The sequence below is a fragment of the Pezoporus flaviventris genome, unplaced genomic scaffold (genome assembly GCF_033815535.1).
Source record: "Pezoporus flaviventris isolate CSIRO_AGI_PZ_B2104156 unplaced genomic scaffold, CSIRO_AGI_Pfla_v1 ptg000007l, whole genome shotgun sequence".
NCBI classification, from domain to species: Eukaryota; Metazoa; Chordata; class Aves; order Psittaciformes; family Psittacidae; genus Pezoporus; species Pezoporus flaviventris.
Window position 1 is genome coordinate 48,659,876 of NW_026892555.1, and position 135,756 is coordinate 48,795,631.

The 135,756-nt window shown below is 41.8% G+C and overlaps 1 protein-coding gene across 1 annotated transcript; it reads right to left on the bottom strand.

Moving 5' to 3' along the window:
- Positions 1 to 3,123: 3,123 nt before the first annotated feature.
- Positions 3,124 to 102,068, bottom strand: COLEC12 (collectin subfamily member 12). Its single transcript, XM_061448703.1, has 10 exons — positions 101,834 to 102,068; positions 89,818 to 89,868; positions 21,361 to 21,483; positions 14,933 to 15,031; positions 11,282 to 12,328; positions 9,410 to 9,898; positions 8,608 to 8,744; positions 7,807 to 7,916; positions 6,000 to 6,145; positions 3,124 to 4,818 (listed from the first exon to the last, which is right to left on the bottom strand). The coding sequence occupies exons 1-10, from the start codon at positions 101,838 to 101,840 to the stop codon at positions 4,799 to 4,801; spliced, it is 2,229 nt and encodes a 742-aa protein (XP_061304687.1). The 5' UTR covers positions 101,841 to 102,068; the 3' UTR covers positions 3,124 to 4,798.
- Positions 102,069 to 135,756: the final 33,688 nt, after the last annotated feature.

The following is a 135,756-nucleotide window of genomic DNA, read 5'->3' on the forward strand; positions in this document are numbered from 1 at the left end:
TTACATGCCTCTGGGAAGCCCTTTGGGTAAGAAAATCCTCATGGCATGCAAGATCTTGTGTAAAAAGAGCATTATTTGCCTACTGATTTGCTTTTATTGTTCTAGTATTAGAAAAAAAAAATCTCTACACACATTTTGGAGTGTTACACTGAGTTTATTTTGAGAAAGAAATCAAAGAATGCTTTTTTCATCTCTGAGCCAGATGGAAAGAAAAAACAAATGTATTTCACCCTCAGAAAGAAAACACATCAGAACTTCCAGAAGTTATTTTTGCCAAGATCTTTTTTGTTTGTTTTTATTTTTGTTTTGGTTGGTTTTGTTATTTTTTTTTTCACTAAACAGCATGAAGAGAATGAGATGAAGATGATGAGTGAACAAATAGGCTCTGGTTCTAGGAAGGTCTGGTTTCTGGGAAACAAGGGCTTTGTAAGTCATTGCTCTTTCCCATCTATAGATACCCGACCTACCTCTAAGTGAGTGCGGGTAAGCGCCGGGAGCCTCCTCCTGGCTCCTGCCCATGCCCTGGGAGCAGAGGTGTGTCCCAGTGCGGGAAGAGCATCAGCAGCACAGGGCCAGCAATTATCTCCAGGGTGCACAGAACACCCACAGAAGTGAGGGGTGAGAAAGCAAAGCGAGTCTGGAGGCTGGGGCTGGAGACATTTTGTTCCCTTTGGATGCTACATCTGTGTGAGCCGCTGTGCTTTTAATGAAGGAAGCTACGCTGGGGAAAAGTGGTTTTGCTTTCTCACACATGAATCAACTTGGCCACCTTTCTCTTTCTTGCTGCAGAGCAGTTTCCTCTGACCAGCTCCTTGCCTTGCCAGTGATCAGAAACCAATTCCTGCTACTAGCTAAAAACAGAGGAGCTACTTGCCAGGAACAGAAAATTAAAAGAGGAGGTCAGCCATCTGAGAAAGCGAAAAATAGCAAGATCAGAATAGCCATTATAAACAGCTGAATTAAGGTAGCTGCAATAATGGCTAATCTAGGAACTGATCCTGCTCTACTCAAGACGTTCACTTGAGGGCCTATCTGCAGTGCTTTGCATGCTAGAACAGTGAACTGCAAGAGGGAGTTCTTGGTACTTAAGACCTTCTCAAAAGTCTTGCACAGCTCAGACCAAGTTTTTAGCACCTAGGTGCTGCAAAAACAATGCCCAAAAAACTGCAATTAAGGGATAAAATAGCACAGTCATGCTCCAAACCAGGATGGTGTGAGAAGGAAGGCTTTAATGAAAATAATTCTCATCAGTTTGACTTTTAATACCTACAGATAAATGCTTGTGGCTCCACATCTCTCTGAACTCCACATCTCTCCTGGTTACACAAGCATGCACAGAGTAAACAACATTCACTTCCGTGTCTCCTCTTATTGCTTCCTTTATTGAAACGTTTGCACATATTATTTATAGACATCAAAGGGGATGAAAGTTTGAGATTTATAAGCTCTAATCAGCTGAAGGTGTTTCCAAATAAATTAATGAAGCAAGTCAGAAATGACATTAAGAAATCCAGCACTGGATGTAAAACACAGTGACTTTGCACCCTCTCTGCCTTCCCCTCCACCTTCTTGTCACAGTCTTGCTTGCCAGGGTATATGAACTTGCATTTAGTTTGATGTAAAGCAAGAGAAAGGACGATGGAAATGTATACTCAGCATGCCAAGTTACAGCATTTGTGTGTAAGAAAGAAAGCCAAAACTTGAGCTGGGAGAAAATAATTTCCTATAACTTAAAACTTTCCATACAACCTGTGTTATCGCTCAGACCATACAGAAAGTGGATTTAATGGGGATGTTTCCCAGGCCCCTTTCTGGTGTCTTGTTTGCATCCCTACGAATCTCTCCTTTCTGTGGCAGGTTCTTGAAGCTGTCTTAACACTCTCCCAGTCCTCCCAATGATTTCAATCTGTGTTGCCATTTGACACCTCCATTTCCCTCCTGCAGGAATACTGGGTCAGAAGGATGGTCTGTCTCAGCCCACCTAGCTGCTCAGGCCAGATTCTAAGGATGACCGGACACTCCAGACACGCAACTACAGCACTGCTTTCCAGCCAGCTCTGCAGCTACACTCTTTGCTTCAAATGTGTGAACAGAGAGCTTGAGCAGAGGCACATGTTGTTTCTCAATTAAAAGTGAATAATTAGAACATTATTATAGGTAGTTACAACCCAGAACTGAAATTCACTTTGAAATGAATATTTAATTCATAAACATGTCACACCTTTAAACTGTCCTGGTTCAATGGTTGCTTCCCAACTGCCCATAGATTAGCATAGCTGCTGTGCTAGTTTCCAACTGATTAAGAAGCTTTCATTGATCAACGGCCATTCTGTAACCTTATGCAGCCGTAAGTACAGCTATAGCTGTTGATCACTGCTGTTCAGAAAACCTCTTTAGAGGACTGGAGGATGCTAGATGATTCTTGAACCATCTTTATCTTAATATGCACCATCACTGCTGTTGCTGAAGGAACAGAAGGATGAAAAGGGCAAAGAAGCAATATAACTGGGGCTTACACAGAGGTTTCTCATTAACTTCTTTTGTTGACAGAAATCTATCCCATCAGTAAAAACCAGGAAGAAGGTCGTTTGGCAGATGGTCAGAATGGACTTATTTCACCTAAGTAAGCCAACACTCCAAACAAAGGTAGCAGTGCTTCTAATTCAGTATTATCTCTGCAAAGCTGCACTCACCAGGGTTTGTGAAGCTCTCTGACCATGCAAAGTAGTAGTATCTTGTTACCCAAATAGCAGTTTAACATATCTCCACAGACACTGTGTATAAATATGTAGATACAGTGCGTATCTACACACAACTAGGTACAGCATGAGAGGGTGTACAGCAGAATCATGTTGCATCTAAGACTTGATGAAAAAGCCAGCAGAGAAGTCTCAGGAAATCCAGACTGCCTGAAGAAAAGCCCTCCCTCAAAGATGGGGACACATGGTTTCTGCAGCTGTGATACACAGATCTTTCACTTTTAGTTAAACATATGCAATTTTCATGTTGTTCCTGTCTAATAACTAATATGTACCACGGGACAGATCCCCAAACATAACATGTTATTTTCTTTAATAAAAATATGGATAAAATTAAAAAGCCAAATGATCACTGGAGAGAGTATGGGATGTAGGAAAGCAACAGTCTTTAATCGGTTGGTCTTAGGAGCAGTATTTGAAAATCAGAAGTACAAAATCTTGTCTCTTTCCAACAGAGCTGGAGTATTTCAACAAACTTATCTGCATTCAGCCAAGGTAAACGGCAGGTCAGGAGGCAATGGAAAAAAAACTCTCCTTCCCAAGAAGCCAAAACAACTTCCTTTGTGACACAGAGTTTGGCCATGTAAAGAGTATAAAAACTGGGAACCAAAACCAGGGTTTCTATTAATGAACTGGTTCCTAATATTTTTTTAATTCCTGATAAACTGCATGGGACCTCATGGGACCATGGAGGAAACTGGCTACATCCCATTAGACACACTGATTTCTGTTTTGCAGTGTATTTTATTTTCTACTTTGTCTGGGAGAGTAGTGGCCCAGAAAACAGAGAGATCGATTTACAAAGCACTTTGGAGATGTTGATTAGACTTTTCTGAGTATGGCGTGTTTTTCTTACCACATCTTCTGTCTTAAGAAGAAACATATTTCAGCATGTGCAGCTCCTTTAATGCTGTTTTCATCAAATCCTTCACCTGGGCTTGACTTGCAATATGGGTAGCACCTACTGGGGCAGAATTCCTCATGAGAAGGGAGAAGGAATGAAAGCATTTCAAAATCATTCTTAAGAGCTGGTGATGTAATTCAGTGGCATTTTCTCATGAGTAGGTGGAAGGCAGGAAGGCAAGATGGCTGGCAGGCAGGAAAGCAGGCAGACAGGAAAGAAGACAGGCAGGTAAGCAGGCAGGATGGAAAAGTTTTTATTACCATGGTCTTCGCATAGTACCTCAATGGAACACTGGCTGTGATCAGAGCTATAATGAGTATCTAGTTCTTAGTCAACTTAATTGTTACACATGCAGATTAGACTGCATATAATATGGAAAACGCTACCTAAAATCTGCTTTAAAAGTTATTTAACCAGAACAAATCATCTGGGAAAGTACAAATATTTCTAAATGGAAAAATATTTCTCTATAGCTGAGCTAGGCCTGACAGCAAACCAGCAAAAAAAATTAATGAATTATTAGTACCTTTATTGTTTTCTTTGGCCCCTGTGCACTATATTTGTAAAAAAAGTCAGTAAAAAAGAGAACAATTGTAAAAAGCAAATATTTTGTACAAAAATACAAAGTTTTAAAAGCTCTTAAAAGTATATTCCATATTATTGATAAGAGTTGGACTATATATATATATTTATATAAAATCTATATATTCGTGTATCTGTATAATTTTCCTACATTTGGGATTTAGCAAATGAAACATACTGTTTACACAGTTGCTTTATATGTTTTTCTATATGAGTGACCAACAGTCTTTTTCAGATTAATAGAATGTCTTTTCTTAGAAGACGCAAGTCGCTTATGTATGTGGTTACTGGTTGGGAAGAAAATTTGTAACAGAATTAGTCCAGCGGTATTTCTTGATGCTGTGGGTTGAAAGGCCTTGAATAATTGCAGGATGCTGGAGAAGAGCTGCTGCTGAATTCCTTTATACACTTAAACCAGTTTTGAGTTCTTGCTTTTGTTTGTTTGGGTTTTTTTCCCCTTTCAATTTTGGTAGGCAATGTTGCTCTCTCTCCCAGGATTTTCTTCTTTAAGTAAATTTCCATAATACGTAGATATCTGTTGAGTCACAGCCTGTTACACTCCAAATATTTGCCCTGCAGCGTGAGGGAAAAAAAGGAAAACAAAGAAAAAACCCCATGTGAAGTTTAAGTGCATTTCCAAAAAGAAAACTTACAGAGATCAAGGTATGTACAAGTGGACTCATATTCAGCTTCTTTAAGTCCTGCAGGACAAATATTTGTAAACCATGAAGTTTTCCTAAACTAACAAATGTATGTAGGAAAACAAGAGCAAATTACATTACATGGTCCTTTGCTCTGGACATACAAACAGAGTTATACACACAGAAAGCTTGTTCAGCACTTTGTTTTGGTTTGGTTTAGGGGAACATTTCAGTGGATGGGATTTAATTTTGGCTCTAGCTGACATTTCTGTTTGCCTTCACTGAAATTCAACCTACAGGCTTGCAACTGGAGCAGCCGGGCACCCTTGGCAAAGCAATGTTTAGACAGGTTGTATGGAAGAGATAATGTTTTAGGCAGAGCCCCACCATGAACACAAATACCACCTAGCTCTGTGATGATGGGGCCAGGCTCTAAGCAGCCATGTGAACCATTTCCCTTCTGCTGTTGCAGAAATGCGTGTGTAACCAGAAAGAGATGCCCTGTGGCAATCACTTGCATGACTGCTGGGCCACATTGGCAGTTTGTAAGTCCTTCAGCTGGAACAGATGAGTTACTTACAGCCTGTGGACCTGGCCTCTCAGCCCCATGGGACATCTCCTCAGAGTGGTGGGAATTTTAAGATCTCCTTAGCAGTCACCAAGTGCCTCATGTTGCACAAACTCTCAAAACAGTCTTTTTGGGTTTTTGAGGCTGGTCCCTGAGCCATGCTAAGGCCAGCTTTCCCTCTTGTGTGGCCACTGAGTCTATAAATACAGCTTGCAGTATGGCCAGGGTCTGGAGCATTTGCCAAATCATGCCTGAAATTTTAGGCATGTTTAATGTCTGCAGGAGACAGTCAAGATGCAGAGCATGCCATGGCTACAGCCAGCTTGGAGACTGCTTTTACCAAATGCAGTAAATCCAGCATCTGCATCGCACAGGGTATTAGAAAAGTGCATGCTGGGCAGGATCTGAGTAGAAGTGCTCCACATGTGTTTCCCCTTCTTCCTCAAAAGACCCTGCCATAGCATCTAGCCAGGATCTTCTGCTCTTTAGCTGCAGAAAATTTACTGTGGGTCTGGTGAAGTAATCAAACCAAGTGCCTTGCTTACCTTTGTCCATGTCTTTTTCACAAATGAAATTGTTGACGTCTTCACAGTAGAAATCATTCCAGAGCCCAGCATAGATCAACCCAGCACAATCTTCCCCTGGCCCGTGCCCATGGCTCCAGTTATCAGGTTGCCCAGTTTTCCAGTTCCTTTCAACCAAAAAGTAAGAGATATGATTGCACAACACAGCACACATGACAGTGTTTCACGGCAAGAAATTAACAAAAACATCATGAGATCCGTTCTGAATGGGAAATACACACTGAAACAAACAATACATGACTCTTACTGAAAATGAAAAACAGATGTATTACTAAGAAGGGAATCTATTCAGCTTCAGGCTGCCAAAATTTACAGACCTAAAATTAGACTGATGAACTTTATTTTAGTTTCTAAATGTACATGCACATACAGTGGGAGTACTCCACGCTCTATGTATATTACTCCGAGCTTGCAAAGCCTGCATGCCGCATTCCTGCCGGCAGATGGGACTGAGAAGAGCCCGCAGCTGCCGTCACTCACTGCAAAGGAGCTCAGCCCTCTGACTGCCTCTTGGGAGGGAGAGCAAAAATCCGTGTGTTTTATGGGCAAGTGTATTTTTGGACTTACAAGGAAGGTACAAAGTATATATAGATATATCTTTTGAGATCAATAGGTTTGGTGGTGAAACTTAATGCAGCATGTAAAAAACTTACAGCAAGTGTTTCCTCATGCTGTTTTTGTTTAACAAGTGAGAAACACTTCCAGTCTTAGGACTTAAAAGCTCTATTTTCCTTCAGAAACAAGTTGTTGAAGGGAGCTTGTGATTGCTGGCTGATATGGTCCATGCTCAGCTAAAAAACATGCCTGCCTGACACAGAGCATCAGACCAGGCACCTGGGAGGACACAGGGCTTTCCAGAAGTAATGGAATACTGTGAAAATCAGTAACTGACAGCTCTGAGGTTATGACAGGGCACCTAAAACCATGGTGTAGTGGAAACCTATTGAAAACAGCAGCTTAAGTGGGATTCAGTCACAGTGCTGCCATAAAGAGAAAGAAAGATGAAAATGGGGAGGGAGAAAAGGGGAAAAATATTACAGCTCATTGGAATTGCATCTGACTTTTTCCATGTTTCCCATCAAGATAAACACCAGTGAGATCACAGCTAATCATTTTGTAACATGTGACTGACTGTAGCCTGTTTTTCTGGAGCACAGCATGCTCAGCCCTATAAACTCTTTAGTCCACTCCTCAGTATTAAAACTTCGGAGGGTTGTAATCTGTTCCATTTAGGACAAATTAGGTGTAGCCCTAGGATTCCTGGAGAGCTGCCAATTCAGCTCTCAGCTGGCCAAAGCATAGACACCCTCGTTTCATTCATTTTCCTTACATTTAATACTTTCCACTTGGATTTGGACTTTATCTAAAGGCTGGTCATTTTTTATCAGAACGAGTGCTCTATTTATAGCCAGTTGTAATGCAAATAAGGAAAATTCAAACCAAGACAGCAACACTGTCTGTCCTTTCCATCCCAACTTTGTAATGAAAGTCAGGAGAAAATGTTTTGGCAAGAAACACTGTGCTGTGTAGTTATGTGATACTTTCATTCAACATTCAGTTTTCTTCCTGGCAGGGAAAGAAAGACTTGTGCATGGAGAAGGGAGAGAGAAAAAAATGCAGTTCAGCAGTACCCTCAGTAACAAATTATTTCATTGGCATTCACAACCCTCGGGATCCATTGGATAATTTCTAGATGACGCTTTTAGAAGTGTCAGCGAGAGTGCCGGCATCTGCAGAAAATAAACACCATTGGTTTTTGTTTACGCACGTGTAAACTGGTAAGGATCCATCCAGCCATCTCCATTCATTTTCCTTCTCTGAATCTGTTAGTCCAATCCAGAAGCTGCCTTTTCCAAAAATCTGTCTTTTTATCCATTGCTGTGAAAGAAAGATCTTGGTTCAGGACAAACACACACAACCGTCTTTGGATAAGCTGCTCTAGATCCATGAGCATCTTTGTTATGAGAACAGGAAGGGACAGAAGAATTTTTCTAAGCTGAAGATATGCTTCAGAAGTCAGCCTTGAGACTCTGCAACCACATTAGAATCCACCACAGTGTTTTCATGTGAGGTAGAGAGAGCTAGGCATGAAAACCAGGTTGACGTAAAGTCACAGGCAATGTCTCACAGATACAAACTGAAGAAAAAAAGACCAAAAGTAAGCAGTTGTATCTTGACAACCCCATTCCTATGTAGCCACCAAATAATTATGTTGAACAATTGTAAAAGTATAGCTACGCTTACAGTAGATTAAAAATATTTTTTTGGTCACAGTAGTTTTAGGCTGCATGTATCAAATCAGACAATTTAAAATCCACCACAGCAAAAAATACATTCTGGATAATATGCAAGGCATAATGGACTACATCTTCAAAGGTTCAAAACACTCTGCCCTTCTGCACATGGAGAAGCAGGCAGAGACCGAACAAAATGATAACTGGAGTCAATCACTGTCTCTGCTTCACCATATGAATTCACAATGCTCTCAGCTTCCCACTTGCCTTGTAGCTTCCACATACTAAATAACATCAAACTCTCTCCTTGGAAAGCAGAAAGAGAAGGTGATTACCTGCTCCTCTTTGTTGTTTATGATAACCAAGCGTGATGCTCTCTCTTCACAGAATAACTTTGCCTCTTCAAAAATTTCTCTTTCAATTGAAAAGTAGTAGCACTTTTCAGTATAGTTCTTCCAATGAGGAGAACAACCTGTGATATGAATTTTTTGTGTTAAGTTAGTTACTGGTAACTCAAGGGGCTGGTGGTAACTTTCTGCATAGGGCAAACAGTAAGTGGGGGATCCCACACCCATCTGCAGTATGCTGAGACCTGAAGCACTTTAGGAATTTACTTATAATCACAGAATAAACTAGGTTGGAAAAGACCTTTAAGATCATAAAGTCCAAACTCTACCCCAGGACTGAAAAGTCCACCACTAAACCATGTCACTAAAGGCCTCACCTACACAGCTTTTGAACACTTCCACAGGGATGGTGATTCCACCACTTCCCTGGGAAGCCAGTTCCAATGCCTGATTACCCTCACTGTGAATAATTTTTTCCTAATATCCAGTCTCAGTTATTAGGATCCTGACTTTGTGCAATCAAGGCTGAGCTGTGTGGTCAAGGGGATTATTTAGTACTCACAGTATTGCTGCTTTTTCATTAGCTGTAAACATTAACTTTCAGGTCATCAGAAGGACGAGCAATAGGTGAAGCAACATGTCTTCACTTAACAAGGCTCTTTGTGATAAATCCCAGACATTTAGTCTAAGGAAGCAGAGGTTATTTGAACTAGAAACTAAGTGGTGAACACCCTCTACTATGTATATTTGTATCTCAGTAAAAGATGCATGCAGTTTGTTGATAGCTTACCATTAGCCTCAGGCACTGACGTAGGTTCACTCTGTAGGGCCATTGGCATCCCTGGACCTGGTGGCCCTGGTGGCCCAGGTGGACCCTTTGGACCAGGCAGCCCAGGGACTCCAGGTAGCCCAGGTAGTCCTCGAGGTCCTGGTACCCCTGGCTCTCCCACAGTTCCTTGCAGCCCTTGAAATCCTGGTGGACCTTGTGGCCCAGGTGGACCATCTTTGCCTTGTGGACCTGGTGGTCCTGGATCTCCACTTTGTCCAGGCGGACCTGTCTTGCCCGGAGAACCTCTCTGACCTTTGGAGCCAGGTGATCCTCTAGAACCTTTTCCTCCTTTTTCTCCTGGTGGCCCAGTTGGCCCAGGTGGGCCCTTCTCACCTGCAGGTCCTGGTGGTCCAGGCTCTCCTTTCTCTCCTTTTTGTCCTTTTAGGCCAGCGGGGCCAAGAGGACCTTGAGGGCCTCTGTCACCTTTAGGTCCCCTTGGACCAGGAGGGCCTGAAACAATGTAAGCACAAAAAGTGGGGATATGGACAAAACAAAAAGCCCACAAGGGGTCCTCATTTAATGTGTCTCAGACCAGCAACACTGGATATTCAGAACTGTGAAAACCGGGTTAACAGTTACTTTGAGTAATGCTTGTACATCTGCTTCTTGGGTGCTATATAACATCGATCTTTCCTCAGCCTCTATGAAATACAGGATGCAGAAAAAAATAATCTGAAGCACCTTGTCCTGTGAACTGGACAATGACACCGTGCCCTAGGTGACCAGCTGAGGCACCAGTCCCTGCAAGGCACACTCTGTCTTGCATGTTGATGCTCCCATTCCTTCACTCTGCTACTTCCTTCTAGCCCGACCACTCCTCTCTTAGACTGTAAGACTCTTTCTCTTGCAACGACCTTGTTCACTGCTTTGTCAGTAATGGATTGTCAAAAAGGGACAAAATGATGAATAGCAAGTAACAGGCCAACTGTGGGAAAGACCAGAAGTACTAGTTGCAAACTGGTCAGCTATAACAGGAAAGAGAATGATACACACATTAGGAAATGGCAACATTGTGACATTAAAAACCAAAATAATTTGGGATTCTGATCATGGATGAGCAAATGCCTTCCCAATATACTTCCCCCCGCCAACCTACATATTTTTAAATCCTCCAGAGATAAATTCCTAAACTGCAGTGATTTAGTCCTGGTTGAAATCAGAGAGGTTATGGTTATAGACATGAAATCTTGGCTCTAATTCAGCCTTAGTTTATTTGGAGCAATGGATTTATATTTGTGATTAGGCTTTTAGGCTTGACTGGTTCACATCAGGTTGGAAATATGAGTGTTCTTTTCATTTGGGATAATACTTGGCTGGGAGAAGCCTCCTAAACTTGATGCTATTTGTTTCTGGAGAAAATAAAATATCCCAGGATTAAAGAACTAAGCAAAGTAGGATGTTTTCTGGCAGACTAACAACTGGCTGAAAGTGAAATAGCAACTTGTTTTCCAGTAAGGGCGGACCTTGCTGGGAATATTCCAATGTATATTTTTTAGCCATTTCCTCCTTAGCAGGCATTGGTTTTTTGAGGTTCCACACCTTCACTTGCTTATTTTAGAAACTAAATCAAAACCAGATCCAGTCAGTCAGTCAGAATAAATTTTGCTAAGTCAGAACCTTCTTTCATAACATCCCTATTGTAGCTATGTAAAGAAGGCATAGGAAAATTAATACGGAAAATTCAAGCAACATTTCCGTTCACAAGGTTTAGGATTAGATAATAGAAAACCCCAGAACTCTGCCAGCATACACTATCTTCCACAGAACTAAACAAGTAATGCAAGCAGGAATTTGGCATAGACTATTAGAAGCATCATTAAGGAAGCTATATACCTTGTAGGATAGTGAAGTTCTTGATGAGCTGGCCATGTTTGGAATCTACCAGCTTCATTTCTTCCATGATTACTGACAAATTGGCAACTTCAACATCTAACCTTGACCTCATCAAATCCTGTTGCACCTTGAGAGATGCAGAGTCTAAGCGAATATTGGCTAGCGTGCTGTTCATAAAAATCAGCTCATCTGAATGTTTACTTAAGGTGTCTGTACAAGTTGTCCTGACCTCATTGAGATTGCTAGTCAGTGTTCGTAGATGATGAGCAGTGTAGCTGATGTTGCTAATGATATTGACTATATCAGTTTCGAAGACCTGGAACCTCTCTTCTAGCTGGTTAAATTTGGCAGAAGTTCTGTTTTCATATTCTTTATGTTGTTCCTGGAGATCCTTTAGATTTTGTTCATTGGCTTGGGCAATTGTGGTTATGTTTTCCATTTGCCCGCTGAAGGAGCTGAGCTGATTGTTCATGTCTTCAAGTGTATCATTGTTAGCTTTAGCCAATGCTGAGTTGTTGGCAGCCAAAGTCTGCAAATTTTGTACTTTCTCCTTAAGGCCATCTGTGTCCTTTCGGGCTTGAAGGACAACCTGCTGCAGATTTTGAAAGTCATTCTTGATTCTTAGAATAGCCAAGCTTGTATCTTCCATTGACTTCTGCAAGACACTGATAAGATTTCTTTGCTGCATTTGTGTCAGGTTTAAGTTGTTCAGGTTCATGATGACCACATTATGAGAATGCACTTGGTTTTGCAAGTTTGTTTGGATATTACTTGTGTCTTGTTGAAGATTGTTGATATAGCCAGTATATGCCTGAAGAGTCTTATTAACACTGATGATCATGATAGAGTTACTATCTAAGGCACTTCTCATTTGACTCTGTCTATCATCTAATACATTTCCAGACTCTTGCAGCTTCTCCAGTGTATCTTTGTTTCTGGTAGTTTTCTCTGCAATGTCATGAAGCTGCTGACGAAGAGCCAGAATGTCAGATCTGAAGCTAGACAGTTCAGTGTTAGTGTCCATGGCTTTTTGCCCAGCTTGGTCATCTGTTGTACATGAGAAAAAAAAAAAAGAAAGGCTTTAGGATGAGTTTTTAAAAACACAGTATAAGAAAGCACAGGGTATTTTAAGTACAGTCAGGTTGTCAAAATGTTTTGTCAATAGACAGAATGCTGTATTTTTCCGGAAAAGAGAAACCACTAAGCAAAGTTCTGTCACTAGCAGAGCTAAAATCAAAGAGCAATCAATGAAGACCTTGTGTTTTTTTGAGGAGAACAAAATGGTGATTCTAGCATCATATATGGGAAAAACTACCACTGATGAGTAAATGCAGTCAAGTATTCTTGTATTCTGAATGCAAACCGAATGGCAAACAGAATTCAAAATATTAAAGAGGTATCAGTAAGTACATGTTTTGAAGCCACAGCTGGATTTTGCTGAAAGCTCATAAGTAAATTTTAGCTGCTCGTATTTTATTCTTCTTTTTCCTGGCAGGTAGAATATCTTCATTGTGATTTAGTACCTATGTTTCCATTTTTTAAAAATCTTGGGTTTAGTTTTAAAAAAGTTCTAATACTTCTTTTAGAACAATCTGGGTTAGAGACAAAAGCCTTGCCAGCAGGCTGCTCCAGGTATGACAGGATATAATGTATTTCTGGTTTTCGCTCTAATATATTACTATTGTTTTTAATGACATTTATTTTGTTGTTACTGTTTCCTCATGTTCTGAGTTTGAGGAAGGCAAAACCTTTAACCTTGAGGACCATCTCTGCTCTTGCTTACACTGCCCTACAGAATAGTTCTGGAAGCTTGTCTGAATATGATTAAGCTTCTTTGGCTGCACAGCTCATCAGCCAGGACACGGAAACCAAGCAAGTCAACACTCACTTGGAAGATTCGCTTTCTTGACCTCAGTTGCTTCTCTCTCCTACATGCAGTTCATATATGACTGTCCTCATCTAAGTGTAGCTATATTTATGAATTACGCACTCCGAAGTCCATCATTTCATATGTCCCCAAGAGAAAGCACTCTGGTTTTCATAAACTACAGTGAATACAGCTGTGTATGGAGCTTTCTTCTGGTGTGTTTGAATGAGTCATGATGGCAAACATCAAATGGTGGCTTGTGAGACTTCAGTCTGAAGTGTTTACAAAGTCTTTTGTGGATGGACATCTTCCCAAGCACAGTTCCTTTCCCCGCCACTTGTCTCATTCCAGGATCTTCTCAGCTCTGACTCTGTGTTTACCTCTTCGTTATAGCTCAAATTATGTTGTGTTCCTCACACAGCTCTGACAACTGCCAGGTTCACACACAGCTAATCCCCGAAGGCCCATCTTTTATTCACCACATGCTGTTATCCTTCTGGCCCTACAGCAGTTCTCTTACCTTTATGCCTCCCACACACATTGCTCCATGACTTTTTTAACTTCCTCCATGGGTTAAGTCCATTTAAATGGGAGCTGAAGGTCCTGAGCATCTCACTGGCCATCCATCCAGCAGCGTGTAAAAATGTGTGGGCATGAATGAATCAAAGGCACTCCAAGTTGTGAAAATTTAATCAGCATAACACAATAACCCAAATATAACCCAAAAGTCCCATGTGCTTGAAGGTGTAACATTTACTTCTGTATATTTATCACTAAAAGTACATGCCACTGAATTACTCCCTGTCTTTGAACTAAACGCACTGTGCAAATGCCTCAGAATCCAGCTATTTTTTTGAGGGGAAAAAGTTGTAAAAATTTATGATCAAGCTGCAAGCAAGTAATTTTTCCTAGAAATACACATCTCAACATGTGGTTTCTGAAGCTAAACAAAATTAATTTCAGTCTTCAAATAAATTTCACATGCATTATGTGTATATTAATAATATCCATATTTAATATATTTATATTTATATCAGAACCAATTATTTATTTTTACACTAAAACTCATTATATAAACTATATGTCTGTGCATATATAAATCGATTATAAGCAGCTGTGTTTCCTTTCCAGACAGGGAAGAAATGTAGAAATGTACACTTAGTGAGTACAAGGAGAAATCCAAGATTTTTTCCATCTTCCTGCAAATTGAGAACTGCGATAGCACTTGGGAGAGCTGAACTCATAACAAACTCGTAACAAACTTGTGTCCTGTGTTCCCTGAGTTGATTAAGAAATATTTTATGGAAGTAATCAACTTGCCTCACACATCAGAGTTTTGAACACCTCACTGCTTGTGCACCCTTTAAAATGGCCTTCAGGTTTGAATCTCAACTGCTAAAACAGCATCAGGATGACTGGGTAATAGATTTCCAATTTATGTAGAATCTGTTGTGCTGTGGAACAGCTTCTGCTATGTTTTGCATCTCTACCTCAGAGAAGACTCTCTCCTGAGGACAACCTTTAAGTATCTGTTTATTTTACTATAAATGATTTCACAGTTATTTCAGTGGGAACTGTAAATACTGAAGTATGCTTAAAATGCTGTCCTAAGGAGAGCTGCTCTTAACTGCTTTGAAGTGCTATCCCAAGTACTTGAGACATTGGAATAGAAGTGCTGTATCTTGTCAGAGCCACAGATTTTTCAGGCAAATTTCCTTCTGCTACCTGCCAGGAGAATACCTCAAAGCCATAATACAAAGGGGCTTTGCTTGTGTGTGTATTACCTAATTTCTTCAGCCCACTCTCCACTTCTGTGAGCTTTTCTGTATATCTTCTGTGGGATGTTTCCAGGCCACCTGTCACATTGTCCATTTTTTCTACAACTAGAGGAAAGAGGACAATATGTTATGGAAAGAATAAAAGTAAAATTATTTTAAAAGTCTAGTAAACAACAAATCAAATTAAAAAACACCCCTAACATCAAACAAAAAAAGAAACCACCTTAAAATTGCTTTGCTTGCCACTACACTCTTCTGTGGCTCTGTAAAAGGTTGGAAGGATGAGCTCCTATCTGCTGGTGGGACCCACCATTCTTCCAGTACTTCAGTCTGCTTACAGTTCCCAAACATTTCTTTGCTCATGAGCCATCTCTCTCCTGAATGAGGAAATCCTTCTTTGTGGGTTTTCCTCATGAACTAAATCCTTTTAACAGTATTTCCATGCTTCAAGCACAGGGCTGTGTGGCAAAGGCAGACTGATTCCTAAAGGCTCAGACTCATGAGCCAAGACTTCCTTTTAGTTTGCTATGAGCCATTTTTCCTTTAAAAGGATTTTTTTTTTCCCTCCAGTGCCTTTTAATCATTAAAAATGCCACCTGGATAGCAAACTTTGGACTGAGATAGACGTTTGAAGGTGCAATTACCAGATATTTTGGAGACAAACTGTTAAACATCTTGACAATGGTACAGATATCACTCAAAATGGTCATGAAACCAACCTTCCTCATTAAGATTGAAAGGTCACTCAGCAAGTGCAGATTTTTGGCTGGTGTGCTTCTTAAAAATGACTCATGTCTGAGTCATTTTCTTGTCACTGAGGCAATCTGATTATTTGATGGGATTGATACGGAAATGGAAAAAGCAGAGCAACAAATAAAGAGCCCAGGGTAACTTCCAGGGGCAAAAAGGGGAAATGCTTGAAGGTCAGAGGCAGCCTCCAGCTTCCACAGCAAACCTTATCTCATTGGCTTTTCATTCAAGCCACAACCAGGGGCAGAAATTTCTTCTCATCACGAGATTATTTAACCCTTTTTCTACACTGGGAGCAGAATGGATCTGAACCAACCATGAGAGAGGCTACAGCTCCCTCCTTTCCATCAGAAGAAATAAGGTGCTTCCCATGTCTTGAGATAGTGAAGCCAATTCTGTAAGCCGGTGTGGGTTAGGGGGTAACTTCTGTGAGATAATCAGCTAAGAAACAGCTTCATGGAAGTTGTTGCTATGTAAAGATTTGGGTTTTTACTAGAAGTGGATATTTAGTCAATCTTCTGCTGCTCATAAGCAACCACAAGAATCCTAGACCTTTACAGGGCAGTCCACTAGCTGCTCCTTCTGTATTAACCTTTGTCCTTGTTTTTCTGACTCTGGGTACCACAGTTACACAGGAGGCTTTTATTGCTTCCCCCAAACCAACAGGAGAAAAAGCACACTGAGATTTTCGCTGGTGCAACTGAAGTAAATAGTGTTACAACAGAGAAAAAGTCTCAAGGTTTTCAGAGAGACCAGACACTCTTGGTGGATTATCTGTCTGCTCCCTTCTGTATTGCTAACAAGCCAGTAAAACAGAGACTTCACTGTGTGTGCAAGGATACAGTCAGAGTGTGGCTTTCTATATCTGAGATGACAGCAGATTGCTAAAGAGTTCCAGGCTATAATAATGGTTTTGATTTTTCAGGGGGACCATTGCTCAGTAACTTCTGCCTGGCCTACTCCAAGTGTTTCTGCTGGACCTGTGCCTTGACTAGCAATGTCACATTACCTATGGGTCTTGTTAATCAAGATTTAGTGTAATATTCACCTGTTTTCTACAGTTACGCAAAACACTTGGAGTTGGAAAATTAATATATATATTATCAATAATGAAAGGAAAATGTAGTTCCTTCCTTTTCCTGTACAAATAAATGACAGTTTGTATGTCAGATCTTAAGTTTGTAAAACTGAGATTTTATACTGTCCTATAACAACAAGAATGTTTTCATGGTTGAATGAATTCTGACACTAGAAACTTGGGTTAAAATATTCCCCTGAAGAGTCCAAAGCAAATGAAAATAGTGGAAATCCTATCAATATGTGGTAGCCTGTACTAGCAGTTAGTTGAGATAGGAGGGAATTAAAGATATAAAAGCATATGGTATTTTTCATTGATGAAAGGAAAAAAAAAAACACAACCCCACACTACAAAGACTGAAGCTGGCCTGTGGATATGGATATTCTTTGTGTGGAACACCCGAAAAATTTGTTGAAGTGGGACTTTAATCAGAAGCCTCACTGGTATTATTGATAACTGGCCATGGTATGTGGGGAAGACAGTGACTGGGCTGCGTATGAAAGGTCACTAATGAAGGCTGTTAAAAGGTCTCAGTCCCCAGCAGCTTGTCTCCTACAGAAAGTCATAGCTTTTAATTCTCATGTGTAACTGGATGCCAGACAGCAGCCCTGGACTGGAAGTGCTGACACAATATTTATCTGGACGATGCTGGTTTAGAGGCTGCTTTCAAATACAGAAGGTATTGATTTTTATCTGTTTGACACTGAACAAGCGATGACTTATCCAGATTAACTGATCAAAGTGCAGAATTAGCTATATCAGGCAAACCATTTCCTTTATTTTAATTCTGTTTCCCCTAAGAGGACAAGTCAGTCCTGTCATGTGAAGTGTCTAGGAGGCTAGAACCAAGTTCAAGCCATCCAGCTCCAGCAGCAAAACCCACAGAGATCTCTGCAAACGTGAACTGCAGGGTTTGCTCAAGGATTCTTGGTGATGCAGGCTAAAACGAATTTTGTCATCCCACAGACCAATGCATATATTTACTTTTTGCAGGGGCAGGATGTTAGCCTCCATGGTCAAACAAGCCTGGAGGACTTAATTTTGTACATATACTCCTTCCCCAAGCAAATTGTAGCTTCTTTCTTGCTACTGCCCTGCAAGAGGAAAGTATGAACCCTGGGGAGGACGAGTAGAGACCTGTGGCCAAAGTAGGTTTTGTTGCTCTTGCTGTCAAAAGAGATCATACGGACAGATGCCCACTTATTTGGAGTGCTTTCCCTTCCCTGGCACTAGCTCCCACCACCATCTCTGGATGGAACCTTCAGTGGTAGGTGTGCTTGTGAAGCACTCTCAGCAGTGGATGTCAAGTTCTCAGGAGTGCCCTGGGCTTGAACAGCCACTTTCAATCTTCTACAGAAACATGGCAGACCAGCCTAATATCCCTTATGAAGGCCACTATGCTGCTCCCAACAGTCTGCTGATTTCAGAACCTTAAGCTTGATTTTGGATATTAATTCTCAGCTTGGTCAGATCTGTCTACGTTGTCATCTCATTTTATGACAAGGTCACTGCAGAAAATGTGGTAAAGGTCCTCCCTAAAGAAGGCAAAATTTCAAGTAGTTGCTGACTGGAACAGTGAGGACTGTCTGCATAGGAGCCACTATTTCAGAAGCAGAGACAAAATGTGCCATCTCACCAGGATGTGCCAGCCCTGGGTAATGGCAGGCAAACTCTGTCTGGGAGACATGAAGTAAGCAGATGAAAGTCATGGTGGGCATTAGTCAAGAAACTTAAGAACAAGGACTGACTAGAGAATGAGAACTATAAAATTCAAGCTTGAAAGCAAGTTAACTTCCCTCACTGTAGTGAGTCACAGGGAGATCATTCACCTTCAACAGGCTAAGCTGACACTGGCTCATGCCAGAAAAAGTATAACTTTGTATTTTGCATTTAATTTAACACATAAAAAATTACAGATGTTTTTAACAGTATTTTAATATGCCTTCTCAAAGCAAATTAATAGTAAACTCATCTTGTTATTCCTTCGTGACCTTGATGTTTAATTCATGTTTTGGTTTCAGGTTTCTCTAACCTACTATATAATTTTTACCACCAGTTTGGAGGTTTGTTCTATATTGACTTTGCCTCCCATTGAGCTATTTTTTTGCCTGCCATATTTAATCTACTGATTAGTAGTTTTAACATTTTAAATCACAAAGGAGATCTAAATCCCACGTAGGAAATGGAAGTTTTAAAAGCAGTTTTGGGCTTTATAAACATAAGTGTGGGAGGCAAATTTAATGGAAACTCAGCTAAGAGACTGAAAGAATCCCTGATGCCAGCAAAATTCCTTCTTTCAGTGTAATATTTCAATAGAAAAGACAAGCCAAACTCTGATGCAGCGTTGAGAGTTCAAGAGCTCTATAAAATTTTATTTTGCGTTTTTTTCTTCCTTGAAGGCCTAATTCCTTCCCAATGATCAAAAATATTGCAGTAAGTCCTTCGAGCATGTACTGTCAGCTGGGGTTTTGTCTAATTCATGTTTTGCCTGCAAATCAGCACTTAGGCACTGTAGAGCTGAAGGTCTTCAGCTGCAGGTACAAAGGGTTGTACCTGACATGACCATTTGCTGCTTGGTGTTATAGAAGTAACACCTTGAAATAAACATGACTTTTCTCCAGAGTATGCCTCTTGCCCTTGACATTCAGGTGGAGCAGTCGGTGAGTGGTGGAGCAGTGGTCACCAAGATGTCTTAAGGTGTATGAGCAAGATATGCATTACCCACCTTCCTACAATCTTCTTTTTTCCATTATTTTGTGGGAAATTCTTTTATGCTCGCCCTGGATAGATGTGGCTTGCAACTACTATGACAGAAGGACTAGTCTCTGGTCAGGCACCAATGACAGTATACTCAGTACAAGAAAGAGTTTTAAAAATGAGTGCAGCAAAGGTGGGTACACCAGAGCAAAGACTAGGGAAAAGGTAGTGCTAGAGGCCCCCATGGAGAAAGAATCTTGAAAACTGTGGGTTGAAAGAGAAACTCCCTCTCCCGGAGAGATCTTTTGGACAGTTTCCTTACTGCTATGGCTTCCCACACAAGAACAAATGTTTGCCAAAGCAAGATATAGAGCAATGTTCCCTCCAACTTGATAAGCTGTTTCTGATGCCGAATGAGATCGGAGTATTCTGGTGAGCCCCAGAACTGACAGCCTTGTATAAAACTCTCTTAGGAAAAAATCTGTTACATCCCAGGCATTTTCTGGCTGGGTTACAGCCTAGAAGGATTCCATCCTCATCTGCTGGAAGCAGATCTCTGCAGATTTGTATCTGCAAAGACCTAAGTTTGTCCTCCCCATTTCCATATAACCAAATGATCTTATCTCCAGAGATGAAGAACAAGGTTTTGAATCTGGGCACTTTTTTTTCCTCAGAATTTGACTTTCAGAGACCAGTTACACATTCTTCAAGAGAATATGTGACCAATTATATATGTACTGTATTTCTTTGCATTCGATTTTGACACATTCTGTCTGCTTTAACATGAAAAAGGAATACCTATATGTCTCAATATGTCCTTCACATTCTCTCATCTCCCTGGCTGAATCTTCCATCTAAACCAAGAAGTTTTAATTTTCTTCCCACTCAAAACTGTACCAAATCCTCTTAAATAATTATTTATCCCTTTCTATTTCCACTATTTCCTTTTCTTTCACTGGCAAAGGACCAGAGGTGATGTCAGCTCTGCTACGAGCGCAGCTGCTGGCGGCACAGGATGCACTGCATGCTAATCACATGAATATTTACCCAGCTTCTTGGAGAGTTTTTGAAGCTACTCTCAGAGCTATACTCAAGTAGCTTGTTTAAAGCTAGCTTTGTTTTGTATGCAACATACTGCAATGTCCTGTTATAATACTCACAATGATACTATTCACTTTCTTTTTCTTACCAGAAACTCATGTCTCATTTATTTAACTTAATATAGCTGCGACTACTCCAAAACCAGGCATTTACATCAAAACATTCATAAGAATGCCTAAGTGGCATTTAATTACTGCTGAGGACATATGGGAATTTTAAGTTGTGCTTTCTAATATGCCCTACCAATGACTTGCACAAATGACATTTTCTCCATTACTGGGTTGCCTAACTACCATGATCTTTGAAATTACTGTCAAAAGCACCTAAGCATCTTTGTTCGTCAAAATAATTGTAGATAACTCAATACATTGTCAACTCCTGGTTCAATCTTTCTGCCAGATATTTCAAAGTAATATTGATTCTACGCTTTGTTACTGTGATAAATATGGTATTAGTAAGACTATTCCTGGCTCTCTCATTAAGGATATTTATTCTGGAAAGGTGAGGTATAGTAAAACAGCTCAGTGAAATCAAGGTATAGCCCACGTTACAGAGCTTTGAGTCTTCCAGTTAGCACTCCTTCATGGTAGAAGAATGATCGCTTTGTTCTAACTTTTTTCTTTCAAATGTCCAATCTAGTTTCAAAACTTCAAAACTGTTTGAAACTCTAAGGCTTGTTGTTTGTTGTTATGCGTGTACAAAAGCCAACATTGCCAAGGTATTGATATTTAATGTGATAAATTGTCTGTCTACATACATGGAAACATGCTTGGCTGAAAGTGAAATGTAGGGTTCAATGCATACATACCTTTGTATCCCAGAATGGCTACTGTGATTGTTAACAGGGCACATAAAACATATAATAAGATGATGGAAAACTTCAGTGCCCAGTTATTTTTGCATTTGGTACATTGAGTCCCCTCCTGAATACCTGCAAAATAAGATTTAAAGAATTTTGAAACAACCCAAGAACACATTGCTAGTTTTATCTCCCCATTTCCTCTCCTCTGTTTTCCAAAGAACAAGTAATTTATGTAAGCAGATGATATACAGGTGCCTGTTTCCCTAATCATCCAGGAGAGCCTCCATAGTGGTTAAAGCATCAGCTTAGTCACAATCACTTTAGGTTATTTGCATGTGGAAGAGAAGTCGGTTCTGCTGTAGTGGAAAACCTGTGGCTTTCCTGAGCGACAGGACTATTTTCCAACTGTGGTTACAAGACTATGGTGAACTTTGGAAGCCAACTGTTCATTACTGTCTCCTCTGTCAGGCAGTACACCTCAGCAGCTCTTTCTGATCATTCAGTCTCCCCACTGGGGCAACAGGAGATGGTAAATACTCTGGTAGAAGGAAAATACAGAAACAAAACAGCATTGTGAAACTCTGGTAGGAGTACTGTTCCTGCTTTGCAGCCATTACCACAAACAGTTACCATGTGAACACTTTCTTTCCATAATGAGAGAAACTTTTTTCCTTCTTTTGGGGGGTTTGGAGGATATCCTATTTCCACAGAAAAGAAAGGGTGCTATCCTGGTAAAGCTAGTGGTCCACTTATACCAGCAGAAAAAGCTGGTGAATATCCCCTTGTGATAAAGTGTAAGAAAAAGGGCCTCAAGCTTAGGAGGGAAAACGGGCCTTTATTATTCTGTATTTGAGCTTTTTGCAGAACGGTTTGATATCTTTGAGTCTATTAGGGAAGCAATATTCCTCTTTTCTCTATGTGTTCCTTGGGAACAGCTCGAGAGTGTTGGAAGCATTAAGTTACCAAGAAATTCATCAGAAACACAAATGTGTTAAAAACATGAAAACTGGACCATTATGCTGGAACGAATGGGTGGGATTTACCCCTCCTTCCAGTGTGTGTTAGGCAGGCCAGGATTAATGTAGCTCTCCGTGTCTGTCAGAAAATGCATTTCTTTGATATTTTACTCTATTTGTGTACTATGAGGGGAGTCCCACAGGAAAGCTTTAAGCTCTAATAAATTCTATGTACCAGATTACTTAACTAATCAAAACTTGCTCTGTAGCTTTTTTATGAGTAACTTATATTTCCCCTGAGGCCTAACCCACAGCTGATTTTACTTTTCCCAACTCACGACCTTCTGCAGAGTGGTTTTTTATTTTTCAATTTTAAGAGAAAAGCACAGACCACTTCCCCTGGGTTCACAGAGGACGGGTGACCAACATATCAAGTTAAGTTAACAGCATTTCTGTCTCAAAGAACAGCATTTTCCGGCCACTTCTTTAAGCCCAGGCTACTTGAAGGAGGGATTACTGTGCTGGGGCAACTCAGTAAGAGAATTTATGCGAAGTTTATTTGACAAGGCATTTTCCTCAGTTCCTGCTACATGTACACTAGCTGTGGCTGAGACAGAAATGCGTCTGTCACAGGTCAGCCCATCTTCCACATTATGACATCACATGTTTTTTTCTAAACATTTAATCTGCGACATCATGTTCCGTTGCCATGTGATGAAAGACATGTCATAGATTTGGGTTCCTTGGGGTTTAGGCATAAAATAATTTGGGAACATCTGGGTGCTTGGTTTTTTTTTCAGGCAGAAGAACATTAGGGGAAAATGAGACAAAGACTTGTAAGCATAAACCTCCCAAGAACAGAAATTCCAGAGGTGAAAGGCTTCTCTCCTGCCTGGGTAGGTTGGAAGGAAGGGGCCTGACAGAGACAGGCAGTTGCATAGCCCATTTATTGGTGACTTAGATTTGGAAGGCTGGTAACTCCTGAACTACAAAAGAAAAGGTGAAGTGTCCATAATTCAATAGCCAAGTTTGCTTATGGATCCTGATGTGTGGGCTGGTTTTCTTCGGCTGGTTGACAGGCTCAAGGAGTTTGCTAGTGGGGAAGCTCTGCTGGAAACGGAAAGTACAGTTTTCTAAAGGTTTGCAGTAGGTATTCAAAGACTGAAATTATTTCATAGTGGGAACTCGTGGTGTCTAGAGCACCATTTCACTGCTCTTAGCCAGTACTAATGGGTTCATTGAACCCCTGTGTGCTGAATGCAAGGTTCTTCCTCCAATGGATTTAAAATTCAGATTCCAATCCTGTAAGTCTTTGAACATACCACATACGAAAACTCAGGAGAAGCTTGCGCAAAAAGCACATCACATTCACCTTCTAAATACACAGATAACAGAAAACTTGATCCTCCCTATTTTAATGTTGATGGAAGCAGGACCAGATCCATAACTGAGAAGACTGATAGACTGCAGAGGTACAAAGCACAGAGAAAGGCAGAAATAGAAACAAAACCTTTGACAGCAACTGCACGTAGAAAGTTTCACTTGATTACTGTCTTGCATTAAGCTTACTCATTTTATGACATGACCTGCTTTCTGTCACCGTACTCTGGCTTTCTGTGTAGCGTAATGAGCTGAAACTTCACTGATGTCGCTGGATGTATCGCAGTTCAGCATCTAGCATTATGTATGTTCCAGTGCTTCTTAAGGATCTTGTTTCACTTGTCTCAGTCCTCTCTATCACTGTTTCAATAAAACAGCACTTTGGCTTTTCAGAACTTTTACTTTCAGCATATTTCAATTTGACATCAGAATACCACCCCAACAAAAGCCAGACCCTTCCATCCTTTAACAGTCCAGTGCTGTTGGTATCGATAACATAAACACAGTGTACTAAAGCGATCATACAGGCTAGAGCAATTCCATTAAGCTGGGCTGGAAGTGTGCATTGCATTGCCTGCTGGCGCTTTCTGCCTGTCAGCTTAAAACTGCATCTGACTGACACTGAGTCTCTGCTACCCTCATCTAACATGTCCCAGGTCCAGGGCTGGAGTAAAACGCCAGGGAGCTCTCACACACTCCTTTGTTTTCCTTCACCTAGAGATGGACACAGTAAAGTCTTCCAGAGCTTTTAAATTTACTCTTTATTGCAAATACATAGTTCTTCACTCTGCTGCTAGTTAACACATGACTTTTTAGTTAACTAGACATATAAAAATTACTAAAGACAGGGGTACCTTGAAGGAAAGATTTGGGAGAATCATTCTGATGTCTTTCTGTGCAGTTAAATAATCCAGGTTATAAGCAATGATAAAAGCCAGGAATGCAACCCTGTCTGTATATGGATGAATTACAGTGTAATCAGGGCTCCACAACATCCCCAAGCACCGAGCCTGGCTTCAAATTGCCCTGTTGCTCTTATCCACTACCTTGTTTAAAGACCAAGCCCAAATAAGATTGTTCTAATAAAGGAGGACACATTTAGTCTGTGCTGTGAAGACACTTATTTTTATTGAAGGGTTTTATTGAAGGGTTGCTCTGAAAAGATGTGATAGGCAAAACACTATGGAACAACAGACAGGAGATGATTACAAATGCTCATTGTTATTAAACCCAGCAGGTTGGTATAAAATCATACAGGTTTATCACATTGGAGTCAAACTCCAAGGAGCCCAAGCTTGGGCTTTAATATGACAAAACTTCCCAATTTTACCCACTTTCATGCCTGCTTTCATGGCTTACATAAAATGCAGAGATGTATAACCTCTCATCTAGAAACCTGTAGAGTAAATGTACAGGGAAAGACCCTACATGCTCAATCCATCAATAGAACATATGTAAAAGGTATTCTATCCCCTACAAAAAAAGGATTCTCAGATGAACTCAGCTCTTCTCCACTTGTTATTGTTGCTCTAGTGCTGCACGCTTCTCTGTGTGTCCTGTACACAGGTTTTCGATGTTGGTCTGCTCCCAGACATTTGTCACTGACTTCCAAACCCAGGGAACCAGGGTCACTTCCGCATGATGTTGCATTGCTCACTGCAGATTTGATCAATGTTTAATAAATATCAGATGGGACACAATGTGCCTCGTTTCGCTGGACACATGCTTTTTTCCATTCCTTTCCCTGACTTATTTTAATAAGAGCTCTGTTTTTTCTGTCTCACTGTTGGGAAGACATCTGGCCAAACAGACAGCGACCTAGTACAAAGAGATCCTGCTGGCTCACATGCTTTAGGGACCCCCTTCTCTGCAAACCAAGATGGTCACAAAAAAATATGCAAGTGAGACATCCCCCTGTTACCAGGCTTTGTAGTATTTGTTTTTATAGCATTGCATTCCAGTGACTGAAGACTTTGTTCTCACACAGGGGGTATACATCTGCAGATTCCTTTGGGGCTCCAGATAAGCAGAGGTTTTGCTAGAGGAGGAGCTGGGTTTTTTCAGTTCTTTTTTTTTGTTGCTGTTGTGCCATGTTTTTTAATCAGAGACTAAAAATCTTTGTTTTTGACATGCAGTATAACCACCTTATAATGCCTGACTCTTCAACTATATTACACTTCAGGATCACATCTTTGAACACTCACATATGATATGCACACACTTTCTTTCGCTGAATAATTCTTGTAGAAGTATTTGCCTCTGTGTCGTTTTCTTGGCTCTTGCTACAGAGTGGCCTCAAAATCATAGGTGGCCTCAAAATCATAGGTGGCCTCAAAATCATAGGTGGCCTCATAATATTTCTTCTAGCAGATCAGTTGACAAAGATGCAAGGTTCCCTTCGTAGCCCTGACAAAAAATGTACTGATAAGATGATTGAAGAAATGTAGGGCAGGAAATGAAAATACATACGTTACTTAGGAGGGGTTTTCCCCAGTGTGATTAATTGAAAAGAGATAAGGTCCCTTGAATTTCGGAAAGAAGAGTTCAAGCTTAGTTTGCAGCCTTCCAAAGATACATTTCTCAAAATTTATGTCTTCAAAACTGATGAATAGAAGATCTAATAGTTAGATTTAAACGGGCTGTGCAACCTACATATATCTAGTTGCAACTAGAAACAGTTGGAATCCCTGCCCATGGTAGGTGGGTTGGAATGAATGATCTTCAAGGTCCTTTCCATCCCAAACCATACAGACTTGCAACAAGCTCCCAGTGGGTGCCTGTCTCACTAGCAAAAAATTATTCCATGAAGAATCCATCTCTAGGTTTAAATAACTAAATGACTTGAAAAACCCAGCTGTAAGTACTTAAGTTCAGGCACTTGACTGTAAAATGGTGTGTTTTTACTAATATGTACGATTAACCATTAGGAAAGTAAGTCTGTCTCTTAGGACAGAGAGGATTTTAAAATTCAGGCATATAAGTGTGTATGTATATAACTACATATACACACACATTTATGTTCAAATATATAGAAAACAATGTGTGTGTGTTTGTTTTTCACAGAGAAGCTTTTGTACTGACACAAAACCAGCATATTACATTAGCACTCTCAAATCAAAAGCAGACGCATCTTTGCCCACAATAAACTTTGTATAGCTTTCAGATTACTGGATCCAGCCAGCCACAAAATTCAAAGTGAGACTTTCGTCTTCTCTTCTGTGTGGTGTTAGAGGTTACTAACCCTACCTTTCATGAAAACAATTCCTATGGTCCTCTATGAATGATTTTGTTACAGTCAGCAAAACTGATGATTTGATGGCTCCATATGAGTAACCTACCTCAGAAACCAATCGATCTTTATAATAATTATAAATGGCAAAACCTGAAACTGGTTCATGTTTCTTTAAATTATTATTTTGAGGTAAATAGCTTTCCTTCAGTTTAGAGTATATTCTCACAGCACAAAGGCTGTAACTTGAGCTAAACGTAAGAAGATGCCCCACATTTTTTCTTAACTAATGTGTAAATGTCCATGCTCACTCCAAAGTTGTTGAATGGAGTTAGCATGAGGCTACAGCCATTGAGAAGCATAGCATGGACTGGGGCTCCTCTGAGCAGTGGCCCCTCTAACCCCTCTCCAGATCTGTAACCTATATGGTGTTGGAAAACCCCTCTTGGGAGTAAGTCTGGTGAAAAGAACAAACATCACGGTTAGTGCATGACCAGTCTGCAGGTTGCAGTTGTGAAGTGCCCGGGTTGGGAGGCCCATGCTGCTGTCTTCATTCAAACTGAGCCATTTCTCATGCCACAGCTCCCTCATGGGTGCACATCCATTCCCAGGGCTTTGTGGGGAAGAGCTCTTGACCAGGCAGACCAAGGCCTTTTATTGTATGCTATAAAACAGGGGTGATAACACCTAATTGTATTCACTGCTCCCTCCTTCTTCACTCCTCACTCAGTCTCTTGCCAAGATTTCCTTTCCATTTGGCCCTAGGGAAAACGTGAGTGCCAGCCTCCTTTCCACATCCACAGTCTCCACAAACCCTGTCTCCACAACGGCAACAGTCCTGCTTGCCCATGTGGTGCAGTGCTGGCTTGTGGGCAGGTGGATTGCAACAGCCTGTTTAACTGCACTGTCAGATTTTTACAATGCCATTGGAAAAACATTCTGTCATTTGTCCTGGAATTTACTAGTTTTGCTTCTGGTTTTGTAATCAAATAGGGATAAATGCAAGCTATGTTTGTTTTGAAAAGCTTTCTGGTTATCTATTAGGAAGCAATAAAAGCAGGGAAACTTGACATCTAAGCGGTGGGTATGTACTCACCTAACTTGTGCCAGTTTTCCTGTGCCAGGTGGAAAAGAAGGAAACATGCCAGCAGGACAGAGGCTGAAACAGTGACTGTATTTCAAGTAAACACTGCAAGACACAGAGCTTCTTTCTTCATAAATTAATAAATAAATGGACTAACCCCAAACCGTTCCATCCTCACAGGTTTCTACAGTGTTCTGCAGAACCTGACTGCCTTGTCTCAGAGCTTGTGCTTGTATGAACAACCTCTGGAAAGGAAAAAACACACCTCAAAAGCCTGTTCTGAAAATTTGTGCCTCAAAAGAGCTGTGCAACTCCTGCTGGGGCCAGTGTTGCCAGTTCCTGTGATTTTATCCTGAGCTTCACACTGTGGGATTTCTTTTCCATTCTGGTCCCCCTTTCTTTCCAAGGTCAAGGTCCTTCACCTGGGTTGGGCTAACCACCGGTTTCAATACAGGCTGGGGGATGAAGGGATGGAGAGCAGCCCTGTGGAGAAGAACTCGGGGATACTAGTGGATGAAAAGCTGGACATGGATAAGGCAGCTGTATGTGCTTGCAGCCCAGAAAGCAAAAGATACCCTGGGCTGCATCAAAAGAAGGGAGGAGGATTCTCCCCCTCTGCTCTTGTAAGACCGCACCTGCAGTGCTGTGTCCAGCTCTGGGGCCCCCAACACAAGAGGGACGTGGGGATGTTGGAGTGAGTCCAGAGGAGGGCACGAAGATGCTCTGAGAGCTATAGCAGCTCTGCTATAAAGACAGGCTGAGAGAGCTGGGCTTGTTCAGCCTGGAGAAGAGAAGGATCTGGGGAGTTCTTAGAGCAGCTTCAGTGACTAAAGAGGACTACAAGAAAGAGACAGACCTTTTCGTGCGGCCTGTTGTGACAGGACAAGGGGTAATGGCTTTAAACTAAAACAGTAGATTTAGACTGGACATAAGGAAGACATTTTTTATGATAATGAGGATGGTAAGGCACTGGCACAGGTTGCCCAGGGAGGTGCTAGATGCCCCATCCCTGGAAACACTGACGGTCAGGTTGGATGTGGCTAATGGTAAATCAGGGGGCGCTGGATGTGGCTCTGAGCAGCCTGATCTAGTTGAAGATGTCCCTGCTTATTGCAGCAAGGGGTGTGGACTAGACGACTTTTAAAGGTTGCTTCCAACCCAAATTATTCTATGATTTTATGATTCTTGAAGCTATATAATTACATGAGACTGTCAGTTTGCATTTTAGCCAAACAGCATAGTCCTAGACTGTTAGAAAAAGAAAATGTGGATTTGTTCCTTAAGGTTTAAGGCAGCAGCAGAATTCACCATTCACAGGACTTTAAATAATCCTGCCGCTAAGAAGACACTGTCACCACTGAAAGGGCAATGCTGGGGAAGTGGCTGGCAGAGCTCACCATGTCCCTTGTCCCTTGAAGCTGGAGGGGGCACTTTGTCTCAGGAGTTCAGGGCATTTCAGTGGAAATGGGAAGGGGGGGTTCTTCTCTGGGACACCTTGGAAAAAACCCACTGTTGACGATCCACAGGTTGCAGCCCTCAGCTCTGCATGCAGGGGAGGCCGGGCAAATTCTCCTCCACCACACTGAGTCTGTTGGAGGCAGCGGCCACTTCCTGTAAATCCAAATCCCACATCTGACATAATAAAGAGCCTCAGAGGGCCAACACTATTATCTCTGGAAAGCTTTCAGCCTAAGAAATACTTTATACTATGCAATGTACACAAACCCTTTCATTAAAGAAGGGGAGAACCCTCATTTTCAGCCTGACCATCATCTCTCACTTATTTATATAACCCAGCCAGCATTTTCTCTCCGGCTTTGTTGTTCTTCACAGTAGACCAGAGATTCACAATGAATTGTCAGAAATCCTAATTATACACTTCAACAACCACCCCCATTTAATTATATAGTATTACCAAACAATGTCGTACTGTGATTAAACCCTAAATATCTTAATTGAAAGGATACAAAAAGCCCAACCACAACACAGGCTAAGCAACAACTGATGAGTATTTGAACTGTTTGTTAGGCAAATATTATCAACAGAACTGAAGGACCAGTGTGATAAATGTTAAGGAAAATCATGGATTCGCAACATTTTAAGGTCCAGCCATAGCAATGTGGTAAGAACATCACACCATCAGAGGATCCAACATTCCATAGACTATTAGATTTAAAGACATGTCTAGAGCTTAACTCAAACCAGGACAAAAACCACTAAGTGTTGGTGCTTTTAAATAACTGTCTGGAACAAGAGAGATGTGTCTGTCCTCAGTTACTGAAAACCAAGCAAGGGATCACTCAGTGCATGTCTCTGGAACTAAACCCAAAAACCAAATTAGACTGTTCAGAAGATGAGAGAAATACTAGAACAGTTAAAAGAAGAGAAAAATTATGTATTAACTAAAGACCTGTTCAATGACAGGTAAGACAGCCTTGATACATGACAGCAGAGATCCTCTCTCAAACTGTATCCCAATAGTTTATTAGACTAACTTGCAAGAAGATATATATAGCTAGATCGATAGGGAGATCAAAGCCAAATCTTTCATTTGTACAAGAGTCTCCTAAGACAACCTGAAGATAATCCATGCAATGAGTTAGTTAAAACTAGAGTGAACATAGCATTAGCAAAGTTATAGAAGTGACCTGCTTTAGAGTTACACCAGATGGTGAGTAAAATGCCATTTCTGTCTGGGCCTTCCATTCTGAAATAAACAAGCTTCCTAACAAAACATAAGTACTAATTAAGATGACACAATTTAATGATTAATATACGTGATTTTTAGTCTTAATTCAAACTACATTCAGCTGAACAGAGGAAAAAAGATAAAACCTTTAAAGTGTGTATTTGTTTCCCCATTGTAATACAGTATTCAGGTATGTGACCCTAGTAATGGTATTACATTAACTGGTAACTCTGTGCTTTGTGGATTTTGATGTATGTGTTTTTAAGAGGGCAGCATGATCTCACCCGGGGCTAAGAGTGTGGTAGATGCCAATGCCTCTGGCAGTGACACCTGTACTAAAGAGCAACTTTATTGTGAAGTCATCCAGAGCCAGGTGAAAAACCATTCTCTTCAAAGGAAGTTTTCAACCTTTGTTTTACTAACTTCTGCAGCTTCTAACATTATATTATGGACAATGCTAAAACACTGGATCACTGTTTTGCAGAACAAGAAAAGCTTGCCCTTGCCAAATGAAGACTCCAGCCACACACAATGAGGCAACATTTCTGTATTCACTGCTGCTGCCACAAATGCTATTCCAGCATTTACTGAAATCAGATTTTTTATGTGCCTGCACAAGTCAGATGGGGATACTTGGCAACCATCTGCTCCGTGTAGTTTTCTGTGCAGGTATATACATGCACACATGCACCCCTAACATGGTCAGGCAGGTCATTCATTTAAACATGTTATAAAATCCCATGTATCTCTGAAAAGTGTGAGACACTTTAAAAAATAATGTCCTGTAAGCTAGGAATAACTCTGCCCAACTTCATGTGGGGAAGTTATGAAGGCTGTGATTTGTCACCATTAAAATGCAGATTTACCTGTGTCTACAGGTTTTGTTACATGTTCCAGATGAAATGCTGCAATGACATGCTGACATGAACAGATTTGAAAAAAGTTAATCAGGATTTGATGCCTCAAATTAATATATGGACCTTTAACCACCCTTCACTGGATCTAGTGCAAAGGTTTCCATTTGCCTTCATTAAGAAGTATTCTAATATAAAAATAGTATCTTTTCCAACTCAAAAGTCCATCTGAGGACATTATCTGGAATTTAAAAGACTTATGTACATTGTAAAAGAAGTGGTGAAGGTGCTTCTATTTGTGCTGGGTATTTACTTAGTTCCATAATTACATAGGCCCCTTGTTTGGAGTGTGACCCCAGAAATGAAGATGGCCACAAGGAAGAATGCAGTAGGACTTCACAGAAGAAAGTGGGTGCAAAGAACACAGTATGTATACAGAAGCTTGTTCTACTCATTTAATTATGCTGAGTGCAAATTGCCACTTCTACTAGCCTCTTCCACGATGGTATCAAGATTGCTTGGCTGAGATACCAACACCAGAGAAGAAAGGATCCCCACAGGCACTGCACTGAATGTAGCTCATGGTCACAAGCCCACTGGGTGTAAATTCGTTCCTAATCTCCTGAGGCTAGATGTTCAACTACAAGAGAGAAATTATGTCCAGGTATAAGCACTGCTCCTCTGGAAGTGAAGCCTTACTCCCCTTAGCTGAATTGAGACATGCCATTAAATCTCTTTCAAAGGAGAGGGGCTGGAAGAGCTAGGATGTATTTTTCACCTCACTACCCTTCTAAAACCACTTTCTAAAGGCAAGGCTGTTTCCTCAGATATACTGCAGGCTTGATGGCAGAGACAATAAATCCTGTTTCCATCCTCCAACCAAACTGACATCCTCCAATCCATCTTAGTCTCTGCTTCCTTTTCCTGAATCTTCTGTTTTCAAAATGGATGTTTTCCTCTGTAAAGCTGTAACTCTAGGCTAAAAGGAAGGACTGTGACCCCAAACAGCTACCGTCTCAGTTTTGGCCTTCTATTCTCCCCTTTTCCCTCTTTCCTGTCTTCTCTGTGTCCTGCAGTATCTCCAGCTCCTAAGGTCTGCCCACACCCTGGCTCATACACACCTCATTAGCATCCAATTTCCTGGATATAAAGCAGACTTAGAATGAATTCCTCAGGCAATCAGAAGGCCAATATGCAATGGCTGTACAATGTAAGAAGCAAACAGCCCTGATAAATGGATTTTTTCCACCTAATACTGTCACAATTTCCATGATTTTTCCATGCTTAATATTCACCTGTATCTAAAAAGGATATTTTTTATTCTATATATTACTAGAAGTTTCCTGTGGACAGGTGGTTGATGAACGAAGTTCATGTTTTCCCTCCTAATAAATCAATAAGCAAGTTGCACTGTCTTGACAAACACTGGAAAGTGCTGAATTAAATCTGCTTGTTGCAAGTGAGGAAAAGCTATGCAAGAGGGCAGCCAGAGCACTGCAGTCTCAGACAAGATAAGTAACCAGCCAGTACAACAAACACACTACCTGCCTAAACAGCACCTACCCACTGCTTTCCTAAAAGCAATGCAAAGACTGCGTTACATAGGTGAAAACCCTACTGCAATCATGGAAATATAGAGGTTGACAAATCAGTTAAAACCACAAAACCCTACTGCAATCATGGAAATACAGAGGTTGACAAATCATTTAAAACCACAAACCTGAATCTGCAGGGTGTTGTACACAAAATCTACAAAATCTGTAGCCTTGTAAGAACCTGCCATTTTTTCATTCCTTAGGAGACTCTCATACCTTTTATATACTTTATATGTTAGACCACCCCCTAATAAAGCATTAAACATGTTGCTACAGTTACAAGAGTAATAAGCATACATGCAGTGATAATAATCTTCCTGAAGCATCTCCTCCTTACTATAATCCTCTTCTTGGTAGCTTACAAAATTATGGAAAACTAAGCATTTTTAAAACACTTTCTTAATGGAGCCAGGGAATTTTAAAGTCTCTGGCTCCAGAGCAGCACAAAGGGGAGCGAGTTGCCACGAGGCCAGGATCTCCTGGGATTCCACATCTGCAGACAGAGGACTCCAGCCTTACCAGGCGTTTCAGGCTCATTGATACAGTCTTACCAGGTGATTGAGGTTGACAGTGAGAGGCTTAAATTGTACGAAATGCTTTTCTTATCCAGAAAATGAAATAAAAAATTAGAAGTATTCAATATAAAATTTATGTGCTTTAATTGAGAGAAAATTCCAAGTACTACAGGACGTTTTTATTAGGAAGCAGAAGAAAAAAAAAAAAAAAAGACTGAAACAAATCTGAGGTCAATATTTAACTTCTGGGTCAATACATCTTGCTTTTTCACTCCCAAAGAAGTCCATATCTGCTGTTATTTATGCCATACTCTGCAGCTGCTCTTTTGAACTCCAACAGAGAAATACATCACACCCTTGACCCAAAGTCTTTCAACCTAAGTATGAAGACATGATAATTTATTTGCTCAGTGCAAGAGTCAAATGTTTTCAGCACTAACTGCACTAAACACTCTTGCTCCTTATCACATTTTTGGTTACAGAAGTGCAACCTCTCTGGCTTCCACAGTTACATGCAATTTTAATCAGTGCAGGTGAGCTGGAAAATGTCTTTTATTCCATGTCAAGCTAAAAGAACAGAACAGGTGAAGCAGCCAAACTGGGAGCTCAGTGGAGAGTTTGGATTAAAAAAGTTAACACATAGCACTATAAGCTATTTAAGGATAATCCAATGAACTACTAAATAACTCTTCTTTGTGTCTTCAGAGTCCACAGGCATTGAGTCTGTACTGCTCTAAGATTTATAAATAATAGGCTGAAAACTAATTTTCATGTATTAAGAGTAAAAATACTTTCTGCTTCTCAGCAGTTTTATTTGACTAAGAACATATATGTATTGGCTGGTTCCTTGTATGCCAGATTTCAGCTCTGTATGATTTTTTCCATGGTTGAACTGTATACTACTGAAAAGCAGAGCTGGAAATGTTGAAAATCAAAAGCTATAGCTAAAGGCACACATCACAAACAGGACCACGAAAAAGAGAGCTTTCAGTGCAAGGATAACCTTCTTTTTTAATGAAAGATGAATTCTATTTGTTAAGCTTACTTCAGATATCACCTCCTCCTTTGACTGAATCTTACTCAAGCCTCCACAAGGAAGAAATGTTTGGACACAGAGGTGTAAAATTTTCACTTAATAGACTAATGGCTTTCACTATTTTCCATGCTCCTCTTCTTGTTCTGCACTTCTTGCCTGATCCACAAAGAAAGACGACATCCTGTTTGCTCATTTGAAGAATGCATTACTCTATTTAAATAGCTTAGATAAACTTCCTTTAATGATGTGAAAACAAAACCTTCTAAAAATGTTTCTAAGGTGAATTAATGGATTCAGCTCCTTCATATCCTATCATATGCACACTATATTTTACTGGTGAGATAGATGTTTGTACAATTTCAAGATGAACTGTGTTGAGCAGTTGAGCACATGACCCTAAAATAGATTAAAGTTCTAGACAAATGTTCTGGTAGCTCTTGTGTCAAGAGAAGAGAGAGGATATGCCCAGCAAAAAATGTTGCACTCCTATAGAAATTGTAAGGGCAGTATAATTTATTATGCAGGTTCTCTTCTCTTCCACTCCTTGTTTTGCTGAGAGCTTTGCTGAAGGAAAATCAGAGGCACTTACAGAAATTTCCTCTATGTCCTCTGCCAAGGTGCATGAGCAAACTCAGGTCAAAATTTTGCTGTACATGGGCAGAAGCCAGAGGACAGAAGAGCACTTCATTTTTAATCATTATTTCATTAGTTACTCAACTGCTTAGCTGCTCCATAATATTTTGTGTTGTCTGAAAATGGCATCCAGCTTTGTGGGAGATCCTTCTTTGGCCTCTCTCAGCCATGAACACAAACCTTAAAGGGTTTCCAAAAGAACACAAAACTTAATGCATAAATAATGATGAATACAGGGCAGCTATTCAAGGAAGCTGAATCACAGAATAAACTGGAACCACATACAGAAAGTATCAACATAGCTAAGTATATGGTGGGAACAAAAAGCATAAACCCTCTGTGCTGTGCTTGGAGAGCAGTGGATCCAAAAGGGGTAACAGGGGTGAAATGACAAGAAGACTATGAAAGAGTTCCCACCATGATGTTAGAGCCAAAAGGGCAGATCCAGCTTCCTGGCTTGCTGCAATATGCTGGGGCAGTTGGACAGGTCTTGAGCATTGTGGTATTGATGAACACCTAGCTTGACACAGGGAGCCCAAAAGCCCAACCCACTGCTCTGGTTTTCCAGCCTTCTCATGCTGGGGACAATACTTGGAGCCTGGACAGCCTCAGTCAAGTTCAACAGCTCAGGGCCAGGCTGATCATGCAAAGACTAAGACTCCTTGGGCTGGTGACCAAGGGCAGTTCCTGGTGTGGTCAGGAGCCTCGGGGGGCTACTGGCTCCAAGGTAGCATGTATGTGAGGGAGCTGCTATTGAGCTACCCATCCTCAAGTCCATAGCGGGGAGGCTGCAAGTCTTACCAGATGTTTCCCCCACTACAAGTCTTACCAGAGGATTGGGGATTACGGTGAGAGTCTTCAATTGAACCAAATGCTTTTCTCACTCAGAAGAAAACATTAAAAAAATAGACAAACAGAAGACTTGGCTGCAGACCCTGGGAGCTTTACTGGAACACTGGCACTAAAAGGCACTTTTATGAAGAGGCAGAACGAGTAACGTACACCCTACACTACAAGCTGGGAGGTAGAAAGATGCCTCTTGGAAATGAAGCAAACATTCAAGCAGTGGGGGTGATTACAACTGGAACAAATTACAATCACAGGGGATTCCCTGTATTTTAATGTCTTTAGATCAAGCCTCACTCCTCATTTAAAAGATATGCTTTAGCCAAAAACAAAGTCATTGGATTTTGTACAGGAGTTACTGGATATAATTGTACCGCCTATCACACACAAGAGTTCAGAGTAGTCAAGCACTTTGGCTCTAATCCCTAAAAATGGAAATATGTGTGTCTCTGCTTTGGCCTGCTGCACAGAAAATATATGTCTTTAGGGGAAATCAACGGTGATGACAAGGTTTCTCACTGCCCTGAGGGGGATGTGCCTTTTGGATCCAGCTGAGCTCAGAATTAAATCAGGGAGTGAACAGATAACCCTCCCAGATGTTTTATGGCTCTGGATGGAGACAGCAGATGATAAGGGTCAGTGTAGCTCTGTATGCTGGGACATGAGAGTTGGTTGTTTTTTTTCTAAATAAAGCCTGTAGTAAGTCTGTGTTCAAGAAACAAAAAGAGTGATTCAAAAGGAACAAAGGCTGGAGGCTAATTAAAAGCCTGTTTCTACTAATACAATGGGAAAAACTGCTCAGGGACAGTTCATTACGTTGAATCACGGTCCTGTAAGAGTGCCAGAAAATGCTAAGAGCTTTGGTGAGCTGTCTTCAGTCCTGCTTATTAAGCATGACCACTGAGAAATCACTCTGTTGCTTTCCCTAAGAGTGGGCACCATCTCCAGTGTTCGGGTATCCACCTGGAGAGATGACAGCCAAGGTGAGTGCATGTCTCTTACCTAGGGGCAAAAGGACACATTTCTCATCTCTGCCTTTCTTTTTTCATTCCCTTTAAATGAACATACAGAATCAAAGTCCTAAAGCTGGCTCTTTCAGTCTGCAGGGCCTTCTCTGAAGAGAGCTGCCCACCAGATTCTGAAGGGAAGCTCCTTTTAGTCAAAGTGTAACTTTTACCTTGAAGAGTACAGAAAACGTATGGAAAAGTATGAGAGGAGAACAACATTTCTATCAATTAATACAGACTGGGAAAATACAATAGTGCTAAACCACATGTACCATGACTACACAAATCAATGAAAGATTGCCGATAATGCTAGTGACCACTAAGAGGAAGTGTATGTAAAGTAAGGATTTAGGACCAGGATGTGAAACAGGTGGTGTTCTCTAGGGAACAGGAAAAGGCTAACTTTGACAGGCCTGTAGAAGCTATTTACTGAAGTACTGAGTAATATGGAGTTCACTTGACATTCACATAAAACTGCTGAGATTCAGCTGGTTCCTTCACTCTCTACTCTGAGCATACTTTCTGTTGTATTTGCACCCCCTACTTATGGCCATACAATTAAATGCTGCATTTCAGGATAATTTGGTTACAACCAAAAAAGTATAGTGACTGATAAAATATATCAAATACTGAAAGATTGCTAGGAGTACTCAACAACCGTGCATGAAGGCTTAAGCATTCAAACCTGTTTTCTTGTAAACCTTCCCTTACCTGAATCTCTTGGGAAGTTTCCCTGTAACTTGCAAGATGAGAAAAAGAGATGGGTTTTTTGTCATTTTTTCAAAGCTTAACAAATAATCGGTGCAGCAGCCTTTTACAGACAAGAAACCTGCCTCCCTCTGAGCTGTAACTTGAATCATTCACCACACTAATCACAGCTGGGGGTGGCTGCACTCTGCTTCCAGCCACGACTTTGTGGCTCTGGGAGAAGAGTTAAGGATGCTTTCAGGAATCTACAGCATGGGAGTGATGCTGTTATTCAAGGGAAACAGTCACTACAGATAGTGTTGCCACCTACACTTCAGGGCAACACGATCCAGAGGTGTTCACATTCAGGCTGAGTTTTTCTGTAGCCTTTAGTCTATTACTGCTTTTTCACCTTTTCATCTAGTAGGCAGCAAAATGTGCAAGGCTGAGTGCCCAGACATACCATAATATCCAGTCTGACACCTATTAGCAGATAAAATGTCATTGTAGTACTGCGGGTGCTTTTTAATTAGCAGTGTTGCATTTCAACAAGGATGCTTAATGTGTTGCAAAAAGAAATATTGAGGGCCTGTGTCTTCGTAAGTCGTCTGAATAGTACCTGGCAACCTTACAAAGTTAAAAACATTGCTGTGAATTTTCATTAAGGCTCACTGTTTGCATTCAGTGCCAGCTCCCACTGGCTCACTCCATCTTCAAGATAAGTCGCAGATTAATCTATTTTACTTTCTTGCAGCAGTGAGGCCAAGTTATCTCTGTAATTGCTCCAGTGGTGCCTCACAGAATTAATGTCATCAAACAGATGAAACTCCAGATTTTGGTGTTCTGGTTGCTGCCTTTTCTCTGCTTTTCAGCTCTTTTTCAATAAAAAGAAGAGAACCCATCCTTTAGTTGTGTGGGACAACTACCAAAGACACTACTGCTAAATCTATATTTTTACTTTGCTTGATCAAGACTCTCTTTGGTGAATGTGCATTATTTAAACAGACTGAATTTGCTTAACAGCTATTAAGGACTGAAATTCATCTCTAAAACATTATTACCATGAATCAAGGTAATTCTCTGTAGTGTAAATTCACATTATAAATCAAGTCTGGTATTCATATCGCCATGCAGATGTGCCAACTCACTTGCAGCTGTAGGCACTCAGAAATTGGCAGAATCTGTCTCTAAATATGCAATTGTTTGATGACACAATTAATGTGTTACGACTTTCAAATGAACAGATTATTTAAAGATGTTTCCTAATACAGAGTTTCAGGATAACTAGCACAGAACAGTACTGCTGATAAAAATTAGGAGAAAGTGGAAATTAGTGGGTTTTTCTAGTTCTGCCCTCACTGCAGTTTTTCAGATATATCTGCCTCTTACATGCTGGTCAGCAGAGCAAGCATTTCTTCAGTATGGACACACCATTCAGCTCCATGCGGAATACGAAAAAGAGATGCTCTTGCGCCACAAGAATGTAAAGCACTTCCAGGTTCAGGGGAGTTGCTAAATAAACAGCCTACGTTTCAAAATTACCTGCCAACTCCTATTGAAATTGGGACCATTCATCAAAGAAACACTTTAACATTAAATACATGAGTAGGAGGTAAACTGAAGTTGCTCTTTGGTGGTTCAGACCTTTTGAAATATGGTCTATTTTTACTATTTAGCAAGTGCCTCCATAGCCAAGGTCCCTGTTTTGAAGACTCTGGATTAAACCCACTTCCTCACTTATTTCTGTCAATCAAAAAGTGACTGAAGTTCCTGATTTTGGCAGAGCAGACAGAGAGAAGCATAAGCTCTAGAAAAATAACTCTACATGTTTGGAACAAACACCCAATTCATCAGAAAAAAAAATATAATTCAGCAACCATGGAAGAGAAAACAGAATTATTTTTTCCTATATTTTGGATATTTTTACAACAGATAAGTCTATGTTAACAAAATTTAGCAATTTAACTCAATTTTCAACCATAAGATAAGCCACATTCACTAGTTCTACACTATTCTATACATTTTCTATATGTACATATTTGTCCTTTAAATACAGACTGCCGGTCATGCTGTCCGCCTTAAATACCACAGAACAAAATCTGACTCCCAGGAGGTAGTAGTTTGAAATATCTGGTCCCTGTACTGCTGAGATACTCCAAGCAAAGTCATAATAACAGTTTTTCCATGGAACTTGTTGCCTTCCTGAGCAAACTTTTCCTCTGAACCAAATTCTCAACTCTCGTATCAGTGCAAGTCCAGGATAACTCCGGTATAGTAGCTTCAGATCTAAACTGGTACAGGTGACAACAGAACAGCACCTGATGCATTTAGAATATTACTTTTTGAAAGAAACTTCAGAAGCCATGTCCAAAACCTCTGTCTTCGCTGTTTTAAGATATTCTGTGGGATATCCAAAGGACTTCAAAAGAAGGGTCATCAATTCAGAACAAAAACTGTGTTTGAAGTCAGCTTATATCTTCCCAGGACCAAACCTTCCTGTAGTTCCTTTGTTCCCTGTCAAGGCAGTGCTTCCAGGAACACCCTCAGAAACTCTGAAATGTGGGCTGTAAGGAATAATATCATTATTTATGATAATTTATGAGATTATTTATGAGAAATTAATGCAGAGTAGAGTCTCTCTGCAAGATCATGGTGCATGTTTGTAATGTCTCCTGTACCTAAAATACCTTCCTCCTTTATGAAGAAGAGAAAAATCTAAAGGTTTACCAAACACTTTTAACAAGTGACGTGTATTCAGAATGCCGCATAATTAGCATTTAGACAAGTGAGTACTTACGAAAGTGTAAGGCTGAAGAATAACGTGATCCCAGCTCACATGCCTCCATCCTGACCTAGCTTCCCTGATTCTCCAGTCCCCGGCCTCTCTTCTAATTTAGCTAGTCAATTCGGCAGATACCAGAGATATAAGAACCTGGCTGGGATAAATTAGCCCTTTGAAAATTAGACTTTGAATTTTAGCCAGATGAGGTAAAAACTGAATGACTCACATGTGGTGCAGTAACTCACTGTTATCTTCATCTTCTTCACACAACCCTATCTCCCTCTCATAAACACTCTGAGAGCTTTGCAGGTCTCTTTGACACTTTACCTGCAGTACCAATCACACAACTAATTTCCCCTGTTTGAACATACACACAGCTAGATACCACACTCCGTTTCTGTTGGTATCCTGTCTGCCTGTGCAGGATGTTTCTCACCTGCTCAGCAATTCCAGCCTTCCCTTTGATAGCTGGAGCCTTGTGCAATGTGAGATTAAAACTGCCAGAAAGCCTTCCTATAGGTATTTACAACAATCTCTTAAGTTTTCATTATCTGAAGGGGTGCATATCAACGTTTCATTCCTCGCTGGTTTATCAGTAAACCTCATTCAGGCTGCTGCTGTTATTAAGTCATACAGGTTCTTTCTTTAAACGTTTCTATAACAAGTTTTCTTCGCATTCTTCCTGCTAAAATGTTGTACCCTAGGTTGCCCATCCCTCGACTCAATGATTAAAATCCCCTTGCCACCAGATTCCTTACATTTCTTTCTGACCTCCTCTAGAAAAGCCCCGATGCAGCTGCTACCTCCCCTTCCCCCATCTGACTCCATACACTGTATTTCTTGCATCCCTCTGCTACATCCCCCTTCCCCACCTCTGCAACACACACATGGGCCTCCCAGTCGCTCGAGAGGTCCTTTGGAACCATCATCCCACTCCTAATGACTCTCTTCTTGCACCCTGGTCTTTGCCATCCTCCTTTCACTTGTAAGATTTCTGACGCCCAAGGGAAGCTGGGTCTGCTGTGTCGCCCATGAGCAGCGCCCAGTTATTGTGCACAGAGCCCCAGTAATGCTCTATCACATTCTCCTCCCTCCTACTTCTCTGCAGAAGTCCCTGGCGCCCTCACATGCATTTGCCACCTGGTACCTTCTTGGTTTGCTTCTGTCATGAGTATCTGTCCTTAACCTGGAATCAGTTCTGGGCAGGGACTCTACTGAGCTACAGTCTGAACAAGGGAAAGTGTAGAGTCCTACATCTGGGCAGGAACAACCCCAGGTTCCAGTATAGGTTGGGAAACGACCTGTTAGAGAGCAGTGTAGGGGAGAGGGACCTGGGGGTCCTAGTGGACGACAGGATGACCATGAGCCAACACTGTGCCCTTGTGGCTAAGAAGGCCAATGGCGTCCTGGGGTGTATTAGAAGGGGGGTGGTTAGTAGGTCGAGAGAGGTCCTCCTTCCCCTCTACTCTGCCCAGGTGAGACCCCATCTGGAATATTGTGTCCAGTTCTGGGCCCCTCAGTTCAAGAAGGACAGGGAGCTGCTGGAGAGAGTCCAGCGAAGGGCAACAAAGATGATTAAGGGAGTGGAGCATCTCCCTTATGAGGAAAGACTGAGGGAGCTGGGTCTCTATAGTTTGGAGAAGAGGAGACTGAGGGGTGACCTTATAAGTGTCTATAAATATATAAAGGGGGAGTGTCACGAGGATGGAGCCAGGCTCTACTCAGTGGCAAACAATGATAGGACAAGGGGTAATGGGTACAAACTGGAACACAAGAGGTTCCACTTAAACTTGAGAAGAAACTTCTTCTCAGTGAGGGTGACAGAACACTGGAACAGGCTGCCCAGGGAGGTTGTGGAGTCTCCTTCCCTGGAGACATTCAAAACCCACCTGGACACATTCCTGTGTAACATTATCTAGGTGTTCCTGCTCTGGCAGGGGGACTGGACTAGATGATCTTTCGAGGTCCCTTCCAATCTCTAGCATACTGTGATACTGTGATACTGTGAACAGTGCACCTTAAAGCATACTGTAAATGACTTGGTGAATTCAGTGTTACAGCTGCTCTGCCTGGAGTCTGACAGTGAGAGCTTTTGAAACACTACAGAACAGAATTTGTTAACCCCTTTTCCCCCAACATCCCCCGCCTCAGTCCCTGACAGAACAGGAGACACAGTAATCTACCCATTTCCATGGCAATACCACTTCCACAAAGGCTCAGAGAAATATCTGCTTTCCCCAAATCACATCATGTCATGTAAGGAGGCTGCAACAGATGTTGACTGTATATCAAAAGACAGTTACCACTGTGTCGATAAACTCGTTATCTGAGGGCTGCAGTTGTCAGAAGGGCTTTTGTACAGACCTCAAGCCCACCTGGCTATTGAAAGAGGACCATCAAAGAGGCACCGAACCAGAAACAGCCTGGCACGACACACGTATTCAGCACCCCATCCTTTCAAATGGCAATATAATCTCCAGCCAGATGCATGAGGGTACAGGGAGTACGTCTGTACAGCATAAAATACCTGGCAGCTGTGGTGGGTACTTAGCACAGTCTATGGGTCATGGCTGGAAAGCCCATCAGAGGACAGAAACTTTGGAAAATACAGAAGAGTCAGATCTACAAAGGAGCTTGATTGTGAGGCAACTGACTTCACTTGGCCAACATTGTCTTTTTCATTTCCAACTCAATATAAGAAGTGAGAAGCCAGTTACACAGGACTTTCCACAAGTGCTGAAGGCAGTGCTGGTAGCCACCAGAGCCTGACAGAAGGAAACCCTGTAACTGAAGAGAGTAAATGCAAAGGCTGGGTGTGTAAGCAAAATGAGAGATGTGGTATAACTATCTGGTGACACTACTGGAGTGGTGTATACCATTTTTGTATCTACTCATTGAAAACTGAAATGCAGCAATGGTTTCAGCAGCACGGACAAAAAGATGATAAAAGCTTGCCTGAAAATGAGGGGCTAAAGCACCTCATTTTACTGAATTTATCAAAGCCGAGGCAAAGCTGACTTACTCATGTTTTGTTTATAAATGAAACCCTTTCTGATAATACAGCGCTTTCTAGTAAACAAAGTCATAACAGCCAATGTAGCAGACAGTGAAGCTGAACATATTCCTAGTAGACACAAGCTGGTGATTTTTACCATAGATGATGATCAACAACGGGAGACAGTGGAAAAGACATTTAATGGATTCTCTTGTCACATGAAGCTTTAAAATCAAGACTGGATGTCTTTTTTAAAAATATGCCTTAGCTCCAGAAAAAGATTTATGGGTTTCATTCAGCAATTACTCTGTCTTGTATTGTGCAAAAGGTCAGGCTGCACGATCGTAACAGTCCCTTCTGGTCGTAAAGTTAGGAGCCTATGCATTTTTGAAGCGTTCTAAGGTCTTGAAAACAATTAATTCCACCAAACTATATGATTATAAAAATGTGTCATTGTCTAGATGCGCAGGCTGAAAAGTGTGTCTTGCAACAGCCAGTAACCAGCTGCTATGCTTATAGAAATGGACTCAACTGCAAAAAGCAAACATGCAGATGCCACATGGATGTCTGTGCAAAAGCCTCCCTGAGGGCACAGAGGCTGCCTAGGCCATGCTGGGTACTACTTTGGGTAGACCAGGCGTTATTAATATATTGCGCTTGCTCCCTTTGTGCATGTGAAGAGATTTTTATCTGTGCTCAGTTTTCCTGTTGCACCAGCAGTCACCCTTTCTACCTCTCTCAGATCTAGTAATGATGCTTGAACTGTGACTCATGTTTGCAGAGCCAGGTGGGTCAGGCTATTCATGTTCAGACTGGCCAGACCCACAGGACTCAAGTATCACCACAGCCTCACTGTGCTGGAGCCTCCCAGCATGAAGACTTGCCTGGCTCCTTCCCCCCTCAAACCAAGGGCAAGCTCCCAGGTAGGCAGTGCGTATCACCAGGGTGCTGGGGCAGGTTCAGCCTTCAAAAGGGGACCTAATGTCACTGTACAGACTGGCAGGCATTGCTTGGGAGGAAAATGTTAATGAGAAAGCACTTGGGTTCAGATAGGTCAAAACCAAGCTAAGCCTAATGCATTTCTGTTGGGAAATCTGTGACAGAGCAGAGACTGAAGAGGCACCAGACACTTCTGACAACTGATGAGCCCCAACATGATTTGGGGATATCTTTTCATTTCTTTCCCATTCTGGCTCCTCAAAAAAGGCAAGGAGAAACTTTTCCTTTTCTGTTTTATAAAAAGGGTAAGGTTTTTTTTTTTTTAAATATTCTGAGGCATCAGGGTAAGCCATTTAAAAGAGAACTCTTAAACAACATACAAATTATTGCTTTTAAAAAAATCCATCCCCACAACTATTACAGAATGTTTCAGAGGAGTCAATGTGGAAAAATGAGGTCTGAAGTCACTTTTCTTACTAAATAGTTCACTCTGTCCTTGAACACTGAAACAGCTTTCACCTCACCTTTCAGTTTTCTGGGAACTCTTGTAACTGAGAAAAATATTGACATCTTCTTTGGCTTTTTAATAATGCCGAAAGATGCAGCTTCTTTATTTTACTCCACTTGTGCAGTACTAACAAAAATTCAAACCTCCCTGAGGAAGAACGGATGACCTGTTGGTATGAGCCTTTGACCTGAGAGACTAACAGATTTCCTTTGAGACCCTGCAAACATACCAGCCTATAGGACTGCTCTTGTATCTATCCTGCTAAGCTGAAATGCAGCGCTGGGAGCCCCAGGTTATCAATGACCCTGTCCCTGGACTGACAGCACCACAGCCTTACTGCACCTATACCGCTGGCCAGCACTGCTGCACCATATGGGCACATTAGCTCAGCACCTCTGTTTTGTGTCCTGCTGCCTGGTATGATGAAACGCACCCCCCACCACTTAGGCACTGCATAAATGAAAAAGGACTTGAGGTTTTGAGAAAGCTTTTGGAAAGACACTGGCGTAATGTAAAAGGGATTTGAAATCGCACAACACTCCTAATCCTGCAAAGTCAGGTTCTGCTTCTGTCTTTAGGTTCAAGCTCACAGAAAGCTTTGCCTGCAGTATCTCAATAGCCCCCCCACACAAACTGGTTTAAAACAGCACTACTTTCATCAGACACAACTGAGTTCCTCCCCTGCAAAAAAACCCAAAAGCTTTAATGATCTTCAAATATCAGGCTTTCTGAGAGGACCGTAAGCCAAAATCTACTTGACTTTTCCCCTCAGCCTCCCTGTCTTGAAAAGCAAACTTCACATCTGCTTGTTATCAGTAGTTATCTCACAGCATGCCTTTGAATCATTTAGAAAACTCAAAGCACATGTTTATCCCTGCTGAGGAACCAGTCATTATGATGCTATTTACAGGCCCTTGGTGACCCAAGCTCACTACATGGTGTAGAAAACTGCCAAAGATTTTGTCTCAGGGGTTCTCACTGCTGCTAGGTTTAATTACTTACCATCAGCCTTTCAGCCATAAGGCTGCACTCCCTCCTTTCAAGCTGTATTGAAGCATGCCTGGGAGAGGACATATGGGAAAGCTAAGATAAATCAATTAGACATATGAAGCATGTTGCATGTGACTTAAAGCAAGTTAAGTCCTCATGTGGTTACTCTTATTCAGAAGAATAAAAAGACTTTCACTTTCCTGTGTAGACAACTTCAAAGCTGCACCATTTTACAATTGTCACATGTAGTACAAAGCGATGAAGGGACGGGAAGAAATGCCACTGGTCTTGGTCAAATGCATTCATATCTGAACATGAAAAATGCCAATTGATGAGTAATGTGGAAGGATGATAAGACCTCCTGAGACCAAAGTCTGCTATTCACAGAACACTGTGCACACAAACTCCTCCAAAGGCCTTTCTGCTTAGATAGCCAGATGAGCCTTATATGCCTCTTAGCACAAGGATAAATAACTATATCAATACAAGATGCTCACATTAAGCCTGCTTTCTGTGGGACACCGGGTTTGCTGCAGGGCTACATCTCCACTGACCGTACAGTGTCATCAGCTTTGCTCATTATTTTTGATATTCAGGAAAACCATTTAAAGGTCTGATCTTACAGTCAGTATCCAGCTTGCAACTGTACCTTACTGTACCATAGAGAAAATTCCCAGTATCGAATCCAGACCTTTGTCATTCTGGAGCAAAAGGCTAAGGACACTGGTTTCTTCTTGTGCGAAACCCAGAAATTTCTTCATATTATTTCTCATAACCCTCTTGAAAATCTGAGCAGGGCTAGCCCCACATTTAATTTTTTCATGATTTTGAATCAAAATAGAGCTGTATGGTTTTTGCTTTCCAATGAATACTTTCAGCAGTGATCCATCTCGAGGTTTGGTTTTTTTTCTTTTTTCCACCTAAAAGTCTTTCAACAAGTTGAAAAGATCTTTAACAGTCTTAGTGAGACTTCAAGAAACTGCAGGAATCCCAAGACTGCCTCGTCATCTCATTTTCCTAGAGCATTTTGAAAAGGTAAAGGCATCAGACAGGCGTGTTGCAGCTGTTACTGCTGCTTTCAGAGGATGTCTCTGTGAGGGGACAGAGAAGGGAGCTCTAATGCCAGGCTCCAAGTTCTGCACACATGAAAATTCATCTGAAGCTACTTAATATAGCATATTTGTGTGATGTACCAATTACAGACAGAGCCATCTACCATAAATTCTATAGAGAAGTTATAAGGTGCCTGTCATCTTCTCAAACTAAAAACCAAAAGGGAATTTAAAAACAAAAACAAAATCAAACCCAAACCAAAATACTTCAGCAGACTGAAAACAGCTGAATGTCACCAGGATTTCCATTTCTTCATGTGGAGAAGTATCTGTAACTGACAACTTCAACCACAAGTTCTGCATGCTGCCTCGTTTCACACTGTGGGGGGGATGTTTATATATCCACTCACACACACTATGTTCTTTACTAACATAATATAGAGAACTGGAAGACTTTAAAGAGAAAGCACTTGGGTACAGACAGGTCAAAACCGAAGCTAAGTCTAACTTAACTATGCCTCAATTCTCATGTTCCTATTACTAAACTAGTACAAAATTTAACTATAGTTAACATTTCTGGCTTTATCTTGAGAAAAAAAATGGAAATTTGGGTTCAGTTTAAAAAAATGCTTCAACTGAATTGCAGCATGACACCGGAAAAACAGTCTAGTTTTTTTTATCTGTTCTGCCATGTAAAAAGATATTGACAATTTAGTTACAATTTCACAGTAGTATGATAGAACAGACTTTGAAGAAATCAAATTCGAAATGAAATATGTGTATGCAATTTCTATTTCTATTCTATGATTCTAATATATTTTGCACATCCTAGTGCCACTGATCCAGTTCAGTAAGCGCTAGGGGGCAGCTACATTACTCAGATGGGAAACATGTAATTCAAGTCTCCCTTCATTAAAACAGTGCAGTAGTTTTCTTTACTTCCCCAGTTTTGGTCTTGCACAGGGACTTGACTGGACTGATTAGTTTTGCTGAATCTTGGCTTGACCTGGGATGAAACTCCAGAGGTGTACATCACTGACATACAGGAGGGAAAGACAAGTGATGCACTGCATGGAGTTGTTTCTGCTGCCGTTGAAGACTCCTTTCATGCAAGAAGTTCACAAACTTGAAGTGACAACACCCTCCTAAGTTAGGTCCCCGCAAAGAATTTGCTTCGGCGAAGGCTTCATAACCTTTTCTTCGGGCCCTGGTCCTGCCATAGTTAACCAAAGCTTTCCACTTCCATTTAATTTTTCTTCAAGATGTAATTACTGCAATGCACTCAGAGGCAACAGCTGCCACACACTGTGGCTTCCCACTTGCTAGGAATTGCTCACCACAGGCGACATGTCACAACGACTCTTTCAACACACTGTACAGATTTGCATCTCTCATGTTCAAAGTTGCATTCATCTAGACTAGTTGAGACACAGGGAAGCTCGCATCTTTGTGCTAGCTTGCTGAAGCTGGAAAAACAAGGGCTTGATCCACAGAAAGCTTAGGCAGCATCTCACTTTTGGGTATAGTATATTCCCAAGCCTTTCAGAGCTGGACCTCACTGCTTCTGCCCTCTCTTTTGCTGCTGCTTTACTCCAGGATCATCCTGGTACCTTCTTCTGCATAGACCTCGTCAACAGGCTCCTCCAGTGCCCCTCTGCCTTCCTATTGTCCCTCCTTGCTGGGCCCCTGCTGTCATGTTGTACACCAGACATCCAAGAGCCAAAGCTGAGACACAGCTTCTCAGGGCTGTACTCTAACCTCCAGACCACCTAACTGCAGCTTCTAACAGTGAACACCATAATGGAAAGCCTGGCATAACTATGGGACAGGGTCTTCCAGACTACAAACCAACCTCTTTTGCGTAAGAACGCAATTGTAACCGTTTGAATTTAGCTAGCCCTTGTTTTGATCTGAATGAAGCCTGTTTACATATGCCTAATTGTAGTCATTCCTGTGGCTTTGTTTGTTTGTTTACAACAGTACTTGGGAGTTTGGGAAAATGTTGCAAAAAATTCAAATTGCAAAAATAGTGGTCATTCTTTAACCTATTATTTATAATTTATAGGAGTGCTTTGACATGCATTATAATATTACAAAACTCCCGAGTGTCTTTGCATAGTTTGTCAGTATAAATCTGAGGGCAATTTATGCAGTGCTGGGAAACAGCTATTTCTGGTAGATTTGTAAGCTCTTGCAATACCAGGCACACAAGATAAATCACCTATTCAAAGATAATGGAAACACTGTCATTTGGAAATACTGAGAGTCAAACAAGTTCACTATCAACTAACTTCTGCCATTGTGAACAAAATGTGTAAGAAGTTCTGAGATCCAGAAAAGGAGGTGGCACCACCCTCCTATTACACTCCCACATAGTATTTGCATCACTGAAGGTTTTACAGCAGTATTACTTAATTCCTGCTTGCCCAAACTCAAATGGGCTTTCTGAAGATGTCCTGAGCTGAGCTTGTATGCTGTATTTCCCACACTTTGGTATCTATATTCCAAAATTGTCCCTTTTCCCAGGATTTTTTAATCTTACCGCTACATAGAGCTAGAGTCTCAACCTTCCCAAAGTCTGGCTGGAGATAGTACAGTTCACCTGAAGAAACAAAGGTCTGGCATCTTAGCAAGAATCAACGGGGCAATTCAGGAAGGGGGAGTTTGAAGAGCTCTGTGACAGTTAAGAGCTGTGGTCCAGCAGACTTACAAAGAGGGTATTTTGCTTCTACAGTCATCAGATAAGTACACTGGAAAATTTTCCTCACCTTCCAGTGCAGGGCCCTAAAACCTACAGTTCTGGTGCCATGAGACTGAAACAGTTCTTGAGGCGGGACATCAACAGTCTTGTTTCTTTTAACAGCAGTTAAGCGCTCGGACACATCCAGTACTACAAGAGCTTACTAACTCCTTGTAGACACTTTAAGGTGAAATGCTCTCGCCACACACTCTGCTCTTCCTCTAACCTATGCCTAAATTACCAGATTTACACAGTGCAGTATAATTTTTTGTTGTGACACTGATGGCATTCACTTATTGTGCATGGTGTATATTCTAGAAAGCACAAACATTCATTCTCTTTTGCCTGAACTTGAAATTTTTGCTCAAAATTGCCCAGGGTGTTTCCTTGCTTACTTTTGTCCTTTATTTTGTGGAACCTCAGTGTCTTGAGATTTCCAGCCTCATGTTTCACCTTAGTATTGAGAAGTACTCTGGCTTGTGGTGAAATATCCATCTTAAACTTTCTTTCCTCTTTGTTCACATCTGGATCGAGGCATGATGTCATCAGTATGGTATGTCATCTGCCTCATCTCCCGTGGTAGAAATGAGGAAATTTGCTTGATGCTCAGCATTCATTCAAGAGCCCTAACTCAACATGAAGCTGCTCAGAGCAGCCTACCTGCTCTGGCCAGTCTGATTTATCTGCGCCATCTCACACAGCTCTCTGAGAGGACTTTAACAGCCATTGCTGTGCTCTCAGTAAAAAAAACTTGTCTCATTCACAAATCCTTATTCCCCTCTGCCCTTCCCCTACCCTTGGATCCCATTTCTGTGCCTTGAAAGGTGAATTATTTTTTTGTTTCCCTTTCATTCCAGCAGAGAGATGCCTCCTTTTCTTTTTCTATGGGATCCGGGCCTTCCTGCAGCAGCTGCAACCTCCTGGCCAGCGGCCGACTCTCTCATCCAAGCTCACTCTTAATGAAGTTTATTTTTCTCTGTCTTACTTGTTTCATTCTTCGCCTTTTCTTCAGGCTGGACCTCTCTTAATCAGTCTCAGTCTTAGTCCTTTTCCCTTTCAATTCAGCCTTTTCTGCTGTGCTGGGTTTGGGGATAAGGGAAACAAGGCTTCCTTGAAGCGATTTGCTTGCTCTCTTTTTTCCTGATATCCTTGCTGTTCTCTTCCTCTGCCAGGGAGGTCAGGCGAGCTTTGACCTTGGGTAGCACTGCAAACTGGAACATTTGTGGTTGCAACAGAAACAATTCTTTAATTAATAAAATGATCCGGAAGTCGCAGAATGAAGCCAACAGAGCTCTCCTTCCCACTGAGACCTGCTACACTACATCTTACAATGCTTTCCAGGCTGAAGCTCACTCTTAAGGCATAAAGTCATGACTGATACCATCCCTTCTTGTCAGTCAGTAGCAATGCAAGTCACACATATTTATTTATGTGCATATATTTTTACCTTAATTTATTTTAAATTAACCCTTAAAACTCAAGTTTGTGTTATTGTGAACACTTATTTTGCTTCATGTGGCTTTTGTTTATGCAACTGAAGGGTCACAAAGTTCATAGACTTTCAATATTCTACAAGAATTCTGTGAGATTCTGTAAGAAATGATGATATGAAAGCTTTACAAGAAAGAAGTAATGCCTGTATTTGCTCCTATGGATGGCACTAGGCCCATAACACTGAATCCCATGGAAAATAAAGGTGGCCCTACAGCTCCCAGCTGAAAAGTTTTAAAACTGTATTGGCCTGAATGGGGCCTGAAAATTTGTCCTGTCTGTATGAGAAAGAAATACTCTTCAGGAGTGAACACGTGTTCACAGAGATCAAGCCACACTCTCTGAGTTGCAGGATCACTGAGCCAAGTAAATGATTTAAGGAAAATTCAGGGCAATGTCAAAACACCATTTGGTTCCACAGTGGAGGATTATCCCACCAGCTCTCAAGCATGTAAGCTGACTGTTTTAGCAATGTCAGCTGTCATAAAAATCATGGGCTGGTCATTCTGATACAAAACCATAGTTACAGGAAATGATGAATATTCCATGGAGAAACTGTCCTTAATTAATAATCACGTTTCTTCAGAGCCGCAAGTTTGCCATGTAGTGTTCAGTATCCTCCTTTTATGAGTAGCCACTCTCTCCCACACCATCTGCAGAAGAAAATAACTGCACTGGATGGAAGCCTCTCTTTATTTACAGCTGCAGGGAAAACTAATTAAAGGTAACTGAAACCACAGCTGCTAAAATAATTATATGGCATCTAAACTATTTTAGAAAGCTCTTGTTGTTTCTCAGTGTGACACATGCAGAATATGACTGGAAACCTACCATCACCTTAAACAACATAATTGTGGCAAACGATGCACTTAGAACACTACAGGATACTAATTAACATGGAAACATGTAACACTTATGTTTTATGTGTATGTACACACACAGACGCACACATTGTATAAATGGACCTTTTTTGGAACTCTTACTAGATGCACATAGTCTTCAAGACTTAGGAGAGAGAAAGACTTATTGGCATTGTAAAACTCTAATAGAGATGCCCTCTTTTTTTGCAAAACAAAGTGTTTTATAATCACATGTGGAACTGATTGTTTGGAATCAAATATATTAAACATTACTCAACCAGTCTTCAGTCAAGAAGAAATTTCTTTCAATCATTTTCATGTCACAAAAAGGCTTGCACTTCATATATATACAAAGAATGGCAGTGGTGAAGCTTGGAAAAAGAGTTTCATATGAGGTTTGAATTATTCCAAACTAAGGGCTCAGTGGGGAGCTCAGATTCTACATTTGCACAGGGATGCAGCTGTCAAAAAGAGGTAAAATCTGTTGACAAAAAGCACCAGAAAACTAATCTGATTTTGTCATTTGGACCTTATTCAAAATGAGTTTTTTGAAATGAAGAAGAGAAAGGATGTGCATTTGAACTCCCTTCTACTTTAACTGTTTCTCTCCAAATGATGTTCATCATCATGGACTTTCAGTCTCTTTTTAAAAAGATTAACACTATCAGGTCTGCAAAAGGGAGGCATTATCATAGACTGTTCCAAAGTTGGATGGTTTTAATTTTACAAGCACATTCTTCTCCTTACATCCAAGCCAACATTTGTTATTAATCATACTAAATGTTTTAGGGTAACGGTGCTTCCCCAATAAAACCATGACAAACTTGTGTGGGAATGTGGGGTACTCCCCCCAAGGGTGCACACCGTCCCTAGCCTTCTCAAGCCCAGCAGCTTGGGCCTTTCCAGAGAAATATCCCCATATTCATCTCCCATTAGCTGACTGGCACTTCACTCTTAGGGAAAGACAAGTGTGGTGGTCTGTAATACAGTAATTTCAAAGTTTATCAACAGTAAGCTTGGTTTTGCTGATAGTCCTGTTCTTCGAAGTGTCAGCCCAGCCAACATGCAAATATCTAAGTGGCATTTAGCATCACAAAAATAAAGTATTAATACTTTGTTATAGAAAAAAAAATCTGTTGAGAACCTTGGTGACAACTTAGCACAAATATTACTTGGAAATCAGAATGAATACCAGAAATTAAATCATTTCCATACCTTGGAAACAACATACTGTCCCTCTGGAGATGGAGAAAAGCAGATGAGGCCACAAACTGGCCAAACAACAGCTGCATTTACCACCTTAAACAATATATGGTCAGCAAACATCTACTGCTGAAAGAGCAAAGTACAAATCTCCAACTCAGATATTACTTTTGTCATTATATGTGGATGTGAAAGATGGGAACATAGACAGCGTCTGAATGCTTTTGAAAATAAACACTTCCAAAAAATACTAGGCACTAAATGAACTTCAGGGATAATACATACCAAGATATACCAGAGCATCCAACAACTCATTATTTCTAAGGCAAACTAGAAAAACACCCTAATGAACAATGACAGGCAAATGAGGTGAGGAAATATGTAAGAATGAAGCTGATTTGTTTGCCATAACAGGCACTGGATAGGGCAGTGGATAAACTCTCATAAGGCAAGAATTCCCTCCAAGCCTTCTGGGTGTAGGAAAGGGATAGTACTTAACAACATGCTCAGCATGAAAGCAGGAGTTCCAGTTAGTCAGCGACTGGATATAAGGAGGATATAAGGAGGAAGTTCTTTACTGTGAGGGTGATGAGGCACTGGAATGGGTTGCCCTGGGAAGTTGTGAATGCTCCATCCCTGGCAGTGTTCAAGGCCAGGTTGGACAGAGCCTTGGGTGACATGGTTTAGTGTGAGGTGTCCCTGCCCATGGCAGGGGGGTTGGAACTAGATGATCTTGAGGTCTTTTCCAACCCTAACTATTCTATAACTCTATGATTCTATGACTGCAATTACTCTTAAGTGCCCTAAGGAACGCTGTGTGGCTTAAGGAAGGATTTAAACCCAGATGTGACAATTTTTTACAAAATAATTTGCCTCATTCTTTTTTTTTTTTTTTTTAAATAATTTCTATTTTCCCCATTGCTCTCTTGGGCCTCACACATTTTCCTTGGTAAAGCCAAGTAAAACCAGCGCGGAAGCGAGGATGTTGGCCTGGAATGGACAATGTCCTTCCATTGGCTTCTACTGGGGCTCAGAGCAAGTAATGCAGGCACAGCCTCTTAAAAGCACTGTATCACTTGAAGATGCAGACACAAACCTTCTGTGAATTTAAAAAAATGCCTTAACAATTAAATTCTGCTGGTACCAAAGAAGCATTAAAAGATAAGCAAAAAGTACCACCTTGTGACATTGAAATCAAGCATTAATCAAAAATGCAAAATTTCTTCAGGATCATGTACTCAAATAGTCTGCCAAAGCTAAGTAGTTTGTACAGCTTCTGTTTTCCCCAAGTTTTTTCTCATTGCTCGTCTAATGGACCCTGTATGAAACCAGAAGGCACACAGTCCTAAAAGAGGTATATGGAAGATATAGACTGTGTGAGGCCTGCTCTCAATTACAGAAGAGCTGGAAGGCATGCAAATGAAACCCAGGCTGACAGTCTGGCTATTTTATGTCTCAATGAGACCTGCAAATTTAGATGGTTTCAAGAATGTCACATATGAAGTTTGATAGATAAAAGGCTCAGAGACTGAACGGTCTCAACTTGTAGTCATCTCCATTTTGACTTGATTGAAAACATCATTCCCTGTCCTGGATGGTATGTGGGTCACATCACTAAAAGTAGATTAGATTCACCCTGTTGGTACCCTTTCAGATCAAAGGTATTAAGAATGACCCTGACATGCCAGAAGTGTTGACTGACAGTCTCCTTCCCTCAGATGCTGGAGAGGATATGCAAATCACAGTGTTTATGAGCTGCTACACAAGACCTGAGCCAAGTTTGGTAGAACCACCCCTCCATTTCACTGGCTCATGAGCCCACCCAGAGGAGCTGGAAACCTCAGACAGTGTTCTTTTCCTATGGAATGAGAAAATGCCACACTGAATTTAGGAAACTAAAAAAACTAGACTGACTTCTATGCCAAGATATTTATGTTTCAATTGCCTTTTTAAACTAAGAGCAGATAGTAGTTTCCATTTTCCTCAAAACCATTTTCAAACCGGAGAAAGGGTCTGAAAAGTGAGTTACAGACTGTGCCAGCAAAGAGGATTAAGGTTGTCAAGATACTATGATAAGAATTACGGTACTTTCACATTAGGATTTGGGATTGAAAGTATTGAAAGAGGGACCTTACAGAGAAACTTGGAGGCTGTCCTCATTCCTCCTGCTACGCACAGCTCATACCTGCCTTCCCTTCAGACTACAGTAACCATTAGAATAGAGAAGCTATTGATTTTAGTTTGGAAATCCTCTCTAAGGCCAGCAAATATTGATGAAATACCAAAACGTTATTGAATAAATTCTCTAAATTCCTAAACGTGAAGAAAAATTTCCCACTAGCGTGATAGCACTGAAATGAATGCACGTCCTCTTCTGCAGAAGTAAGGACTGATTCCCCCACAGAAAAAGTGTGGGAAAGAACACACATTTTTGGTACAAAATAAAGTCGTATCTCATTGCTCAGCTCTGCACTTTATCACATCTCATCTCATTGCATCTCAATCTTTTTTATTTGTATTTCAGCTACAGCCACGCCAATGCTGATGAGTGCAAAGTCTTACTTGAAGTGATGGAGTGATAGCCAACAGTCCCGTTTATATGTCCTCATGTGAGATGGAGGTGAATCACTACAACCTGTGGAAATGTCTGGGCATCCTCCATGCTACATTAGTCATGCACACAGGGAAGGATCAATCTCTCAAGCAGGCTCAGGGCAGCACATTATGAAGAGCAATGTTCTTACTCTGGAAGTTCCAACCCATACACCTTCTGACCCATGAAAGTTCTCCCATGCATCTGCCAACACGTTCAAATATTGAAACACACAACCGCAAAAAGGAGGCAAGAGGAAGACCAACCACAGTTAGGTAATTCAAGGCTGCATCTTTACAGCAAATAAAAATGGGCATGAATAAGGCAGGCTGAACTTGCCCCACATGGGCAGTCTGTGGGTTGCTTGTACGGTCTACAAGAAGAGTGTGTTGGAGTGTGTTGGTCAGCATTTAGCTGGCTCTGCAAACTAAGATACTGCAGCAGACTCTAGCCTCAACCAAACTCAAACCCTATGAATTACTGTTGGCAAGGATGATGCTCAACAACTTTAATCTACATGAAAATAATATTTTAAGTCTTCAGAAAATTGTCTACAAACAAAAGGATGTTCTCCTGTTGAATGTCAAACTCTGAAGCTGGGATCCTGCATGTGTGCGTGAATTATTAAAACCATCAAAAGAATTGAACAATTCAATTCTGAAGTCAGTCATACAGCTGGTTGAGCAACAAACGTGTTCAGAGAGAAGTGTTTCTGAATAAAGAGTGAAAACATTGCCAATTGTTCTGAGTAAAGAATTTCTAATGACTAAGTTGACCTATAAATTAATTCCATAAAAAAAAGTGATTTGGATAAGCTTGGAAGTCAAAGGAAGTAAAAGAAGCATGCAAAAGTTTGGCATTTAAACAACCTCAAATAGAAGACACGTGGCTGTAGATGAACAACAAACTCCTTTAATATGCGGATTTGCTGAAGAGAAAAGAGCTGCAGATATTTTAGATGCTTTCAGGACATGCTGCTATGGTTAGGGTCTTCATTTTTGCAAAGTTAAAGAAAAGCAATGCATTGTTTAGAAACACAGCATTATGCAGATAAAGCAGATTTAAGAGTGGAATTTCCTCTTGCTATTGAAATTATTAGTCTTGTGCACCAAAGAGAATATAGTTTCAAGAAGCATAACCTCCCTGCAATGCACAAAGTGTAAAACAGTTGGCAGGACGTGCGAGGCTTATTTGCTCTGACCTGTCTTACCTGGGCCCCCACAACCTGCACCCTCACCTGTGGGCCAGAAGCACCAATAAGCCAAGTCACATGACCCTTGTCATGGCCAGGGCTATGGCACCACCTTGTACCCAGCATACACTGATGATTTACAGGTCATGCAGTCCCAGCTCCTGGTCCATAGCCATGGGCTTGCTGGAGGGCAGGAGAGAGTGGTGTCTTGTACACCAAGATGAGCAGTAGGGCTAGAAAGGGGCTTTTGAAAACTTGGTCCTTCCCATCTTAAATAAGAAAACCAATAAGGCAAGCAGCAGAGACTCTAATATGTGATAATAATTAAACGTATTCAGATGGTGAGAAATGAAAAGGGATGTTGAAGGTTAGAGAAGAAGCGTTATTGTAAGGCAGTAGCTGAGCTTCCGCTTCTTACAAAAACAAGAGAGACACTATGAAGGATGCCATATTGCACTTGGCTCCTGTCCTAAAATAATTCCACATTATAAATATTTGACACAGCACTTAAGACTATTGCCTCCACAGGATTTAATGTAGTATAATGTAATACATCTGTTTGCTACCCACATGGTATGAAGAAAGCAAATGGGTAAGATATGGAGAAAAAATGCAAAACCATAATGTATACTATTAGTTCTGTGCTGATCATGCTACTCTCATTACCTATTGAATTAAGATGATGCAAAAAGCTTCATAAGAACTGAACAGTGTTGTCTCATTTGTTGTTTTTTTATCTCTGAGACTACATCAACCCTGTTCCTACCTTAACTTTCTGTACTCATGGGAAGTACCACGAGAAGTTCTGACTTGCCTAGACACTGTGTTTAACGTGAAAAGTTGGAGTACCTGTATGAAAATGCAGCAGAATAAGACAAGTATGGTTAATGAATTTAGGGAAATATGCCTGCTTTTTATGTCTTCAATTTAAGTAAAAATAATCTACCAAAACCAGCTTACACTACCTGAAAATTGTGTATTGAAAATAACTGCGTTAACCAAGTTAATAAACCTTTCCATTAGTCACATTGCACTTCAGTTAAATGACACTTTCTTACCCTACTTTGAAGAGCTGCAGGATTGCCCTACTTTGACTTACTTCGTGTGTGAGTTCCTCTGCTCAGGATCCTTCCTGCTTACAGGGGAATCTTTCTTAAGGGTATCTCTCTGAAGAAAATTGTACTGTGTATCTTTCTTAAATCGTAAGTCAAAGAAAAATGTTAAAAGCCACAAGTCATATTAACAAGTAAACAAACTGATGTGTAGACAACACATAAGGGATAACACACACTTTCATCACTGCAGGTCTGTCATTCTCATGACAACAGACTCTACACCAGCCCTTTTGTTTTTTTTTCCTGATGATGGCCCAGCTTGGTTTGAAAAGAAAGATACACTGAGGAGGGTTATCACAGAACAAACTTTTGGTTTCCACACTGTGCCATGAGCAAAGTGTGCCAATCTGTGGTGCTCCCAAGCTCGACAGAGTTAAAAAAAGAAGACAGAAATCCTTACTGTGGGACAGAGGAAAACCACTCCAGCCCCAGAATATGGAGTCTCCATTCGTGTTTTACGTTCATCAAAGCATTTTTGTGTGTTGGTAGACGAAACCGGGTTTTTCAAAGATGCAAACCAGCTTAGATGTGCTTTGTCCCTTAGAAAATGTTAGTGCTGAGTTCCAGAGAGATCACATGTGGTTTGGGAAAGGGCACAGCTCTGTGCTTCTACCTGCCTGGGGGAACCAAACAGCAGGGGGTAGCCACGCGACACAGTACAGCCAAGAGCTACAGCTGTGCCAGGCCAGGAGACAGGGTTCAGCCAAGAGTTACAGCTGTGCCAGGCTCCCAGGTCCCACCAACACTGACTGACCCATTACTGAGGGTTCTGGGAATTCATTACAATGGATGTACTTTCATAAACTCAGTATATCTGTAACAATATTTCCCTCTGTCTGAACCACACCATTTTGTTTTCTCTGAAAACTGACGAGGAAGCAAACACTAGGGTTTTCTGGGGGAATTTCATTGGCATCTCTTGGAATATCAAAATGAGTAAATCATTTATCATAGAAAAACAGATTTAGGCACAGTCTGGCATGCCATTATTTTGACTCCTTTACTATATGACTTATCATAACTGTGCCTCATCTGGGAAAAGACACAGATCTGTCATTTTTGGGAAGCTAGATAATTAGTCACTCTAAATAACAACTTATGAATTACAGCTAAAAGCTAACCAGGCTGGTAAACAGGAAGTGCAAGACTCTGATTTTTGCTTCTTTACCCAGAGTTTCACATAGATTAAATAAATACTTAATTCAGCCCTTTTCCAGCAGTGGTTCAAAAACCAGAGGTGGTTCATGAAACCACATAGCTTACTCACAGAGCTGTACTGAATCGTTAACATCTCTCAGCTGTTTGAAGGCACTGGTCATGCCCCTCAAATTTGGTATTTACTGGTTTATTCACCCACTGCTTGGAGATCTATAGTTTTCAGTCAGGTCAACCGAAAGATCAGAAATGTAGCCAGTTGTTCATAAACATTTTTCCACACAAATGCACAACAGCCTGATACAGCAGCCCCTTAAGCCAACAGTACTCCTGCACGAGCCAAGAAACCAAGGGAAAAGAATCTTGAATAAAGTTTTTTACACTGTACAATGTTTGCGTTTTTCCTTAGCAAATAACCCATCCATATGTACTTAGTTATGGATAAATTTCTGATTTCAAACACGCTGCGGGCGGGCGCTGTGGTCAGAGGTTGCTAGGAGAGTGTATGCGTATAGCTGTTAGTCATCATGTTCCCCTGTCTTTGTAGAGGACATAATTAAGAGCATATCATTCACCTCTTTTGTTTGCCTTATGGATGGACCTGGCTGAGAGCAGCAGGAATGATCTTGAAACCTGGGTCATGAATGCAGATGACTACAAGAGGGATCTCAGCTAGACATTTGATCTGAGCTTAGAGGACGATTAGAGCAAAACCAAAGAGCTTGAGTTTTTCTTTAATTAGTCTCCAGTCTGCAGTGTATGGGGGTTCAGGGCTTAAATCAGTTCTTACATAACTCACGGTCCTCTTTTCTTTTTCCATCAATATTACTATTTCCATTGAAAAATATTTGGTTTTTAGAAAGGAGGGAAATGTGATAGTCATTTATTGCCCCCACACTGCTAAGAAATTCCATGCTTTTATGTGCAGGAAGCATTGTGTTGATGTTGGCTACCCCACGAGTTAAAAATCTTGTTTAAATGTTGCAGAATCTAAATGCTCTTTGAGGTTTTTCTGTGTTGTTTTATGGAAAGGCTTCTGCCTGATTATTTACAGATGCTGTCTCTGAGAAAGCCAAAAATAGTCCTTTACTAATTCAAAATTTAAACTAGCAGTTTTATTATTTTATTGTGTAACCAAGAAACTCTGATCTGGGGTCCTCAGTTCAAAGAGGAAAACAGAGTCCTTCGGCTCACTGTTGGCATCACAGACACCTCTGACATTCCCATTGGCAGCGCCAAACCTTGGCAGACTGTAAGGTCCTCTCCAGCAGAAGTGCAGCCTCCAAACCATCTTGCAGCAGAAACTCCCCAGGTTACGTGACCATTAAGGACTCCCATTGTTTCAAAAATTACTTGTCCCACAGTAGCGCAGGGTGTTTAAAACAATTTTAGGAATTACGACAGCCCTTCCAGCCACGCTGCTTTTCTACTGCCACGTTGGCTGAGTGTCAGTAAGGGATTTTTTCAACAGTTCATGAAGTGCTAAGATGTATCTTGAGCTCAACAAACAAGAAGTGTCGCTCAGCCAGCTCAGCAACCGTGTTTCATCAGATGGAACACTCCTCCTCAGTTTCTCTTTGCTTATCCAAGGTTGAGTTCTGAACACTAACAAACAGGAGGAGTACCCTTCATAAAGAGGAGCCAAACAGCTTACATCTCATCATTACCAGTCTAAAGACAGATTTTACTCTTTATTTTCTCAGCAACCAGAGGCAGAGAAGTTGCACTTCCCTTTCCACCTCAAGCAACGGCTTTTCTATCCTAGATTCTGCATGTACCTGGTTGGGGGGTTGTTCCACAGATCTGAATACCATGCATTAGACTACTCCCATCTTATGAATATGGCAGCTCCAGCAACCCCAGGAAGGGGCTGGGGAACAGCACAACTAGCAGTATGGGAGCTGCTTTACCAGACATTATTTCTGCCTCACCAATAGCAACAGTAAGTACATAATTCAAAAAAGCCTTATTCACCCAAGTCAGCTTATCAGCCTCTCCAAATCCCTGTGTCATGCAATAGTTAGGAGGAAGAGCGATGTATCAAAAACCCAGCATTGCAGCAAACAAGCACATATGTTACTGTTATCATTACAGAAAGTTCTGCATAAAATATTGTTGATAAAACATTTTCAAACGTAATTTTATGCCTGTCAACGGATACTAATACCAGCTGAAAGCTGCTCCTAACTCAGTTTGCACAAACACTTACTTGCCTACTACTCCATGGCTTGGAAACAAAACAGGAGCTGTCTGTGAACCACCAGTTGTCTCAACCCAGAAGTGAAATAACACACAGGTACAGGACAACGTCTGTGGGCCCACATGGTCTTCTAATAGACGTCCACTCTGGATATCTTTCAAACATAGAGCTTGGGAGGTTTGTGTTTATTTTCTACAGTCTAACTTCTTAACTGAAAATAGCATTGATTTTCTGAACGTATCGGCAAACCCCTCTCAGGTGATTTCTTCACAGACGTTTTTAATTGATACAGAATGTGGTGTTGTTCTGCAGTTTCGTTTAAAAAGGGAAAAAGAAAAGGGAAAAGGGAAGGAAATTAAATAAAAGGGAAAGGGAAAGGGAAAGGGAAAGGGAAAGAAAAGAGAAAAGAGAAGACAAAAGAAAAGGAAAAAAGAAAAAAGAAAAAAAGAAAAGAAAAGAAAAAGAAAAGAAAAGAAAAAAGAGAAAAAAAGAAAAGAAAAAGAAAAGAAAAAAGAGAAAAAAAGAAAAGAAAAAGAAAAGAAAAGGAAAAGAAAAAAGAAAAGGAAAAGAAAAGAAAAGAAAAGAAAAGAAAAGAAAAGAAAAGAAAAGAAAAGAAAAGAAAAGAAAAGAAAAAGAAAAAGAAAAAGAAAACTGGTTTGCGCTTACTTTCTGCAGTTGAAAATTTCCTTCACATCAGGCAGACACAGCTACCAGAGGGGACTGAAGAAGCTGATACAATGACAAATAAATTAGGTTCTTATTTGGATGCAACAAAATATTCTGAATAGCAGAAACCTCTCTAGAACAATTAGCATTTTAGGGGTTTAACTGCATGCAAACGGCAGATTTCTCCCACATATGAAATCACTTGAGAACCAAGATTACAGTCAAATTTTATCTAAAATTGAGCTCTGATCTTTCCTTCTGAAAGACAGTGGATCTTGGATTCCTACAGGTTCTGTCTCAACATAACTCATTTCTAGGACTGGTACAACAGCATCTGCTCTTTCTGAATGTGCCATCAGCTGAGACATGGGGCTGAACTTTCAGATTAAATACAAGATGGTGAAGAGGGAAGAATTCCTTAAGGATATATTCCAGAGAAGCTGTTAAATATTTAATTAAAACACATTGTTCTGCACAATATAATTAAAGCACAACCAAGAAACTGCTCTGGGGCCTAGGATCCCTTGGGGAGTCTTATTAAGGATGACACAGTGGAAAGACCTGGTACATTTAGTCCTTCAAAGTTTCCTAGCCAGAACAAAAGCCAGCCATATAGAGTTAACATAGCTAGCCAGCCATATGAGATAACATATATGAAAAATAATTTGCACTGCTCTGTCACTTTTCATCAAAGGATTTTACAAGCTTTGGAAAGACCTGTAATTTCTCTAACAGTACCATTCCCCACCGTTGCTGCAATTTCAGAACCTCCCACAATAACATCTAACTTTCAGTAAGCATCCCAAAACTTCTGGCACTTATCTCCTGAGTTACAAATTACTTGCTCAGTGTACTGTGTGTTTTATTTCCATTCTGGGATCATGGGTCTAAAATATATTTGGGTAAAGTTAAATGGATACCCTCCGCCAGCCTTGCTTTGTCCCCAGGTCCCTCACTTTTTCCAGAGCTCTATGGGGTCTGCTGTTCTCAGATACAGAGAACCACACAAACTCTGTAAAGTGTGTTTTCTCTCTTTACCTTTTCAGATGGAGATTAAGTAAATTTCCCAACACAACACAGGTATCTCCTCCTGCCCTGTACTAGAGCTCAAATTAATTGCTAATTGCTCCACAGGTTCTCAGGAACTCTGATCTGTGATGGCTACCAGCAAATTCCTTGCCTCAGTTTCAGTCTCCTATACCAAAAAGATGATGACACAGATTTCCCTTGTTGAAAAGATCAGTGATCACTGTGAGATGACCAGTGGGCTCCTACTGCTGATGAGATTTTCATTAAAACTCTTCATCTATTCTCACCTTGTTGATGAATATGCAGTCCATTAATGACACGACACATGAGAAACCAAAAGATTTGTGAAGAGAGGGTGATACCTCTTTTTCTAATAAAAAGGAAAACTGGCCAGCAAACATTTTCTTTAGCTTCAGATGTCTTTAATAAGACAAATGGATGTGCAGGATGTAACCCGGCATCTTTATCTGTAAGTATATGCTGTGAGAATGGTGTTTTCTGAAGTATGGCTTGGTAAATTTTTAATTCCGTTTCTGAAAGAAAAAATTATAGGATAATAGCCTCTGGTGAAGCAATAACAAATGTAATAATAATCAGGATGTTTCCCTAATTCTGATGGTATTATTTTCATCATCATTGCATTCAAGTACTTTGTACCTGTTGGCCCTAATTCCTACATTGTTTCACTGTGTTGGAACATGTGAGCTATAAACTAAACTCCACAGCTATTCTGCTTCTTGCTTATTAAAAGATCATTCTTTTAACAATCATATCAACATGGAAAGCCTACACAAATGACTGAAAATTGTATCATTTTTATCATTTTAATGGTGGAATAAACCTGCTACAGTTGGCTCACAGTATTGTACTGATATTGAGAACGTTAGGTGGCAAATCAATTGCTTTACTTTTGAGGGATTTTCTCCCCTAATCTTTCAACTTACACATTTATAGGTCTCCAAGTGCTAAGAGGAAATCTGTGCAAAATTAAGTACTTCAGCACGGCTAGACTCACATCTAGCCAGAGCCTAAAACTGATACCTTATAAGAGCACCTCTCCAGACTGAATTTATTAACAATTTGAGCCTCGGTGCCAACCACACATTGGAGGCTACTCAGTCAGAAAATGGGCTTGATGCTTGGTAGGGTTGGGAATTCACCAGCCCTCCCTGGACACTACTGAAGAAATTGATAAACACTACCCTGGATGCTGGTGGTACTAATTAATATGTTTGTGTGTCTGCAGTTACAGAAGCAGACTTGCGAGCGCAGTGCTAGCCACCTGCATGATGTGGATACCCTGCTGGGGTCTGCTGATAGTGGTCTGGCTGGCTCCTACTGTTTTATCAGAGAGGATTTCCCAGGACCTTCACACCCATTCCTAGGACAAAGCAGAGGCACCAGCCTGAAATATTTTGTCTTCTCTTATTTTGGCATGTGCTCACTACAGACTACAGAAGTTCCCTGTTCTCCTGTGCTAGGGCAGGTTTTATTTGTCATTAGTCAAATCCTGTGTCATCTCAGTGTTTCTGTCTCAGACCTGGAGAGAATGTTAGGCTAACAGGCATCATGGCTAATATACAATCAGGACTGTACCTCCTCAAGCAGCAGTCTCTGCTGAGCATCAGTCCTTGCCTTTCTGATTCTGTCGCACTCCTCCGTGCAGCTTACTAACACAGATTACGTGTAACATCTTTTGTTGTTTAACACTAATAGGATCCAGTTGAACTATGCATAATTACCTCCAGGTCTCCTCCAATGGATGGCTTGTTCCCTCTGTCAATGATCTAATAAGCAGAGAGACATACCATAAAATAGAGAATAAATAATGTGCACAGAGGTGATTATTATGCTGTTGGTGCTCATGCTAACAGCTGGAAGAGATCAGGTATTACTGAAGCTACATGGGCTTTGGGATAGCCCCTGCAAAACATTTCCAAGAATCCAGAGCTCCTCTCAGTGCCTATGCTAACATAACTTTCCAGGCTGCTTTATCCTTCTTCCAAATGACTGTTTCGTTCACCCCATTTCCCACATCCTGAGGAAGGTTATTTAATCTCATCATTGAGATATCCTTGTGAAAACTGGGTAAAACTGGGTAAAAGAAAACTGTGCAACTGTGCACCTCACAGTCACCCATAAGTAATAGTTAATGGAGGATCCAGGACACAAAATTCTCCTCCATCAATACCTCCTCAGTTCAGTTAGCATGATAAAAGCCATCAATAGGCATAAAAGCCTGACACTGGACAAGGTATACTGGAGAGATGGGTCAAGTGAAAATTCCCCAGTTTGATAGGGTTAGGGGCACATTGTCTGGAGCTGTTGACAATGGAGCAAAGGAGAGGTTCACGCACTGAACACTGCTGGGGGTATACACTGTGCAAGTCTCACAAGTGCTACGACCGCCCCAAAAGTGCTCTGAAAAGAAGGTGCATGCCAACCGCCCTCTGACTGCATAGGGTGGCAACAAGGGTTTGATTCACATGGAACTGGCTCCTGGGCTAAATAAATTGGTACTACACCTCCAAAAAAAGAGGGAGCCATCACAGGAACAGGGTCACCTGAGGGGCACTCTGCCAGCCACAGGAACCAGAAACCAGGTTTCCCTGAAAAAGCCTGTTGTGACCTGGGGAGAAGATGGAAGGGAGCAAGCGGAACAAGCCCTGAGATCAGAGTGAGCTTCAAGTGCTCACACTGAGCTGGGAAATTTCTTACTTATTGACACAAGCCTGCAGAAACCAGCGTGCAAAGGCTCAAGCCACACCATCTCCTCAAGGTAGCTCTTCTTCCCTGTGGAGCTCTATCCCCCTCAGTTATCCAAGGGTGAATCAGCCCCTCCTTTACTATCCCATGCATAGCCAAGGACAGCTACACTCCATTAGCCTCAGCAGTGAGCACACCCTAAATCAACTCCAAAAACCTTCCTTGCAATTTAATCCCTGACCTGCCTGGTGATTCCCTAGCTCCTTCAAGTCATCCAAAAGCTTTTGGAGAGGAACACAACAGGTCAGCCAGACTCCATCCAGACTTCACCAGAAAAAGCAAACTACTCTTCCTGTTCATGTTTCACGTTTTGGGAGCTGGAGCACACACCTCAGCCATAATGCTGCAGCTCACTGATGATCTGCAGCCAGTTCCTAGACTTCTCTGTAATGTGCCATGGCAGCCTTCAATGCTGATCTCCTTCTGTGGAGCTGAAGGTTTCACAGCAGCCTCTGTGACTAAGCAAATGCAGTCAGTATTCACCTACAAACACACAGCAGGATGGGCTGCATGTCTCCAAAAACTTCCTGAATATCAGTATAATAAATTATGCATCATACACAAGAATCACCTGTCCAGCTTGCTTTACTGCATCTGGCTACATCATATTCAACTTAATTCACACAAAACCCAAACAGAGCTGATGGACTCAGCTGCCTGAATAATCCAAGGGAAGACTTCCATCAGGTTCAGCCAGCTCCTTTCCTGTCTCCACAGTCACAGAACAAAGACGTAATTGAATACCATGGATTTCTGTCAGGAAAAAGTGCATGAGGGTCAGACCTCACTTGCTGCCCTCTTCATTCGTAACAAATTTCAGTTATTTAATTTCTGCTGAGAGCAGTCTGACCACATGAAGCTTGGTTCTTTGATCTGAACACATACTATAGTAATAAAAAGAGGCCACTACCATCATTACAGATGACGAACATAGTAAGTTAAATATCAGAAAATGCAGTAATTTCATGCAGTAATTTTTCATCAGAGTAAAAATGTGTTTCCAGCAGGCTCCATCTTCTCTGCCTTCAGAGCCTTTCAGGAAAAACACTATCCATCTGTTCTGGACAGGTCACACTTCCCCTTTGCCACAGCTGTGAGCCCTGGTTCCACCCCTGGAATTTGTACAACCTGGACTGGTTTGTTTATGTTTGACTATAAAGAGCCGAGTTAGCTCTCACAAATGCTGATGTGGAAGCACGGTGATACCACAGAAGCCTCAGACTTGCCTAATTCCTTGCCAGGGACATGCTGAATTAGCTGTAATACCTTCCGTGATGCTGCTGCAGCAAGGAGTCTGTCAACAAGTTCATTTGCAGCATACAGCGCTCTGGGCAAAGACAGCCCTGACCTGTGTGGGAAGCTGAGCAATTTTGTACCCACAGCAACATCACTCAATGCTAAACCTTTGCTGAACTGATCAGAAGAAATGGGAATGCTACATCCCTCCCCACCCTCCATTCCTATGCCCTGTTCTTCAAGTTTTAGAGACGTTTTTGCTCTCCCAAGGTATATTTTGAATGCATCTAGAAATCATACTTTGAGCTCTGCTAAATATTCTCTTGGTAATGTTTTGACTGTGCATTATAAACTCATATAATAAACTGGAAACCTCAGTAAAATGTCTTTGCGTTGTTTCCAGATCATGAAGTGTAAATGAGATGATCAACAAATAAAGACCCTCCTTGGTATGTACCAACTGACCTACGTGTGCTAGATGAAACAACTCAAGTAAAAAAGGTGTTTAGAAATTTGCTTGGATAATGCTTCAATCTCCTCTTTACTAGCTGTTTACAAACAGGCCTTGAAGCAATTGTATGTTCACAGTTATTTTTGTGGAAAGCAATATACATGAAAATATGTTTTTATATGACAGCTAACAGAAGAACTAATTTATTTATTGCTCATAAAGACTTGAGGACTCAGTCACTCAGAGGGGAGGCTCTTTGGGAATTGTGGATGCTCCTAAAATGCTACCTCAACTTTTGCTGAACTCCACTGTCTTATTTCTCCTCTGTTTAGATCTCAAGCCTAGAAGCCAGTAGAGCAGATGTGCTTATTGCTGCTATCACATCCTTCCCTTGGCTTGCAGGTTATTATCCACTCTTATATCAACTGCTGAGACCACAAGCTCTTTGGTGCCTACATGGTTCTTATAATGAATTTTGGTTAGCAGCAGATGCTACTGAAATAAGCACCATGAGTAACAGCAACAACCCATCGTTTAGACACTGGAAAGGTAATAGTTCACTGCAAGCATGAAAATGCTCATGCTTCTCAGATCTTCTGCACATATGAAATACATAGTTGCTATAAAAGCAGGGACAGTTTGTAATATTTTTTAGAGCAGGGAGCTGCTGATTAAACCACAGTGAAGAATGTTAGACTTTTCTGTGTTTAATTAAACCCAGTGGAAGTTTTCACTAAACTTGTGTCTATGGAATAAAGCAGTTCCATTTCAAAGATTGCATTTTACAAATATTTTCAGATTTTCTCTAAGGAAAGCTAAAATAAGCTGTGAATAATGTTTAGATTTGGACAAATTGTAATGAACAAGTATCAAAACATTCTGAAAAACTGAAAAATTGCATTACTCAATTGAAATGTGTTTATTTTGAGGTAACAAAAAGCAGAAACGACAGGAAAGTATTTCAAAATCACTGTGATATTCCATCTCTGGCATAATCTGGTTTTCCCATGAAACAAAACAACAAAATTTAAAATCAAATGAGAATATAGTGGAATAGCTCAGTTGTTCAGGAATTCTGACATTGCTTGCACTTCAACTGAAGACTTCAAAATAAAGTAGTCTAGGCTTTTCCAAGATGATCCTTTCTACAACGGCCCCTTGGTGGTAGGGAATGTGGGAAGCAAATCACATGTTGTCTTTATTCAGAGCAACAAAACAAAAAGTTAAAGCTAGAGTTCTCTTCGAGGCAAGACCAGTCAGTCTCACCTCTGTGCCTGGCAAAATCTTGGAGCAGATTTTCCTGGATGGCATGCTAAGGCACATGAAAATCAACAAGGTGCTTGGTGACAGCCAGCATGGCTTCACTAAGGGGAAATCCTGCCTGACCAATTTGGTGGCCTTCTATGATGGGGCTACACAACTGATGGACAGGGGTAGAGCAGTTGATGTCATCTACCTGGACTTCTGCAAAGTGTTCGACACTGTCCCACACGACATCCTTGTCTCTAAATTGGAGAGACATCAATTTCATAGAAGAACCACTCGGTGGATAAAGAACTGGCTGGATGGCCACACACAAAGAGTTGTGGTCAGTGGCTCAATGTCCAGCTGGAGACCAGTAACGAGTGGCATCCCTCAGAGATCGGTGTTGGGACCGGTCTTGTTCAACATCTTCATCGCTGACATGGACAGTGGGATTGAGTGCGCCCTCAGCAAGTTTGCCGATGACACCAAGCTGTGTGGTTCGGTTGATACCCTGGAGGGAAGGAATGTCATCCAGAGGGACCTTGACACGCTTGTGAGGTGGGCTGATGCCAACCTTATGAAGTTTAACCATGCCAAGTGCAAGGTCCTACACCTGGGTAGGAGCGATCCCAGGCACAGCTACAGGTTGGGCAGAGACGAGATTCAGAGCAGCCCTGTGGAGAAGGACTTGGGGGTATTGGTCGATGAGAAAATGAACATGAGCCGGCTTCAGTGTGTGCTTGCAGCCCAGAAAGCCAACCGTATCCTGGGCTGCATCAAAAGGAGCGTGACCAGCAGGTCGAAGGAGGTGATCCTGCCCCTCTACTCTGCTCTTGTGAGACCTCACCTGGAGTATTGTGTGCAGTTCTGGTGTCCCCAACATAAAAAGGACATGGAACTGTTGGAACAAGTCCAGAGAAGGGCCATGAGGATGATCAGGGGACTGGAGCACCTCCCATATGAAGACAGGCTGAGAAAGTTGGGGCTGTTCAGCTTGGAGAAGAGAAGGCTGCGTGGAGACCTCATAGCAGCCTTCCAGTATCTGAAGGGGGCCTACAAGAATGCCTGGGAGGGACTCTTCATTAGGGACTGTAGTGACAGGACAAGGAGCAATGGGTTCATAGTTAAACAGGGGAAGTTTAGATTGGATATAAGGAGGAAGTTCTTTCCTGTGAGGGTGGTGAGGCACTGGAATGGGTTGCCCAAGGAAGTTGTGAATCCTCCATCCCTGGCAGTGTTCAAGGCCAGGCTGGACAAAGTCTTGGGTGACATGGTTTAGTGTGAGGTGTCCCTGCCCGTGGCAGGGGGGTTGGAACTAGATGACCTTAAGGTCCTTTCCAACACAAACTATTCTATGATTCTATTATTCTATCACAAGTCAGTCAAAGGCTTTTGATAAGTTCTAGTATCAGAGCACTGCATTCTCTTTGAACAGAGGTATTTTTGTATAAAAACAAATTATATAGTTGGAATACAAGACAAAATTCAGCCCTGTGCAATGCAGTTTTAACCACAGTATGTAATCCCCTAAATGAGATCAAAATTATAGAAGTATCTGGTGCTTAGAAACTTCTATATCACAAATATATGTGCCATTAATCATGATGAAAATAGACTGAACACCCCTCCACCCCCTTCCACCCAGTCTTTCATGAAGTTTCTACATTCACTGATAGAAGTGACTACCAAACAGTCAACTGTCTGGTAGATCATCCTGGAAGCTATGTTGAAACATGTGGAAGAAAGGGAGGTGATTAGAAACAGCCAACTTGTCTTCACCAAGGGCAAATCATGTCTGACTAATCTAGTGGCATTCTACAAAAGAGTGGACAACGAAGAGCTACTGATGTCATGGACCTGACTTCTGTAAGCCCTTTGACACAGTCCCCCACAACATTCTTGCTGCTAAATTGAAGAAATATGGGTTTCATGAACGGCCTGTTCAGCTGGATGGCCATGTTCAAAGAATTATTCAACTGCTCAGTGCTCGAGTGGAAACAAGTAGTGAGTGACATACTGGGACCAATACCATTAAATATCTTCATCAAACATAGTGAGATTGAGTACACCCTCTGCAAGTCTGCAGATGACACCAAGCTGTGTGGTGCAGTTGACATGCTGGAGGGATGGGATGCCATCCAGAGGGACTTTGAGAGGCTTAAGACAACTATGTCCTGGGCAGCATAAAAAGCATTGTCAGCAGGTCAAGGGAGGTTATTCTCCCTGTCTGCAGTGCTCTCATGAGACCACATCTGGAGTACTGCATCCAGTTCTAGATGTCCACAGTATAAAAAAATCGGATGTGTTACTGTGGGTCCAGAGGAGGGCCATGAAGATGATCATAAGGCTGGAAAATCTCTCCCATGAGGACAGGCTGAGAGAGTTGGGGTTGTTCAGCTTGGAGAAGAGAAGGCTCTGGGGAAACCTTAACACAGCTTTTTGATACTTAAAGGGGGCTTATAAGAAAGATGGAGATTTTCTGCAGTGACAGGACAGGTGGCAATGGTTTTAAACTGAAAGAGGGTAGATTTAGATTGGAAATACAGAAGACTTTTTTTATGATGAGGGTGGTAAGACACTGGGACAGGTTGCCCAGAGAAGTTACGGAAGTATTCAAGGCCACGTTGGACAGGGCTTTGAACAACTCGATCTAGTGAAAGGTGTCCCTGCCAATGGCAAGGGGGTCGGACTAGATGATCTTTAAAAGTCCCTTTCAACCCAAACCATTCTGTAATTCTGTTTTTCTGATTATAGACATCCAAAAAGGTACCCAAGCACTGAGAGTGTAGATGCAGTAGGGCTCTCGTTACATGGATATTCTGTGCCATCATGGGTACAGGTTTAGCTTTTGGGCACAGACTTGCTTTAAACCATCAGTTACTGTCCAGTTAAATCTTTCCTCATGTATTTGATGTCATCCAAAGAGAATCTTTGATTTTCCCAGTTTTACAGCAAGCCACAGGGCTGATTTAATCAGGTTTTGGAAAATCAAACTCAGAGCATGTGATGAGCATGTACACAAAGATGAGGGTTACTGCACAGATGACAGGAATAATGCACATCAATATCTGGGTGAGAGGGGTGGTGCATAAGAAGGAAGAACATGGCAGCTTATTATTTAAACATGAAAACTGCATTTTCAGGAAGTATTTTCAAAGTAGTAGCTAATCAGAGCTGAAGACATTTGATTCTATTTGCTTTCTCTAGGATGTGATAAATACATATGCATTTTGTTTACAGATATATAGAGTATACAGACCCTCCAAAACAATACCTGAGTTGGCCTGATGGGTATCTGATGAAGACAACAGCCTATAAGCCTTTATCTGTGAAGTCCTGATGGCAAGAAAGTGAAAAATGTCAATATTCTAGGAGAAACTGTGGTAATCTGGAAGATTTTACCAGCAGCTGCCTCCTTCTTGTATCTGAAAAGCTTATGCATTTACTAGTATAATTTTTCCCAGTAATTTTCCCCTTTGTTACAGCACTGTACCACAGTTCATCACTGACCCCAAAATATGCTCGAATGGCTTGATTGTAAAAATATTTCGTGTTTAGGTGGAGAATTTGGTAGAGGATTCACCATCTTAGTTGTGTTTTATAAACAGAGGTTACTGAGAACTCCAATTTGCAGGCAGGCATGAATATGAAGATCTTCCCACAGGTATGGTTTGGCAAGGGCATCCTCACACCAGTGGGAGTGCAGAGCTCTGCTGTCTAGGCAGCAGGATGACCAGTTGGCATGGATCCTTCTTTGCCCCTCTCACCAATCATTTTCAATTCTTGCTCTAAGATCCTGAATTTATGCCAAAACAAATGGGGAGAAAAAAACTATCCATGTTCTAGGACATGGGGATAAGAGAGAAAAAATTCTCTTTTCATTGGCAGCCACAAGACACTGCTCACAGGTTTGGTATGTCAGAGGTGGTCCCAGCGGAGACCGTCCTGCACACAGGCTGCAGGTGAGGCAGCTGCTCAGCCAGGGCTGTCACCACCACAAACATGTTTCACCTTTGCAATCTATTTGGTACTTATTTCTCCTCATTACACTAACAAAGACAATATTATTAAACGAACAAAATCATATTATTAATATGTTTTCCACAGCCTGTAAATCGTTGTGACCAGAAGTCTGTGGCAAGGATCCTGTTTGGTCAGTCCTGCCTTTGCAGTTCCTTTAATTGCATTATCACGAGAGGAAAGTAGCAAAGTACATCACACTTCCTATTATCTTGACTTCTTACATAGTAGAGGAAAACAAGCTCAGGATCAAAATAACCCAAGAACACCATAACAAGACAAAAAAAATAAAACCCATACAAAACCCAAACTGAAAAATTAACATTCCACATGTTTAAAGAATGTAAACAAAAATGTCATCACACAGACATGCAGAAAACTGGTGTTACTCAAACTGAGTGCTGCCAATTCTCCATCTAATGAGTTGCTGAATCCCAAGACAATCAGAAACGGCTCGTGAGAGCTTAGCGAAGAACAGCATTTGTTTTTCTTCCTGATTTCTCCTTATTAAAAGCTTCAGGGAAATCACTGAGCTAGAAAGACTACCTCAATTACTCTTAATTGCTGTCAGTTCTGATTACCCCAGACCACAGTGATCCAGCAACATGCAGCACAGGGGATAAAGCAAGCGCTCCATCTCCCCACAGCGCACTCCACTGGAAACGCCATTGAGGGAATGGGTATGAGCTCACAACTCACAGAGGCTGGTGGTGATCCTCATGACTGCATTTCGTGTTAAAAGCAAGGCTTGGCCTTCATGGTTTGCTTGGCTTTCCATTTTTTTGAGTATGCATTTTGGGCAGCACTCCAAGTAATCTCACAAGTGAAACCCCATCTCCAGCACGCAGTGCTTGCAGCCCACCCTTGCAGAGCAAGAGGGGGGTTATTGCTTGGATGGGAGCATGAATGCGGCTGCAGCAGGTTATCTGCTGAGCAGGGATGTGTGCATGGCCTGGTGGGATGGTTACCTAAAAGCAGCAACAACCATTTCTCTAAAATCAAGATGAAGACAGAGGACTGCCTCAAGGTAGCTGAGTGAATATTGATGCTTTTTTTTGAGCAAAATAGAGGAAGTAAGATAAGCTTGATTCTTGCTATTTCCCCCTTGGTACAGATCTGCAAGTCAGTTAGAGCATAACGAGAAGTAACCAACATGGTTTCTTGACACACAGCATAACATAAAGATAGTTAAGAGAACAGAGCTGCTAGGTGGCAAACTCTGAGCTATCCAGCTGGTTTCTTATAACCATTTCCCCAGTAAAACCTAAAAACAAAATGAGAAACGTAGAGTTGGATAACATGTATTACCAAATATAGATATGGATGTTGTTTTGAAACAGAAAATACCATAAACCCAAGTTTAACTATTAGCCCTTTTACTACCCACTCATCTAGGACCCCATTCAATGTCTCTTTTATTCACTAAAAATTAATAATACACTGAGAACGCAGGAATGCCCATCTCAAATCAACTTGCAGTAAATATCAGCTGATTAGGTAAGTAAAGGGAAAGAGACTATCTTAATACTTTTTATGACTTAGTTTCTGCGGGAGGCAACCCAAGCTCCCCTGACAGGTGTTAATGGACTCCATGGTGTGTGCAACCACAAAGGAAACTGGTACTGCTCACTGAGAGCCTGGCTCTGTTTCACTAAATACAATGAAAATAAATTATGGGTCTTACTGTGATTTAAAGCAATGTACTTATTTAGACCTTTCAGATGCCTGCAGAAATTTAAAGTCATTTAACTCTCTGCCTTCCAACAGTGGGATGACATAAAACTAGCCAAAACAATTAATGATTCAACACTGGCAGGAGCAATGGTGCTTTAATCAGTGGAGCTGTAGCTATGTACAACAGAATTGTCTGTGAGCTAAGAATGTAATTCATCAGAGATAGTCAGAAAATTCTCCACTCTCCTCAGATTTCTAAAAGACATTTAAAACTATTATGACAAAATCATGTTATAGACAGCCTGCATGAATTTCAAACAGAGACTGAAGCAAGAAATCCCAGGAAAAAAAGGCTCCACCCCTTCTCTGCCTACTGTACTACAGCTGAAATGTGGAACCATTACTGTATTTTAAACCTTGGGAAATCAGCAAGGAAAAACACAAATCCTCGTAGCAAACCGTAGCCTAAAGAGAATGGTGGTCTGCTGTGTGTATCTCATCTGCATCAGGCAGGGCTGCTGTAAAATTACAGATCATCCTCCTACATCTGTCTTTCTCCAAAACCTTCCCCATGCCCCTACTCAAATATTTCAAAGAAGCCACTTGGACTTGAATGCAGTTTACTGGAAATCTGCTGGCAACACCCTTATGAGTTGGTTGAAAAACAAGCAATATAATCTGCAAAGCTTTAAACCAGCACAGTTTTAAATGGGGACATTTGCTGACTGCTAATGCTTTTTCTCTCCCTTAGTAGTGGTCAGCTCTGGCATTGAAATGCTTTAAAACTCATGCAGGCCATGCTAGAAAAAGATCAAAAGCAGATCCGGTGGCAGGGCCAGCTCACATCAGTCTCGCAAGAAAGAGGAGAAAACAAACAAAATGAGAAGCCGAGTTTTTCTTGCCGTGCATCACCCTGTGCTACCCACCAGCACATGCGGGCTTCTGGGCACAATGCAGCATCTCTGCCATGGGGCCCAGATCCACAGAGTGAGGGGGACGCTGCTGTCCACCTGTACCCCCTCCCTCTCCCCAGAACAATGCATCAGTCTTTATTCTGGTGCAAGCCAGCCTTTTTCTCCCAACGCTCCTGATTACTGGGCTGCCACTGCTGGGGAAGAGAAACAAGCCTGGGTGCTGGTTTAACTTGACTATGGAACAGCAATAGGTTTAATAGGCTTCAGAGTGACAGCAGCCCTTCTCACAGGCATGTAACTGATACACTCATATAGCCCGGCTATCTCCAAGGATGGGAGGTGAAACACTATGGGTCTGTACCAAGTGCAAGCAGTGACTGGTCATGAAACAGGTCTCCCTCCCTACTTCATGTGACATTTTATCCATTGACGTTTGCAAGACTACAGAGACTGTGCTGTGCTAAAATGTGCAAAAGGATGCAGTTAATGCTCTTTTTTCTTTGAGAACATGAAGCCTTTTAAACGCTTTGGAGGTCAACATGGAAGAAGAATCCCCACCCAGAATCTTCACTGCCCTACTCAATTTCTGTGGGATTCTCCTAAAGGGCTGTGTTGGGACCTATATAAAAAACAGTGAGTTAAGTTTATAGCTCTGTATATCCCTTCTGGATAGGCACACAACAGCAGCTGACCTTCACCACCCTCTCTCCTTCTCTCCACTCTGCACACTCTCAAGCACATAAGGGAAGGCAGCAAGTGCCCACTGATTTTGGGGCAGGCCCAGCACGGCTTAAACCTGCAAATCACTAAACCCTCCACTGGGATTTCGGAGCTGGCTGTGACGACATGATCAGCAACAGCAGCAGCCCGTGCCCTGCTGACACAGCTGGCCCAGGCTTGGGCTGGTTCGTGGGTGATATTGGGTTACAGGGCAGAAATCATAACAAAAGCAGGAAACAGATCAGCACTCCCTGGGTTTAACACCCTCTCAGGGGACTCTGCCGGTTTCCAGACTGCAGATGGTTTTAACCCTGTCCTGAAAGGCGCCCGTGTGGCATGCTCTGCTCTGATGGAGTCCAGCCTGGCGCATAAAACAAAGGTAATTCAAGGCAGCGCAGGAACAGCCCTGACAGGCACCAGTTGGAGCAGTCCGAAGGGTTTTACATCACTTTCTATGAATGGGCTTGGAAATATAAACCCTGCTGAACTGCGTCCAAATAATAGTAACCAAACTGTCACAACGGGGTCCCTCGGCTGAGATTTGGGACGACCCTCTCTCCATGTTGCTCCCTGCCGGATCTGCACGGCTTTGCCATGCTGACACCAGTGCCTGAGCCTCCCTGCAGCCACAGAGCACCTTTTTCACCTTGCAGCCTGGCTCCATGTGTTTTGCTGCTCCCAGCACGGGGCAGGAAGAAAACCCCAGCTGACCTCATGCAGCTTTATCAACTCCAGCTCCAAAAAAACAGTTGTGCCCTCAACTGCCCAGTTTTGGTAGCTGAGTTAATGCAATGTATCCATTGGAGAGGGGATGCCTTTCATAAACCAGATCATCTCTGCAGAACTGTATCTCATTAAAAACAGCTCAAAGTAAGTTGCATGACTGATTCCCCCAAGGACTGATTTGCTTTTAGGTGTTGTTTTTTCACTCTGTGGCATAATGCTTTAGGAACAGATCCCACTTGTGACCTGAAGTGCTGCTCAGCAGGGGGGAGAAAGGGAGCAAGCTGCACCATCTCCAAACTGAAAGTGTTTGGGGAAAAGAGGACATTCCCCACAAGACTGTAATGAATACAGCACTGTCCTTGGTCCCCACTGGAACTCTGATGCTCTGGAAATAGCAATCCCAAAAGGTGAAATGCAGATACTTAGAGATTATGAATCCGCTTCATATCTAAATCTGATAGCAAAAGGAAAGACAAGTGGCTGCCAAGAAGTTCTTGCTGGGAATTTGCCAGAGTGAAGGCTGCAGGACTAGAGCAGGATCATGGCTTCCTTCCAGCAGAGCTTTCCAAAGGGCTCATCTGCAAAGGTGGTGATAGTCGTATAACACATCACCCTGCAAAGCTCCTGTAACTGGTGGAATAAGGTTTATTAATTCAGCTCCCTCTATACTAAAAGCATATGAAAAGTAAGTCATAGGAATACAGTATTATAAAAACCCAAGCAAACCTCAAAACACACCCGCTCTGGAAACGCCTCCTATTCACAGCTTCACTGAGTATTTTCTTTTAACTTACCACAAGTCTTCCCAGAAGAACAACTGAAAAGACATTAGACATTGTTTATTTTTCTTTCTAGAGTACTGTTTCAGAAACCTCCCAGAGGGGAGAAAAATAAGGTAAAATTATTGTAGTGCCACATCAGCACAATCAACAAGCTCAAAATGAAGAGGACTACAGTGGCGTAAGTATTCCCTTGACGTAAGATGATTTTCAATTTCACAGTCAGCTCTTCTGCTTCCTTTTACAAAGACACTTCCATGTGATCTCTTCTAGGCCACCTTGAACACCCATTGGTAGTTCTTGGTAGTTCTTTTGGTTATTTTGTGGGGTTTTATTTTGTAATCTCATTTCATGCATGTGAAAATTCATTCTCTGCAGTAAATGCAAAGCTTTCACAAGGGGTCTTCTTTCCACTGGAGACGTGATTAGAAGCCAATTGCTATTCAAACCTAGTGTAATAAAAAGGGCTGCTTGTGGAGAACACAGCTCTATTTCTCTTCATTAAAGCTCAAAGCTACTCACAGTAACCTCTCGCATAGATGACTGCGAATAAAAACAGCTACACCATTTCATAAAGCAGCTTGCCAAGAATATGAGTTTCTCAGGAGGCAGGATGCAGAGCTGCTGTAGAGGAGCAGATGTGGCTATTGCTGCAAAGGTGGGCCCCAGCTAGCACCCTCCCATCTTATGTGTCAGCACACACAGAAGTAACACACTGAGCAAAGGGGTTAAAAAATACCCATGCCCTCTCTTCATCTGTTCTTGGCCCAGAGTCAAGGTTTGCTACAGCAAGAGGTGAGCTGTGAAGTTTAAGGGGTTTATGGGGTGCTGATTGCCCTCTGACAATGGCAGGCATTTCCTTCAGCTACCAAACTTCTCTGACACATCTTGGTGGGCTCAGTACTGAATCTAAGGGCTAAGACATCATTTTTACCTTCTGCTAGACTACTCCAGACCTCATCCCTATGGGCAGGAGAAATGGGGGAAATCAGGGACAGAATTCCAGCTGAACACAAAAAGGATAGGAGCCACCTCTACTTTGCTCCTGCTACTTCTTGAAAAGAAAAGGAGAATATGGTGTTCCCTTATGGCACCACAGACCAGCTTCTCCACAAAGCATGTTGTTTTCTGCACCTCGATGAAGTAAAACTTGAACTGTGAACACCACACAAAGCAGAGGGACCTTCCACAGACATTGCTTCACATGCTGTTTTGGACCCTGCAGAAAGGGTGTATGTGATCTGGGACAAGCAGGGATGGAGCAAATAGGGGCTGAATTATGGGTCTCTGAAAATTCATCTTTACTTTGGTTCTGTTTGATGATCCAAGAGAGAGACAATGAAGACATGTCTACTCCTCTTCCTCCTGAAGCACTTCAGCTGGTTCAGACCCTCACACACATCAAACTTGTTGACAAACCTTTACACTTCAATTTTTTCACCTAATTTTAGCTAAATGTGACTAACGATTTAAAAAGGCATCAGTCTGAAAGTTTGGTATTTTGGAATGCTTTTTCAACTCCTCTGTGATAAGCAGAAGAAGCAGATGTTGGTTTGTTTGCTTACCCTTAAAACTAAGCCAGATTGTGTATTCTCCAGCCCTTGCCTCTGCTGCTTTTTGCAAGGCACTTTGAATAAAGAAATTTTGCATAACACTGCAATATGCATACAGCCATTTTCATAAATTTGTAAAAGAGGTTAAACATGTACTATCATTAAGTAAGCAGACACCTGCTTAAGGAGCCAAGTAAGTTATGGAGCAATGTTGGCCTGTTTGTGGCAGCAAGAGGAACTGTGACTGGTGACTTGAAACAGGGGGAGGACAAGAACCACCCTGTATTTGGCTTTCCAGACCCAGCGAACAATACACCCAGGAGCACATCTGGGGCAAAAAATTCTAGATGGGACGTACCTGCAATCTGGCCCATGGGTCTGGGTTTTGTATATTTGAAGTCATGCTGTTAGGGAGTCCAACACACCGACCCAAATCCAGTTTGGATGTATCCATATGAAATGGAGCACATCGTTTTAAGTGTAAACACCTGTGTACACAAGCAGTGACATGCAGTAACTCTTGGGGACAAATGAATTTAGCTGTGCACAGATGCTGTGTTGAAACCTTGAGGGTGGGTGATCGGATTATTCTGGCTTCAGAGTGTTCAAAATGTTAATTAACAACAAGACCTCTCCCACTCCAAACATAAGTCCTACAGGTCAGATTTAAAATTAAATCATCAGTTATGTGGAGCAATATATGATGTATTTCCATCTGAAGCAATTAATTTCTAGGGAGAAGGGAGGAAGTAAGAAAAATATCCCTTGGCTCTATGCATTACTATTTTTTGTAAGCAGATCATCCTCCATTATATGATAAAGCAGAAATGTATGTAAGGAATCTTATGTCATTATATACACAGATGGTCTGAAATCATACCTTAACCTGTTAGCAAAATATATAAGGCAAGTATTTTTTCTGCCATTGAGCACTACAAAATGTAGCACTACAAAATGTAGGAGCTTAACAAGCCTGGCAAGTAAAAGTGTCCACGTCCATTCCTACGCTAATTCAAAATATAGATCTCGGTAGAATTTTCCATGTTCCTGGCAGAAGAACTTGGTAACAAGCACACAGATGCATGTTACCTAAAGCAAATCAATAAGCATTTTCCAAACTTTTAGAATTTCAACTTTCGAAGGATATTCATCGAAACCCTGTTAAGCAGACTCTAATGCCCAGATATCCTCAAAAGAAAAATGATCTGCCCTCTATCTTTGTAGCATTACAAAATAGATGTCAGAAAAGATGCCATGAAGTCCTGTTATGCTGGGCCTGAATGCCTGCACAAGACTTAACACAAAATCTCTTTACAAGCCTTAGCTGGGTTGAAGAGAAGTGGATCCCTGTGTCTTGAACTCCTTGCATCTCCTACAAAACCTCCAGCTGCCTCCATCAAGAGTTACAAGCTGAACCACAAAACCCCCACATTCACATTTTATTTATTTAAGGCATCGATATCTCTCTCTGTCTGGCTGTAAGGATTTTCCAGATGCATTTCTGACCGAGCTGAAAGAATATCTGCAGGACTCTGCAAACACCCATTGCGCAACACTTGTCTGTACTGGCTCTGGGCACCAAGCAAGACTCCTTCCCACTCATGCCTCCCTCCGAGCCCCTCTTTCCAGAATCTCAGCCCACTCACTTAACTCAGGCTAAAACAGGACAAACTGAAATTTCTTGGCTGCCTTACCTAGGTTTACCCATATGCAGAAGGTTAATAGAGACTGGATAAAATTTTATTTCATCTTTCCTTTGGCTAATCTTGTACTGCAGCACACTGGAGTTTTGGATTGGTTTTGGCTTAGCACAGCAAGCTCCTTGTTAGTGTCTGCAACAGGCAAAACCAGCCTAAAATACCTAGAGAGTCCTTATTTGCACTATCCCCATTACTGTTCTCTCTCACAGGCTTCTATAGGCATCCACATGCTTTCCCCAGCATTTACACAGGACATAATATGTTATATTTTGCCGAGTTGGACAGAGCCTTGGGTGACATGGTCTAGGGTGAGGTGTCCCTGACCATGGCTGGGGGCTGGAACTAGATGATCTTAAGGTCCTTTCCAACCCTAACCATTCTATGATTCTATAATCTCTATGTAGTAACTCAAAATGACCAGAAACGTGATGCTCTTGCTCAGGATGGAAGTCCCTTCATGCAGCAAAGGTAGATGTCAAGGTTCCCTAAAGCAGGTGAAATGACTCCCACTCTAAACCCTATTTTCAGATTTCATATGGAAGTCAATCTTCAGACAAAAAAAATTCTCTCTGAAAATCATCTAGAAATTTGTCAAGTACGACTTAAATGATATACCACATTTGTGGTGTCACCTGTCTCAGGACAATGGCTGGGCTCAGAGCTGCTGAGTGTGATGGTGAGGGACAGCAGAGACCACAGGGACTGGGTTCAGGTCTAGGTCCAGATCTGGGTCTGGGCCAAGCTGGTGAGGTTTCACACCTTCCTTGTAGCGGCTTCCCTGGGAGTGTAGGAAACTGGGCACTAGCCACACAGAGTCAGGGAAGCTTGACGTAATATTAAATGACATCTTATGTCAAAACATCATGGCACTTTTGTTCTAAACCTTCTGAGAGTTCAGCAGACAAAACATCGTATTAGCAATTTAATCCAATCTTCCCCCTTCCCTGGGATGCTGCTGAAGTGAACAGTAGGAGACAGGATTGCTCCTTTAACTGGAGCAAGCAGCAACGACTATAAGGCAGCAAAGACAGAGAGGGCTCCTAATCTGATAGCTAGGGGCTTGTTCTATGAGGTAGTGCCTGTGTCTATCAACATGTTTGTCAAGCTAACTTCTATCAACTCTTTGTCTTGGTAGCTGCTAATTATAACATACAGCTCTTTGTTGTTAGCATACTTGTTCATAAATTGCTGACAAATTAATGGCAGCAGCACTGCTTTATGCAGACTGCACTTTCAGGGGCCTGGCTCAATGGGATACTGAGCTGTGTTTGCAAAGGGCTCTGTGCCTGCAAAATCAGGTGCAGGGATGTCACCTCTGCCACATCACTTAACATGGGTGTTAGAGCTCCAGGACATTTTCAGGAAATTCCCAAGAAACAGAAGGAATCTAGGACACCAGTATTAAGCAGCACACAACAGGTATGTGCTTTATATTGTGTGGGATGTATCTAACAATCTATCCTCAAGGGAAAACAGCAGTCTCTTTTTTATAAGACACCAGTGCATCTGTGCCACTGGTAGTCAAGTATACAGCTCAACACCCTTCTGATGGGGAATAACACTGAAGTTGGTACAGAAGAGACAAAGACCAATTAGACACATTTGAGCACTTGCAACCTTACAGTTAACAGCACACAGTAAAGAGCAGAGTATAGTAACAGCTGGCTACAGATGCAGACTTGTATTTGGAATACAGCTTAAGAGGAGCTCAGCAGTAACGCTGGTGTGTGCTACAATTCCACAGCAGCACTGCGAGAGTCCACTAACAGGTACTTCCAACTATTTTCCCTTGAAGTTTTCATTTCTCCAAGTTTTTGTGTATTACTGCTTTGCATGGAAACATAATGGTGCTGAAAATACAATGCTTAGTTTCCTTCCAAGACTTTTATTTCACAGGTAATTTTGTCATGAAGTTGAACAGCCCGTAATGCAGCCTAGGTGTTTTGGCAGCAAGCTGATATCACCAAACATCATTATGTGTCCAGCTAGTTTACAGGGAAATATATATAAAATCCCAGGTGTTGCTTTCAGTGTAGCCAGTGTTTTTCATTCCATTCAGAAATACAAAGTGCTGTTCAGCCCACACACCTATTTTATGGCTCTAATGAATAAAGAGAGAGCAAGATTTACACATAATGGTGACCACACCGCCTTGTAACGCGCCTCTAAAACCAGCGATTGATCAAACAGGTATTGCTCCAAGCATGCAAATGCAATATATGAAGAAACATGTCAGGAATTTTAATTGTACTAGATAGGAAAAACCCGTAACTAAGAGAAAATAGATTGCCTACATAAGAGCACACAGCTGGAATGACTTTAGTCCCCACGGCATTGCTGAGAGGCCTCTTTATGGGTTTGGATTAGAAGAATTGCCTTTAGCCAGGCACAGCAGGACAGGTTGGAGAGGGGCAGCTCCAAACGCATAGACCTGAACAGCTCCTACAGCTCCTCAGTAAGTTAGCACAGGGCACACAGATCGGATAACTTTTTGGATCTCGCTATTACTGCCTGACACGGATGGATTCATCAGCAACTATTTTACATCTTTAGAAGGACTGGTGGTTTTAAATTTGTGGTTTGGATATATCAGCAATAATCCATTTATCACCCATGCCTTTTATATGGCAAGAGATAGAGGCTACTGACAGAGGAGGGACATGCTGGCAGCACACAGGCAGCTTGACAGCTTGTGAGAACCTTGATGTTCCTCTGCAGTGGCAATACTACACACACGTCAGCCTTTAATTTATTTATCTATCAAGACTCCAACTCCCCCAGTATTCTGGAAAGAAAAGAAAGACAAAGAAACCCTTCACAGGCAGTCCCTCCGCATGCAGCCCCTGATGCATGGGACTGAAGCCCCAACACAAACCCAGGACACCCAAAAGTGCTGAGCTCTCCCCACAACTCACACCAGGAGAGGGCAAGCTCAGCCCCTGCCACCTTACTGGCCATGGAAGTTGAAAGGGTGGCTCCAAATGAAACTTCTCAGCCTAAAATGAACAGCCACATGGGCACCACCATTCAGTGGGGATTTAATTGTCCCAGGATGCAGACAGGCAAAATCCTCATCAGATAAATATGGCCAGATCAGTGAACTGGAAGCAACGTGCCCAACTTTCCTCTGGCTTTGTGAGTATTGGTGACCCTGTGACTTTTTATTAAGCCACATGATTACACGCTGCATGCATACATGTGAAAGAATGCCCAGGGGGGATGTGGCTTGTGGCACCTGAAATCCCTCACTGGTCATTTACAAACCATAAAAAAAGATGACAAATTCCTAAAGCTTAGAATTACTTTTTTTTTTCTTTTTGTTAGGGGCTTAAGGTTTGTATGGATCTAGCACACTACCAGGGCTTTTTTTTGTGTATGTTATTATAGATATGAACAATAGCCTGGATTTATCCATACATAAGGACTGAAATTATTCCGTCTGTGCGGTGTTAATGAATGAATGCGATTCCTGAACTATCACAAAATTCTAAGCCGTGAGTTTTGTTCACCATAATCATGGTTGAACTGCTATTTATAGGCAGAAAAGAAAATGTATTTTTTTAAACCCTTTCCTGAAAAACTATTCCATTTCAGTTATCATTTATTGCTGTAAACCATTCATAAGGCTTTTATCAATTGTTTCATTCCTAAACCTCCCCTGCATCCTATCAAACGTGGAGAAATAATATATAGCTTCTGACTGTATAAAATAGTATAAACAATATATAGTGAGAAAGCAGTTATTAAATGGATTTAGTTCCGGCTGCTCCTGAGCCACTTGTGAAGGAAAAAAAATCTTATTTTCCAAATATGCTGTTAAATATCTCCCCCCCCCCCCCCCCCTTTTTAGTGTAGCAGATTTCATTACTGTGTGGCAGGATGACTCATCCATTTCTGATCCAGAAATCTCTAGATTTAATTCTCACACCTGAAATAATGCTCAGGAGCTAGACTGTCATGACCACACAGAAGTGACATCCTGACCCAGACATCTCTTACATACCCTATGGAAGATGCCTAAAAATAAACCCACCTTACTTGATAGGAACCCCAAGTAATTTTTATCCCCCCTTTCCTAACAGCTGTTGACCTACAGGGTGTGGGGAAGACCAGAGGGCCAGTGCCTTGGTGCACACTGGAGATACCTGGGGACACACAGGACTGTCCCCTATCAATGGCTCAGCCCCCATGGCAGGGGAGTGGGAAGGTGAAGGCAAGGAGGACCCTGACTCATGATCTAGAGCATAAAGGTGACTGATATGAGTCTCACTGTGAAGTACAAGCTTACAGCCTCCAATTCTGGCTGTGTTTGCCAAGGGCAAAGGGTAATGATCTTACACAAGCTGTTTAGTCTTCTACTTATCTATAGTGCACTGGCCCTATCTTCTGATTCCTTGAGAGGTTTCTCTTCATTAGCAGGGTTTTCAGCTCATTTTTTCAAAGCCTGTTTTCTAAAACATTGACAAATGTGCTTTGCAACAGTTCAAAGGACATTCCCTTTGACAGTTCAACAACCATGTCCTTCGTGTTCAGCTGGTCGACATTGTATTGTAACTTGCAATGAATAATTTCACACTGAATTTTCTACATTAAATACTCTGTTCAGTAAAGTGCAGGTTTTAAGATCTAAAACATTAACATAAAAAACAGATTCAAAATGATCTCTGTATCTATTACCTGGGAATGCCACAAACTAGGAAGATAGGCCACCTCAGAGTCCATTAGTTCTTCAATTTCCTCATCTGTGCCTATGCCTAGAATCTGAATCTCAGAGTCAAAACCCTGCCATAAAGAGATCTCATCCTGCTACCATCTAGACACTAGCCTAAGCCCTCAGGCCTGAGATTTAGCACCCCAAAAGTGTGTAATATTGAAAAGCAAGTTTTGCTCTTTCCTCATTCATTCTTTCCCAAAGTGGGGTGTGCATGGCGTGGTGCAAACCAATGACACTGACTGACAAAAGAGTTAACATTGGTGGCAATCTTGTAGAGGAAAACGACTGGATAGGCATAACTTGTTATCTGGAGCAGATAACTTCAAAGCAGCCTGAGCAGTGACTGATGATGAAGTAACCATGATAAGAAACACGCTTCCTCACGTGCTTTTTCAGTGCAGTAATCTGGAGGCACTGCAGCTGAGCATCACATTTCTGGCAGTGTCCCTGCACATCTGTAGCATCCATTGAGAAGAAGTAAACAGCATCAGTCAGCTGGAAAGAGCACTTTCCTCACCCCCCCTGGATTCCCTGTGGCAAAAAAGGAGAAGCAGTGCAGGATATTGTGTATTCAGTCCTCTTTTCAAAAGCTTCTTCCCCAAAATGAACACTGTTGAAGAATGCTTCTGTCCCTCCTTCCCTCCGCAGATCTCTGCCTTCCTTGAACCAAACTACAGTCTCCAGCAAACTACAGTCTCCAGCAGCTAATAATAAACTCCTCAGCTGAACTCTAGGAAAGCAGTTTGATCAAGGCTTTGCCTGCCAAGTGCTGACCCACACATGTTCCCAGCTGCCAGCAGTGACTCACTGCAATCCATGTTTTTTACAAACCAGTTGTGCTTTAGCCATCTTCCCCTTGGAATACATTTTGCTCCAAACAAGGCCTCACACTTCCAAATGATGGAGTCAAAGGCACTTAAGTCATGGACCTCTGACCATGTCTCATGTCAACAGCACATAGAGGGAGTACTCTGGCCATAATGTATTAACACAACTGCTCTTAGACCATGGCTCCTGAAACAAAAGCCCCACTGCTGCTTTTATTGCTGCCCACTCCAGGAGGCTGTACATGAACAGCACTGGGATTTCTGCACTGCGAGCCAGTAGGCAGGATGGGACTCCTTTCAAAACGACTTTTTATCAAAGGTTCGTATAACAGAATTTGGTTCTTGCCTTGGGTTTCCCCTACATTGCGTTCTCTTACCAGTGAGGACACAAGGCAAAGAGGGAACACCAGTTGGAACAGCAGATATAACATTTCTGACTGGTCAAGCAGGAGCTTGAACTAAGGTGCATTTCTGCCCCAAGAACAACCTCTGGTGCTTCACTGGAAATACTGATGCAGCTGGCCAGTGAATGTGGAGTTCTTTAAAGACAAGCATGTCACCTTACTAAATGGAGGAGCTTAGTGCCAGGTGAAGCAGCCAGCACTGCTGAAGGCACATGGCTCCCACTCCCACCAGAGGTTGCTCAGAGGCTGCCTGGAAATGGGAATGCACTGAGTTGGGTTTTCTGAAGGAGGGGGAATAACCCATTTATTTGAGAGGCTGAGAAAGTTGGGGCTGTTCAGACTGGAGAAGAGAAGGCTGAGTGGAGACCTCATAGCAGCCTTCCAGTATCTGAAGGGGGCCTACAAGGATGCTGGGGAGGGACTCTTCATTAGGGACGGTAGTGATAGGACAAGGGGTAACAGGTTAAAACTTAAACAGGGAAGTTCAGGTTAGATATAAGGAAGAAGTTCTTTACTGTAAGGGTGGTGAGGCACTGGAATGGGTTGCCCAAGGAAACTGTGAATGCTCCATCCCTGGCGGTGTTCGAGGCCAGGTTAGACAGAGCTTTAGGTGGCATGGTTTAGTGTGAGGTGTCCCTGCCCATGGCAGGGGAGTTGGAACTAGATGATCTTAAGGTCCTTTCCAACCCTAACTATTCTATGATACTATGGTTTATGAGTGCTTGCAGGCAAACAGTACAAGTGCTGGTGGAGGGACGCAGGGAAACCAGGTCAACCTAGCTCCTCCATGTGCTGTCCCATGATGCTGGGAAAGATGAGGAAGGGGAAATGGGAAGAAGTTTGGGCTCAGAAATAGTATGGAAAAAGAAAGCTTCTTGGATCACTACACTACTGAGTTACACAACTCTCACCAGTGCCAATGCTATGGCTTCATAACCCCCACTCCCCCTTTAGTTGAGGCTCTTCTGCAGGTGTCTGCAGATGTCTGTACTGCAAGCATCTGGGACGCTTCCCTGACCACAGTGATGTTTTCATGAAGAAGGGTGTTACGGTTGTCTCCTAAGGGTAGAACTACCCTGTCTTTTTTTGTGGTGAAATCTCTTTCTCCTGCCACTGCCAGACTGTTGGCCCTCTCTTCCCTCCTGCCACATCACCAAGCACAACAGCACAAGCATTTCTGGAAATGCTCAGATAAACCTTGCATTTCTAAGGGAAGAAATAACTCACACTGGTAGACCACATTACCCAGGAGAAAGAAAGAAATGAAAGCAACATCTAAAAGTCCCATCATGTGCATCACAACAGTGCACTTACTATTGGGATAGTAAGGACAGTGGAGTGCCCACTCCTTGCTAAAACCTTTCACAGTTCACCACAAGAGCATTCTGACCAGGGAAAGCTAGGTAGCGGGCAACACAGAGGAAAGCTATTTTTATAGGTGTTAATGAATCCAGCTGGAGATGATAGAAATGAACAGTTCACATTTCTTCCTGTTTCTCAAGATTTTTTTTTCTTTTTTGATGTTCCAGGGCCTAATAAAAAAAATAAAAATATAAAAAATGAAGGAAAAAAACCCTGTGTGCAGCCTTACGGCAGGACTTTCCAAGCCACAGATGCTGGCTCTGTGGTTGGCTGATCTATCCAAAATAAAGCTCAACAGCAGGGAGTGGAGGAGTAGTTCAGGGGGTAGAAGAGGTCATGCGAATGTGCTCCCCACCTCTTGAATGCTGCATCTCCTTACATTGCCTCTCCCTGCTTGGAAGGGATTGTTGACTTATTTTTCATTTTCAGCCTGCCTTTCCTATCTGTTTGCCAAGTGGGGTTGTTCAAAGTGACTCTTGTTGCAGCCACTTTCCCAGGAGGGAAAAAATAAGGTGAACATTTATTCTGATGGCTTACAGTTGAAAAGGCAGCTAGCAGCTTGGATGATGAGACCCCTTGGCTGCTCCAAGACAGAGTTGGTGCTGTGGGAGCTCAGAGGACACCATGTCATCTCCCTGTGCTTGCAGGGATAGCAGTCAGCCTGCCTTGGGGAGAGACTGAAATGTTACCCTGAGGGAAAGAGCACAAGGAGCCTTGAAAAAGAGGATCCTCTAAGGCTGCTGAACCCTGTACAGAGATGTACTTCTTCACACACAAAAAAGAGAAAGAACATGGGAAAAGGAAAGAAAGAGACTGACCTCATTTTAATAATTTTTGACACCACAATACGTTCGTATCATATACTTTTACTTCTTTTTTGAGAGGGGTGCACAGCATTATCTCCTGTCACAGATGGCAGTACAGCCTCTGTGAGTCTACAGGAGGTCCCATGCCACTGCTACTGGGAAAATCTACAAACCCCACTGCACACTGGTCCATGGGCCGAAGGAAAGCTCATCTGGGCAAGGGACATGGAAGAGGTGTGGACCCTTTTTAGCAGCCAGCACGTTAATTTCTGTTCAGGTTTGGGCTTCAGGTTTGTAATGCTAGTGATCAAATAACGAAACCAACCACTTGCTTCGGATCAGGGCTATTGCTGAAGTGTGTGCTTGCCAAGAAAATAAACCAAGTCTAAAAATCACACCTTCCACTGGGCAGATATTAGGCTGAAGTGGGTAACAGGACTGTACCTGCATGTTTGATGCTGCCAGCAAGGGAGGTTTTCACAGCAAGTGTTTGGCTTACCCTAAACACTATGCAATAGCAAGCTGAAAGATATGCTGCCACTTACCAAACCTCTTGTAGCCGAAGGACTGTACCTCCTCCTCCTCTGCAAAATCGTCTGGAGAAAAAAGAGAGACAAGAACAGATTATTACTACTACCACTGGAAAAAGAGGGGAAGTTTTTACAGGGTCAAATTCATAAATTAATGTACTTGTAAGTTTAAATGATTTATAAGGCATGTTACTGATCTTCCCCTCCACCGCTCATGTCCCACCTCTGTCCCTGAGTAGAAAAGGCAGTTCAGAGCCTTTCTCCCAGCTGGTGTCCCCAACAAAAATCCAGACTACAAATGTTTTATCAGCTGGCACCTACCCTGATGTCTGCTTATCCACCTAAGTACACATCAGAGCAAACATGCCTCTTATCACAATGATGGCCACAACTGTCACAAGTGTGCTGCTTGGGCAGGCTTATCTGGAGCACGGCACTTGCTCCAGCGCACCACTGCCTATGCCACCCAGGCAGTTGGGCTCAGGTTATACATGCACAAACTGGGTTGCCTGCACAAAGTGCTACACACTGCTGTGCTGAGTAATGGGAGGAGTCAGAAGCAATGGCTGTCTGTCCATCCACCATCTCCCATGGGTGCTAGCTTGGCCTGAAGAGGTATGATACAATAAAAAATTGGAAACAGAACTGATAACCTCAAACAGATGAGAAAAATAAACACCCTTTAAGCCCTTTTGTTCTCATCTTCACCACCCAGCAAGCAGTAAAATGCTAATAATCTCAGGGGTTTTTTGGTTGTTTTTTTTTTTGTCAGAAGCTTAATTTCTTTCCATTTCTTTCCAGCAGCAAAGGAAAAGGCTGGCATCAGCAGAAGAAACACACCCATGACTTCTTCAAAAGGAGATGTTTGTGTTTGTGTGTTCAGCTGCCTTCTACCAACACAACAACTCTTTCTGCTGAGTAGGGAAGGCAAGAGCCCTGCCTCGTCACCAGCACCAGCCTTTGCAACAGGAGACCAACTGCAAGGGAGGGCAGCACAGGCTGCTCATCTCCTGCTTCCCTACTTCCCAGGGGGAGCAGAGCAGACCCATTTCCCCTCCTCCAAGCACCATTGCAATTTGAGGGAAGCTTCTGCAGGGCTCTTTTTAAACAGGACCTAGGACACAGCTTCCCAAACAGTGGGCAGTGGTTTGCAGCCCAGTGCTGCACTGGGAAACCGCATTGTCTTGACACATTTCTGAGCAGAAGGGTGGTGTCCTGGGTTCAGCAGTAGCAGTCATTTTTCTCCTTCTTAGTAGCTGATGCAGCGCTGTGTTTTTGACTTTCGTCCTGGGAACAGTGCTGATAACACCAATGTTTCTAGTTACTGCTCAAATGTTTTAGTCTGACCAAGGACTTTCTGAGCCTCATGCTCTTCCAGGGAGGAGGAGAAGCTGGAAGGAAGCAGAGACAGGACACCTGACCCAAACTGACCAAAGAGGTATTCCATACCACAGCACGTCATGCCCAGGAAGTAACAGAGACCAGAAGGGCTGGGACTGCGGGGTTGGACAAGGTATCGGTTGGTGCTCGGTCAGGTGGGGTGGGGCAAGTTATCGGTTGGCTGGTGGTGAGGTGTTTTATTCTCTTCCCTTGTTATTTCCTTTATCATTGTTATTACTGGTGGTAGCAGTAGTGATTTGTGTTATACCTTAGTTACTAAACTGTTCTTATCTCAACCCGTGGGAGTTGCATTTTTTTTTTTTTGATTCTCCTCTCCATCCCTCCGGGAGCAGGGGGAGGGCAAAAAAGGGGGAGGAGTGAGAGAGCAACTGCGTGATTTATGGCTGACTTTGTTTAAACCACAACAGGTGGAGACAAGTCTGCCTCCACACTGTGAAAAACACCTACCATCATGAGCTGACAGCAAGCCCCACTCTTCAAAACCCAGGCTGTTGTTTTCATCGCAGCAGAGGGGAGGCAGACACAACACCCTGGGGAGCTTCAGTGATGCTCACTATCTTCCAGCATGGGATGCTGAGGAAGCCTACTTGCAACCTCTCCATCCAAGACCTGTCCCTGACATGAGGTGTGAAGGAAATAGAAGCTCAAAGCCAATCAAGCGCTTCACCAGAAGGAACACTTAGTGAGCGTCAGTGGAAAAGGAATCTCAAAGCAGATAAACAGACATGGTGGAGTGAGAGGTCGGTGTTCAGTTAGACCTTTACTGTCCACAGACTTACTGCATCTTGAGACTGGGCTAACTAGTGTGACAGCTAACTCAGGCCAAACCAAAGTCTTGTGGGGATGAATCTGATGGTGAAGTAAAGGTATGGTATACATCCAGACCCAAATCATGTGAGTGTATGTCCAGCAAGAAATCTAACCTCCACCTCCTTCTGAGTTGCAAGGTGCCATGCACAAAAACATGAGGGAGACATTTCCTGAAGCAGCAAAGAAGTCCATGAAATGCATAATTTTACAGAATGACAGCCTTTAATGATACAGCACTTTTGATAAAATAGCTCAAAACTCACGTTCTTCCCCAGGTAAAATGTTTTGTTCACTGCCAGAGGCACTCCTGTCCGTATCTTAGGCTACACCCCCCAGTTCAGATGTGCATTTAAGAAAGGGAAGAACCTTTTCATAAGGAAGAACCAATGGACACTCTAGGCAAAACAAACACATTCTGATTTTGAAGGCAGAAAGAAACCTTTAAAAAACCAAACCCAACAAACGCTTGCAATTGTACCAAATGTTATCTGATGACAAGGTCACCCAACAAAACATGACAAATACTAATAAGCCATAAACAATCACCACCAAGCTTCTTATCCCAGCATTGAACTACTCAGGAAAGATCTTCCCCTCTTGCACAAAAGATAAAATGCTGCACAAAAAAGATACCAGCTCCAGAGCCCTCAGCTTCCTGTCCTCTTCTGCTATCAGGGCTGAAACACAATCACCTCCTTTGTTTCTAAGTAGCATAACCTGGTTTATCCAATCCGTATCTGACATACACAGCCAGGCTGTTTAAATCACGTGGCTTCATCCTATGCCACATCTACAAGACCTTCCTCTCAGGCTGCCAGACTCTTCCCTGTTGTTTAGTTTTCCATGCTTAGCCCAACAGCATTGCCCTGGCCACACATTAGAATTGTAGAATCATAGACTGGTTAAGGTTGGAAAGGACCTTAATATCATCTAGTTCTAACCCCCCTGCCACTGGCAGGGACACCTTGCACTAAATCATGTCACCCAAGTTTATGATAATGTTTTTGTTTCTTTGGACTTTTTATATTTGCAACATTTTATATATGTTTCATACACATATATACAACATACATTTATATATACACTTGCATACTTGCTATATATATATATATATATATACTTTCTAATGTCTGCAACAGCGCATGCCCTGCTTGCTAGGGATGTTTCTTCTTTTCTCTTCAGCTTTGAATACTTTATGATCTCAAAGCTTCCTGAAATCTTTGAATTGGGAAAATACACAAGAACCTACGTTTGTGTTGTAAAGGGAACAGCTTTTCTAGAGGAAACTATGAAAATGTGATCTGTGATGAATTACAGAGGTTAAGAAAATACATGCCAAGTAGGAAAGCAAATAGTAAGAAAACATCCAGCATGTTTTTATGCCTTATGCTTTTAAAGGCAGTATCAGAAATTGGAGTGGAAAAAATACACAAGTTTTGAGCACCAGTGGCTGATATTACAAAAGGAGATTCTGCATTTTTATGTCAGTGGTGCCTAAACACCTGAGTGCAGCTGCAACTGGTGTAAGAGGGTTTTGTTTGACATTGTGAAATGCATAGGTTAGAAATATTTTTCTTTAGTTTAAATCCAACCCTTCCTGGTTACGGAGAGGACTGGAATTAATGCAGTATTTCCGCTACATATATACACATTTAATATATAGGCAAGGCTTATTTTCCTGGGTGAAAAATATGAAAGGCAGATTCCTCATTGAAACAGATGATAAAGCAGATGTCCCAGACAGAATAATTAACTCTTTAGTGCTGGGAAGACCAGACACAGTTTAGTTATAAGCTGCTCTACCAATCTCCTAGCTGTGAGCTGAAAGAGAGAATACAGAAGAAGAAAGATGAAGAAACATGAAAAGCTGGTTAAAATGTGATTTCTTATTACACTGACTTCTATTGAGCTCTGGCAGAAAGAAGGTCCATAAAAAAGGTGAACTTTGGGCAGAACAGAAACATATGTGAGCAACCAATTGTATTTAACCGTGTAGGCAAAAGACCACCAGAGAGCTCCTGTTTCATCAGGTTTACAAGAGTCTCCTTGAAGGCTACAACAGATTGTCACGCAGAGCTTACAGCAAACCACTAAAAATAAGTGGTTTGCTGTAGCTGAGTAGCAGTACATCAAATATTTTAGGGACTCAGTATAAAGCAAGAGCTCTGGTCAAAAAAACACCCCAATCTTTGAGATATTTGGGTTATATTCACACTCAACCAAGTATCAATGCCAAATTCTGCTTGCCCTATAGTTATGAATTATTACTGCAACACCTCTAATAAATACAGTTGTAGAGTTAAATAAGTTACAGTAAAACGCTTCAAGGGAGTGGAAATTAAAAAAAGCAGTTCAGCTGGGGATTAACACAGCAAACAGAGGGAATTCATTTAATCTAAAACAAATTAGACTCTTATTTGATTAATTTGCTAGAGGCAAAGCAAAAATCTGTGGAGTAGAACTGTGTAATTTCTAGTTCTTGTTCTTAAATCTTAAATAAATTAATCATGGACCCCTTACGAGTCACTCTGAGGTCAAGTAAGAAAGAGCTGGCCTGGAGTCAGAAAGAATGCCAAATCTGCCCTGGGACTATATGGGGCCTATAACCACTGCATCACTCAGTCCTGTTGCGGGAATAGCACCAGATCTGAGGAGCCTTTGCTGCAAGGTGATTTTAGGGAAGTTGTTTCCATTTTATCCCCTTCCTTTTGTGGGTGTCAGTGTTGGCATACACAAGGTGTTACATAAAGCTGCTAATGTATATGTCCAGGTGTCACCTTTTAACAGTACACCCCACTCAGCCATTTAAAGAGGATTAACCGAATGAAGCAAACAAGAACTCAGAACCATTAGAGATGCTGGGTTGTATGGTGGCTGCAGACACATGCTATCCAATCATTTCTATAACTTTTATGTGCACTAAAGATGGGTTTTAAGTCTGTTTACAGACTTTGTTTGAAGTCTTGAATTAAGAAAAGACACCAATATTCTACACTATATTTAAAAATCTGGGCAAATCTATTTCAGGAGAGAATGAGGCATCTGGGCTGAAAATCATCACGCCAAGTTTCAACTCAGATCTTAGAAGTTCCTTTATAATCCTTCTGAAAATTCGATTTACAGTACATTAGAACTTACCCCTAAGTACCACACTGGGAACTCAGGACTATAAGATTAATTTGTAGTAACAGTGATATCCAGTGTGAGAGTTTCCTTTAAAATAAATCTCCCAAAGAGCTTTAATAGCTGGGGCCCTGCCTTTCCCACTGACTTAATGGGAACTACATAGTTATATCCCAGCGCAACTCTGTAAAATTAATTTTATTATCAAAACCAGATTTTATTTTTTTTTTTAGTACAATTTGGAAAGAAACTGTGCCCATTATTTGAAAATGGTGATACTCCTCTCTTTAACTCATAAACCAGTATGGATGCAGAACTCTGCTCCAAACCACACAAGTGCATCTCCATGAGGGACTGCTTACAGTGTCCAAAAGCTACTTCTGCCCTCTCTCCATCTCAGCCTTCTCATGGAAAGGCAAAATTTATCCACTTGTGAGGTTTCTGTAATATTAACAACTGTTCAGACAGATGAGAACAGTGAACACCAATATGTTTCTCAAATCACATTTCAAAAGCTTTTTGAGCAGCAACCAGATTTATATGCATTTCTGGTCACTATTAACTGGGTCTACATTCAAAGTACTGACCTAGAGGTGAAACTGAGCCAGCAGAAGCACAGCAAGCAGCTGCGGCCTTCAGATGTTGATGATTTCATCAGTCTAATTGGTTTCCACTGGTTTTCACAGCTTTTATTCTGGACAATCTCCTGCTTATGCTAACAGGCTGCTCATTCCCCTGTCTTTTCACAGATGCTTTGTTTCACTTGTCCTCTTCTTCTGCCTTTCTCTGCTTCTTTTTCCTTGTAGCCCCTTTTCATATTCAACCCTTTCTCCCTGAATCAATTTTGATGAGCCCTGCCTCGTAAAAACTTACCCCACACTTAAAACGGTTCCCAATTGACAAGGTCCCAAGCAAACACATCATGCTCACAGGATCACCGTTGTTGGCTGTATGGTGCCTGCATTTTCCACCCAGTCCTTTGTCCAACTTGTCACATAGTACACGCCTTCAAATGGGGCTTGCATGAATCCTGCATTGCAGAGTACCTAGTCTTTAGGGGTGTTGTGGCAGAGGTTCAGCTGAGGCAGTCCTGGAAGACAGCCCGAAGCATCCTTTGGGATGTCATCTGAGCCTGGATTCTGGCAACAAGACTAAGGTTTTTCCCCACCTCTGTCCTTCAGGCAGCTCATCTGGGAATTTGTCTATTTTCAGTATCACAAGAAAGCAAGAAGCAAGGTCCCAGATCAGAGATCTTCTCTTGACACATTAGGTAGGACTTGGATTGTGTCTTTCATCACCTAACCATGCATAAACCAAACAAAACATGACAAATGGGTGCACTGTAATACTGGGATCTCAAACTATTCCCCCACTGCTATGTCCAAAAAATGTGAGAGCTCACATTAAGAATAAATAAAATAAAAAAAAAGACAGAAGATTAAGAAATTCAGAGGCATAAGAACTATTGCTCTGGTTTTGCTTTTCAGGCTCAAAATTAAAAGAGTACATAGGGGTGTTTCTTAGCCTGTCAGTGCTGCAGACCATTGCTACAGCACTGGGGTCAGGACCAGCTGCATGGTGCAGAGGGTCGACCTTAGAAGTTAAAAGTTTAAATCATATCGTATTTCATTGTAATGATTTAAGAGCAAACAGATCTGTTCTCATTAGTGCACTGAAAAATTGTGCCCCCCTGTCTGTATGTCAGAGGAGGCAATTAACAGCAGCATTAAAATGGCATACACATTCCTAACAACACACGTCTCTATTACCCACCATAACTCATTCACTTTGTTCCCCAGTGACGTCGCAGTCTTCACCTCAAATTTATGCACCGAAAGGGACTGCAGTTTTAGGTGGAAGCAGTCAGACTTCAAAGACAATTCATCTTAGGCTGGTCCCTCACTTGTACAGACCACATTCACATTATTTGGAGGATCAGGTTCACTTTCAGTGCCTGGTGAAAAGCGTCTTTATTTTGCTTTCCAAGGGGGAAGGCTGGAAGGAGGGAATCTCTGTTCTGACACACAGAACCTCAGGATAAGGAACGTTTTGTGAAGCTGAAGATAACTGGGCACGCATCCTTCACAGCACTGAACTGCTTTTATCCTTGACATTTCCTCCAGTTCTCTTTCTTTATTTTACTTCGTTTCCTCTGCAAGGCCTGACCAGCTCTATCTCTCTGAAAGATCACCTTTCCCTCCTTATCCTTGCAGGCAAAGGCATTTGCACCTCTGGGCACAATGGTCTTCGAGTGCAGATCTAAGCAAACTGCTCAATGATTGTGACTAAAAAGGGCTCTGTTCAGCTCTCAGCTGCAGCAAAGTCAGTCTGGAATAAATTTATGCTACCCAAAGCAGCAGAAGAAAGAGCCACAGGAGATTTTAAACAACTCTCTTCTTCACAGGGATAGGCTTGCTCATGCTATTCTTAGTCCAACATGGATGGTTAAGGTAGAATACTAAAAGTGAAGAAGTGATTACTGAAAATATTCCTGTCATAGCTAGCTTACATGCTAATTCTTTTCAATATCCATTGTAGTGGTACAGTAATATTTCTGTGAAATAATGGATTTCTCTTGTTTTCACAAATTCTAACACTCCGCTTTTCTCTATACTCTTAATAAAAATCTCCTTTGACACATGCTTGCTTGATCCTCTTTCTCATTCATCTGTGCTACCAACCAATTCAGGCTTAAAATCCTCTGTGCTACCAACCAATTCAGGATACACACTGACTGTATAGTAGCATTGCTTGGGATTTGTTCTGCATTGTATCACACATTTATTATAACTGCTCGTGCCTTTGAACTTCTGCGGTAGGGTCCTGTGACATGTCCAACACACACCACTCAGAGCTCCTGCATATGTTTCATGTTTATGTCACTATATTCATACAAGCTCTGTTACAACTGGCCTAAGTAAAGGTTACTGGATCACTCCACTTCTAATCCTTGGTTTTCAGATGCTTTCTGGCTTCTGCAAAATGCTCAGGACTGGATTTTTTTGAAACCTGCATCTGAAGCTTCTGTCCAGGAAAGAGCTATTTGTAGATGTCTGTGCATTTGATTTTGTGCACGTGAAGATTACAGAGAAAGACCTTTTCTCCTGTATTAGAAAATTAGAACTTTTTTCCCCTTATACTGTAAAAATAGCAGTGTCATCAAAACAAAGACAAAGCCTGTCAATAATGTAAACATCATATAAATAGATTATTTGTTTTAAATTTTCAAGGCAGCTGAGAAAGAGCAACTGAATTTGCATGTGCACTCAGCTCTTCCAAACGGAAGCTCTACTTGCAGACTGCATCCGGGCTCACAGTTCAAACATAGAAGGAATGATTTTCAGATATAAGGAAGAAATCTTTTGCAATTAGTGTGGTGAAGACCGGCACAGGCTGCCCAGAGAGGTGGCAGATGCCCCATCCCTGGAAACATTCAAGGTCAGGTTGGATGCGGCTATGAGCAACCTGGTCTAGTTGAAGATGTCCCTGCTCATTGCAGGGGGGGTAGATTAGATGACGTTTAAAGGTCCCTTCCAACACAAACTATTCTATGAAATACAGGCTGATGTGCCATTAATTCTCTGTTAAAGTGTGCACTGTATAAGGAAAACTTGAGGTAAACTTAGCTGGCACATCCAATGAAAGCTCAATGTACTCTATGTACTGAAAACTATGTGCAGAAAGCATAGGGCACTTCTGAGGTAAACTGGTCAACACTAAGCTAGGCATCCAGACTAGACCATTCCTGAGGCAAGGGCTGGCTTCACCAATTTCAGTAGAACACAACAAAGGATGAACCTGTCCCACTGTTTCACTCTATGTGCCTTTTTTTAAGCGAGAGGAACTGCACAGAACAGGGTATTTGGTCACATTCCAGTTCTCAAGCACATGACACTAGATGTTTGTCCTCCAGCACCATCACAATACAAGTGGTACGTAGCAACAGGAGGAAGGAGGAGGAAGAAGAGTGGGAAGAAGCAGCTGAGTTACCTTGGGTATCATAATTAAGAGCTTTTCTGTCATCCTGGAGCAAAAGTCCCAAAATGTCCACCTTGACTTTGTCATTGCCTGATTTGGAGCAGTAATATTAAGTCATTATCCAAACAATATCCACATTTCAGATGAAAATAGTTATGACCAGTACTGCCATGACAGTAGTGATTACAGATACAGTTTGCAGTAATAATTACAAAATATATCACAGATATACAGAAAGAAGTTCTCAGTTTTAACAGCTGTTGTCCCTGTCTTAAATTAGGGCCAGTGTTTTTGAATATGTGGTGGTGTTTGACTATGAGGAAGCTGTTTTCATTTGTTTCCCAGGCAACAAACACTCATTCATACCCCAATAAATAACTGTAACTTAGAAGTATTATTTGATAAAAGATATATCTGACCCTAAAGCAGTCAAGTCTCTTTGTAAATCACATGAATTATTACTAAAGAGTATCACAAAGCTTGTGAGTTCAGTGTAGTTTGCTGGAAATAAAACTGCCAGCATATTAAACATAAACTTCAATTTGTTTTACTGATTTAAAACATAACACATTATGAATAACAGCAATGGAAAATATAATTTATTCCTTACAGATTTTTAGTGATGTAATTATTTAGATATTCCTCCATTCTCCAGAGAGGGTAGATACAGAGACAGCTGCAATCAACAGATCATTTTGATGTAATTGAGAAAAATGTGTAACTACACCAAGTCCTACAATTACTACCACCATCAAGTTTAAAGAGAAACTAGGAAAACACAAGTCTGCACCCAAAAAGGAAAGCACAGAGTCAAAATTTGGTTTGGCTCTCTGATTTCCATAACACTGGCAATGGCACTTGATGTGATGTTTTGTTGGAAGTTTCTCTTTTCTCTTGCTATTAACACAGTCATCTAAGAGTTCATCTTTGCATGTTTTATTACTGATTTCTGTATCTGCAGGGAAAAGAAATAAGATGGCTGTGATTGCTCTTAGGGAAACTGAATAGTGATGGCTAGAAACCAGCATGAAGCATCTCCCTCTAGAGTGCAGGGCACCAACATGTGCTCCCAGCAGGAGTAACATCTTCCCTCCAAATGCCACTTCCCTGCTCTGCAAAGAGGCGGAACAGAAGGAGATGCAAGTCACATTACATCTTACTGCTGTCCTTGGATCTTTGCATCCCACCTCCCCCCAAAACCAGCGCAGCCCCAGCCCTAGCAAAAACAGAACTTAAGGCTTTTGGTGATAACAGGCAGGGGTTATATCATTGGATCCTCATTGTTTTAGTTTGTTCCTGCCATTACACTTACACTGATAATGACAAGCTGATGACAAAAATTTTGGCACAAGTACCCTGTAAATAAAGAACGTTGTAAATATATTATTTTTAATATGTTGCATGGCCCTGTAGAGACACCATGTCACAGCACCAGGAGTAACTTACATAGTGTGTGTGGGCTTGCAAATATACCCCTCCCCCCCCCCCCCCCCCCCAAAAAAAAGCTTCTCCTCCCTTCAGGCAGCTATTCTGGCAATTGAATAAATAATCACATCATTTCGTTTCCTCAGCTCTGGAAACTCAGTGTAACTATCATGATGTTTACTGGCCTCCTGGCATCTGGAATCAAAAACTCTGCAATCCAAGCACAGGCACACCGGTGCCCAAAAGCAATTTTCTTATATGCATGGGTTTTTTCCTTCCACCCTTTGAGTTTATTTTTTACCTCTGAAGAAAAACTAGATGCAACTCTCACAAACTCCCAACTACTTCCTAAACTTTCCATTATGTCCTTTGATGTTTTCGTTGTATTCCCCAGCATGTAAAGGCTCTGCCTTTTGCTGTAACACTATCAATTTTCATAACCAGAAGGCTGTGTTGCAACCCCCCATATACATCTTTACTAGGTTACAGTCTACCAATTTGACATCTGCTACTTTATTTGATTTTAAAAGTGTGTAATACCTCTCTCTCAGTCACAACTTTGCAGGATCGGGACAACCAGTAGAAGTGGCATGGGGCAAAGAAAAAGGAAAGGAAACAAAGTTTCAGTTTTAACAGATGCAAAGCAAGGACCAAATATTTTCCAGTCGGTGGCTGTTGAGAAGAAATATGCCAAATACATTTCACAAGCCAGTTAAGCCTCTACTGGCACCTAATCACTGCCAGATGTTTAGAAGCAACACCAAGAACATCGCAAAGCGTTGCAAAATATAAACAAATAAATCAGGGAGAAATAAAAGTCTTCTTCTGGGAGGGGGGAAGAGAGAGAGAGGGAAGCGGGGTGCCGAGAGAAAACGCGCGGCGGAGAGCACACATGGACACCCCAGCTCCCCGGACCGGACTGACCAAGCCAAACCGAAGGCGAGACCCGCGCTCTGCCTCTCGGTACCGGCTGCCTGCGCCTTGCCGGTGTTCTGCCCGCAACTTGTCCGCACCGTGCCCTGCCCGTACCCTACCCACATACTGCCCTGCCTGCACCCTGCCCGAATCTTGCAGCAGCCTGTCCACATGGTGCGCTACCTTCACCCTGCCCGCACCCTACAGTCCCTACCTGCATCCTGCCTTCACCCTACAGACCCTGCCTGCGCCCTGCCCGCCGCCTGCTCCATGCCTGCACACCCTTCCAGCATCCTGCCCGCACGCAGCCCTGCCGCTGCTCGGTGCCGGCTGCGCACGTGTGCGGGCAGCGGAGCGGGCGCCCGGCTCCCGTCCCTACCTTTCATCTTGGCGCCGAAGCGGGTCACATAGGACGGACGGGGAGCGGCAGGGGCTGCCGCCGGGAGCGGCGGGCTGGCGGGCGGGCAGCGCTCCCTGCCTATTGCCGGGCCATGCCGGGGGCCGGGCGCGCCCCGCCGCGGGCCCTGCTGCGCAGCCCCGGCCGCTGCCGCTGCCGCTCGTTGTCGCTCCTCGGCCGCCGGCGGCACCGCGCTCTCGCCGCCAGCCTCGAGCGGCGCGGCCCGGCCCCGCCTCCCTCCCTCCGCCCCGGGGAAGGGGCCGCGGCCGGGACCGGCCGGGGGGGGTGGGGGTGGGGCTGGCCCGGGGCTTCGCCGGCGGCTGGGGATGGGGACGTCGCACCCCGTTCTGCAGCGCCCCTCGGAACCGTGGGGTGCCCGTGGTGGGGGGCCGTGGGCAGCAGGGTTTGTCCGTGGGGGGCAGACCAGGACTGCACTTACAGGGCACCCACCGGGGGCCGGAGAGCTCGAGTGGGACGTGGTGATGCCAGGTCCTTCCCTACCCTCCTCACGCGCGTGGCAGGCACCTGCGGGTGTTTGACCCGAACCAGCGTGCTGAGCGTCGGCCTGTGCAGGCATGCCACGGCTCCCTGGACCAGCGGTCCCGCAACTGTGGGTGCCCAATTTGCCAGTTGGGAAGAGACTGCGGGATGTGCAAAGTTCACCCTAGCATTGAACGAAGCGCAGCAAGAAGTCCTGTTGGATTCAATGGGATTGTGCGCAGTGCATGCACTGAAGAATGCGTGTAAATATTTGTGGGATTAGGGATATACAGGCCAGTCGTCTTTTATTTCTCTAGTTCTGGACGTCGACAGGGATAATGGATCATTTCCAAGCGCCCATTTTCCTGAAAGGCATGCTTTGATTTTCTGCAATCTACCCATTTTTAGGGCATTAAAGACTGATAAGTATTTACGACCCAGCTTCAACTATTAACATCAGTGCTGATGAAGCAGAGTTCATGCAACATGCGCTGGTTTGTTCGGGGGATGAACAAAGTAGCGGACCCACCAGAGAGCCTTTCCTCTTGGAGACAAGAGGTGTGAATGTGGGGATAGCCAAAGAAATTATACTACATGGTCTTTTCGGTGAGCTTATGGGCCTGATAAGGACCATAGTATACCAGAAAGGTCATGGTACAGTTTACAGCATTAGTTTACAGCATTAGTTTAACACCAGGTCAAAAAGCATTGGAAACCAAGTACGATCTCACCTGAGTGAGGAATGGAGGATTAAATCCACAAAAAGTAACCATTGTAGAGCAAAAATTAAAGAACAGGTTTAGAAATCTAAATTCCTTCTGTTGGTCTAATGACTTGAGTTGACATCTACTTAAGCGCATTTCGCTAACTTGGAGGCAGTACCTTCAGTTTGGGTTTGCGAAAATCCTTGAATACCAGCTGCAGTAGCCATTTGCTGCTTTAAAGCAGGGCTCAGATATCAAAGAGACGTGACTCAGTTTTTAGTTTACCCTCTGGAAGTTGACTGGAATATCTATTTTTGGTACAAGTTGTGAGTATAACACTTAAATCTGAATACAGTCACCAAGTAGTTACAGGTGTCCTGTAGTGTTGTGTTGGATTAGGACAACAGTTCTTGCAGTGTTTCTCAGACCAATTAATGTTCACTCTGTTGTGTGATTTACTTTGGATCCTAAGTGAATTTACAATTTTCATACTGAATAATCAGTATCATTCAGTTACCCAAACTAAAAACTATAGACTCCCATCCAAAGCCTATGAGAATGTTTCCAAGAAGGAATCTTTTCATTAATTCTCATAGGTGGATGAAACCAGTAATAAAGCTCCATTTCTCCAGAAAAAAAAAAAAGTACTTATATTTGAAAACACAGCGCAGAAGAAAAAAAAAGTCTTGTGACTTTAAAATAGTTTATTTGCAGACATAATGGGACACTTTATATGTCTAAAATAAGTTTCTACATTATCTTTTAATTGTGTAAGTTGTTTTCCACATTGAATTTTTTATAAATAGGTTATATATTTAGATGGCTGATGAGCTGGTATTCTTCCCATGCCCCATGAGCTCTGCCTGCAGTTGCACACACAAGGACACTGGGAATCACCCAAAGACACAACCAGTGGCCTTAAAAGAAATTGCATTCAGTTCTTCCAAATTTCACCCCTAGCTACCATGCAGATATGCCAGCAGACTTGGTTTCAGGTAAGAAGAGCAGCCTCTCTCCAGCAACTCTCCCCTGCCTGGGCTTCAGATAGATGCTGACCCTGAACAACCAAATCAGGGGCCACTTTCAGACTCACCCTCTTTTTTCTGCTTAGGTGTGAGCTCCCCATGAAGTTTGACCTCCCAGAACTTAAATTTCATTTCTCTACTACATGGGGCTCAAGAGATATTCCTACTAGATAGTTAAACCACCGATTACCTACATATTTAGGGTGCAATACAGTACGTAGTACAGGGTACAATATGTAACCAGCATTTCCTACTTCTGGACCCTCACCAGCTTCAACCTTTTATATGCTTTTTTATATTTTTCAAATTTCATTTAAAGCTATGGTGAAATACGCCAAACACAATTACACTGCCTCCCTGGTTTAAACCACGGATCTCTGAAAAAGTTTCAAGCATATTTTCATATTCTTTTTATTTTAAGGAAACTTTAGTCTGTGTTCTAGGGAAATCTAATTTTACAGAAACACTTTATTTTAGGGACTTTTTCATTACTCTAGTTGAGGACATAAATTATGAGGCCTATTCTTTCATCCAATAATAATAGTATAACAACAGCTGACGACCACAACGGGCTGCCTGTCACAAAGTGATCCCACATTGCAGCCAGATTCCGAGTCAGAGAGGGTCTGGAGGATCTAAACAAATCATCCTTGATTAGAAATGTTTACGTAATAGCTTAATATGGCTTGTTTATATGGAACTATGACAATTTATTCATCAAATTCTGAAATAAAGTACCCAAGTGAGAGCTTTGCAGTTGCTATGGCATAGGGTGACTTTAAGCACTTACCAGCCATGTGTGTGTTGTTCATTTTTTCCTTGCTACAGTTTTCTCTTGATTATCAAGGAAGTTCATTTAAAATGGGTCACACTCACTTTTACTCTGCAAAATGTGTTCAAATTTGGCAGTAATCCAAAAGAAAAAGATACAAACTTAATCTCCTTGTATGCACTTCAGAATATATTGCACAGACTTTGCTGAAGTGATCTAAAACCAGAGGTAATGTGTCCATTTCCTATTCACGTTGATTGCACTTCACAATGGACCATTACCTTCCCCTGTCTCTTTCCCAGAGCCTAACCTACAAACTCTCTTCTCTGACCACAAGCTCTTTGGCTATTTGGCCAGTCTTGTTGAAGCTGGAAGCCTTACTCCATGCACATGGGGGGGTATGTGTGGCATTCTTCTTTGATTGGCAGCCTTCTCATTGCCTGGGGCCACATGCAATACAAAGGGCAATAATTAAATAAAAAAATCCCCCAAATTGCATGCGTCATTGAGAAGAACTGCACGTGACACGGGAACCATATGTGGAAGATCATTTGTCTCAACCGTTTGGGTTCAGTACAGAATGTCCATTTGAAAACTTAGAGTTAAGTGTTATAACATATTTTAATGATAAATCTTTTTCTCCACAACAATTTCATATTGTTGTTAATGACCATTTTGGACCTGTGCCCAGAGTGAAGACGTTATCCTTGGATCTGGGTAATGAGTTTGTAAATGATCCTGAGCAAATGGTGAAGTTATTTACTAACAATATTGTTAAATCTGCAGATGAGTTTTTACTTATTCTGGGTAATTAGCATCATAATTTGGAAGTATTTGGTAATCTAGATTTGCCTCTGACAAGCAAGGTGGGTTTTTGGTTTTCCTTTCCTACATGTTGATTAACTGGGAAACTGAAGGAAAGAAATTCTGAAAGCAGTGAAACACCTGGCTGTCTTTTTGGTATGACAGAATTACTCAAAGACACAGACTTGTTCTAGATACAGTTTGGATGTAGATCATGGAAAGGCCCATGCACCAGTTCTCTTGTCTTTAAATTGCTGTGACATTTTTCATTTAGAAACTGGATTTCTTAGAAGGAAAGCACAAGAGAGCTCTAGAAAAGGCTGGATAGTCACATTGTTCTAAATTTAAAGAAAAGCAAAATGCTGGAATGTAATTAAAAGTACAACTATTACAAATAACTGCAGATGATGATATTTAGGAACTATTGCTTCATATTTTTGATATTTGATGAGACACATCATTATGGATTTTGTTCATATTTTGAACTAAGAGCAATTATTTCCAGTTCAGAAAGTTTGGGAAATTTTATTCTGGCAATTTATAGACCAATTTTCTTGCACAGTATTTTGTCAAATTGCCTGAAAGAATTGTAGCTGTTGTGTCTGCTGCATATTTAAACCAATAAAATATTTTACTTTCGTGCTCCAAAATTTTACACAATGAAAAGTAATTCCATTACTGCTGGAGTGCTTAAATGCTGAAGACAGCCAAACCACGACCAAAAAGTGCCAATTTTTATTAGGATGTTTGCAGGAGTAGATTTTTATGCATTAGTAATAACATTTGCATAGTAACAAATAACATTTGTGTGTTTCTTTCAACAAGCACAGTAAAATAATACTGATTTCCTCAGAAACAGTTTCCTATTCCTATTGCCTGAGGTCTAACCAGGTCAGCTCTTCAGCTGGAGTATGTCAAAATGGTATGGGCCAGGGCTGGGTTCACACTGATGAAAGCAGGTAAAGATCTTGCCATGTTTTGAGACTGTCCAAATGCCAGTGACATTTCATCTACCAGTTATCATCAGTGGGAGCCAGCAAGCATAAACAGAGAACTGGGCTCTGTTAGCCTGGAGGAGCATCCTTCTGCTGTTGTTACATTCCACATGTTTCATCTGGCATTGAGGGACACCTGAGTGTGTTCTGCACGCTCCTGTTTGGCTGTGCAACTTCTCCCAGATATAAGGTGATGCACAGAGGTGTCTCATCTGGCACTAGAGGGAGTGGAAGCTGGTGTAATCTACTTAGACACACACATGGCTAGGTTCAGGTGTGTCCTCTCTCCAAATTTACTGGTTATATCAATATAGATCCATATGGCAAGTCCAAATGCATCATATATATTCTTCCTGAACTCTTGCCTTGCAGTGCAGACCTCAAAGTCAAGCAGAGGCTAAGTGAGTGTGGCTTGTATACTCTTGGCCACAGGAGAGGAGCACAGCAAGAAAAGCAAATAAAAAGAGTGAATCCTCCCTACATTAAGTTAACATTACTGCAATGTATTTTGGCTCTTCCGCCTGTGAGTTACACCCACGAGGACTCCCTGACACTTCAACAAGAGGGTGTAAGTAGGTCCAGGGGAATATTAAATTATAACTCTTCAGCTCTGAATTTGGCTCCAAAAGTACAGAAAAAAATCCAACTTTGAAAATGAGGGAACATCATGATTGTAATTGTATTTTGCTCACTGTATAGAACACATCTCTAATTTATGTAAATTAGTTTTTATGGGGAGTGTCGAACCTTTCAAGTTTTGCTTGTGAGGGCACAATGACAATAAAAGATACCCACTCTAGTAATGCTTTTTACTCATATTTACTAGGTTCGCATTGGTCCCTTGTGTATTGCTTCTGAGATTATATTGTCTACAGTTGCTTCCGATGCAGTATTTCTGTCTTCTTTCCAGTAGATTACAGGACATTAGATAGTCACTGAAAATATTATGAAAGCTTTGGAGAGATACTATGTCTTTTTCATTTTGTAAGATTTCACAAATACCACGTACAAACAATTGTGGTCAAAGAACGTTACTGAGGTGGTGAAATTGAGCACTCACAAATTAGCAAACGCGAGGAGAAAGATTTCCTATGGGACCGTAACTTACCTGCATACGTTTGGAGTTATTGACAAGACATATTTATTCCTACTGATAAAAAGTATTGATATGGATGATAGTTTATAACAGTGTATTAATTTTTCTCCAGTAACTCCATTTACTCAGTACAGAGAAGGGATTAAAATAATTTTGTGAGCACCCTTTCAGTATTTTATCTTCTTTTCATTGTTCCTCTAGGTCCCATTCACTGCAACATTCATGCTCTGCTCTGAAAATAAAATTATTGATTTCCTCTATGCCTGATGTAGCATTTATGTACTTCATGAAGGTTAATTAAACTTTGCAAGCAATAAGGAATATTATTACCTCCATTTTATAGGACTGAGCCACAGTAAGATTAAAGTTAAAAGCTATCCTCTCATAAGAAGTGAGTAACTTGAAGTGCTGTGATCTCTCAGGGCACCCAGTGCTACAGTCAGTGTTTACACTGCACACCCAAGGGCATCTTCCACTTTCCACTTTGCAAGCCTGGCTAAAATCTTAGTCACAGCCTCAAAAGACTCAGCTACTCCTGAGTCTGCCTTTGCCCTTCTTCTGCCTCCTCTGTATGAAAGCTGCAAAGAGCAATCTCCTGGCATACTCTGAGCTGAATCCTGCATGTGAACGATTGAGAGATCAGGGCATTAGGTGTGCTGCTGATAGCATAAACCCAGTGATCCTGCTACGGCCATACACAGTATTTTATACGCTTGAAGTTTAGATCCCATTGACTTCCATGGCAGGCATGAGTACTCAGCCCTTCAGCAAATGGTACCATAGGGCTCCTATCAGGACTGTTGAGATAGTCATTGGTAGTGATAAACTAGGATGAGCTCAGTACTGGTGAGCTGCTGGGGTGGGTTGAGGCCAGCCAGCGGCAGCTCAGCCCTCACCCAGTTGCTCCCTCACTTTCCCCCAGATGCACGGGGGAGAGAATTGGAAGCACAAAAGTGAGAAAAACTCATGGGTCGAGATGAAGGCAGTTTAATTAAGTGAGTGGGGGGTGGAAGTAATCCCAAATTGCAAAAGCAGTAGCTCATCAACTCCCACCAGCAGACCGATGCCCAGCCAGCCTCCGAGCAGCAGCTACTTTGGAAAAAGAATCTTGTTCTATTGCTGAGCATGATGTATATAGTATGGATTATCTCTCTGGCCACTTCAGTCCAGCTGTCCCCTCCCAACCTCTTGCCTCCTCCCAGCCTACTCACTGGGGCAGAAAACAGAGAGAAGAAACAGAGAAGGCCTTGATGGTGTGGAAGCACTGCTCAGCAACAGCAAAAACATTGGTGTGTTATCAACACTGTTTTGCTCATAAATCTAAACCATGGCACCGTGTAGGCTGCTGTGGAGAAAATGAATGCCACCCCAAGCAGACCCAGAGCAGTTACTCATGACACATAGGCATTGCTTGCCAGAGTCAGTCTTGTTCTCTAGCACTGAAGCCACCAGCTTTGAAAATGAGAATTTCTTTTTTCCTTGCCTTTTCTCTGACTTTTGCAAGAAGTGAAGCAGAACTCTTAAAAGACTTAAAGTTTTCTTCACTACACTGTGGTTGACATCTTGCTTCTACGCTGTGCAGATTTATACTGGGAAAGAAAAAAGGCCATTCCAGGCGCAAAGATCATTTACCCACCAGATTTCAGGACTGTGCTCCAAAGCCTGGGAAATGAGAGCTTTTAAAAGAAAGCGTCTATAAATTTTTGACGTAGACAACAATATGTACATTTTCCCTTAGGTTGTTTCTTGGAAATGACTGAGAATTTTCAAAAAAAACCCCTAAAAAATATCAAAAGAAGTCCAAACAAAATCAGCCAGAGGCACACAGCCAGCAGGAGAAATTACAGCTAGAATGACTGAACTTTGGCAAAGCTACAAGGTCCTTATAATGGAAAGTATTGGGTAACTTTAGTGAAGGCCAAAACCAGTTGAGGAATGAAGAAAGAATGACCATGGTGGCCAGTGATTTTAATCTTCCATCTATCATGCAACCCCGTAAAGGGAAGGTATAATTCAAAATGCATTATGGAGAGGACACAAGGGAACATGCTGATTTTGGCCTTTTTTGTGTCACCCCAGGCTGTCAGGTCTTCTAAAAGAATAGACTTTTCTCTACTTGAGAAATTTATGAGAAATATGTGCATCCATATTTTTCTGAGATCCATGTACAACTACCTACAAACTTATCTTTAAGCAATGAGTTACAGGCTTCAGCTGGTGCTTCCAGGCTCAGGAGTAGCCACCCAGACCTCCCAAGGCAGAACAGAGACCATCCTTTTCCCTACTTGGAATATGACTGCTCAGCATGCAGCTGGCTTGCAGAGCCTTTTGTAAAAGATATTCCAGGCATTTCAGTTTAAAGTTCAACCACCAAGCACTGTTACTAGCCTGTTTTAATGCAGGTGATACAGCAGTGTTGGGATTGAGAAAACTCCATCATGCTCTGGCAACAGCACATCTGCTCACTGCTAACAGAGCACAGTGAGGCCGCCAGCTCTCTGCCTCCCAGAGAGGCAAAAGCACAGAGAGCAAGAGCAAAGCTTTGCATTACTCACTGTTACTGCAGGGACAGTTGGGAATGGAGAGGGAAGAATTGTGCTATACATTTATAAAATAACACTTTGAAGTGCAGAGTCTTCATGCTGTCATTTTCAATACTGCTTTCTTCACAGCAAGAGACTGGGTATGCTTGATGACAGAGCAATTTGTGGTCAAAACCTGTCAAAATCAGCATGAACTGCAGAACAAGTAAATGAGCACCTGTTCATTCAAACTTTTTCCTTATGATCTGGAGATCTCTGGGGTTTCTCTGGCAATGGAGCACTGCTAAAGCAGGGAGGAGTGTGAAGAACAGAGCAGCAGCAGACACCACGTTCAGTCCATGTGCCATATGCAATGTAAGCAAGAAATATTTCCCAAGGGAAGGAAAACAAGACAAGGCACCAGAGGCACCACCTGACCACTGTTACTGGGGTTGTTTGAAGGTTTAGGTATGGAAGGGTTTGGTTCTTCAGTTGCCATTTAATTTTCTAGTTTCAGAGCATTATTAGTTTTGCATTGCATTATTCTTTAGAAAGTGTACTTTAAAATTGGCAACAGGCAGCTGGTCTGCTTTTAATGTTCTTGACCTCACCTTCAGGACCAGCCATTTCATCACAATGCGCTGAGGTTGGTCATGATTTACCATTGATTCCCAGTCACCACCTTCTGCTTCATCTGCCCAGAAGCCAACGAGACTTGCTCAGGGATTTTCCTGGAGACCAAAATGAAGCTTACTGGCCTGTAAGTTTCCTAAGTTTTCCTTCTTGCCCTTTCTGAAGGTGGGTGCAACAGTTGTCTTTCTCTAGTCACCGGTAAGCCCCCTTTCCCCCTTCCAGAGATGATAGAGATGACTTGCAATGACATATTACAATGATGTAAACCAGGTCTTTTGGGACTCTTGGACAAACCCTATCTAGTTGCATGGTCTTGTATACATCACAGTTTCCCAAGAAACCACTGAATCAATTCTTTGCCCTTTTTTGAGTTTCTCTTCTCCCTGACCATTGCTTCTAGACACCCAGGTCTGAGAGACCTTAGAGAGACCTTATTGGTGAATACCAAGACAAAGAAGTCATTGCTCAGCCTTGTATCTGCTGGCACTGCTGCATTCAGCAGTTGGTCCAGCTTGAAGACTGTGAAGTGCTCCTGGTACTGATCTTCTCTCCATTGACCTTACCAGACAAGTCCTAGGAAGAGCCTGCTGGAGATGTGGCTGGTTAATGTACATTAAGTGTGGAGTGCTTGTGGCAATACAGCAAGGATGCTTTGAGACAGTTCGCCTTGGCCAAGCTCATAGAAGCAATAGCGTATGTTGTAGTAAAGGCAGGACATCCAAGTGAATCTGCTATGGAGCTGTGTATACTTTGTTTACCCCTGCAAGCCTTCTCGACCCAGCCAAAGAGCTTAAATTTATGTTATTGTATTTTGGTTTACATATTGATAGTATTTGTGTTTGCAGTTAAAGAAAGCTGAAACACATAAGCCATTTTTATGTCGTGTTGGCTCAGATGTTCCTTCTTTCACAGAAATAAAACACAGAATACAGAATTTTGCTGGTGGTTGATGTAGCCCCTTGGTCTCACAGGAAAAGGGAGGGAAAAGTTTTGAGTCATTCAGCAATAACCACAGGGAAATATAGCAGCATCCACATTCATTTCAAGAGAGGAATTTGAGGTTTGGATGATGTAAAAGAGGAATTACTGAGGGGGAAAGGACTTCCCAGGCTCTGAGGATAGAAGGACCTTCCAAAGTGCAGATGGATTTTATCGTTCCTATAATTCTTCTAACTCTGTGTTTCTCATTTTATGAGTGTGAGCTGTCTCTGCTTCCCTGGCCCTTCCCGTTGGGCTCATTCATCTTTGTGTAACCCTGATTCAGCAGCAGCTTGGTTCCTGCAGGGATGAGGGTGAGAACTAGCTGTATTTGCTGGCTACAGGAACAAACATTACCTTGCCTTAGAGGAACTGTGCTGCTGCCAGAAATCAGAGTCAGCAAGCAGAGCTTTGGCCGTAACTGCAGTCACCTCTCACTTCCCCCTCCTGCAGGGACTGAGCTCCTTCAAACTTAACAGCGCTTTCTGGTAACTCTTCATGATGCCTCAGATGTTTTTGCAGCCTTGTGGTGAAGGAAAGAGACATGGGAGTGCAATCTCAAAGTTCAGAAAAGGTGTTCAACATCCTTCAGAAGTAACAGTCGTGATGAACTGATAGACAGGCTCTAAATACCTACAGGCATTCAGAGAGTGGTACTTATCTATCTTGACAAATGTTCCCAGTGACAATGGGACACTCATGCTAGCCTTTTTAGCTGTACAGTTGGGTGCTCATGGGGGCTTGCCTATGCACCCACTTCCTTAACGTTTAGCTCCAAGCTTTAAAAAAGAAAATAATTACAATAAACCCCACTTTCCCATTCATTCAAAATAAATATCTTGTTACTGTGTTGGAGGTTTTCATTTGGGTGAGGAGAGTTATACCTTTAGAAAGATGGCAGAGCACTAACCTTGGACCTACTGGAGTCAGTTACAGCCCAATTTCCACTAATTGCAATGCAGTTGCTGCGCATACTAGGTATCTGTGAGGAACAGTTGGAGCTAAGCTAAATCACAATCATGAGTTTTGCATAAGTTATTTGGAAAAACATGGAGTATGTAACCCTCCTTATGTCTTTTCAGAATTGATTCCAGTCCCAAGTCAACTTTAAATGCACGAAACATGAAAATCCTCACTGCACTGATACTAATTGCACAGTCCTGTGTACATGATGTGGCCATGATCAAACTTTCATCCAGCTAAAAGCAGACTGCTCCTGTAAGTCCTTCATTTTCTGCATTTTGGAGCTTTGCTGATTTTGGTAGTTGCCCCAGAAATACAACTGATGTAGGAGGTGATACTGCAGGAGATGAATTCATTCAGTGACATAACTATGTGGGCATCTGATCATGAGGCAAGACATCCTGAAATGGATTTCTTCTATGGTGGAGTCAAAGTGTGAAGAATGCAGCATTAAGATGATACGATCTCTGCTAACCAGGTAGGCTGCAACATTTTATATCACTGGAAGCTTTTTTTTTTCAGGGTGGTGGCAGTTCTCATAATGGGTTGCTCTTATCAAAAGGTGACTCTGAATCTAAAGAGTTTTGTGAAAACAAGACTGCAAATAGTAAATGCAAAGAATGAATGTGAAAGCTTCTTTCACAACCTCTATGTGTCCAGGTGAACCCAACTGAGTGGATTGTTTTGTGACATCTTAAATTTTACATCAAAGTCTCTGTTCTTGCTAGTTTCATGGCAACTTTTTGCTGGTCATGCAGAACATCCTTACAACTGATATATTCAGCCATATTCACTCAGTTGTAGACCCTGGTGTTACTGAATCAGATGAATGACTTTAGAGCTACTCTCTCCTGCTCCTGTTGCTGATTGATAGGCTGTGACTGTGGCTTTTCTGGTAACTGAACAACTTTAACCGTCCTATAACCTGTTAGCAAATGATGTCCAATGGCATTTACACCCAGCCGGGACAGAAGAGCAGCCAGTTTGGGGCTTGAGAGCTCACGAATCACTGGTGAAGAGCCTCGTGCATGGTCCAATGCACTAAGCCTTCTGCAGGAATTAATTGGTCATGCAGGCAATACTCTTGTTAATGTTTTTCTTGGCAGGACTGAACATAAATGGTTTGTGTATAATTACATGGTTTTACTTTGACTTGTGCTTCCCTATTATGCTGATGGGCAGCATTTTTGGCTATTAAGAAATCTATATATAAACTTATACTGTACATGGTGATGAAATATGAATTGATATTGGAACAATGACTGAATTCCTTCATGGTTTATTAATAGCATTCTGAATTTAAACAGTTTTAATTAAATGCTTGTGCAGACTCATGCTGTTTTAGAACCATGTGGTGCTTTTGAAAAGAGGAATTTTCTTCTAACCTGTTTGCGTAAATACCAGTTCTGATCAAAACATGGAATTTATGTGTTCAGGAAATTTTGCCACTGAAAATTTGTTTTCTTTCTGAATCAAAAGACAAATAACATTTGAATCTATTTTCCCTACACCTCATAGCAGAGAAATTTAAAAAATACTATTTAGAAAATTGTAAATTTTATCTTGGAGTTTGAATTTTTTTAATAAAATTTTTAACTGTTTGCTGTGTTTTCTGGTTTTACATTTTTATATTTGTATTATTTATGCTGGTTTTAGTATTCTGAAATCAGTTTATTACTTCAGCGGGACTATATTTTATTGTACTATTTTAAAAAATCATTACATTTGGCTTTTGTTTACTACTCACTAGAACATTTTATCTTCTCGATATAACTGTCCCCTGTTTCTGCTGGGTTGAAACAATTTACCAGAGTGTTCAGTTCCAATACAAACAGGAAAGACTTGGATGGGAGTGACATACCAGTTCTTTGCATAAAACCACTGTGATCAAGGAAATAGGTCTCATTCAGTGATAGAAAGCAGCACACAGTAATGATTTTAAGAGATAGTGCCACCCAGTAAGGGAATAAAATATTTCAGCTATGGCGTTAGTTTGTACTACATTATGCTGTCATGTGCCAACTGCAGTAGTGTATGACATGCCATAAGCTATAGAAATGATTTCAAAATTAACGCAAGAGAAAGAGGAACATAATTTTGGAATGCCAAAATGAATTCTCATATTGTGTGGTGAATTTTAATTTCTTGAAATAGTCGACATTTGTGCCGGAAGCCTCTGGGGGTGGAGTTTGTTTGTATCAATGAATACATATATACATATACAATGTATATTTTAAGATGTTTCGGTATTGATGAAAAGAGAGCTACTGCACTGGAAAATATTCTGATGGGAAAGACAGACAGTGTTTTAGGCACTATTCTAAGACAGGATGGCAGTTTATTAAAACCTATGTGTGAAGAAAATGAACACATTTCAAGGACATGCCCACACATGGATATAGGTATTGCTGCTTGTTTCCTGAGAGGCAAACTGAGCTGCCATTAAAGTAAATCTAAAAGATTCTATTTATTTTTCATCTGTTATAGGAGAGATATTATATCTGCTTGAACTTCAAATGCTCTTTGAAGATTCTCTTTCTACAGCAGTTTTATTACTTTTGCCTTTCTGGTGGTGCTAGCTCCTTTAGGCAGCACCTTTGCAGTCATCCTTCTCTTCAAACTTTCACATTCAACAGCTCGGAAGACCAGAAGTCATCACTTAAATCTTGGCCCTTCTGAAGTCAGTGGGATATCTGCCACTGGCTTCAGCAGGGCCAGGATTTCACTGCATGTCGAGAGGATTACCTTTTTCTTTTTGTATTATATTGGCAGAAAGAAAAGCCGTGCAAATCCAATACAGTTAAACAAACATATGATGGGTTTTGATGTGTAACTCCTCTTTGTATGCGCATTAGAGGCTGGAACCTGCCTGTGCTCACTGCGAGCAGGCAGCAGAGTGATTGCTGATTCATAACAACACACAAAGTTGCTTGAAAGCCAGAATTTCCCATACATCTGTAGGAAATAATGTTGCATAGATCAAGACAAAGCGATATAGAGGGGAAGGTGTGTTTATTTGAAAAATCAAACAAATTTCATTCATATTCACACTCTTGTGCCCATACTCTGATCCTGACAATCATATTCAATCAGGAGTTATATATAACCCAAATGAATGCATTCAGGCATCCAGATATGAGTACCCAGATGGTCTGGTTGGGGTTCCTTTGCAGGATGCCACCTATGAAGTCCTCCCCACATCTCCTGGGATTTTTTCTTAGGCTGGTGACAATGACCTGTTCCATTCCTACTAGTCCTAATGTTTCTACTGCAGTTCTCTACACATTGATGCAAAATTCAACAGACTTTCTTTTGCAAAGTTTGCAACAAGATCTATACAAATCTGAGCTACTTGTGAACAAATACAGCCCCTCTTCACTCATTTGACTTTGAAAGTGGCTCTGTTCTGATACTAAGATTAAATTTCCCTCTCAAGAAAAATAACCATCTTATAATGGGTAGCTTGTCAGGACTGCAAAACTTCACTGCATAATTCCTATGTTTATATATATTTTTTGTATTACATCATATTGGGAGGCCTCAACAAGACATATTTTTGTAAGTTTTTGCTAAAAAGAATCATCTTTTTCAGCTTCACTTCTTGGCTATGTGATTAAGAGACACCCATTTGATGGGGCCCCCTGGTGCTAAGCCCTCAAAGATGAGTAAAAGACATTACTTTCTGTCAAACTGTAAACATCGCATACTCTTAGAAAAAATTCTCAGATAAAGGAACTGCATAGTAAAGACATAACTTAAATTTATTGTCTAATGGTTCGTGTAGGTTTTGCCTTTTATAGACTGTTGCATGTGAAGAACTGTGTGAAGTTTACCAAATTAGAAACAAAACAGATAGCTTTCTATTGCAGGAATGAATGAAAGCTTTAAAATGAAATGCAAGAACAACCTTCCACCCACAAAACCCAGTCCAAAAGTAAGATTTTGATTTATTTGATCCTAGACATATTTTTGTCATTAAGCTTTGTAGCTTATTCTAAGCTTTTGCTGCACTGTTATGCATGTTAAGCCACTGAGTCCCACATGGTGAGCTAACGGCAAAGAAAACACTTGGGTCACCACAATTGAGGAGAAGAGAAAGTCTCAGGCAGAGGCACAGAAGGTTTCAATGCTCTCACAGATACATTAGCCTACATGGACATAACACCAGATGGGATTTCTGGGTTCTTCTCCCCTGTCTTAGAACACCAGTCACAACGGCTGAAAGGAGGACAGAATTTAATAAAACCACAGTTAGGAAAAGCCAGCTAAGATATTTAATTTTAGATAGCTGGGCAGAGTAAGCTGTGCATTTTTGGAATACATGAGTCAAAATCGCAGATGGTCACGGAAAAGAAGAAGCAACGCTGTTGATAGTAACAGCAGAGTTGCATCAGCTAAGCACGTGTGAGCGTGTGCGTGCAGGCATCAGGATCCCCAACCATTCTCATCCTTTGAGTGCTCAAATGATAGTTTTCAGAAGTGTTTCTGTAAGTGGGTGCTATATATGAATTAGGAGTTGGATATATAAACATTTCATTAATTAATATATTTGACTTAAAGCTTGGCTGTCCTATGGACTTCTTGCTCAGCTGTGTCAGTCCTGGTCCTGAAGCGGTGAAGAGAGCAAGACAGCTTCCCTGCAGAAGCTCTTATGTATTTCCTGCTATCTGGCACCTGCAGTTTCCTTCAGAGGTGGAAGAGGAGGGATGAAGGGGCTGCAGCAGCACAAGTCCTTGGACGCTGCCTGTGTTTAGTGCTCACAGGAGGGGAAATTCACTGGGCAATATACCAGGCAGATACTAACTCCTGGAGGAGATTCCAAGAGGGATGCAATTCCCTCCAAACCAAAATACTGTTGCAGCTACAGAGATGCCTGTCTTCACTTCCAAGCAGACCTTTGATTTCATCAAAGGTGGCCTACCTCCTTGTGGTGGAAGGCCAGAGTCATTCTGTGAAAGGACCGTAAAAATAAGCGCTCCCAAACTGACAGATTTATCCCCACAAACTCTGTGTATTTGTGATGTTGTCCTGTGCACTCCTTTTATTGTGTGAGCACAAAAATCCATTTATTGGTGAAAGCTCTGTCTTCACTAAAGGTGTTTGCCAGTGTTTATCAGTCTTCCTTACTGAAGTACCACCTAATGGGTTGGGGGGCAGAAAAAAGTCAAATGATCAACTCACACAGTGTTGCCAAGCCAGTTTTCACTACAGCTGAATACTAAGTCCAGGCTTCAAACCCACATCGATTAGTTTTGTTTTCTCGCCTTTTTCCTGGTTGCTTGTTTGCATGTGTGGGAATGTGAGTGCGGGCATGTGTTTGCGGTTTTATTTGCAATTGTTTCACAGTCTCCCTTCTGATGTCTTGGAGACCACACATAAAGGAACACTGGGTGTAGACTATTTGCAAGACTTTCCTAGTAGTATGAATTTAAGCTTGAAATCTCTTCTGCTCTTTTTCTTCCCGCAAGCAATATCAAAATGCCAGCAGACATAGAGACATTTTACATATGGGAGCATCCAGAATGCTCACATGCTGGAAGTGTAAACCCATCAGGTATGGGACAAGTCAATAAGTCACTCTGAAGTAAATTAAGGTCATGAATTCACAGCACAGCTGCATTCTGCTGATAACTGCAGTTCTTTTCCATTTTTCCTTCATGTCAAGTAGTTTACCTGCAGTCACGACTGGGCAACCTGCCTTCTGGTGACTCCACAATACGAGCCCACACCAAGGTACTGCACAGTAAGGACATGGCTGTGAGAATTTGTTTCTGATATTTGAAGGCAGAGGGCCACATTGCTAAAACACAGGCAAAGAGGCAATGAAATGCCATGAAAAAAAATGAGGAAACATGCACTTAATTTAAAATGTGTATGTATGTGCTATGCTCCTTCAACGTAAAGTACATGAACGCACCACAGAAATAGTGCTTCATGTTTCTTTTAGATGTGGGATATTTGTTAACATTGTCAGATGGACACAAAGCTAGATGGCTTCATTTTGAACTGTTATACAGTGCTCTGTTTCCACTGTGCCTAACAAAAAATCATTTATGAAGCAAAAGAAAAAAAACACACCTTGTATTACATAACCGTTAATTCAGCCTCAAAAAAACAAAACTAGGAAAGAAGCCATTTGGGATCCCATGGAAACATGACTAGATTGTTGCTGAAAATTTATCGCTTAAGACAAACATTGGATTAAACGACAACTATTATAATGGCACCTTCATGGCCAGTACAAGCATTCATGGGACAGTGGTGAATATTTCCTGCAAAGCAGCTGAACTTTTAAGAGAGGCAAAACACTGCACGTTTGTTTTTCAAAGGCAAACCATGTTTTCTGAAACTTCACACTGCTGGAGGTGCCCAGAAGCTCCGGGTGACTGTGAACATCTCCTGCTACCAGCACTTTCCCAATGGCCCCCAGCACCCAGAGCACAGCCCGAAGTCTGTAAGGAACAGCACTGCCGGGGGGCAAATGATGAAAATGAAGCTGAAAGGAGCCGTGCATCACGTAGCGTGATGGTGACAGGGCCAGGAATAAATCTAGACCTCCTGACTCCTACCTTGAGATCTCCCCACTAGATGTCTTCCTGTTTTCCTTTGAAAATGTTGACAGCTTACTGAAGAGGAAAATCTACAAACATTACACATTCCACCGTCAAAGAAAGGGCTTTGTTATTTGATATAGGAACTCTTTTAATTATCATGGTAACTTCACAGCATGAGGTCACAAAGGGCAAATTTGTTAGCAGCATTTATGAGTGATCTCTCCATGGGTACCACACCAGTCCGAAAGAACTGGCTTGACATACTGGATTTTTTTGCTCAGTCCCATTCAAGAACATTTTAAAAATAAGCATTGTAACTTTTTGGACTGGAAATAGTGAAATTGGTACTCATCCAGTGAGTACTGACCTGATTTTTCATGCAGTGCTTGAATCAACACTGAAACCCATTCCAGCTCCTGTTTCTTTGGATTTTAGTTGCAGATAGAAACAGATGTACACAAATCCAAAGAGAGGGGTTTCCCTGTAGGAGCCAAGAACTTAGACATAACTTTATATACTTCCATGTCATTGATTGTACTTTAATATCTGAGCTTTCAGAAAATGCAAACTTGTTATTAGCAGTACCTATTAGATATCTGGATAACTAATATGAAGGCTTTCATGAGTCACAGTTTCTTATTAATATTTCTATTAAGTTTGACCACAATATGCCATTTTTGCCACTTTTTTTTAACAGGAATATTAAGGGGTTTAGAATGAAAATATGTCACAGGCATATGTCACATTATGTACAGTAAACACAGTAAAAAGAACAAAGTATTCAGCCATGTGAAAGTATGATATGAAGACTTAAATCCTAAATCATTCTTGATCTGAAGTCAACAGAGAAATTCTGTCACCTTTATGCTTTCTTACACTTAATGGTATGAGGCACATTGGATTCAGCACTAGGACTAAGGTTTAGAGAACCTGGCAAGCTTTCCTCTTAAAAAACCCAGACATCAGGCTACACCTAACAAGCCAAAGCGTACATCTTTGGGAGTTTTGCATCACACTCAGAATTTGGTCTCTGTCTGAATAAACTGCACTGGTTTAATGGAGCATCTTGCTGGAGTAATTCTGCTCACAGGCTTGTGCTTTTCATCACTGGAACTTGTATGAGCTCTGCACCCATTTTCAAGCAGGCTGTGCACAGTGACTGTGATATTACAGAAAGAGATGTATTCTTTCCATGCTATGTTAAGCAAGAGCTACTGTAAGCAGTACTGATGGAAATGAAAAAAGCAACTACATTAACCGCAGCTCTTAAAAAGTTTCACAAAGGGAAATATGGGTCTGCATCTTCATGCTGGTGATGGAAAAAAGAAACATCAAAGTAGTTTCTTACATTCAAAGAGTGAGAGGTGGGAATTTGGGTACCCTCGTTCCCCAGTCCAGCACCCTTCCTATTACTTGGCCATGATATTCAATGTATATGTATGGGTTTGTAATCCCTGGAGGTGAGCCTGCACTTCAGATACACCACATCATCTGCCTTGTCCTGGAAGTTAGTCAGTCAAGTCCTCTGTGAGGCTCAGAGGTTTGAAGGTTAGGGCTCTGAGACATCATGGGCCATGCAGAGTGCTACGCCTATGATGCTGCACCAAGGTTGGTGTCCCTATTCAAGAGCATGATGAGCTCTTCAAAGCTTGCTAGTATGCCATATTGCTAGGTCTTGGTTTCTACTGACAGAGAGTTGTGACATCTCAGCTAAGCAAACCCTTTCCTACATGCACTTGTCCTAGTGCCACTACTATGGCATTACATTCTCGAGCAGTGAGGCTGCTAGACCTTGACTCCCTGTATGGTCCTAGCCTGCTCTGTGAGGGTCTCAGAAGAGCCATGGTGAGACATACTTAGGCTGTCCACTCTAGGCTTTTAGCCTGAGTTTCATGACTCCTTCTACCCTTGAATATACAGGATGCAAAGGCTTGTCAGGCCCAGGTTGTAGGTTATCCAAAGGGCTCATGAAGCTCTTGTACTTTGACATTACAGTGGCACCGGTGTCCTTCTTGAGCACTCTAATAGCATCTCTGAATGTGGCCCACATGTCCCTTCCTAGCAAAATGATCTGCAAGGGTAGACCTTTTTAATCAACATTATACATTCACAAAGAAACTAGTGGGGCTACATGTGAGCTGAAAAGTCTCAGCTCTAAATAGCTAACCCTTATAAACCTTCATAGCCATTGCGGATGTTTGTGTGAACATAATACTGCACCTTCACAAGGAAGGCTTCTTTTCCGCCTTTACTGTTCTGAACATGTGAAATACTTCAGATCATCTGTATCATATAGCAGGGTCAAGCATTTTAATTTATAGAGGGTCACAGTTGCTACTCCTCTTAAACACCAATGGAATTTTTCAATATCCTTGAAGTAAATCCCTTTTGCAAAACAGTAAATGTTAGTATGACAGTATGTCAAACATGGATTTGTTCCGAGATTATTTACTTACAATTAGACAACTGTGCTGGCTCTCAGTGAGACTAGTCAGCAAAATCAACATTATTTGAAAGAGCAGCGGGATGGCCAGTGTTTTAGAATCCAAGGAATGTGGTTTTCATAAATTCCACAGCCTGGTGAGATGCCACAAAACTAATTTGTTCTTTAAAGTTGGAGGAGGTGCATTTTAAAGGGTTTCTATTTTGTCAGGAAAAAGCAAATAGTGATTTCTCCATTTTAAACTTTGTGAGATGAATATTTTCCATTAGGAACAAAATATTTTCCATTGTTTTTATTTTATTTTTTTTCTTGACATCTGTGTACATCTACACACTTCTTGGGCAGGGCAGAACAGGGAATTGGCTAGCAGCAGCTGCCAGGGGTAAGATTACTGAACACAGCAAAGCAGTTAGTCTGTTTGCAACTCCAGTCTGCTTAATGACACCATCAGTACTTGTGCATGCTGCAGTTCAGACTCTTCTTTGAAACTGCTCTTTCTTAATCAGCATTCCATGTAAATCCTTGCGGTGTGGTTTGCTCTCTCCTGAGCTGAAAGCAAGAGGTAGAGCCTGACTTACACACAGGGAGGCAGTTTTTAAGTAGTCATTCCTGGTGTATGTTTTTAATAAAATCTTAATTATATTCTTTACTGAACTGGTATGTTTCTCTTTGTGGACACACTGTAGTTCAGCACATGCTTTTAAAGCAGGGCAGGGACAGCAGAGAAGCTATAAAGCCCACTTGGGAGTTCAAAAATGGCTGTTTGGACATCTTTTACACACACATTTTGGGGCTGGCTTTTGGTTTAGCTCAACTGGACAGGGTGAGGGCAAAGCAGATGTGGAGCAGCTCTTTGCCTGTGCCAGGGAAAGTAGCAGGCAGCAAAGCTGAGAGCTGCTGGGGCAGAGCATCTGCATGGCACAATTATGGTTACTTGGGCCACAGCTTAGAACAAGCAGACTTGAAGCTGACTCTGATACAGGCACCAAGGAGGCAGTTTTGGCAGGGACAGCCCTCCCTCCCAGGGAGCCCCAGTAAGACCCCTTCCCCTGGTTGCATAGGAGCAGCTGCTTTTCCATCCCCTTGCTCCCCACACCAGCCCTGTTCTTCCTCCCTCCATTTTGGGACCATCCCTGCCCTCTCTTTTTTGTGGCAGGCTTGCAAAGCCCTCAGTGCCTCTGCTTGGTGCCACGTATTTGCATGAAACAGCTAAAGGTGCTGGTATGACATGTCTCTATGAGGAGGGGGAAGCTCTGCACGTCTGTGCGGGATGCAGATAATCTTACAGGGATGCAAAGTTTTGAAGGCGAAGGTCATCAAAGAAAATGTTTTAAATGTCAATCTACCCGTACTACTGTGCTTGGATTATCTCTGCAGAACAAGGAGCCTGTATCCATTGCATGATCGGCTCCACATATAAGCTTTATTCTGGGAGTTCCCACTGTTTTTCAGCTTAATTTAAAATAATCATTGAAATCCTTGAAGTCTGTTTACAATATCCCAATGAATTTAACTTGGTCTTTGCAAAATTTGCCTGAGAATTAAGATCTGACTTCTTTTATTTCTGGTTTACCTCTTAGAGATGAATTCTGTGAGGTGCCACATTCCCTCCTTTCCTACAGCCACCACCATCAGCAAGGACTGGAATCCAAATGCATATAAATAAAGTATCAGACAGCAATGCTTCAAATCAGGTGTGTCAGGTAAGGAGTTAAAAAAAGGGAGAGGAAACCATGAGTTTTTCATGCATGTTATGAGGCGCAATTCAAGCTCATCCTGAAGGGGAAAATGGTCAAGGAAAAAGACAGTAGATCTTAGGGATTTACAGATTCATATTTCCTTGATAAAGCTAGGTAGAGTCTTGCTAAAACATTAAAGACATTTTTGCACTCAATGTTCACATAATGATGTGGAAACAGATGCCAGAAATAGTCTCCAGGGGGGACAAAGAAACAGTGAACTAGGAAACCAGGCTCCTGTTAAGGCAGATAATTAGAATATCTAAAGAGTGACAAAATTCCAGTGCCAAAACAGCTCCATTTCACATCATGGAGGAGGTGCCAGGAAGACGGAGCATAACTGAGACCTCAGAAAATTTCTGCTGGTTGCTGTTAAACCTGTTGCAAAGAGCCCATCCACCACGTACTTTGCATCACAGGCATACTCCCTCCCTTCCTAGTCTATTTATTCAGTTTGTGCCTTCATTCCTTTAGTGTCTGCCCTTAAAAAATTTGTAAGTAGCCACTGCCCACCACCAAGAGCATGTGAAATTTTAGGTGCACCAGAACTAAGGCACGCAGAAGAACCAGACTCAGACCAGCACCGGAGCCAGCTGTAGATGTGGGGAGAGGGTCAGCACTGCTGCAACCTGCCTGACATCTACTCATACAAGTCCAGTATGTTTTGCATGAGGAGACATGGGGGTTCAACAACCATAAGGACTTATTTTGCCTACAGGACAGAGAAGCCTCCTAGTGCTGATACTCCTCTTTACACTTGGTTGTGTAAGTAAAGGGGGAGGAGGAGGCATCTGGCAGCAAGGAGCACAAAAGCAGGAAAGAACAGGGGATGTGTTTTGCTCTGCTCCATGTAGTAGCCCTGCCCTGATCCATTTGTTGTGCAATTTAAAACTGCCTGTCAGCAACATTATTTATGGCAATGCACAGGCTGAGTCTCAGAATCAGGAAGCCAAATCCAGCTTCCCTGATGTCATTTTCCACCCAGGCTATTAGATTTTTAGCCTTATTTCCTAAGAAAATGATTCCTACGTGATTTTTGCAGCCTGTTTGCATGACAATCTGCGTGTCTTCTATCACTCTTAAGAGCTTTGCAGCACAATTCCAGTTTCAATCAGATTCAGCAGAAGGGCAGAGGGCTCAAAGCTGTTCAGTTTCCAAACGTTTGATTGAACCATTTGTCTGCACAGAGAAACAAGAGCCAGAGGAGCATCTGTTCCTCAAGGGAATGCAGACAGAGCTCTGCCTTTATTCGGACTGAGGGTGGCCACCCGACCCATTCCCACATGCACATTAGCTGGCCAGCTGGCATGCAGGCATGCCCCAGCCAGCCACAGCTTGTGCTGCCAGAAGATTTAGGGGCACTGAAGGACACTGGAGAGGGTTATTCGTACTGCAGTGGTGGGAAGCATCAGGGACATGAATGGAAAGGAAGGCATGGGGCAGAACGGTATGCTCATGAAGACACAAAGAAGAAATGAGATGATTCACAAAGAAGACTAGTGGTTATGCAGTGCAAGTCTGTGGTAAGCTCCTTTCAGCCCTTGCAGAGCACCTCAGCCATTGCAGGGCTCCTAGGGTCAAGGTGATCTTGCACACACCTAGCTGAAGTCTGAGAGAAGTGACACATTGAGAGCAGAGCCAAGCACTCTTCATGACATTCTGTGTATTTCTTGGCCTAGACAAAGCGCTGGAGATAAACCAGATGATGCATAAATTCACAGATCGTAGTTTAGAACCATTAAAGAAATAGGGCTTCATGAAAGACTCAATGGAACCTTAAGGGTGGAAATGGAAATAGAAATAGGACAGGTCCAGAGACATGCTGATAGCAGAGATGATTGCATTCCTAATAGCAAACCAAGGGGCTCTGATTTTACCTATGGAATGACCAGACACAAAAGGAATTCAAGTGGAATTTTCTGCCTGCAGAGCAGTGGATAGAACATGCAGGAAAACTGAAAGAAGGAAAAGGTGTCATATGCAAGTATGGGCTAAAAAGTATTGTGGATTTTATCTAGAGACTCAGAGAGGGCCACACTTAATTAGAAAGGACTCCTAGTTTCTTTCTGCCCCACAATGTCTCTCATTTGCTATTAGCAGCTCAGCAGGGGTGGTATGATACAATTACTCATTAGGTAAAGGAATTTCAAACCTTTGCCCTAAGAGGAGTCTAACCTTGTCACTCAAACTCAGTCTTGCATCTTTTCATGAGCCTGAGCAATACTTAAACAAGGATCACAGAGCTGGGCTTTATTTTGGTTTGTTGTGAGTGCTCAGGGTTTGAAACAGAGGGTTTGCTCCTGGCTGTATGTGCTGTGCTATACTGCAGCTGTCCTGCACACCCCATCCTCCTGCCTGCTACGTGAGGCTGAGACACCCTGGTCCTATCTGACTAAACTCATGTACCTCATGAAATGTACCAACTACAGCCTCTCCTTTCCTAACAAAATCATTAGGTGTGAGTGCAATAACCATATATTTTATTCTGGGCAGAGGGGAAGATGCAAACGATGAGGTTACACAGCTTCCTGGCCATGTCTGCACGAATGATTAATATTTTGTACTGTAATACTGGTGTTGCTGTAGCTTTTGTGGTTTGAGGGTACTATCTTTTATTAAACTGAATGACTTAACTGGAAAAATGGCCAAAGCTTTTAGCTTTATGTCCCTTCCTCCCCCCCCCCAGCAGCTAAGCTAATAAAAGATATTTCCTCTCACTACAGATCTTGCTTTTCTGATAAAATCTCTACAAACTAAATACTGCACTGATGTACAGCACATTCAGCATTATCCGCGTGTCACTCTTTTCAATAACTAATAAATAAAAATATCAAGTGAGTGTACATCAAAGGCATTTAGAATAAAATCTTCGAATTAAACAGGAACATATGTAGCTCACATATCTTTATTTGAATAAAGAATATGGAAAAACTAACAAAGTGTACTATTTCAGCTGATCTGTTTTCCTCAGAAATCTTTGCTGAGTAAGACACTGAAATGTTAAACTTTGTTTCTCTTTCCATTTCTGTTGCTTAAGGAATTTTCTACAATACTGTGGAGCGTGTGTGTGTGGAAAATAACATGGCTTGAACTTTTTTTTTTTAAGTCACTTTGATTCTCTTTTGGTATGCCAGAGATTTACTGTTTCTTTTGACATCATAGCAGCTGTTTTTGCAAGGACTGCTTGGGACAGCAGCAAAGAAATCTTGCTTGCTTCCGTCCACATGTACAGAACAAAGAGCTATTACACACCAAGCAGTTTTGGTTGCTTGGTGGATAACAAGGAATGAGCAAAATCCCACAAAATTCTCAGGAAGAGACTGGAAAAAAGAAGCAAAGTTATGCAGAAATAACACCATTTAGTTTGTGACCAAACTGAAGAGCAGTATCTTGGGTTTCTTTGGGAGGCCACTGCTTGGGATCAGGTGCTCCTACAGGATGTAATCTGCAAGCCAGATCTTCTCCCTGATGCTTGTCTGTGGGACTGCCTCTGCTCTCCTCAGTGGAAATACCACCCAGCCTGTCCCAGGATTTAACTTACTACCACTGATCGTTTAGTGGGTAGGAGAGCTATTTCCCCTAAGAAAGCAGGTTATCTGTCAGCAAGCAAACCACCCCTTCTGCAAACACCTGCCCTTTCATAGCAGGGCTACTTCTGTATGGATTCAGATGATTTCCACAGAAATCTGCAGCAGGGTATTTCCCAGACAGTGGACTGACAATGCTCTTTGCTCAATATATCAAAATCCAAGCCCGAGCCTGAAGAACAGGTACTTTCTGTTCCTAAATACTTCCTTTTGTATAACTAGTTGCAGAGACATTAGGATTCAACCCCCTTATGACTGCCCTGCAAGGTTGTTACAGTTAAAGAGATATACACAAAAAAAAAAAAAAAGAAAAGAAAAGCAGATCTTGCTTTTTAGAAAAGCAGCTCAGTTTTCAGCTAAAATGTATTACCTCCATGATCCGAACAGACAGAAAGCAAGCACATATAGAAAACACCATGAAGAAAGCAGTGAAGCAGGTGGCCTTAAACTTGGAGTTATGGAAAATGCGACAATAAGCAGAAATACCTTTATTTCTGGCACTTTAGACAGTGTAACTCCTCCTGTTCTGACTAACCAGGAGGAAGCTAAAATTAAGTTGGAGCTGGGTATACTAATCAGTTATTGATGTGTCACAGCTAATACTCCAAACAGGCACTCACTACTGGGATAAATACTTCTAGTCCTTACTTAGATTTGTTGTGTTTGGTGTTTTGCTTGTGTAGGATTAAATAAAAATAATATGCAACATAATACACTACATACCAAGTGCTTTCGAGGAACAGAAAGCATCTGCCTTACTGTGACTGTATTGCCAATATGCAGCCATTGCTGTGTACTAGCATCAACACAAAAGCATTTAGAAGCAGGATGGTGCAGAAAACACATTGTTCAATGTAAGAAACCAACCAAGCTAGGCAAAGACAATATATTTACCTGTATAATGGCATTTGGTCAAAACTCCTCATCCCTTGTGAAGACTTCTCCTTCACAGGTGAGAGACAGCACAATCTCTCACAAAGTGGGTGATACTGCCATTGCTGCCACCTTGACTCAAATCATTTTATAAGGGTTAAAGGTAGGAGATCTTACAAGCACTCCTCCCAGCCCCAGGATTTCTCCAGGGAAGCCTCCTTCCCCAGGCAGTCCCATCTTTGCCATACCAACATGATCAGCACAGCTTCCTTTGGCTGGAGCTCTGTGTGTGAATCATCCTGCCAGTGAAATTGCAAGATGATTTATAGAGAACATTTGAGGAGAACTTTCGATTGGTAAGCTATGGAGATATCTTGCAAAATCTGCTTTGGCAAACAGCCACATAATTGGATGCCTCCAGTTGCATACGCAAATAAGGTTTTTCTATAACCATAAAGTTAGAGCTGTCTGTCAGTCAATCTATCTCTTTCATTTTAACATCAGTTTCTTGGCTACTTGTAACACAATGGAAGATCATGACCATAGAGGACCCAGATGAAAAGTAAGAAATAGAAAAATTATGTGCTAAGGATACAGACCTGGTATTTCTGGCAAATGTCCACATTTAAGTGGACTTTTCCCATGATATGGATAAATGGTGTGAGCTGCTGACAAAATTTAACTTTGCTGTTTTATCCATGACATGAAAAATCCCTTTTCTGTTTGTGCAGTATGTCCAAAAATAAGGCTTACGCGTAGCAGCAAATGCTATTGAATTACAAGCAAACATTACAAACTTGACTAAGGTTTACGTGGAATTTTTTTGTGCAAAAAGCAACTGCTTTAAGTGCATGTAACAGAGTGAATACAGCCCCCAATGCAACATCAATGCTCACCTGCTCCCACTTGGAAGACTGCTGGTATACATTTTTCTTTAATATTGACCGGTGTTGAATTAAGTAGATTGTAAGGCTTTATTCTCTAAATTGCTCCCTGCTCTGACAACAGTTATAAGTCAAGATGTGTGAAGAATAAGTGAGCACTTCATATGACTATTTCAGTCCTAAATAATGTTTGCTGGATTGCTAGAAGAGCATACTGCTGGTGGGGTTAAACATTTCAAGATTCTCCTGGTATAGAAGATAAACTCATGCTGGTTACTCGTGGCCTTTAGGCAGAAGTAAAAGCATTTTGTTGAAGAACTTTTTGCCAAAATGTCTCTATACTCATTTCTCTGATCAAAAAAGAAATATCATCTATTAGCTCAGAAGCTAGAAGAGGAAGGAAGCTCTTGCTTTAGCTGAAAGAAAAGGAAAGAGAACTTCCTCATATAAAATTAAAAGCAGGAGGTAATAAGGAGAGTACTATCAGGAACTGTGAGTATAAAAACATAAAACTTTTAAAAATTGGAATGTTTTATTTTTATGCCTGAACACTAAAAACATCTACAGGATCACTTTGTCTGAACGTGTTTGTATCTCTGAACACACTGCAAAAGGAAGTACATATCTTTCATTACTAAACCCACTTCCGTTCTTCAAGAAAACTGGAAGTGGGTTTTGGACACAATCTGACAATTAAAACAACTTCTATTTTCTAATACTGCTTTATGTCACAGAGCATGAGTTTGTATTATCCTTTCTTCGGTAGCTGGTCCATTCTGAATTACATGTGAATATGTGCACTTATTTAGTGACCGAAAAATCCTAAATCTGTTTGTACATGTAAGAAGTGAAGCCTGACTTAGACACTACAATACTTGCCATGTGTAGTGAGAATAGAGGTTAACTGTGATTTCAGTAGTGGTAAGTCCTGTGTTAACACAGTAACCTGTAAGAAAAGTAGGGAGCTGCTGCTACTCACTTATGTGGTAGCATCTCTTATTAATCCACTGTGCCCTTACACATGCAACTCTTAAGATAAATATTTCAGTCAGGTGGGGAATTGTAGTCTATTTTTTTCTCATTGATGTTACCATGAATTATGTGATGGATCTGATCTCCTCAAGGTCTCAAGTCATGGAAATTTAGACCTGTAAGAAATCATTGCAATAAGTGATTATACTACTAAAGGGAAAGTATAGATGCCAGGAGATGGCAACAAAGGACTGTGGCAAAGATTGTTACATGATTTTATTGAAGCAGTGAGATCTGAGTGCCCTATAGCTTTACAGTATTATGACAGTTCTTGGGAAGATGGGGATTATTTGTCCGTTTGACACTTCCATGTTCCTAACATGAGGAAATGTTTCAGTGGTAAAGTTAGCATTTTTGAGGTATGCCGACTAAAATACAGACTTTTCTCTTATGTCCTCATACTCTGGGTGGCTTAAGCAGCTCTTACATAAACCCCAGATACTTGTGACCGTAGGATGTTTGTCCTAGTTGTTTATCTCTATGGTTTTGGCAGTATATTGATAGCAGCTCTCAGTTGCAGTTTGTTTCCTCAGCTGGCGGCTAAAAGCAATGCCTAAATGTCAGTCTCAGGCCTTTTCTCTTAGGTAAAGATTTTGTTGCATTATTGTTTGTTGGGCTAAAGATGCAGAGATGAACACATTTTCCTGGGAGAGCTGAGAATGCTCCTGGGGAAGAGTTTTTATTAATGAAACTGGGTTTTTCAGTAATGCTGATGATCACTAAGAGAAACTATGCACAGAAATATCTAAATTTCAACTCCCTCCTGGAGCCATAGACAAACACACAGGTTAGAGCTGGAGAGAAATCAGTCACAAAAAAAACCCCAAAGCCCAAATCCTGTCAGTGGATGCTGTAGTGCTGACTCAGCTTCTTTATACAAGGCACTGCTGGATTAAGTGATTCATGTTATGGATGAAGGAAATGGTGAACAGCAATAGAATAAGAGCTCTCAGGTAATAAAATATATCTTGGGTGTGGCTGATAAATTTGCATTTACTTAATTTAATAAGTATAATAAATACGACAATATTAAGTTATATAACAATTTAAAGGCTTTAATTTATTAAGTAAATTTGCATTTACTTCATAAGCCACTGTCCATCTTATTTGAAAAATCATGGCAGTCAGGTGAAGCTCCTGATGACTGGAAAAAGGAAAATATAGCCCCCATTTTCAAGAAGGGGAAAATGGAAGACTCAGGGAACAACAGTCAGTCTCACCTCTGTGCTTTGCAGGATCATGGAGCAGATTCTCCTGGAAACCATGCTAGAGCATATGAAAACCAACGAGGTGGCTGGCAACAGCCAGCATGGCTTCGCTAAGGGGAAATCCTGCCTGACCAATTTGGTGGCCTTCTGTGATGGAGCTACAGAACTGATGGACAGGAGCAGAGCAGTTGATGTCATCTACCTGGACTTCTGCAAAGCGTTTGACACTGTCCCACACGACATCCTTGTCTCTAAATTGGAGAGACATCAATTTCATAGAAGGACCACTCGGTGGATAAAGAACTGGCTGGATGGCCGCACGCAAAGATTTGTGGTCAATGGCTCAATGTCCAGCTGGAGACCAGTAACGAGTGGTGTCCCTCAGTGATCGGTGTTGGGACCGGTCTTGTTCAACATCTTTGTCGCTGACATGGACAGTGGGATTGAGTGCGCCTTCAGCAAGTTTGCCAATGACACCAAGCTGTGTGGTTCGGTTGATACCCTGGAGGGAAGGAATGCCATCCAGAGGGACCTTGACACACTTGTGAGGTGGGCTGATGCCAACCTCATGAAGTTTAACCATGCCAAGTGCAAGGTCCTACACCTGGGTCAGAGCAATCCCAGGCACAGCTACAGGTTGGGCAGAGAAGAGATTCAGAGCAGCCCTGTGGAGAAGGACTTGGGGGTGTTGGTCACTGAGAAACTTAACATGAGACAGCAGTGTGTGCTTGCAGCCCAGAAAGCCAACTGTATCCTGGGCTGCATCAAAAGGAGCGTGACCAGCAGGTCGAAGGAGGTGATCCTGCCCCCCTACTCTGCTCTTGCGAGTCCTCACTTGGAGCACTATGTACAGTTCTGGTGTCCTCAGCATAAGAAGGACATGGAACTATTGGAAATGGTCTCTAGATAAAAGCATTTCTCGTAAAAGCTCAAGGTAGACACAACAGTGAAGCACCAGATATTTATTAACATTGCAAAAATGGGTGTCCTAGTAGGCACATACAGCAAAGGCAGAGCTTTGATTTATATTTCCTACCCTGTCTGCAAGTTCCCTCTCTTCTTTCTCCATTGGTTGAGTACTCCAAGGTTTACAGCTTGTCCGACACATATAATCTACATGCTAACTGTCCCGCCTCTGGTTACAGCTCCCTTTACTCAATTTCATAAGCGCCTTCCTCTTATTTATTTATCTCCTTTTATGGTTTGATTTCATAACTGTCTGGCATACATGTGGTACCCCAACTTACTATTTAACAACAGAACCAGTTTTCACCAGCTTAGTTTCATACGTTGTACAAATACAGCATTCTTTTTTAACCACAGAGTGTGTCTGTCACCCAAAATTGACATTGTCTTTAATTACAGAGTGTATCTGTTTAAGTCATGGTATTTTAAACCCTTTGTTTTGTTCTCTTAGTAACCTTGCCCCAGCCCCAATTGCAAAGTCTTAATATTGCAGAGCCCTATCCTCAGTGTACAAAACCAGCACTGTTTCTCTCAATGGATCTGTTGGAAGAAGTCCACAGGAGGGCCACAAGGATGATCAGGGGACTGGAGCACCTCCCATATGAAGACAGGCTGAGGAAGTTGGGGCTGTTCAGCCTGGAGAAGAGAAGGCTGCGTGGAGACCTCATAGCAGTCTTACAGTATCTGAAGGGGGCATACCAAGGATGCTGGGGAGGGACTCTTCATCAGGGACTGTAGCAAGAGGACAAGGAGTAACAGGTTAAAACTTAAACAGGGGAAGTTTAGATTGGATATAAGGAAGAAGTTCTTTACTTCAAGGGTGGTGAGGCACTGGAATGGGTTGCCCAGGGAAGTTGTGAATGCTCCATCCCTGGCAGCGTTCAAGGCCAGGTTGGACAGAGCCTTGGGTGACATGGTTTAGTGTGAGGTGTCCATGACCATGGCAGGGGAAATATAAAACCTGACTTTACCTCTCTCTCAATTTTATGCCAATTTTATACACATTTACTATCAGATTGCATTTAATAACCCAGCTGAGACATGATTTGTCTGAGAAATAACTTTAAACAAGATGAGCAGGGCACATAGTTTGACTACAGACATGATCATATTCCATGAGCATGACAACATCAGACTCCACCTAACCAAGTCATAACAAAGCAACTGTCCTCTTGCAGAACACAAAATAACAAAGTTTTCTGAAAGTCTCAGTTTTTCATGTCCTATTTTGTTCAGTAGGCAGAATACTCCTTCCCAGAATGAAGAAATATGAAGTAAATGGCAATTATTGTATTTTCATTTTGGAAAAATTAATCTACTTTAACAGCTTCTGTATGGATTTATGTACCTGCCCCCAATGTTCTAGACAAAGCTTAATGGAAAAATGATGCCATCTTGGCTATTAATAGAAAGAGTTCAGCTGATTAGTCAAGCTTAACCTACTTGTTTTGACAAGGTCTTTGAGTTTACTTCTGTTTAAACAAGAATAGAAAGCTTCTCACTATTAGTATGAAACCATGTGTTTCAGTGACAGCAGTGAAAAGAAATAAAGAGTTCAGAGGTGCCAAACAAACAGTTTAAAGTATACTTTGCAGAATAAGTGACTCTATCTTGTTTCTTTCCTCAGATGTACTGAGAATGCTCAACCCATGTAAAAATAGAAGGCTTTCCAGCATCAAATTCCTTTGTTAGGGGGTGAGAAAGAAATACTATTTTATGTATTTATTAGGTAAAAGAATGAGTATTATTCACTGTTAAAAAATGTAGTTCAATGTGAGAATCTGTATTACAATGGGGAAGGTATAAGTTGCAACACTTTAGTAAATCTTAACTAAATTTTACTTGATCTTGAAGAAAAGAAACATAAACTTCACATGTTTGTCAGGTCAGATGCAAACCAGGCATTTAAGAATTCAAACCGCTTTTATCTACTGAATTAAATGTACTGGCCAGATACTTTGTTATCTACCAGGTTTTCTAAGACTCTTTCTCAGCTATAACCTTCTCCCTCAGACAGTGACAGCTAAGGAGGCAATTAACCCTTAATGGAGGAATGTCACTGAGGCAGGAGAGGACAGGAGGCCTTTCATTTAGTAATGCAGAACAGTGGTTGCAGAAGACAGATCCCCCTGGAGCTATGGCTCTTAAACTCAATCTGCAGATGAGTTTCTGTGAGGCTTCTGCAGCTGTTCCTCATCTCCTTTGGGATCATCACCCAATTAGTGAAAGTTTTTGTGGTAAATATCATGATGTGATACACCATGCTTCCCCATATGCATTTTAGTTCACACCTGGGCACATATCCTAGGTGACAGTTCCCTGGTTGTGTAGGCTGTTTAGGTTGTGCAGGCATGTCAGGGCTGGGTAGACAGGGGGCATGGCTAGCTGACGCACCCCACTAATGTCAACCTGGAAACAGAGCCTGGACTGAGAAACTGGAAGTGAAGACAGCTCTGATAACTTACATATTGCCCAGGCATCCTCATCTGCAGTGAAAGCATCAGTTATCAATCTGAAAAGACACATAGCTCCATAATGATCTAGTTCTCTTTCAACCACAGCACTGAACTATCAGACTGCAGCTTATCTGTCCTGACTCATAGTAACAACCAGTCTGGTGGGGTGGCACCAAGGACCACGGGGGACTGGCTTTCAGGTCTGGTGGGACTGGGGGGAGGGCAGAGGAGGAGCTGTCTGCAGAGTCAACCACAGGCGACTCAGCTCGTGGGAGAAGCTTGCCAGAGGCAGTTTCTAACATCTGGTTTGAGAAACAGCTGTAATTTGCTGATCTACATAATTGAGATGCCTCCCTGGAATTAAGTGTCTCCAGAGGAAATTCAGCATCTGAGCAAATAAGACAACCGGGAAGGACATGGTATTAAGATACATGGAAGTTGAGTTTCCCATCTCTTTATCTGTGTGCTAAACATCTTTTTTGGGTACCTTGCTTCTTCACAGGAGATTGATAATGGGCAGTGTCAGTGCTGCAACCTCCCAGGATTGCCATGTGGAAGTTAATAGCTCATGACTAATCCTGTGTCTCTGCTTATGGTATTTGAGCTGACAGACATGCATCCTCTCCCTGACAGTGCAGAGTTCTTGCCCAAGAAGTGCTTCTAGTTCTTTGTCCAGTTTCTATCTTCCAACACCAAAATTTCCCTTTACACTCTATCCCAGTCCAATAGAGCCAGGATATTTCCTCTTATATTTAGGATAATTTTTTTGCTCCTTTGATCTCTTTTCACTACCCCACACTTTTCTGCTCTCTCCTCAGCTGCCAGCCCCTATGGCTATGGTCCAGCATTTCTCTCCGCACTCTGGTATCAAATGCTCAATTTCTTCTGTTAAGCCTTTTTTGAAAAATCCTATTTCCCTTAGCCTCTAATCAATGCCTATTTTTCATGAAACTCTGTGGGAAAGCTTTTTATACGTATTCCTGATAAATGGCTCTCCTATCCCAAATGCTGCTTTGAGTAGTGAGGGGAAAAGGAGACATAGAGGAGGCAGGGATCAGGAAAAAGGCAAGAAACAGTAATAGAAATATTTTACATTCCCCCAAATGCATGAAACTGTGCCTATTATTTCACAGTTAGAAGAGGAATTCAGCTGCCTTTCCCCAGAGCATTTTGAAATGACAGGCACAGTTT

Bases quoted from the DNA above. Each gene is read 5' to 3' on its own strand.
- COLEC12 (XM_061448703.1), bottom strand. The intron at 9,899-11,281 runs GTATATAGCTTC...ACATTGTTTCAG, and splicing joins GAACTTCACTATCCTACAAG to GCCCTCCTGGTCCAAGGGGA. The intron at 8,745-9,409 runs GTAAGCTATCAA...TTCATATCACAG, and splicing joins GTCAGTGCCTGAGGCTAATG to GTTGTTCTCCTCATTGGAAG.